The 144,179-nt window shown below is 41.5% G+C and overlaps 3 protein-coding genes across 7 annotated transcripts in view; 2 read left to right on the top strand and 1 right to left on the bottom strand.

Moving 5' to 3' along the window:
• recql (RecQ helicase-like) overlaps nt 1–11,607 on the top strand; it is a 42,506-nt gene extending 30,899 nt beyond the window's left edge. Inside the window, exons 14-16 of one of the 2 annotated variants that reach the window (XM_038267804.1) lie at nt 1,020–1,149; nt 9,424–9,563; nt 10,576–10,715. In XM_038267804.1, the coding sequence (XP_038123732.1) occupies nt 1,020–1,149; nt 9,424–9,528 (235 nt within the window). In that variant the 3' untranslated portion in view covers nt 9,529–9,563; nt 10,576–10,715. Of the gene's footprint in view, nt 1–1,019; nt 1,150–9,423; nt 9,564–10,575 lie in introns of both variants that reach the window. The other variant, XM_038267803.1, reaches the window with a different exon arrangement.
• Nucleotides 11,608–22,954: 11,347 nt separating this feature from the next.
• ppp6r2a (protein phosphatase 6, regulatory subunit 2a) lies at nt 22,955–46,933 on the top strand. The gene is made up of 24 exons (XM_038267802.1): nt 22,955–23,358; nt 31,122–31,291; nt 31,551–31,805; nt 35,036–35,222; nt 35,318–35,455; nt 35,532–35,597; nt 36,717–36,829; nt 37,866–37,979; nt 38,278–38,404; nt 38,484–38,636; nt 40,833–41,051; nt 41,129–41,193; nt 41,267–41,382; nt 41,461–41,546; nt 41,953–42,021; nt 42,089–42,186; nt 42,295–42,352; nt 43,300–43,430; nt 43,511–43,635; nt 43,708–43,852; nt 43,965–44,041; nt 44,117–44,291; nt 45,612–45,716; nt 45,793–46,933. The coding sequence occupies exons 3-24, from the start codon at nt 31,579–31,581 to the stop codon at nt 45,839–45,841; spliced, it is 2,643 nt and encodes an 880-aa protein (XP_038123730.1). The 5' UTR covers nt 22,955–23,358; nt 31,122–31,291; nt 31,551–31,578; the 3' UTR covers nt 45,842–46,933.
• Nucleotides 46,934–55,682: 8,749 nt separating this feature from the next.
• sbf1 (SET binding factor 1) lies at nt 55,683–141,532 on the bottom strand. Of its 4 annotated transcripts, XM_038267797.1 has the most exons (43): nt 141,308–141,532; nt 109,198–109,283; nt 104,026–104,163; nt 103,760–103,888; nt 103,559–103,669; nt 99,472–99,549; nt 90,919–90,948; nt 86,856–86,961; nt 84,208–84,340; nt 81,808–81,916; nt 80,445–80,558; nt 77,201–77,278; nt 73,833–73,946; nt 73,628–73,756; nt 73,003–73,101; nt 72,675–72,882; nt 72,424–72,536; nt 69,955–70,104; nt 69,786–69,854; nt 69,484–69,645; nt 69,128–69,396; nt 68,886–69,058; nt 68,735–68,808; nt 67,657–67,849; nt 67,448–67,575; nt 67,180–67,355; nt 66,949–67,085; nt 66,656–66,863; nt 66,057–66,253; nt 64,308–64,445; nt 64,130–64,225; nt 63,899–63,973; nt 63,264–63,436; nt 61,698–61,874; nt 61,517–61,618; nt 61,260–61,445; nt 61,035–61,161; nt 60,832–60,962; nt 60,386–60,730; nt 60,089–60,294; nt 58,487–58,574; nt 58,274–58,405; nt 55,683–57,184 (listed from the first exon to the last, which is right to left on the bottom strand). In XM_038267797.1, the coding sequence occupies exons 1-43, from the start codon at nt 141,360–141,362 to the stop codon at nt 57,086–57,088; spliced, it is 5,841 nt and encodes a 1,946-aa protein (XP_038123725.1). In that variant the 5' UTR covers nt 141,363–141,532; the 3' UTR covers nt 55,683–57,085. The 4 variants fall into 4 exon arrangements, with proteins under 4 accessions (XP_038123725.1, XP_038123726.1, XP_038123727.1 ...); XM_038267798.1 differs by lacking the exon at nt 63,899–63,973; XM_038267799.1 differs by lacking the exon at nt 99,472–99,549.
• Nucleotides 141,533–144,179: the final 2,647 nt, after the last annotated feature.

The following is a 144,179-nucleotide window of genomic DNA, read 5'->3' as shown; positions in this document are numbered from 1 at the left end:
CCCAGAGCCATAGCTCTGTTGAACTAACTGTATTAAAAATAAAATCATTAGCACCCCTTTAACTATGATTGGTTTATCTCTAGAAGGGGAGGCAGTATCTGAGGTAGCCATGGAATCTGAACCGGGTTTAGACTGCTTTGATCCAGTTGAACTTTCAGAGTTAGCAAAACTATTGTCTTCATCTAAGCCTTCAACTTGGATGTTAGATCCAGTTCCAACCAGGTTATTTAAGGAGGTATTCCCTTTGATCTCCTTCTCCGTTTTAGATGTGATTAATCTATCTCTGTTACAGGGATATGTATGAAAGCCTTTTACCGTGTCTGTAATTATTTATTATAGACTTCTATCCAATCTTCCTTTCTTATCTAAAATTCTTGAGAAAGTAGTTGCCAAGCAAGTGTGCGATCACTTCCACCATAATGAACTTTTTGAAGAGTTTCAGTCTGGCTTTAGAGCTAGCAGTTAACTGTGACCATCTGGATGCTCTCTCTTTCACTGACCCTGGTTCTTAATTTAGTTTTTCTCTCCAGTGTCACTATATGCATGTTTGGAGTTAGGAATTGCTGATGAGTCAATAACAAAATGCAAACTGAAACCGTAACCACACGCTCATCCAGGAGGAGCGTGTCTTGCAAGTCAATGACTGGATGCAATGAACTGGTTTTCCTTGACAGAAACTTTTTACCAGTCTGATAGTATTGTCCTTTAAAGAGCCTTGAGCTGATGTGTTGCGCTTGGTGCCATATAAATAAATTGAATTGAGCTGAATTCAACTGGAAATGTTTTGGTTTAGTTTATGGGAATCACTGAAATGCTAAAATTGTCTTAGTCTTAAACCAGTTCAACCAAAATTGTACCAGTTGAACTCTTTTTTCCCCTCTTTGAACCATACATGAGCGGCTTATATTTCTTGTTTTCTACCTTAATGTGCCCTTATATCATTCAGCTGTCCAGTAGGAAAAAATGCTTCTGACTATAACTAAACGTTCAGCTTTGTTTGGTTTCTGTGTTGAATTTAGAGAGGATTACAGCTTCACTCCATACACCACTTACTTCTATGTGAAGCTCGGTCGCAAAGCTCCTCTGCTGAAGAAGGAGACTCACTCAGTCAGCATGAACATGAAGACAGCAGGAGACCGACCCTCTGTGGTGAGTCTTCTAACTTCTAACAGGATCGAATTTAGCATTATAGGAGTTTCAGAACAAGGTCTTTCAGGTCAGCTGCTTACCTCTCAAGTATAAAGTATTTAAAATACTCTCACTGTCTCCTCAGGTCTTAATGCTGAATATTTTGTGGGGTCTCCACAGCCACCAGATTTGCAGCTGGTGGCATAACTTCATGTTTAGTTCAGTAGAAACGAATAAAGAATATGGCGAGTCTTGTTCCTAAAATCGATTTCTGTTAAAAAGTGAAATCCTTTTTCTAGACATTAGATGGAAATCAATGAAGCCTATGAAAATATTATCTGCTGCAGATAAGACATTAATATTATCCCTGTACTGATATTTTATTGTGTTATTTTTAAAAACCCACAAAATATGTAAAAAATTCTATATAACTCAGAGAGCGCAGACCTCTGAGTAAACAGTAAACAGACCAAGCAGATTTAGTCTCATATTATTGATGTGTTTTAGCTACACCTATAGCTAAAAGTCGTACGTCTGGATCGGGGCTTTTGGAGTCCAATGCTGAAGCTGTCAGTAGTCACTGCTGGTTTAGGGGGGATCTTTAGGTTACTTTCATAACCCCTGTTCTCTGAGTAGCATGAGTGAGTGTCTCACATTGGAAACGCCCTCAGGGTGACGTCATCAGAAGGTCCTTTTACCTTACGCCAACCAGGATTGGCTGGAAAATAAGCCTGTTTGTGTCAGGGAGGGCAGGGTCCCTCCCCCTATATATAGGGCTGACACTGCACTGACAGTTGTTCAAAAAACGATCACCCCTTCCTCGCAACTTTAGAGCAAGGAGCCCATAAGCTCATAGAGCCAGTCTTTCAGGGTGGGGATGAAAAATCTGTCCTTGTTCCTGAGAGCTTCCGCGGCTCCTGCCAGAGGAGCTGTGTTATCTCTGCTAACCAATGTTTCACTGGCCGATTGGGTTCAACAAGGATCATTGTCAGACCCTCTGCTCGTACCCTGGCTAGTGCAGGTGAATGGAGAGGTATTGGGGGGGAGCAAAAAGCAGAATGATTGATTCTGATCATCCAGGGAGAAGAACAGGGGACACTACAGGTGCTGGTCATAAAATTAGAATATCATGAAAAAGTAGATTGATTTCAGTAATTCCATTTAAAAAGTGAAACTTGTATATTATATTCATACATTACATACAAACTCATATATTTCAGATGTTTATTTTGTTTAATTTTGATGATTACAAATGACAACAAATGAAAATCTCAAATTCATCATATCAGAAAATTAGAATATTGTGAAAAGGTTCAAAATTGATGGCCCCTGGTGCCACACTCTAATCAGCTAATTAACTCAAACCACCTGCAAAAGCCTTTAAATGGTCTTTCAGTCTAGTTCTATAGGCTACACAATCATGGGGAAGACTGCTGACTTGACAGTTGTCCAAAAGACGACCATCGACACCTTGCACAAGGAGGGCAAGACACAAAAGGTCATCGCTAAAGAGGCTGGCTGTTCACAGAGCTCAGTGTCCAAGCACATTAATAGAGAGGCGAAGGGAAGGAAAAGATGTGGTCGAAAAAAGTGTACAAGCAAGAGAGATAACCGCACCCTGGAGAGGATTGTGAAACAAAACCCATTCAAAAATGTGGGGGAGATTCACAAAGAGTGGACTGCAGCTGGAGTGAGTGCTTCAAGAACCACCACACACAGACGTATGAAAGACATGGGTTTCTGCTGTCGCATTCCTTGTGTCAAGCCACTCTTGAACCACAGACAGCGTCAGAAGCGTCTTGCCTGGGCTAAAGAGAAACAGGACTGGACTGCTGGTGAGTGGTCCAAAGTCATGTTCTCTGATGAAAGTAAATTTTGTATTTCCTTTGGAAATCAAGGTACCAGAGTCTGGAGGAAAAGAAGAGAGGCACTTCATCCACGTTGCTTGAAGTCCAGTGTAAAGTTTCCACAGTCAGTGATGGTTTGGGGTGCCATGTCATCTGCTAGTGTTGGTCCATTGCGTTTTCTGAGGTCCAGGGTCAACGCAGCCACATACCAGGAAGTTTTAGAGCACTTCATGCTTCCTGCAGCTGACCAACTTTTTGGAGATGCAGATTTCATTTTCCAACAGGACTTGGCACCTGCACACAGTGCCAAAGCTACCAGTACCTGGTTGAAGGACCATGGTATCCCTGTTCTTAATTGGCCAGCAAACTCTCCTGACCTTAACCCCATAGAAAATCTATGGGGTATTGTGAAGAAGAAGATGCAATACACCAGACCCAACAATTCAGAAGAGCTAAAAGCCACTATTAGAGCAACCTGGGCTATCATAACACCTGAGCAGTGCCACAGACTGATCGACTCCATGCCACGCCGCATTGCTGCAGTAATACAGGCCAAAGGAGGCCCAACTAAATACTGAGTGCTGTACATGCTCATACTTTTCATGTTCATACTTTTCAGTTGGCCAACATTTCTATAAATCCTTTGTTTTTATTGGTCTTCAGTAATATTCTAATTTTCTGATATGATGAATTTGAGATTTTCATTTGTTGTCATTTGTAATCATCAAAATTAAACAAAATAAACATCTGAAATATATGAGTTTGTATGTAATGTATGAATATAATATACAAGTTTCACTTTTTAAATGGAATTACTGAAATCAATCTACTTTTTCATGATATTCTAATTTTATGACCAGCACCTGTAATTGTTCTCTTGAGAAGCGAAAAGGTCCATGGATGGCTGACCAAACAGCTATCAGACCATCCTTGCCACTATGTTTACATGGGAGTCCCCCAGGAGGGGACTGCTCCACAGTTCAACACTCCCTGGACAACGGAGGCCCTCAAAGACTGAAAATGTCTTGGTTTGTGAGCCAGTGTGTGGAGCCTCAGTGATCTCAGACAACCCGCCCCCCACCCCCCCGCCTGTTGATATAAGCCACCACTGTTGTGTTGCCTTTTCTGATTAGCACATGGTGAGCTCTCAGAATGTGGAGAAAATGCTTTAACACTACCTGAACAGCCTTTAGCTCCAAGTAATTCATGTGCTCGGACTGCATTTTTGGTCCCTAGGTTCCATTCACCATTTGCTGTTTGCATATACTCCCCCAGCCTGACAGAGAGGCATCTGTTGTGACAACCTTTCTGTTCTGCACGACTCCCATTGGGATACCCTGTGTCAGTATATGTTTGTTCCGCCATGGACGCAGTGCTGCTGTGCAGGCAGCAGTTAGTCTCAGCAGGTGATGAGGAGTATGTGGCTTTAACCTCTAAGAGGCTACACATCGTTGGATTCCTTTCATGTGGAGACGTCCCAGATGGATTAACACAAAGGCTCAGGCCATCAGTCCCAACAGCCTTCTGCAGAGTCTGAATGATAACAGGTTCCCTCTTTGAAAAATGGACAAGCAGTTGACCATTGCTTTCACTCTGTCCTCCGTAATTCTTACTTTGTCATAGATTGAGTCCAGAGAGACCTATAAAAGATATTCTCTGAGAGGGAAACGGGGAACTCTTTTCCAGGTTTATTTTGAAGCCCAGATCCATAGAGTGCTGTGTAGCTGTGTGATGTGTGGCTTCCTGTTGGGAGGACGATGCGTGCAGATCATCTATATACTTTGCTACATGTGGCCCTCCCCTGAGCTTTTTTCTTAGATGCTTGTTCAGCGCTCTGAGGTCTAGAATTGCACGCATCCATTGACCGGCTTTCTTTGGCAAAAGGAATTAACATGAAACCCTTGCTGTTGTGTTCTGGTTGAATCAGCTGTATCGCTCTCTTTTTTCCAACAACGAGGAAATTTCGTCCTGCAGGAAGAGAGTGACTTGTCCTTCTGCATGTGACTGATTATTTTTCTCTGAAGCTTGGGGGAACTGCAGTGAACTACAGTCTGTGTCCCCTCCTGAGAGTTCTGTAAACCCACTCTGAGTCTGTGCATTTCGACCAAAGGTGGATTTTCACTATCAGCTGGCTGGTTGTTAAGTCTGACAGCGAATTGACAGCGGATTTTGTTTTTCAACATTTTTGACTGCGCCTTTGGTTCTCGACCTGGATGCGACTGCCTGGAAGCATTTATTTCTTCTGAACAAAAAGAAGTGCTTGTGACACATGATCAGGGTTAGCTCTGGATATCCCCGCATTGAGCAGTCTTTCAACTTTTTGGCATGTTGAGAAGGCTGGAACATCCTTTTGACCACACACTGTGTTTGGTGAACTCTCTGAACAGATTCAGGATCGGAACAATGGAGGAGAGCAATCCCAGCTCGCTCCCTCCACCCCAGGAAGGTGTTAGGCCAGTTGCTTCCTCCTCCTCACCACCACTTCCTTTGGGCTCACCTCTACTTTTGCAGAGGATTTAACAGTCTCCATTTTTTTTTCAGTGAGATTTGCTGTGAGGCTTCATGAAAATTAGCTTGTTACAGCTAAGCTATCCATGTGTTGGGGACAGCGTTTCGGCCACCTGGGGTGTAGCTTGGGAGTATTGCTACTCTGTGTCGACCAACGTACAACAAGTGCCCAGTGACCGAGCTTGCGCGCGCATCTATGGATAGTTAAGGTAGACTCCAAGAAAGACGGTATCAGTCGTGTGTCATCAGGGTGAACAGCAGGGGCTCAGGACGCAGTCCTGAGGGGAGCCTGTGCTTAGACTGATGACATCAGAGGTGTTCTGTCTGACCCAGACTGACTGAGGTCTGTTGGTGAGGAAGTCTAGCAGCCAATAGCAGAGGGGTGTATTGAATCCCAGCTGTTCCAGTTTGCCCATCAGATGCTGTGGGATGATGGTGTTAAAAGCTGAACTGAAGTCCGGGAACAGCATCCGCATGTGGGTGTTCTTCTCCTCCAGGTGTGCCATCCTCAGGTGGATATAGGGGGATAGACCCTGCCCTCTCTGACACTGACAGGCTTATTTTCCCGCCAATCATGGCTGGCGTAATGTAAAAGGATAATCTCATGAGGTCCTCTGAAGGCATTCCCAATGTGAGACACGAAACTAATGCTATGAAAGAGAACTGCTTGTTTCATCCATCAATCAAACAATGTTAAAGAATCCTTTAAAATAAATCCTGCATCCGATTATGATCTAGATCATCACCAAAGTTTAATGGATTGTTGACCAACAATAAAAAAGATTTGAGGCTCTACAGAGATGTATCAACAGAAAAACCGCTGGTTTGACTGGAGTCAGAAGCGTAGTTTAGAGTCTGTATTGATTTAAATGTTTGAATCCCACTTCCATCTTTGATCTGTTTTATGTGAGATCTAACTAGTTTCTTCTTTCACTTTCTATGTGTCTAGTTTGCCATTAGAAATAGTTTCTTCACATTTAACAAAACAAAATATAAACAGGTGAGAATTGTTTTTTTTTTCTTTTGAAATATGCCTTCTCGTAGTGTTAACCCTGCTTCTCATTACGTTTCGTTCACCATCTAGCAAAAGAAATTTGATAATCTCATAAACGTTTCATAAACGTCTTTAATTAATTATATAGCTTAGTTTGGGCACTTCTTGACTGCTAGTAAGAGAGCAAATAAGTCATTCACATTTATTAATTGTATAACGATAATCTCCAATCCTGCAACATATCATCTGATCCCAGTAATAACCAGTTATGAGTTTTAGTTCATGCATTCCTCCAAAGGTTTTGACACACTGATACTATTATCCCATTTTTTGCACACACCAAAAAATGCAAACATTCAGTTTGACATTAATGAATGAAAAACAGTACAAATTTTTTTTCAGGTATTTAAATGTAACGCATATGGCCATTTTTGTTTTTGGGTAATTTTCAATAATTAGGAATGTCATAAACGGGACAGATGGACCCAGTATTTGAGGTGAGAAAGGCAGTGGGACATTTCAAAGCAAACAGAAACATAAGCACAATAAGAACAAACAGGAAACAAACAGAAAACAATGATCTGGCCCCAATAGCTGGGCTGAGCCATATATATAAAGCAGAAAGACCAGGTAAATGAGATGAGTGGTGATTAGGAACCAGATTATCCAACCTTTGAATATTCTGTTGCTGTCAGAGTAGCAGAACATGCAGGTGGGCTGTCGCACTGGGCCAGACATTCAGGAATTTACAGCTGCTGTTTGTACCACCTGGAAGTGAATATAAAAAATTTTTTTAGATCATAAAAACTTCAAGAGCCAAAATATCATATCGAGTATGTTGGCTGTTTTGACAGTTTAACTTAATGTAGGTATCAATTGAATTATCAGACCTGAGAGACCCATGGTGGGTGGATCATCGATTTGGATCTCATTCTATTAACTTTTTTTTAAATTTCTTGAAATGGGAGATGATTGCTGGGTGTTTACTTCCACCATTGGTTGCTACCAGGCCAGCTGACATTGGCTGTTGTGCAAATGGAAAAACAACAGGTGGAAATGATCAGTAATTAGCTAGACACATTCAAAAAAGGATGGATCTGCAGGTAGGGACCACAAACTACTTCTCAGTACCTATGCTGTCTGGCTTACGTTTTGGTCACTTTTGAATGTTGGTGGTGCTTTCACATTCATGGTAGCATGAGACAGACTCTACAACCCGCACAAGTGCCTCAGGTAGTGCAGCTCATCCATGATGGCAGATCAAGGTGAAAGTTTGCTGTGTCTGTCAGTGTAGTGTCTAGAGGCTGGACGTGCTAACGGTAGACAGGCCAGTACAGCAGGATACGTGGAGGACGCATAGGAGTGCGACAACCCAGCAGCCAGACCGCTACCTTTGCCTTTGGGCAAGGAGGAACAGGAGGAGCACTGCCAGAGCCCTGCAGAATGACCTCCAGCAGCCAACACATGTACATACGTCTGCACAAACATTTAGAAACCGACTCCATGAGGATGGTGTGAGGCCCGATGTCTACAGATGGGGTTGTGCTCACAGGCCAACACCAATGTTGGAAGCTGGGCATTTCCCAAAGAACATTAGGATTGGCATAGCACTTGACAGAGTCTGGAGAAACCATGGAGGGTAATCTGCTGTCTGCAACATCCTTCTGCATGACAGGTTTGGGAATGAGTCAGTAATGGTGTGGGGTGTAATATCTTTGGAGGGCAGCACAGCCCTCCATGTGGTTGCCAGAGGTGACATGACTTCCATTAGGTCTGAGATCCTCAGACCCCTTGTGAGACCGTATGCTGGTGTGGTTGGCTATGGGTCTTGCTCCTTATGTAGGACAAAGCTAGACCTCATGTGGCTGGAGTGTGTCAGCAGTGGACTGAGTTGGCAGATGCTTAAGTGCAGATCAGTGAGGAGATTCCTCAGGAGACCATCCTCCACCTCATCGGTAGGATTCACAGGCATTGTCGGAAGGTAATACAGGCGCATGGAGGACTTGGAGGAGCTATATGTAATCCTGTGCTCTTCACACTCAGCTGTGAACCACCCTAGTGCATGGTGTAGGTCTTGGCAGGAGGGAGCCAGCAGAACTGCTCCAGACGACCTTTGAATGTGGTGACGTCATCAGTACGCTTCTGTCCCAATTGACCCGGATTTATTCTGCATGCTCCCGTTCTCCCAGAGTCCAGACTTTTCTGGGTCCTTCTCAAGAACATACTTGTGGAGGACACGAGTCCGTACTCGCGTTCTTGTGAATTGAGAAACGACTTACGAGAAGCTCTCCCAGAGATGGAAGTTGGAAGCGTCCCATCTCCTATTTCAGCAGAATTCTGATTCAATATATAACTCACAGGTTAAAAATTAATCTGTTATTTTCATCACTAGTGTTGTCGATTATTGTTCTGAGTAAAATCCCCTTATCAGGTCTTTTTAAATATTCCACACTACAAAATAAGTAATAAAAAAGTATGATGATTCATGTTGATGTCATATCCTGTCAGTGTTATGATTTATCAATATTTAAAGCTACAATATATCGGAAATATCATAGGAGAAATTAAAGAGTTGCTTTTGGTCCATTCCTAGTAGAAATAATGATTTGTTGAATGTGTACAGAAGAATGTTTGGGTCATGTTTGACTATAAATTGGTTCTGCAACACAGACTATATAAGAAAAATATCTGGAACGTTCTCTGTTCTTTGGGAATCCCTGGATTAAATGGATTAAGATCTAATAGAGGAGAAACCAGATATTAACATAAATTATTTTCCTAATTAACTTCTTTCAGGTCATCAGGGTCATGTTCTTTATGCTTCTGTATGAACATTGAATGTAAGAATGTTGTCATGGTCCCATGTCCCAGACTGTAGTGCTCCATTGGTTCTCCCTCCCTAGATTTGGACTGTCAGAGATAAAGACTGTTGTTAATGACTTGCAGGTAAAAGCTGAAACTGGCAAGGGAAAATCCAAAGAGGGAAAGAGATCAGTTCAAAGCTCCGGAGACTCCCATGTGGCCAAGAAAGTCAAGACAGAGCTTTCCTAGCCCCCCTCACCCAGCTCAGAAGACAAGTCTACAAAGTACAGTCCACCATTTTTTACTCTGTTCACCTCTGCTTCTGCTGACAACCCCTAATGTTTTGGGTGATGTTTTAAACTGTATGAAGGTTTGGTATTAAGGTTCTTCTTGATTCATGGTCACAAGTTTCCTGAAGTTTAAGTTGATAAATGTTACATCAGGTGATCATTGTCTCCAACATCGAATCATAAAACCATGCCATATTTTCTGCCTGCGTCTGCCTGGCTGTGTGTTTCCTGGACGGGGCCGCCTTTTACAGCTGCCTTTTTTATTACTGCTTCTGTCTCCTTGAACCCCAGTCGGCCTCAGCAGATGGCCGCTCACACTGAGCCTGGTTCTGCTGGAGGTTTCTTCCTGTTCAAAGGGAGTTTTTCTCTCCACTGTTGCTACAAGCATGCTTAGTGTGAGGGATTGCTGAAGAGTCAATGAATCAATGCAATCACCTGATTTTCCTTAGATAGAATCAATCTGATTGGATGATCAGGTGAACTGTAAAGTGCCTTGAGATGAAATGTGTTGTGAATTAGCGTTTTATATATATATATATATATATATATATATATATATATATATATATATATATATATATATATATATATATATATATATATATATGAACTGAATTGAATTGAAAATTGTATATTTTCAGGGGGTGGTCAAATTAGCAATACCAGGGACAATCTACCTAATATAGAAGAACTACTTTGATCCATGTGTTCTGACATCCGACTGTCAGATCCAGCATTATTTTTGCATCATTTTAGCCACAGCAGTCATTCCTTTATGATCCTATGTGACTAAAGTTAAGCCTAGATGCGATTTCCCTGCGGCTTCTGATCCCACTGCATCATGCTTCATCTGTCACTAACCATTACAATATAACCCTGTCAGTATGCATTCACTGGCAACACTTCCCTTACTGCTATAGAAATCTCTAAAGGAAACTGGCATGCTTTATTTTCTACAGCTATGCTCCTTTACTTGTTCATTTTTTATTGTATTTTATTGTTACAGAACACATCAGCTGTTGGAGTCTGTGAGGAGGTGCTCCGTGTGGGCCTTGATCCCCCGGCCATTAAGAACAGATGTCCCGCACAAACAAAACAGAAACTAACAAAGGAACAAAGGAAACAACACCTGAAACCAACCAGATTACCAGAGGGAGGAGAAACCCCGTTAAATCAGGTAGAAGGAGAGGAGAGGAGGCCATTAATGTCCCAACATGTTGCTCATGTAGAAATTACTAGAGTGCAAAACAGTGATGCGAGTCCTGGACCGAAGCTGAATCAATTGAAATCTTTTTCCAAGCAGAGCTCAGATTGCTCTTTAAGGGCGAGGAGAAAACATTGTAACATCAGAGCCGCTGGCCGGAGTTTTCCCAGAGGCAGTCCTGTCCTCACCGTGTCCAGCTCTCCTTCTCAGGGTTCGCTCATTTCTGAAACAGCAGCAGAGGAACTCTGTGATCTCAGGAAATACTACAGCAATCAGCTTAAGAGAATTAACTACATTTCCCATGAGCACCTAGGGCCGCCTCCTGACCCAGGGGTCCTTACATGCATCATGGAGCCTCTGAGGAGTCTGCGTCTGTCACAGAGGGGGACCTTTGCCCAGACGGCCCGCAGTTTGTGGACACGTGTCAGTGGCAGGAGAAAACGGGTCCATCACTGATGTTTTCTGGTTCCACTTCATTGGTACTTTGTGTTTACTAAGAAAAAACGCTCCATGGTCGGTTCTACAGTAGATTTTTCCCAAGAAGCAGATTTATGAAAATCATTTTAGTTTATTGGTTAAGATGCTTTTCCTCCACATCAGAGAAGATTTTAGAATGTTTCACTTTGTGCTTCTTCATCATGTTGACCACATCCCGATCCGTTCCCCTGGAAAGAAGCTGGTGTTATGACTGCGCTGAACAGTCTAAATCAACAGTCTAAATAGTTTTTTTTGTTTCGTTTGTTTCCAGTTTGAGGTCTTTCTTTGTGTTCATCATCATCATCCAGTCATGTTTCATGTTTTTTTTTCATCGATGCAATAAAGGATGAAAGGTAACTGTCTTCTATTTACTTCTTTAGAAAGTTGAAAATTTTTTATAGATAAAAATTTGAGTTTAAGGGATAAATTACCATTGAGGCCATATTTTCCTTCCTTCCACTGAAGAGGAAATATACGGAAGCTTATTGCATTCACCAAAGAAAAAAATCAGACGGCTTATCTCATAATTACGAGATCAGTATCTCAAAATTATGAGATCTCATAATTACAAGAAAACCTTTCATATTTAGGAGATCATTCATTGCTGAGCTACGCTACATGAACTGTGATCAATGAGTTGTTTTTTGGATTTAATATGCTTTTATTTCCTTTCAGGTAGGCATCACTGGGAAATGCTGAGTTTCCTCAATGTGGTTGAAATTACTTTTAGTTTGTCAGCATTGCACAGTAAGTCCTTAGGATTGTTTAGCGAAAAAAGTCCACTCTGACTTGCTGGAAGACACACTGTTCCTGCAGGACCAATTAAACCAGCTCTGGATGCTTTATGGTTATAAGTTAATGCATCTGAAATGCATTCCAGCTGGCTTGGTGGTGTCCCATAGAACTGTCCATTAGTACCTTCTCAAAATCCTAGATCCTCAAGGAGTACAGCTGAGACTTCAGAATCATTTAAAGTGACATCTCTGCAGAAATCCAGGTACCAACTTCATGCAGTATGCTGTTTCATATGACAAACTGAAACCAAACCAAATCTGTATTAATGGAGCTATTGATTTTTGTGTATGGTCATATGACTGCGTGCTTACTCCACAAGTAGTAAAAATCCCAGGATTATAGCTGGATACTTCACTGATGAAGAGAAAAATGCGAGCGGAGCTCCAACGCGCATCAGGTCAGACCTGGGTACAGAGAACTGTTCAGTAGAACAGATGCAGATATTCATAACTCATCATGAAGACCAGTTTTCTGAGAAATGTTTGTATTTCTATATTCTATACATCTTTATACAGTTGTTCAATTCAATTCAGTTTATTTATATAGCGCCAAATTCATAACACATGTCATCTCAAGGCACTTTACAATTCAACCAGATCATACAGTCAAATTGATACAAAGTTTTCTATCTAAGGAAAACCAGTTGAATGCATTGACTCATTGACTCAAATACAATCCCTCACACTAAGCATGCTTGTAGCGACAGTGGACAGGAAAAACTAACCTCCAGCAGAACCAGGCTCAGTGTGAGCGGCCATCTGCTGAGGCCGACTGGGGTTCAAGGAGACAGAAGCAGAGATACAAAAAGCAGCTGTAGAAGGCCCCGTCCAGGAAACACACAGCCAGGCAGACGAGCTCCAAGGCAGCTCCCATGCCAGAGGATGAAGAGAGCACATCCACTCAGTCATGGTCAGAGAAACAGGACCACACTGGAAAACAGGCCGATCTCCAACATCTATAAACAAGGGTGTTGATGGAAGCAGCACAGCTGATATTTCTTTCCAGGATGGAGTCACAGCCAAACAGGAACAGATGAGGCAAAGCTACTCTGAGGAAAAGCAGAGAGAGAGCAGAATGTTAGAGATTGAACTAACAGATTCTGCAGAATAGGAGAACAGAGAGAGTGAAGCAGAATGATGAAATGGGGGTCCCTATGTCCTCCAGCAGTCTAAGCCTAAGTTGTTGTGATTTTATGTTAAATTCTATTTCCTGGTTGGAACCTTTATTCCACTCTGGATTCTTGTTAATGTAGTCTTTCTTCACTTTACAATGAAAAATAAATAAACAAACAGTTTTGAAAACTTCGGTTTTAATTTTTTTCCTGCTTAGTGTGTCAACTTTCACAGTTGCTAAGCAACAGAGTTTACAGCGGTAAACCCGCCGAAGGGTAGACCGGTTCGAATTCACAGCCAAAACACTTCCGGTCTCCTATTTTCAGGTTTTGGAACAGAGCCACTGCCTAGTTACATCTGTTCTTTCTGGCCAGTACAGCATGTAAGTTGATGTGAAGGGTGTGTTTCGTTTATGTACATATAGTACTATGTTTCATGTTGTGTTTGGAGGTTTATTGCAAGAAAGGTCACGAGAAGAGAAGTTTAAAAAACGCTAGCATACGCGCTAACTAGCCGTTAGCATACTCGCTAACTAACCGATAGCGATGCCGCTAGCTAGCGGCTAATGTTAACATGTTGCTTGTGTCATTATGCGTTTCTGTGCATATTCAGGGAATGTGTTGAGTTTATTATTTAGGAGAATTGTGCCTGTTTACACAAAGACTTATGCACATTATTTCTTTGCTGCAGTTTTACCATTCATTCATCCATCCATGCCAGCCAATAAATCCAAAGAAAAGGCTTAAATGATGGTTATCTACCTGCTAAGCTAAGAGTGAGGGCAGGACATGAATGATTTTTTTGTCACTAATGGTCACTAAAATGTTTTTAAGCTCAATATGTCCAGTATTAAAATTCAAAACCTTTATTCACAAATATGCTCTGTTTTTTGCAAGTGGAGCCAGCCAATCCTGTTCGCGTATGCAAATTAGCCATGTGCTTTTCCGTTTCAGAAAGGAGGTTAAGTGAAAACTCTGAGTTTGTTAACCCTGAAATGAGGGAAACTCTGGGTTTTCTGTTTCAGAAAGGGAGGTGGGTTAAACCTGAGAAAGCAGAGTAAGTCAAGCCCGTTTCTGAAAGAGAGGTAACTTATACTCAGAGTCAGTTACCATGGCAATTTACTCTGTGAACCTAACCTGGTCGGGAGCAGGTTTTCTTCAGAAAATCCAGAGTTTATTTTGGTCTCCTCCCCTTTTTTAAAGAGGAAGTGGTGTTTAAACACCTCATTGATTCTTTGGGGACATACAGTATTCATTGCACACATTTCAGTCACGTAGAGCGCATCAAAGGGAATGAAATGGCATGTCCTTTTATGGATGATCCTGTTTGTAAAGCCAGGTAGCTACTCTACTCCCATGATGTGCTCAAGGCTTACCTGCTTGAAATATGTTTTTATATTTCATTTTCAGCTGCTGCCATGTTCTTTTGATGCCTGCAGGATTGCACCTATCCATGAAAACTAAATTAGGTTTAATAAAATACTGTTCTTCCAGTTTCACCTCTGATATTATAACACTTGGGTAAGTTACTCTAAAATATTTCTTAATTACTAACTACAAATTTTATCTTCAACAAGTCCAATTAGATTAAAGTATTAATTACTGTCTCTAGAAAGTATTGGTCTACTTACTAATTTGTTTTACTTACTTATTAATTACTTTCTAAATCCCAAATCAACCTCAACCACTTGAACAATACAAGGAGAGACAAGAAACTGCACTTCTAATGCTTTCAAATAAACAATATTCAATTGCATGAATTAATCTTAAATTGACCAAAGTGTGTAACTAGAGGGAGAAAGTTCAAATCAAAATATACCTTTTAAAATTTGATATTAAATCCACTATTGTTTTATAGTCTTTAATTTAATTACAGTATTTATATGACTTAAGTAACTTAATTCATTACACCCAACACTGTATAAAAGTAATTAAAATGTAAACTTACGCATTGACTCGAGCAGCTATTTTCACCCAAGCTAACTCTCTCTCCTTCGCCGCTGCAGCCTTGTTGCTTTTTTTTTTAAATACATGCTCAAATTCTGCATATGCTTGCATAAGCACATCCAGTTCTGCTGGTGAGAAATATGCACACCTTTTTTTGTCTGACGCTGTTGCCATGGTGACTCGTAATATCTGTGCTCCATTGATAATGGCTTTTTATAGTTGTGGCGCACGCGCTTATCTCAGAGTCAGTCAATTTAGAGTTGATTGAACTAACTCATTTCAGCTGTTCTGAAACCCAAAACTCAGAGTTTCCAATCTCAGGATAAGTCAACTCTGAGTTCAAGTTTTAACTCAGAGTTGGTTGAACTTCCTTATTGAAACAGGCCCCAGGTCTTCACTCCTGTTTGTGGACCTCAACGGACCTCCTCTGGACAAATTCAACCTTTTTCCATTCGTCAGAAACTGGATTAAAGCAGGACATGTGCGTGCATGAAGGAGAGAGACAGACAGACAGTCTTTGTGCATGTGTGTGTTTTCATAGACTGACTGTCTGTTCAGGCTCTTGCCCGCTCCACCAGATTCACAGAAAGCTTCATCCACCAAGCTGTCAGGAAGCTGAGCCCACCTAAAAAAAAAATCACTCTGGACAAACTGTGTCCTGCACTACTATTATTACTATATTTATTTACTGTTATTTTGTACTGTTACTGTTACGAATGTATATCTTACATAATTGGTAATAATATAATTTTTTCTGCTGCCATTACCATCTGCCTTTTTGCACTAGCATAAGTATAGCATATTTTATATTATTGTACATTTTATATTTTATTGTGAAACTGAATGTTTAAATTCTAGTATTAGGAACTGATCTTATCTGTTGTGCCTGTGCACTTTATCCATTTCACTATTGGTGAATGAGAAACGTCCTCTCCAGTCCTTGTATGTCTGGTGAATCTGAAGAATTGACATTAAAGCTGACTTTGACTTTGAAATGTTATAGGCCTACTGCATATTGAGAAAATTTAGATCGGTATTGCGCAACAATTAACTCTCATCTTCCTCCCTGTCAAATGCTGCATGTGCACATTATTCCACCTGGAGAAAAAAAAAGCTTTTCATCATAAAACAGTCAAAGCGTTCATCTTAGAAAGTCTGATGTTCATAACTAGGATATAAAGTAAATTACAAATTGCAGTTTGAAAAATGTGATACCATACCACAGAATTATAACTACAGGATATAAATTCACAATTTCATAATAAATTATTCTAAACTATTACATATGTAATTTTGAGTCATAATGTTTTATTATTATCATTATTATACCTTTATTTTTACAGGCAAGTCATTACAACTTAGGAAAAGGGAAGTAGGGTTAAAATAAATACAATACATTAGTAATACATACCTAAAATACAATTTAAAACACAACAGACAGACAACCTAAAAATTAGTGTCTGTGAACAAGGATAATCTAATTGTTTTATAAGATGAAATTGAAATGAGTTTATCCAGTTTAAGAATATTTTGCAGAGTGCTCCAGTGAAGAGTGGCAGCAGATTGAAAAGAAGCAAGAGCAAAAGCAGTTTTGGTTTTGGGTATAAGTTATAGTAGATGAAGTGAGGTGGGGGGTGTTGGAAGTGACAGGCTTTGACCGCAGCAGGTGACCTAAATAAGGTTGTGAGCGGCTGAGAAGGGTCTTGTAAACAAAGATCAACCAGTGAGTTTTGTGTCGATTGTGAAGGGAGGGCCAGTTGACAGAGGAATACAGAGCGCAGTGGTGTGTATTGAAAGGAGCATTTATGGCAAACAAGATGGCAGAATGGTAAAGACTGCCAAGTTTTGATAGTGGACTTACAAGCAACCCTATATATACACTGTGTGCAGAATTATTTGGCAAATTAATATTTCCACCACATCCTCCTTTTCATACATGTTGTCCTACTCCAAGCTGTAGAGGCTTGAAAGCCAACTACCAATTAAGGAAATCAGGTGATGTGCATCTCTGTAATGAGAAGGGGTGTGGCCTAATGACATCAACACCCTATATAAGGTGTGCTTAATTATTAGGCAACTTCCTTTCCTTTGGCAAAATGGATCAGAAAAGAGATTTGACAGAGTCTGAAAAGTCAAGAAATTATCAGATGTCTTTCAGAGGCGGCAGCAGTTTGGAAATTGCCAAGCTTTTGAAGCGGGATCATCGCACAATCAAGCGGTTCATGGCAAATAGCCAGCAGGGAGCAAGAAGCATGTTGAAAAAAAGACGCAAAATAACTCCCCATGTCGCTACAAGCATGCTTATTGTAAGGGATTGCTGAACCGTCAATGAGTCGATGCAATCAGCTGGTTTTCCTTAGATAGAAAACTTTGAATCAATCTGACTGGATGATCTGGTGAACTGGAAAGTGACCTGAGATGACATGATGTGAATTGGAGCTATAGAAATAAACCGAATTGAATTGTAATGATATAAATAATAATATTAATAAATATAAATAATATATTAATTTAAAAAAAGACCAGGGGCCTGTTTCAATAAGGAAGTTCAACCAACTCTGAGTTAAAACTTGAACTCTGAGTTGACTTATCCTGAGATTGGAAACTCTGAGTTTTGGGTTTCAGAACAGCTGAAATTAGTTAGTTCAATCAACTCTAAATTGACTGACTCTGAGATAAGCGTGTGCACCACAACTATAAAAAGCCATTATCAATGGAGCACAGATATTACGAGTCACCATGGCAACAGCGTCAGACAAAAAAAGGTGTGCATATTTCTCACCAGCAGAACTGGATGTGCTTATGCAAGCATATGCAGAATTTGAGCATGTATTTAAAAAAAAAGCAACACGGCTGCAGCGGCGAAGGAGAGAGAGTTAGCTTGGGTGAAAATAGCTGCTCGAGTCAATGCGTAAGTTTACATTTTAATTACTTTTATACAGTGTTGGGTGTAATGAATTAAGTTACTTAAGTCATATAAATACTGTAATTAAATTAAAGACTATAAAAAAATTGTGGATTTAATATCAAATTTTTAAAAGGTATATTTTGATTTGAACTTTCTCCCTCTAACTTCCTCCCGCCGGCTTCCGTAGCGTCATGAACGCGCTGGCGCGCGCTTTCAGGAAATCCTATACACTACTGTTTATGCTCTAAAAACATTCTAAATGACTTCGTTTCGGGTAAATTCTGGATGCTACCCACTCAGGACACTTGGAATACGTTGGACGAGCAGTATGGAGGAATATTGACACGTTTTTATGGACTTTTATGGACCTTTCTGCCTCGGGCGCCATAGACCTCCATTATTTGAATGTCAGCAGACAGCAAGAAGCCTCCCAGATCTCCAGATGCATTTGAGATATCAAAAAAGTACTCCAGAGTGTTGTTCAGCATGGGGGTGAGTAGAAAATGAAGGCTAATCATGTTTTGGGTGTACTATTCCTTTAAGAACTATTTTAGAGTAACTTACCCAACTGTTATAATATCAGAGGTGAAACTGGAAGAACAGTATTTTATTAAACCTAATTTAGTTTTCATGGATAGGTGCAATCCTGCAGGCATCAAAAGAACATGGCAGCAGCTGAAAATGAAATATAAAAACATATTTCAAGCAGGTAAGCCTTGAGCACATCATGGGAGTAGAGTAGCTACCTGGCTTTACAAACAGGATCATCCATAAAAGGACATGCCATTTCATTTCCTTTGATGCGCTCTATGTGACTGAAATGTGTGCAATGAATACTGTATGTCCCCAAAGAATCAATGAGGTGTTTAAACACCACTTCCTCTTTAAAAAAGGGGAGGAGACCAAAATAAACTCTGGATTTTCTGAAGAAAACCTGCTCCCGACCAGGTTAGGTTCACAGAGTAAATTCCCATGGTAACTGACTCTGAGTATAAGTTACCTCTCTTTCAGAAACGGGCTTGACTTACTCTGCTTTCTCAGGTTTAACTTACCTCCCTTTCTAAAACAGAAAACCCAGAGTTTACCTCATTTCAGGGTTAACAAACTCAGAGTTTTCACTTAACCTCCTTTCTGAAACAGGCCCCTGGTCTAATACCAAATGGGCTGACAGCAGGTGTTATACCTGTAATATGTGCAGGGGGGGCTTTCCCATTAGGCAATACTAGGCAGTTTCCTAAGGCCCCATGTTCCTGTGGGCCCATAAAACTCTGTTTACATTAATTGTAAATACAACTATTCCTCATTTGTGCACATTAATTATGTTTTTGATCAAAATCCTTTTATAATATTAAGTGTGTCTCAGCCCCCCCTTCAGTGTCCACCATATTGGATCAGTCCATTTGCTGCACATGTTCAGAAAGGTCCAAACAGACAGCAGCAAACCATTTGAAAACAAACCATGCAAAGAGCAGTGTTGCTAACTTAGCGCTTTAGTCGCTATATTTAGCCACTTTTCAGACCCCTCTAGCACTTTGATTTCTAAAAAGCTCCTAGCGCCAAATCTAGAGACTATTTTCTGCTACTGGAGACTTTGGAGACAACATCTAAAAGCAGCGAACTCTGCTCTCCAGAGCGAGTAGATTGGTAACCCCGCCTCCTGCTCTCCTCTATCTTGTCTGCTGTCATGATTCATGCAGCTATTATTTCATCCAAATGAAAAATGGAGAACAGAGAAGCAGATCATGGCTTGTCTACAGTGAAAAGAAGGACTGGGTTATTTACTTTGGCCTTTTTGGAAACACAGGAAGGAGCAATCAGCTAAGTGAGCTTAGTGCTTGGAAAAAATCTTTCATTCCTTTAGAGACAGCATGAAAAGTCAGCTGAGTACAAAACATAGAGAGGAAAACAAGAAGAAAGGGGACAAGAAGAGAGGGACACAACCTAGAACAGATAATGGATGTCTATTCTATTAACATGTCTCTATCTGTAGAATGGGTCTGTTCTATGTGTTGTCTTCTGAGTTCATAGGGCCCCCTGCCTTTCTTTGCCTAGGGCCCCAAATATCCTAAATCCGCCCCTAATTATCAGAGCTTGTTTTTTTTTTTTAATTTTGTATGCTTTTGCAAAATTGTTAATGTTTGTTTCTGACTGGCTTCATTACACTTACAAGCCAACACCAAGAGAAGTGCATGGCCTCCTTTAGCATTTGGGAGCCCTGAAAGGATTTAGCTGCCGTTTGTGTAAAACTAGATCTAACCAGAATTTGTGCCTTCAGCTTTCATGATAGATAAGGTCTCTGTGTTCTACATATTGCCCAAAAGTTAGATATGTATTTAATAATGAGAACCTGACTGATCGAAACTCCGTCATTAGGATTCAGTTTGACTATTGCCTTCAACCTACGGCCTTAAAAGCTTTTTCATGGAAAATATGTTCAGATTCCATCACTTCTTTTAAATTCAGTTGGCTTTCAGATATCTGCCAATAGTGAATTTGTTTAGTCATCAACAGATAGACTATTCACTGAAACTGGCTCTACTAGTGTGACCAGAACAAATGGAGAAGGACTGATTGGACATCCTTGTTTTCAATGATAATGGTATCAATTCTGGGAGTTATTTGTTGTTGTTTTTTTATTGATAACCCAGTTTACAGAACTAATGCAACCTATATACAAAGTTTTTTTAATATAATATTAGTCCCCCAAATTCCAAAACATAACTTTAAACAGTTGTTTTTTGTATCAAATACTTTATAAAAAACAATTTAAACAATAATTAAACAATAAATCTACAATATTCAATATGAGATCTAAAATAATTTATTTCTTCTTGGATTAATCCAGAGTTAATCCCTGTAAACTGCCGAAAAGTTACAGAAGTTGATTAGGGCCACTGAAAACCCCCCCCCCAAAAAAACATTACCTGATTTTTGAAAATTATTTCAGTTTAATATGGGAAAAAAAGTCAGAATTCTGACTTTTTCTCTCAGAATTCTGATCTTTTCTCTCAGAATTCTGACTTAATTGTGACAGCTAACAAACATGTTAGCATCAAGCCGTAGCCATGTCTGTTTTAGACACCAGCTCTCTTGTCGTAATCTCCTTCCATTAATCAAATAGCATCACCGGGGACCCCTCAGGGATGTAAAAAGTCGCCTAATTCCGTCATTTTCCATCAATGTGTTCCTGTTCCTCCCAAACAGCTCACATATCTGTCAGTGAAGCTGATTGTTCCCACATCTTCATGGTGCCCATCTACATTAAGATCCACAATTCTAAAATTAAAGTTAGAATTTTGAGGAAAAAAAGTCACAATTCTGAGATTAAAGTCAGAATTCACTTTTTTTCCCATATTAAAATAAAATAAAATGTAAAAATCCTTTTTTAAAATTTTTTAAGGGGCCCTAATCCTCTTCCGGAAAAAGTATTAAACCACAAATGAGTGGAAATAATGTTGTTGAGCTGCTTAAATCTATCAATCTTTTTTGTTTTTGTTTTTTTTCTTCAAAACTTTATTGAAAAATTGCAAATTTCAAAATATTGACAAAAAATATCACAAGATATAGAACAGTATCTCCAAAATAAGTATTCAGTGATGGGGTACAATTAGAATTAAGATATAACATACTTTAACTTAAATAAATAACGGAAGAGATTTAAACACAACAACAGCAAAAAAAAAAAAAACACAAAAAAAGGCAAGATATCTTACATTTCAACAAATATTTCCTGAATTATGTGTGTGTACATTTTTTTATTGTTGATTCTTTGGATACAGTTGAAGTAATTTTTTTAAATCATTTTAAAACACAAGGAAGAAAGGTCGACCTTTGGAAAATTTGGTTTTATGTATGTGGAATTTTGCAATTAGAATAATCAAGTTAACCAAGAGTTGGATTTCCCATCCTTATTAGTATAGTGAAAGATTATACCTTTGGCTTGTAATTTAATTGGTGTGTTGGAGTGCGATATGATGTAAACCTCAACTTCTTTTCAGAATATCTGTGAAAATTTACATTAAAAAAATAGTTTCCTCCTCAGTATTACAGAATACACAGTTGACATCAATATTGACAAACTTTGATAAAAAAGCATTAGTACGGTAAATGTTATGTATAATTTATATTGGATTTCTTTTATTTGGTTAGAAGTAGCATATTTGTGTGGAAGGAGTCATGTTTTTTTCCAGTTAATATAAGGGAAAGAGGAGGACCATACAAATTTCCCTCTCGGAGTAATTTCCCTTTTCCTAAAAAAAATAGTTCCTTATATGTTTATTGTTACATTGATGACTTATAAAGTTTACACCGTTAATAAAGAAGGTGAGGTCCACTTTCTCTGCCTCTTGCCTTTCAAAATGACCTTTAAGTAATTGGAGAAAACCACCGGGAATATTATCACCATTTGAAATTCCTTATAGGTAATAGGAAAGATTTTGGATTTTTATAAATTTTTCATAACTAAAAAATTTCACCTTTGTTATTTTGTAAATCCTTAAGATAGATTATTCCTTTCTTAATCTATTGTTTCAGATATAAAGATTTATTTTTCCTATTTATGAATTAGTTGTTCCAGATACTAGTTCTGTTATGGACAAAGCACAATTTTACTGCTGATAAAGCTTGTTGGTTAAATTAAGACAATTTTAGTGGTCATTTTGAAACCTCAAAATCACAATTTAGAAGAAAGGATAAGTCTCCGATTTTTCTAAAAATATTCTGTGGTATAAAGTACCAAAGAGATTCTGGCTTTTTCAAACATTCTTTTATCCATTTTATCTTAAAGGTATAGTTCATATCAATATAGTCTAACAATTCAATGCCACCATTACCTCTCTGAGCTGCAAAGATCTTTTTTTAAATAGTGGTAAATCTATCAATCGTGGAAACTGGCTCTCTATGTGTGTGAAGTCAGTGCGCGCGCCCGGTCTGTTGCGCGCTTTCGTCACCACGACGCCATTTTGATTCGAAATTTATGACTTGAGTTTTTCCTGCCTTGCTTGCTAAACTTAGCCGCGCGTTGAGTATCTTTGTGCGTGAGTCCAAATCATACATGTACATATAAAATAATACGTGTTGCTAACAATGCCAAGAAGTAATTAATGCGGGCGGGTCGGGGACTGAACTGTTTCTACATTCAGAAGTGCTCAACGTTAGCCAAGTTGAGCTAGTTGATGTTAGCCTTGTGCAGTCTGAACCATTTTCAAAACAAACCACTCAGGCTAACGGATGCTAGACCAGCGCAGCTAGCTAGCAGTTAGCTTGTGACCTAGAGCTGCCTGTTTCTCGATAAATCAACTAAAGTTTAACAGAGAAGAAAGGAGCAGAGCGGGAGCTTCAGTCAAAGGTAGGACTGCATGGAAACATTTTAACTCAATGTGTTTGAAAATGTTTGGCTGCTTCAGTTACGACAAAGTTGAACCTAAGTTCGGAAGCTTTAAGTTTGCTAAGTTCGCTGAACACTCGTCAACAGTCAGTGGCTAATTAGCTTACAGGCTAATGAGAAGAATGAGGAACTGGTGACGCCTGATCGTTTTCTTTTGAAAGAAAATAAACCTTATTGATAGACTTTGGCTGATGTTGCAATATTAGTCATTTGAATTGTCTTTCTTTGAACATTTATACAGATATTAAATATGCCATCGCTTTGTAACATAACTTAGCCAAGTTTAGTTCAGAAGGTAAAGTTTCCTCCTTTGGGATTGCAGCTTATTTTGTTACCAAAACAAAAAATCTTATGTATTTTTTTTCTTTGCCGTTTTGCCACTAATGAGTAAAGCAGTGAGATGTTCTGTGGTGGTTTTTGCTCACGGTGTGATCCAGAACTAACTGAGCTTTTCTTGATCGTACAGGAATAAAGTAAACACCAGATAGTTCAATGAAAACCTTCAGTTCTGGTTTAGGATGGCTGGTTTTCTGCTGAGGTGCTTTGATTTCCATTCAGATTGATGTGCTGCTGGTGCCTCAGTTGAAGTAAACAGAAATCTGAGCTCTAACAGTCAGTTGATCTGCACTGGATGCCAGAAGCAACGTCAGCTTATTTATTGGTTTTAATCAAACTTAAAGTTAAAGTGACATCAATTAAAGTTACAAAGTATTGTGAATGGTTAAATGCATGCACACACATCTGCCCTAAGATTGAGAGTTGTGTTGCATGGCTCCAGGTGACATTGTGAGCACAGTCTGTTCCCACTTATTATTTTAATCATCATTTTGTACCCAACTACAGTTAAGTATGTGTATATTAATATTCGATACATATATTATCTGCTCTTTATATAAAAGTGTTTCCTATTGTGTATGATTTTTTAATACTTTGTTTGGTACAACCAGTTAATACTCTGTTTGAGTTTAAATAAACTGAATTGATTTGAATTGAGTTTATTAAGTTAATAAACTCTTATTAGCCAGTTAATGTATCTGAAATATAATAGATATAATGGACAGGCAGAGATCCCATAAATTACAATCAAGTAACGCTACATTACCACTGCAAGTCATGATGCTCAGTGTCAGTTTGATTAATATCAGATGTATTTTATCTGCATGGTCGTTCTGAGTACTGCCTAAATAGAGTCACCATCAGTCTCTGCTACAAACCTCTCACAGCCACAACGCAGTGTTACACAGCAGCATGCTGTTTAAGCCGGGCGTACACGGTACAAATTTTTTTTTTGCCCTTTTCTGGCCGATTCTCCAGTTGTGCAAGAATTTTTTGATCAGGCCGACTTTAAAGGAATAGTACACCCAAAACATGATTAGCCTTCATTTTCTACTCACCCCCATGCTGAACAAAACTCTGGAGTACTTTTTTGATATCTCAAATGCATCTGGAGATCTGGGAGGCTTCTTGCTGTCTGCTGACATTCAAATAATGGAGGTCTATGGCGCCCGAGGCAGAAAGGTCCATAAAAGTCCATAAAAACGTGTCAATATTCCTCCATACTGCTCGTCCAATGTATTCCAAGTGTCCTGAGAGTACTCCAGAGTTTTGTTCAGCATGGGGGTGAGTAGAAAATGAAGGCTAATCATGTTTTGGGTGTACTATTCCTTTAAGCCTGTTGGTGCGTGGTGTGGTGTACAGGGGGTAACGAGGGGCGATCAGCCTCTACCGACCACCTCCCCATCGGGAATTGTAAGGTCAGGAGAAAATCAAACATGTTTGAAATGCAGTCGGCCGTCATAAGGTGGTTGTGGGCAAATCGCTCAGTGGGCAAACAAGGATCCTTCTTCTTCTTCCTCTCTGATGTAAACACAGAAGCATGGTGGGGATCAAATGAGTGAAAAGGAGTTCTTTCTGTAAAATCGACATACCGTAGTAGCCACGTTAGCTCAGCCATGTCTTTATCCAGATACGTCGTCTCCTTTTCTTTTTAGGGATTTCAGCACAAATTGCCATGGCAGCGCGTTTCACTCTTGTACTCCAGGTAGATCGCATCAGAGCGTCTGGTCGCACAGTGTTAGAACAAACATTGTGAGCTGTGAACTCGCACTTTACGATGAAACCGCATGGTTTTGTTGTAGAGTGTGAGCTGTAGCTGCGTGCAACAATTGAAAAAATCATACAGTGATGCTTAACTTGGGATGTAGGGATCCCAGATTGAAACGCTGATTGAACCATTTCTATCCTATAGCAGTATCGTTCCTAAAATTAAAAAGTCGTATTGGGACATCCTGTCTGTTTATAGATGTAATAAAAGATGTTGGGATGACTGTGTTATAAGTCATTGAACTTTGGGAGCGACAATGTAATGGCATCATAACAAGATGAAGAAAGGAAGCAAAAACAGCAGAGCTATTATTGTGAAACTTTATGAAATTCTACATTGCAACTTTATTTAGTAAAATTTCATTACCTTTTACTGTAATATTTGCATTTAACATAATGCCTTACAGACATAATAAGTTCCTTGAAATATGTTCCAGTGGTGCTCTGGCAAGAACTCACCAAATGAAAGAAATGCTCCGGCCAGCAACGATCAATTAATCATTATTTATACCTAAAACGAATACATTCGCGCTGATTTAATGAATTTAGCGTTAATCGGTAAAAAAAAAAAATATATATATATATATATTGTCGTGATCACTGAGTCTGGTAGCGGCCATTTTTGCCCAAATATAGTAACCCCTCCCTCCTGCCATCTTCCAGCAGTGACGTCACGGTGCGGTAAGCCTAGCGCCATTCTCCCCGCTTTCCAAGCTAAATCAATGGGAACTACTAGACACATCTGCAATCAACAACAATTATTGAAGATTTCCAGAGGACTTCACCATTGAAATTCACCAGAGCTATAGTGAAACTGACAATGCCCACGTGCATGGCAGCTGGATGTTGGAATACATCGGGTAAAAGTGAAAAAAAGAGTTATTCCACCTTTCTGATTCCTGATCCTCCACGGACGGGTTGGTCGTTGGATCGCCAACTTGAAGAGGGAGGATTTGCCATCGAACTTCTGGCCAGAGAAAAAACCCGTAATATGTAGCCAACATTTGGAAGAAGAATGTTTTCAAGATGACTTGATTTATTTATTTAAAAAATATAGCGGCGGATGTCTGTGGGACAGTGATTGGCCTACATGTTCTGAATGCTGGCGCACCATACAGAATAAATGATGAACAGTTTAGTTTGTGTCTTCAAGTCGTTGCTCATAGAAGAAGTTACTGGATATAACCTAACAATATCTTCAGAACGGCTCCAAATGACACAAAACTTATATGAGTGAGTAGAATATGATGTAATAATGTAAAATCAAGGTCCCAATATAAAAAACAAAACAAAACAGCGTTCCCCTTAAAGTGCATTTTTTGAGGCCACTTTTTCTTTTCTACTATTCTTTTTCCCCTTGTGGTCCACTAAGGAGCCTACAAATCATTATCTTAGATAGGAAAACACAATAGACAAGTTGATTAAGTGACTGTTGCCGTTATTTAAGATAAAACATTTCATATTCAGTTTTTAATTTTAGACCAAATAACATTTTACATTTACATCCCGCTCGCTCTGCTGAGGGTAAACCTGCTGTGGCTCTGTCTGCAGCGCTGAGAGGGACTCCTGCGGGGTTGGGACGGGGGAGGCGCCCCCCAGCAGCATCTGCCGCTGGAGGACAAGAGTAGGAATGATGCGTGCTTTCACGTAAGACTCTCCAAAAGCCGCCAGTGACGCCAGAAAAGTCGCTAGATTTGTCTCTAGTTGTTTTTTTTGAAAAAGAGTCGCTGGAGGGGTCTGAAATGTTGCTAAATATAGCGACAAAGTCACTGAGTTGGCAACACTGGGGGCGAACCGGGCAGCCAGGGCGGCTCTTTTATAAAGGAGGGCGGGACGCACCCTTCGAAAAAAATATAACTGCTGCTTGGAGTGGGTCTCACACGGGGAGTAGTAGCCACTGACCATCTTTGAGCGTGGCGCGCATTCTTCCTGTCCTTGGTTACGGCCGTAAACAATTTGTCTCTCTGGTTCTACAGTTCCTGGAACAGTTCAGTTTATTTCTATAGCACCAATTCACAACACATCATCTCAGGTCACTTTACGTTTCACCAGATCATCCAGTCAGATTGATTCAAAGTTTTCTATCTAAGGAAAACCAGCTGATTGCATCGACTCATTGACTCTTCAGCAATCCCTCACACTAAGCATGCTTGTAGCGACAGTGGAGAGGAAAAAGTCCCTTTGTACAGGAAAAAAACTCCAACAGAACCAGGCTCAGTGTCAGCGGCCATCTGCTGAGGCCGACTTGGGTTCAAGGAGACAGAAGCAGACATAGAAAAAGAAGCATAGATACAAAAGGCAGCTGTCAACCAGCTCCACAATCGGCCCCGTCCAGGAAACACACAGCCAGGCAGACGAGCTCCGAGCCAGCTCCCATGTCAGAGGATGAAGAGAGCACATCCAGTTAGTCACAGTCAGAGAAACAGGACTACACTGGAAAACAGGCTGATCTCCAACATCTAGAAACAAAGGTGTTGATGGCAGCAGCACAGCTGATATTTCTCTCCAGGATGGAGTCACAGCCAAACAGGAACAGACCAGATGAAGCTGCTATGAGAAAAAGCAGAGAGAGCAGAACGTTAGAGATTGAACTAATAGATTCTGCAGAGTGGGAGAATAGAGATAGGATGAAGCAGCAGACCAGATGAAGCTACTATGAGAAAAAGCAGAGAGAGCAGAAGAAGAATAAACCCACATAAAAATCTTTCCACATGAGCGCCGTTTCTGCAGGCGGTCGGCCTGTTAACAGCGCTCAGTGTGAGCGACGTTTCACCGTGCACGCAGGTGTTCTTCAAGCGAAGCAGTTTTTAGTTCAGATCAAATTTCAAGTCAGATTTGAACATTTCTAGTCCTTCAGGTTAGCATATCTACAACATGTGCCTGGTTCGATTGATCAGGATTTATGGATAAATATCACAGCAGAGGAAAACACTGCATCCTGGATTCAGAAGGTTTCAGTCTGTCATCCACGGCTCAGACATTACCAGTCTGCTCCAGTTCAGTGGCCTCTGAGGATCGTTTCATAGTCACATCTGTCACAACATCTGTCACATCTTCCCATTATGCAATGACCAGTACATGATTGGATGTTTAGGTTCTCAGCATAATATATCACCCATTTATTTACTAATAGGTGTTTGTTTATGCAGCAATAAATAGTAGTTGAAGTTGTTTATTATTTCAGTGCTTTAGTTGTTTGACTTTGTTGGATCTAGATATCTGCATGTTAGTCTTTTTTTCTGTTTCTTTTACCAATAGACCGTTTTGTTGAGAAAGCCTCTGGAGACTTCTGTTCTGCATGTAAAGTTACGTATTTGCTTCTCTGCAGCGCCCGCCGAGTGCTCAGCGGGTCATTATTGCTCTTGATTTGAGCCAGATGGATGCTGCTACCCGCTGCAGTCTGTGTGAAAACCCGTCTTCCTTTTAGAAACAAGTCAAAGAAAAAGGAGGAAGCATTTTGATTTCCTCTGTCGCTTTACTTCCATAGTTAACAGTTGTTTAACTTTTTGTGCCAGAAACAGCTTAGCAGGTATCATTGTTCTGTGCCGCTGCGTCTGTGTTGTTTGGATGAGCTACGGCAATGCCTTCAGGAAAAACAATGAAAAACTTCTCTTTTTCAGGTTTTTAAATTTAACAGGGGTCAGTTTTTAGACCTGACAATGGATAAATAAAAGGTATTCATCAGTTTTCCAATTGTGACAGTATGTAAATAAGTTATCTCGTAAATTTGAATAACTCCCACACAACCATGACTTTAAAATAAAAATCTATATTTATATCTGGGTTTCAGTTTGTTCCATCTTCTTTGTTTACATTTGAGTTTTGTTTGCATTGAAGTACAACATAAAAACAATAAAACCCTTGGAGAGTTTTACCCCTTTGCATCTTATTCCATTACCAAACAAAATCAAAACATATAAACATCATTTATTTGATCACTGCAGAAATGATCCTCCTCTCTGGGTTCTTGATTATTTATAGACGTATTGAATCTTGATTTTGGAGTCAGAACAGCTGAAGCTCTGATTTCTAGAGATTGTAGTTGTGCTGTTATGGTCAGACCTTTCTTGCATCAATGACTCTGCAGACGTTGGTGTGTCTAAGCAGGTTTAATTATATTAAAAAGGATAAAACAAGAAAAGGACAAAATGGAGATAAGAAAAATACATTGCAATTACATAATTTGTTTGTCCATAAAATGCTTGAACTGCACTGTGTATAATCTAAATTATAAAACCCCATTAAAGATAAAACAGTAATCAGCAGAGACGCCATGTTGCCGACCCTCTGGTTCATGAGCAATAGCTTTTTACAAATGAAATGTTACGGTTGCTTAACTCATTTCTAGTCACGACAAAAGAACACAAGTATTTAACAAATATAAAATACGTTTGTAGAAATCACATACCAGCGATACAACCTCAAAAATGAAAGACAAATGCCATCTAAAGACGGCCAACACGTTCGCTGCCATCATCTGTCTGCTGCGCTGGCAAACACGTCACTTCCCATGGAGAAGCGGTCTCTTCAAATTAAAATGTACACAACCGTACAAACCTGACTTGTCCACTAGATGGCACCGTAAAGCAATATGATTAACTAAGTGGAAATATTCAAACTTTCCATAAAATAAAACATTATTTAAAGATGAAACATACTTCAAAAATAGGGAAAAAAATGATTATATGTCGACCCTGTAGAGTAATAGGATCCAGCCTGAGAGTACTATTGGTGATGTGTAGAGCTGCTTTTTGAAACATCTGGGAGTTTCACTAAGTGATGTCGTAGCCGTGCGCCAGAGTTAGAAAACGCATTTCACCATCAAGCAGCCATTCCAAATTTGGAATCAAAGTCCAGTGGATTGGTTTTTTTTTTTACTTTTTTGGAATGACTCTGACCTGGATGACTGAGAATCTTCACCAGCATATTCAAAATGAAATTTCATTTTGTACAGCTTTCATGACCTTTCCATTCTATAAAGAGCAGCAGTGATCAAATGTAAACACTGTGGAGAAAAAAACATGGTGCAAAAACGCATTGATATGGAAGAATTAAATATCTATGGTGCAAATATGCAGTATTTTCTTTTGGTGTTATGGTTATGATGCAGAGTCTGTGACACGATTTAGAGTTTTCTGGGTCAGGGGGGCAGAGATCAGTTCAGATCATCCTGAAATGCTGAGAGAGCATCATTTAACTAAAGGATGGATGAATGGATACATATTCTGGTGAAATGTACAGTTTGCTTGTTCCTCTGACCCGTTGGTTCAAGTTTTTACCTTTTGGACAAAATAAAAACCATCCAAGGTGTTATAGCACCATCACTGGTTTTTTACTGCATTGAAAAATGTCCTTTAGTGCGTGTTGTTGGTTGAAGAATGAAACCATAATGGAAGATAAAAAGTTCAATGTTTTGCCAAATGTGAGAAGATTGAAAAACTGCAAATCTGTCAGTTTTTTTTTAGCTCCCTTTCTAATAACTATCCTTTGCAAGTTACTGAGCTAATCTTTAAGTTACAGATAGATGGAGTCCATAACATGTAATATGTTTAGTAATGTCCTGTTTGCAGATTGAACATTCCTCTCAAACGCCATGCTGAACGTTTCTCCATCTGTTGCAGGTTATGGTGAGCCTCGCTGTGCATCATCTCCCAAAGAGACCTGTGTTTTAAGAAAAGACCCATGCTGATAAATGCAACGCCTTGTCACAGTCTCTGTTGTCTGCACAAACACCAATGCCTGCCTGCCTGTGGGGGAGGTCTGATTAAAGATATCCACATTTCGTCCACTGGTATGTGAGAGCTCTTCACATTCACAGCCTGTTGCATCACTCCTATAGATTTATAATGATTGTGTTTATTTGGTTCAGGAATTCCAGTTTGCCTCATTTTTTCATCTTTATCATATCACTAACTTTGTAGAGATTCACATTTTTCCTGACTACCGTTGCCATAAAGCAGCCCAGTTTGGGCACTAATGTTCTCCGGATGTTTCTCCTGCTTTCATCCCTCACCTTTCCTGTTTTCCTCTGCTGTCTCCGTACCATCCAGGGCTGAGCCCCCCATCCCAGCGGTCATCATGTTTTGGAAGTTTGACCTGCACACCACCTCCCACATCGACCAGTTGCTGGATAAGGAAGACGTGACGTTGAGAGAGCTGATGGAGGAAGACGACATCTTACAGGAGTGCAAGGCCCAAAACAGACGGCTGCTCCTCTTTCTCTCCCAGGACCACTGCATGCAGGAGCTCGTCAGCCTCATCACCACAGAGCCCCCTACTGACCTCGAGGAGAAGAGCCGCTTCAAGTAAGATCTAATGCTGATGGTTACAGGGCAAAAGCAGCAGTGTTGGGAACGTCATGCATAATATTAGGTAGTAAAAAACAGATAAGAGAGATTTTACAAAACAGGCTTAAATTGGAAGGCAACCAGACTATAGCTCAGTGTTATTGAAGACACCTTTCCACATCGATCCAGGAGTAGTCCAGTTGCCTTCCAATCCAAGCCTTTTTTGTTGTTGCCATGATACTGAAGACTAAGAATTTACAATGGAAATTAGGGCTGAAACAATCGGTTTACTAATATGTTAATCGATTAATCGTAACCTGGAGAGTAGAGATGGCTGAGAGAGCAGCCCACTCTGAACAGCAATTATACCAGAATTATATAAAAAAATATTGTCAACTTTTTTATTTAAAGTCGTAGGGAAGCGGCTGTTCCAACCGTTGCATTTCGGAATTCTCCCATGTGGTGCCCGACTTTACACAAGTGAATAAAGTGAATGTGATTGGTCGATTATCAAGTTGTAGAGGAAGGTTCGCAAGTAAGTTTAGTTGTGGCCGGTTTCTTGGAAAGCATCTTGCTAACCATTTAGTAGCACTAAATTGGTGACTTAGAAACAACACTGTCAAGGAACGCTATGGACAGAGGAAACATGCAAGAGGAGGAGAGTTTAGTGTCGGAGGTCGTGGATGAGTCTCCTCCGTCATCCATTTTTTATTTAGAGGAGGAAAGCGGGGACGCAGAAGAAGCTTGGTTTGGTGTAAAAGGCTTCCAGTCGTACATGCTTGAGCTCTTGCCTCGCAACTCTGCCACTTTTTTCTATGTCCATCATTTTTCTATTTCTGCTTCTGTCTCCTTGAACCCCAGTGGGCCTCAGCAGATGGCCGCTCACACTGAGCCTGGTTCTGCTGGAGGTTTCTTCCTGTTCAAAGGGAGTTTTTCCTCTCCACTGTCGCTACAAGCATGCTTAGTGTGAGGGATTGCTGAAGAGTAAATAAGTCGATGCAATCAACTGGTTTTCCTTGTATAGAAAACTTTGAACCAATTTGTCTGGATGATCTGGTGAACTGTAAAGGGCTTTGAGGTGACCTGCTGTGAATTGGCGCTATAGAAATAAACTGAACTGAACTGAATGTGACTAAGCTGCACAAAAGACAGAAAAGCTTAAAAAAAAAACTCGAAATGTATTAAAAATCTAGGAGTTTATCTTTATATTTATACATTTATATTTGGACAGTCAAATAAGCCAACCATTGGGATCCAACTTCAAATATAAACAACATCCAGACTGTCAGCCTCAGCTTTCGCTGATATAACCTGCAGATAAAGATTCACACAATGGCTGCACGGCTTTGAGATTACACCCACTGGAGACAACGGCTGAACACACCTATTTTTGTTCATGTTTTAGGCTGGCTGATCTAAAAACAAAGGCTAAAAACAGGAACACCAATTCCTAATGAGACCTTGGATACTGATTTAAAGTAGCTTAAAACTTAGGGACACAAACAATCAACTCATGTTAAAGTTTAAATGATGGTTTATTAGAATAAAATTGGTTCCATTTAATCATCTCATTGCTTTGATGAACCCCCAATAGTGTAACTTGGCCGTATACGGTGTATCTGTCTGGTACAGCGTGAATTCAAAGGCGGGACTAACAGGGTCAGCGTCATCAAGTTAGAACCAATCGGAGAACTGCAGATGTGACGCAAAACTCTGAGCTGTTTTTGCCTTTTTCTAGTTCTTCAAACATGTCAAGCTGTCGAGGAAACTCCAGTGAACGAAAAGTCTGAGGATATAAAGTGTGCTCTCTGTTACATTCTTAACTTTGGCAACAGCTACCAGAAAAGCACTGCTGCATTATGGGTAATTCTGGGGCAGAAAGTCCCGCATTAGAGGTGGACGAAACCCTGGAATTTTTAATTGATTGGATACCAACGAAATACAGGGTCAATATCACTGATATCGATACGAGACTTTTTACATTTAAACTTGATGTGTCATAAAACTGTTGACCTTTCTGTGTTTTTGTGATTTTTATTGAATAATAATATTAATAATAATCTGTTCAGTGTTTATTTCCTAATCTAGCTCTTATATAATATCTTTCAATCTTTAAGTAATTTTGTTTCTACTGTGTGCTCTTGCTTTTTTATGTAATTCTATAAATGTCCCCATTGTGGGAAAAATAAAGGATTAGGTAATGTTACACGCGCTGCTTTGTTTTTGAAACGTATAAATATTAAAAATCTAACCGCGGATATCTGGAGGACAGTGATTGGCCTCCATGTTCTGAATGCTGGCGTACCATAAAGAATAAATGAACAGTTTAGTTTGTGCCTTCAAGTCGTTTCCCATAGGGAGACGTTACTCTGATATATCCTAATGGAATATCTTCAGAACTGCTCCAAATGACACTAAACTAATAAGGGTGAGTAGAACATGATGGAATAACGTAAAATCAAGGGCCCAATGTAAAAAAAAAAAAAAAAACGCGTTCCCCTTTAATTACACTTCCTGAGTGGGCTACAGTAACGTATGACATATAATACCTACTCTGAAAGTTAATATGAAGCTGATCACTCTAATCCACCTGGATATTCTCTAGAGGTCTGAAACGCAGACGGTGAACACTGGTGAATTTGTTGCAGTTAGTGCGTGCTGGAGAGAATAAAAAGTGTCGGTCTTCTTAAACGAATATTTTTCAATATCAATACCAGCGTTGGTATCTATAGGAATGATCCTAGGATCGATCCGCCCTCCTCAATCCCGCGTCTTAAAGTATAGCTTCCTGCACTGCGAGTGGTGTATTGTGGTTTACCTGTAGTATTGTGTCCACTCTCAAGAGGGCGCCGCTGTTCATTCTTAAACAGAGCCGTATAATCATACAGGATCAATCAATCAATCAACTGTAGATGAACTAATGAGCCGATAGCTTGCATCCCTAGTCACAACACACCAACATACATGAAAAGTGACTCATTATCCACGAGACAAAGTTTGCTCTGGTTTAAAAAAAAAATTCAAATCATACAGGTTTTACCTGCTCAGTCCACTTAGGCAAGATTGTATGTTTTTGTTTCTTTGCATTCTAACAGAAATGAATGATTAACTATAATTGTTGAATCGCGATGGTTTGGACAACCTTTGATCTGTGTTTTTCACTTCGTCCCCCAAGTAGCTGCACCATTGGATTTACATCATTACAGCAAATAAAATGATTTATTACACTTTCTGTTTCATCTCATCAGGTTTCCTAATATAGCTTGTGAGCTACTGACCTCAGATGTGTCGGTTATAAATGATAAGCTCGGTGGGGATGAATCCCTCCTTGAGACACTCTACAAATTCCTGGATCAGGACTCGCCCCTCAATCCTTTACTCGCCAGCTTCTTCAGTAAAACCATCGGCAATCTCATTGCCAGGAAAACAGAACAGGTTCGTTTCAAAATGTTAATGTTAGCAAACACAGCTGTAATTTGTGTTTGTGTCATTGTCACTAACATGGGGCTGGTATTATGTGTGTTTTTCAGGTGATCACATTTTTAAAGAAAAAAGAAGGCTTTATTGGTTTGGTGCTTAAAAACATAGATGCCTCTGCCATGATGGACCTGCTTCTTCGCCTGATCAGTTGTGTGGAGCCTGCACCTTTAAGGCAGGAGGTGCTTCATGTAAGTCATCAACATCTTTCTACTGAAATCAAAAACAAAAAAACAAAAGCAAGTCTTTATTGAGGCTTTTTTTCAGTGGCTGAATGAAGAAAAGCTGGTACAGAGACTCATAGAACTTATCCATACTGGCAAGGATGAAGAGGTAAGGAGAAAAGATCAACACAGCTGGATCTGTTTCACTGTGACGGAGTGTTTGGGCCAGGCTAGAGATGTTTATAAACATTTTTTAAATACGAGAATAAAGTCACAACATTATCAGAATAAAGTCAGAATATTATGAAAATAGAGTTGCAACTTAAGGAGAATAAAGTCGCAACATTAACATTAGGAGAATAAAGTCGCAACATTAACATTAGGAGAATAAAGTCGCAACATAAGGAGAATAAAGTCGCAACATAAGGAGAATAAAGTGGCAACATTAGGAGAATAAAGTCGCAACATTAGGAGAATAAAGTCGCAACATTAGGAGAATAAAGTCGCAACATTAGGAGAATAAAGTCGCAACATTAGGAGAATAAAGTCGCAACATTAGGAGAATAAAGTCGCAACATTAGGAGAATAAAGTCGCAACATTAGGAGAATAAAGTCGCAACATTAGGAGAATAAAGTCGCAACATTAGGAGAATAAAGTCGCAACATTAGGAGAATAAAGTCGCAACATTAACATTAGGAGAATAAAGTCGCAACATTAGGAAAATAAAGTCGCAACATTAACATTAGGAGAATAAAGTTGCAACATTAACATTAGGAGAATAAAGTCGCAACATTAACATTAGGAGAATAAAGTCGCAACATTTGGAAAATAAAGTCGCAACATTAACATTAGGAGAATAAAGTCGCAACATTAACATTAGGAGAATAAAGTTGCAACATTAACATTAGGAGAATAAAGTCGCAACATTAACATTAGGAGAATAAAGTCGCAACCTTGGGAGAATGAAGTCGCAACATTAGGGAATAAAGTCATATAGTACATTTAAGAGAATAAAATTGAAAAATGAAGAGAATTAAATCATCATACCACAACCCATTTCAGAAAGAAAGCTTGGAGCTCATAGTCATTTGCACAATTATTCTTTTTTAAGTTCTGATATTGATGATTTGATGCTAAAAGACGTAATTTGTCCTTATTTGTGAAATTGATGCCAAAGTATAACTTAACAGCTCAACATTCCTCATGCTCTGTCGTGTTTTGACTGATCCATATTTTAATCATTCACTCTGAACATCTAGATTCCTTCAGTATTTGTTTTCATTTCAGAGACAATCAAATGCGTCCCAAACCCTCTGTGACATCATCCGCCTCAGTCGAGATCAGGCCAATCAGATGCAGGATAACATGGAGTCTGACCCGCTATTGACCGTGCTGGAGTCGTAAGTTTTTAAAACTAGCTTAACAGATCAAAGGCTGGCTATAATGTCGGATATGTTGGTGTGAGTTCAGTCAGTTCAAAGCTTTGTGTGGTTTATTTGTGCTCCTGTTGCTTTTTAAACATAAATGTAATTAATATCAGTGACATAGCAACATTTTCCATGCATTTGGTTGATAATTATCACTTCAGTTAATGAAAATCCTAAATAAAGAGTGAGCTCACCGAGAGGTTTGTCCGTGTTCAGAAGGAGCACAGTAATCTTGCCCAAATTCCAACACTTTGCCACATTTTTCACCCTTCTGCCAAAAATTGAAATCTAAACAATTGAATGCATTTGTTCTTGATATGAGAAGTGTGACACTTGCCAATGAAAAGAGACAATTTACATCTAAAATAAGAAAAAACAATTGCATTGTCTTATTTCAAGTGTGGTTTATCTAATTATCTTATTTTAAAATCCCAAGTACTCAGTTCATTGGCAAATCATATTATTTACCTGATCAAATTAAAGGTAAATACACTTAAGTTTTCTGCAGTGCGGTTGTTGTGCGACGTCATTTTATTGTCTTAGAAACTAGACTGAAGGGTTTCGTTGTGTCTAATCCTCAACAGTAACAGTTATACTGTAGCAGCCATTCAAAAGTTCCCCACTTTCCTTGATAGGTCCTTTTTAAACATCAATCTTTGTACTAAAATATTCTTTCTGTCAGGATTTGTGGACATTAAGATCTAAGGAGAAGTGTCATCTCCTGGTCAGACGCCATGGTGGGAGGCCAGTGGCTGGAAGTGGTCTGCCATTCAGCTGGTGTTTGACTAGGAAGGGCCATTTTGAATGGCTGCTACTGTATAAATCTCTCCTTGTGTATTTTGAATCGACAGCTTTACATTATATCTGTAAAGGTAAAGGGTGAAGGATTGATGGAACCAGTCGGACAGTCTGAGCGAGCATCAATGCGCTTCCTGTTGCTGCAGGAGAGGATAAGAGACCAGGGCTGCCATGCTTTCTTCTCTCAGCCGGCTGTTTCTGTGTCTTCCAGGCAGGAAACTGTAACGGGGCTTCTCAAAAATATGTTTGAGGGCGAGAGGAGTGAGGCCTCCATTGTTAATGGAACTCAAGTGCTACTTACCTTATTGGAGACCAGGAGGTCTGGGTGAGTAGCTCCTCCTTCATACTGGGACCAGCTGCCTCCCTGTTTAGCTGGAAGACTTCTTTGACCAGTACAAGGACTGGTCTTTGACCAGTAGAAGGACTGGTCTTTGACCAGTAGAAGGACTGGTCCCAGCAGGTCTTCAAAGCCTGCTTAACTGTTAGCACTGTTTTTACTAGCATGAAAGAGAAATATTTGTCCACCATATCCTGGATGGAACTAGAGGGCTGCTGATGTGAGGTCAACATGGACGCCTCTCTCCAACAAATCTGACGTGTTGTTTCTCTAATGCTCCCCGTAGGTTGGAAGGGTTAATGGATCTGTATTCTCAGGGTTACGAAAGGTCTTACACTGTCAGCAGCAGTATATTAAATGCCATTGAGCCCCACTTAAAGGACTTCCAGCAGCTTCTTCTTGACCCCCCTAAGGTAAGGCGCCATGAATGAGTCAGCCAGCGATGCAGAAGAAAATCTAACAGTTTTGACCTTTTTTTTTCTCTTTTGACAGAAAAGTGCAATATTGATGACTGTTGGCATCCTGGAGCAGCCGCTGGGGAATGCCCGCCTCCATGTTGCACGGCTTGTGGCTGCCCTGCTGCAGACCAACTCACCCAGCATCTGTCAGGAGCTCTGCAATCTGGCCACCATGGATCTACTGCTGGTAGGCAGCTGTTTGCTTCAGGAGGATCTGCAGCTTCTCTTTAAGGCGTTTCCACTTAGAAAAATGAAAATGTTCAGAAGGCAGTAAAATTAATATTTTTGATGAATTTAGGTTTCTTTCATATTTATTTGTACTTCTTAAATTTCCTATGTGCTTAGATTTGTACATATAATATAAAATGTTTGAAATTTGCCCGAATCTAAAAGGTTCCTTTTCATCCTTCAATGTTTTTGTTTGAACCAAATTAGAAGTAGAAGACGCCTCTGTTCACCTCTGTAAGCCTGGAAAAATCTAAATAAGTAATTTTTGCTTAAAATAAGTGCATTTTGTTATTGAATTGGAAGTGAGGCAGTTTAACACTTGAACACTACAATTTACAATTAATATACGAGCAATAATAATAACTAATTTCAAGTGCATATTACCTAATTATCTCATTTAAAGAGTAAAAATAATATTTCAATTGGCAAATCATCTTATTTACCTGCTCAAATTAAAGGTAAATAGACTTAATTTAAGAAATGTTGACTTATTTCTAGATAGTTTTTGCAGTGTGAACTTTGCAAATATTGTCAAAGTTGGAGCAAAAGGTTTCTCCACTGTTGGTGACCCAACATTGTCAGTCCAGTTTTCTCACCACAGGTCAGAAAATTAGAATATTGATTAAAAGCTTAAATAAATGAAATATTTTTGTTAATCCATTTGAGAAAGATAATTTATTTTGGATCATTTTACAGAGAGCGACAAATTTTATGATGATGGCTACAGGTAAAGAAAAGCTCAAATTCAGGATCAGAAAATTAGAAAGCTGTGCTGGTGCAGGTTCTATGCCTCGTTGGTTCTGCTGCCACTCCTCCTGAAAAGGGCTGCATCTCAAAGATGCAGCAAACCAGATGTTAAAGATAGAGATGTTTCCCATTCTGAGATAATTGGCAGAAAATCTAGGACTTAATATTCAGATGTTTTAGGCTATCCTGTGGAGTGCTTTTAATGCAACAAAGAAAGATGTATTTCCTTTTAGTATTCCTCCCTACAGTAACTATTAGAGCAAAGATTTGGCCTTTTAAACCCACCTGCACCGTCTGCTCTCTTTGATGGCGGATAAATCCACCTGAACAGAATAAATTCTATTTAGTTTATTTCTATAGCGCTGATTCACACCCATGTCATCTCAAGGCACTTTCCAGTTCACCAGATCATCCAGTCACATTGATTCAAAGTTTTCTATCTAAGGAAAACCAGTTGATTGCATCGACTCATTGACTCTTCAGCAATCCCTCACACTAAGCATGCTTGTAGCGACAGTGGAGAGGAAAAACTCCCTTTGAACAGGAAGAAACCTCCAGCAGAACCAGGCTCAGTGTGAGCGGCCATCTGCTGAGGCCGACTGGGGTTCAAGGAGACAGAAGCAGACATAGAAAAAGAAGCATAGATACAAAAGGCAACTGTCAACCAGCTCCACAGGCGGCCCCGTCCAGGAAACACACAACCAGGCAGACGAGCTCCGAGCCAGCTCCCATGTCAGAGGATGAAGAGAGCACATCCAGTTAGTCACAGTCAGAGAAACAGGACTACACTGGAAAACAGGCCAAGCTCCAACATCTAGAAACAAAGGTGTTGATGGCAGCAGCACAGCTGATATTTCTCTCCAGGATGGAGTCACAGCCAAACAGGAACAGACCAGATGAAGCTACTATGAGAAAAAGCAGAGAGAGCAGAACGTTAGAGATTGAACTAACAGATTCTGCAGAGTGGGAGAATAGAGATAGAATGAAGCAGAATGATGAAAAAGGGGTCCCTATGTCCTCCAGCAGTCTAAGCCTATAGCAGCATCACTATAGAGATAGCTCAGGATAACCTGAGCCACCCTAACTATAAGCTTTATCAAAAAGGAAAGTTTTAAGCCTAGCCTTAAAAGTAGACAGGGAGTCTGCCTCACGGACTAAAACTGGTAGTTGGTTCCACAGGAGAGGAGCCTGAGAACTAAAAGATCTGCCTCCCATTCTACTTTTAGAAATTCTAGGAACCACTAGTAAACCTGCAGATTGAGAGCGAAGTGCTCTGTTAGGAACATAAGGAACAATCAGATCTCTGATATCAGAAGGAGCTTGGCCATTTAAGGCTTTATATGTGAGAAGGAGGATTTTAAATTCTATTCTGTAATCCATTCAAATTCACTTCTCACTTGTTTTTCAGGATCTGTTCTTCAAATATTCCTGGAATAACTTTTTGCACCTTCAAGTGGAGCTGTGCGTGGCGGCCATTCTGAACCAGCCTTCGTCAGACGAGCGGCCGAGCTTGAACCTCCAGAACCACGGCGGCCCTCCACCAGCCTCCAGCGCTGAAGGGGAGGCGGAGCAGAAGGACACACAGAGCGAGTCCCAAACGTCGGCGCAGAACGCCCTGGTGGCTCATGTATGTGATGACCAAACCCAGCTGTTTGTCAGGACTGAGAGCCAACACTGACTGTTGTGTTTGTGATCGACCCTCAGCTTTTCCAGAAGTGTCGGCTTGTTCAGAGGATCCTGGACGCTTGGGAGGAGAACGATAAAATCCAGTGAGGAACCTTCATTTATCGTTCTGGGCTTTCATCACACAGCTGGAGTTTTCTAACTGTGTTTCTGTGTCAGGGCGGAGGGCGGCGCCAGGAGAGGAAACATGGGGCATCTTACTAGAATTGCTAACATGGTGGTCCAGAACCTGGAGAAGGGACCGGTGCAGGCCCAGATGGCCGACCTGATCAAAGGTTTTTAGATCTTCTAGCAGCTGATGAGTCGTCGTTTGAGATGAACCAACCAATGAGGAAAACTTGGTTTGATTTCAGAGCTGCCTGAAGACTGCAGAGGTCGCTGGGAGAGCTTTGTGGATGAAACCCTGAGAGAAACCAACAGGAGGAACACGGTGGAGCTGGTGAGGGAACAACCCGTCAGTCTGTGGACCTCAGTGCTCTGAATGTGGACTCATACATCCTCTCTCTGTTCTTTAGCCGTATCTGTGAGAAAAGGATGGATCCTGCAGTCTAGGGCAGCCGAGTAACGAGCTGACAGGATCTCTGAATGCTCAGAAACCACAGGATAGAATAAAGAATATCCAACATGAGCTCGTCTTTAGTTTTAATGTACAGAAGGCTTTAGTCTCTGATTCAGTCTCACTGCAGGACAGTGAAGGATTAATCTTATCTGTTTTGGTCTCTGCTTTTACGGTGAGGAAAGATTTCTGCTCCCAGTTTGCAGAAGCTGCTCAGAGCCAGACAGTCAGGAATGTAGGAAACGTTTGTTCCAAGGTTAGACCGCTGAGCTCCTCCTCTGTTCTGCAGGTCAGCACCCACAACATCCACTCGTCCAGTGAAGACGACGACTTCCCCAACGATCTGTCTCTGCAGCAGGTATGGATCCCCCTCTGAGCACACATCCTACGCTGTCTGTAAAATCTCATGTCCCTGTTCTCTGCAGACCTTCTCAGAGTATCAGATCCAACAGATGACTGCCAACTTTGTGGAACAGTTTGGTTTCCATGACGAGGAGTTCAGTGAACACGACGAAAACATCAAGTAAGCCGGCTGATGGTCAACCTGTGTAAAACATGGATTCAGTGTTCTATCTGTTAGGATGAAGTTTGAGCTCCTCTGATCCTGATTCCCATTCTGCTCTCTCAACAGCGCCGCCTTTGACAGAATTACAGAAATCAATTTCTCTCTAGATGCTGATGATAATAGTGTAAGTACATTTTTAACTGGTTTTAACGCGAATCGTTCCGTTCAGAGGTTGTCCAGCTTACTGTTCCTGCAGCGCCTCCTTATGGTCACTTTGAGCAGCGAGCTGTAGCTTCATCACAGAGATCAGACTCCATCATCAGAGACAGGAATATTAGCTCTGTCACTGGGTCATAAAGATGGACCGACCCCGCATCATTGGGTGATAGGCGTGCTGACAGAGCAGCCTATCACCAAGCTGTGGTTAATATTAATTCCATATCATCTGAAATAGTTTTTAATCTGAATAAATGTGTAATGGGTCATTGTAAGGTTAGTTTGGTTATTTTAAGTGGACGTCAGAGATTATTCCAATATTATCTCTAATCTGAGGCCTCCTGTTGACTGACAGCAGCTGTCTGACCCAAGATGGCCGCCCTCTGGCATGTCAGCCTCTCTGCCGGCAGCATCCAAGGGTGCGTCTACATACTAATATCTAGAGCGTTGAGTCACTGCGCGTTGTCACGGTAACAGATCAGCTGTAGGAGCATCGTCCTGATAGACTTCCTTTATGATTCAGACACGCGTGAAAATGCTGGTCAGATGGGACTACCGCCATCCAAAAACGTCCTACACGCAAAGGATGGTGGGAAATCCAGTAGCTGCTTAGCGCTGCATGGGAACGTCATGAGGTTCCTTTGATCAAGGAGCTAAGATTATTCCTGCTTCCTTCTCTTCAGGAAGCCATCCTTCCTTTTTTAGGAATGTTGGTTTTATTTCTGCGCCGCTCCACCTCATGTTTCTGGACTTTAAAGACGTTCAGGTGGCTCCTCTTTCAGGCTTTTACTGTTTCTGATGTCAGTTTAAGGCGGACTGCTTAGTATAAAACAGCAAAGCTGAAATGTTGATCGTAGAGGAAGTTCCTCCTCCAAACATAAAGATGCTCAGTTCAGACTCTGGCTGTTTGCTCAGGCCAATGCCGCTGCTTTTGAAGAATGCTGTAAAGAAAGAATCCGTCAGTTTGATGATGCTGAAGAGGAGGAAGAGGACATCTGGGAGGAGAAGGAGATCAACTATGCAACACAAGCTAAATCCAGAACAAGGTGACCCCACTTCTGATCTCACTACAGGTTGTTATTCCTACTCAGGTGGTCGGCAGCCATTTTTCCTCTCTTTGTTTCAGGTTCGGGGCGTCTCAGGCCTCAGCAGAAGAGTCCAGGGGCCGAGTGGAGAACGGCGGTCAGGAGCAGGACCCTGGATCCCCATCAGACGAGGACGAAGACTCTAAGCAGAGCTCAGCAGACGCAGGTACAGCAGCCGTTCACCTCCAGAACGCAGCTGGAACCTCCTGATGGAGTCTAATAGTTCATGTCTCCGTAGCTCCAGGCTGGACGGCAAATTTCCGGGACTCTGGAGGGACCGCTCCGGCCCCCGCGCCAACAGGCTGGGAGAGCGCCGCTTCTGAGGAAGCGGAGACGAAAGGTACAGGCTGGGCCAACTTCACAGAGTTCCAGCCTTTCAGCGGGTAAGAAACCGACCTTCCACACGAAGTAGAACATCTTTCAAACAGCCAGAAGACGTCAGTTGACTGAAAGAGGAGACCAGGCTGATCTAAAAGTGTTGGTTTTATCTCTCAGTACCGAGCCCAGATGCAGCTCTCCTGTAGACGGCGGAGAACCCGAGAAACAAGCCAAACAGAACCACCTGCAGGACGGTGAGCTAACAGCCTGTTACGCTGAAATGTCTTTCTGAGTCAGAAGATGTGCTTTAATGGTTGTGGTTGCTGCAGATGTCGGTGCCTCCTCAGACGTTTCTCCTCCAGGAGGAGGAACAAACGCTCCAGCTGTGGCCTCAGACAGCAACTCCTCTGGAGGAGCCCAAGGTGAAGCTAAAGATCCTCCTGCTGCTGCAGCAGCAATCCCCTCTGAAATGACGGCCACCAAACAGACGGCTGACCTCAAAAGGTTTGTTCCTTTCAGCTGAAGTCAGACGTTTGTCAGCAATACGATCCGTTTCCGTGTGACCAGCAGCGTTTCCTCAGCATTTAGAACTGGGAGGACGCCGTTCAGCCTCTTCTGTTCAGCATCTCCTCACAGCTTCCTATAAAGCGCCGTCACCAACATGCTAAGCTAAGAATGACTTTCCAGATAGCATCGCATTTGTTCACACTTTGCTCCATTACTGATGGATTGCAGCCTCTACTTCCTGTTTACTGCAGCCATGTGGTGATTTCTGACCGAATAGAACCACTGTTATTGTATAAATAAATATATAAAGGCTGTATCAGAAGACAAGATTAAGGAGGTGTTGAAAGAAAGTAAATGATGACACTGAGGCGTTGGTAGCAGATGACAGTAATCTAATCTGGGGACATTTCCAGCTCGTAGATGAAATTAAATGCATCTCATGAACATTAGAATAGGAAACAGGGACAGTCATGCTTCATCGAATTTTTGCATATTTATTAATATTTAAACAACAAAAATAAAGCATAAAAAACAGCTTCCAACTTTACTTACAACTAACGAACTATCTCAAGATATAAACTGAAAATCACCAGTCAGTTCTAAAAACACCTTTAGAGGAACCCTTATCCCTGGAGATCCGCTGTACCAAATTATCACCTTATAAGATTTCAATCATTCTTTCAGCTGCAGCCTTTGACTTTTCAGTCATTAGCTCAGTTTATCTTACATTTCTGGTTCTCATTTTTAGTAAAACAAACACATCAAAGCCCCTTTTTATTAACCTATAGGCATGAACCAAACATTTATCCCAATGATCAGCCAGATGATGCCGGGCAGCTGAGACTGGTTCTGATAACCAATTTATTTGACTGTTTTAAAAGTCGCGCTCCGCTCCTCTTCTATATGCTAACAGCTGCTTGGCAGCTAGCTAACAGCTGCTTGGCAGCTAGCTAACAGCTGCTTGGCAGCTAGCTAACAGCCGTTTCTGAGAGCAGCTAGCTAACAGCTGCTTGGCAGCTAGCTAACAGCCGTTTCTGAGAGCAGCTAGCTAACAGCTGTTTCTGCGAGCAGCATGCTCACGCGCTCTTTCTACCGTGATAACAGTCTACAGAAAACAATTCCCCCTCATCCATAAAGCGGTAAAATCGGGGACATTTCTGGGGACGGCTTTAGCCGGGGACAGGTGGTCCAAAACGGCGACCGTCCCTGGAAATTGGGGACATCTGGTCGCCGTAGTCTTTCAGCTTCTCCTAATCTGGTGGATTAAACAGTGTTAAACTGAATGGTGGCTCATTTTCCGGGTGTTTCTCTCTTCAGCGAGGAGTGTCCGGTTTCCCTGGAGACGCTCTCTCTATCGGATCCTCCCCCAGCCTCGCCGCAGCTTTCCGAGGACTCGCCTGTAAACACGCAGCCCGACAGGAAGTAAGTGTCCATGTAGAAGATGAGGATTAAATGTTTTGTGCTGGATGATCTGAGCTTCCTAATGTTGTGTGAACAGAGAGGACTCTGCGCAGACCCAGGAAGTGTCTGTCAACGGGCCGGTGTGAGGACGGCACGCCCAGAACGCCATCAGCGGCGGCGCCGCGGCGTCGGCCTCCTCCAGAGTGACTCTACTTAACAGCCTCACTGCAGCTTCAGTGTTTTACTGGATCACTCTGCCACCTTATTGGACCTGGACACTGCCACCTAACTACCAATTGGAGGGGGGGGGGGGGGGGGGGGGGGTGCAGCAGACCCAGCTGAGGAAACCCACCCCCACCCCACCCCCAGATGTTGCACACAGACGAGTGCAGCTTTAATGTAGCAGCGACCTTGGACCTGAAGGAGAACATCTTTTTAACGCCTGAAGGTTTCCTCCTCCTTTCAACTGATTGGATTTTCTAGGCGGCGCCGGGAAGATGGCCGCCCGCCCGCCCGCCTTCTAACCATAAACACCACATTTTATTTTAAAACCACGTTTCTCCAGCTTAAAAAGCACTTCTGTCGGCTGTATGTGAAGCACAATGTTCATCTCCGCTGGCCGTCTCATCTGTCCTCCATCTTTCTTTGGTTGTTGGTAATGAGGGGGCGGGGCTTGAACCGTGCTCTAATAGTATTACTGTTTCTGCTCATGTGCAATAATGTTGGTTTCCCATTTTATTTTAAAAATTAGAAAAGTTTGAGCATTTTTTAAAGAATCAGTTGAGCCTGGATTTAGGCGCCAAATTAGGATCTAATCTCAGCTTCTGTTTCAGATTTTTATCTCTTTTGTATTTTAGTGCATGTTTATCAGGTTCTCTGTTGACCTAGCTAGTGAGCTAAGACCTTCTGATTGTATTGAATTTAAAAGATCTGATTGCTTTCCCCCACAAATCAACCAAACATTATCTACCTATATACAAATATTATCTCCATCTAGAAGTCATGTCTGTTCCTTTTCGCTCTCTTCTTGTCGCCACCGAGCACTTCCTGGGCGGGGGGGCCGTCTCACGCTGTCGGCTCTGTTTTCTGCTTTTAAAGCTCCTTTCTGTGTTCAAGCAGCTGAATGAAAGGAGCTCCTCTGCGTTCTCCTCCAGTCATCAGCTTCTATGATTGCTGTTTAAAGCAAAACAACTAAACCGTTGGAATTAAAGCATCTGGTTTACCACTTTAATACCAAAGCTTTTCCTTTGCTGCTTTGCTTCTTGTTTTTCCAGCAGGTTCATCAAGCTGAGCAAAGGTCAGCCTGAGCTGACAGGTTCTCATCATGTTTATTTTGCTTTCAGCTCAATGCTAACGTTCACGAGGTGGATTTAATAGCTGGTCTTTTTACAAACAACAGGCTGTGGGTTTGGGTTCAGCCAGTCGTAGTAATCAGCCTGTGAACAGAAAGAATTAAATTCTGGTTTGGATTTGATCAAACTGGATCCGACATCAGCAGACGACCAGCTTCCTAAACCTGGAGTTTAGGAAGCTCTGCTTCCAATTTTAATCCAGACCTGGATTTTCAGATTAAAGTCAAAGATTATTTTCATCTGAAAAGAGGAAACTCTGTTTTCTCCAGGTAAGATGCTTCTGACATTCTTTTGTTCAGGAATGCAGCAGTCTAAACATTTTGGATCACTCCAGATATTTGAATAAACTCGACTTGGTCCTCTTTCATCCCATTAGTTTTCATTGATGCAGGACATTCAAGGTCTACAATTGGTTTTATCTGCCAAGTTTGTCCACAAAGAATTTAACTTGAGTTCCTCTGAGTTTTGAGACAGTCTGTCACTTCAGCCTCTGTGATTACGTTGGCCACAACATTTCTGTAATAAAAGAAAGATGTTATTGATCTCATGTAATATTCTACTTTCTGAGAATCTTATTTTTAATTGAAATGATCAGACTTGATGGTCAAATAAAAAAAAATACAATGTAGAAATTAAAACATGGACTTTTTTGATAAGCTCATTTTTAAATGTCCCTATGTCCTCCAGCAGTCTAAGCCTATAGCAGCATAACTATAGAGATAGCTCAGGATAACCTGAGCCACTCTAACTATAAACGTTATCTAAAAGGAAAGTTTTAAGCCTAGCCTTAAAAGTAGACAGGGTGTCTGCCTCACGGACTAAAACTGGTAGTTGGTTCCACAGGAGAGGAGCCTGATAACTAAAAGATCTGCCTCCCATTCTACTTTTAGAAATTCTAGGAACCACTAGTAAACCTGCAGATTGAGAGCGAAGTGCTCTGTTAGGAACATAAGGAACAATCAGATCTCTGATATCAGATGGAGCTTGGCCATTTAAGGCTTTATATGTGAGAAGGAGGATTTTAAATTCTATTCTTGATTTAACAGGAAGCCAATGAAGAGAAGCCAGGATAGGCGAGATATGATCTCTCTTTTTAATTTTCATCAGAACTCTGGCTGCAGCATTTTGGATCAGCTGAAGGCTTTTAACTACAGTTTGTGGACTTCCTGATAGTAAAGAATTACAATAGTCCAGCCTTGAAGTAACCAATGCATGGACTAGTTTCTCAGCATCACCCCTGGACAGGAGATTTCTCATTTTTGCAATGTTCCTCAGATGAAAGAAGGAAATTCTAGAAACCTCTTTGATCTGGGATTTAAATGACAGGTCCTGATCAAAAATAACACCAAGATTTTTTACTTTATCTGAAATCAGTTTAATCCCATCCATATGAAGTGACTGACTAATCAGCTTCTTTTTCAGAGACTCTGGTCCAAAGACTATAACTTCTGTTTTGTCTGCATTCAGAAGCAGAAAGTTAAGAGTCATCCAGGTTTTTATGTCTTCAGACATGCCTGTAATCTATGTAATGGGTTAGCTTCATCTGGATTATAGACAGATATAGCTGGGTATCATCAGCATAACAGTGGAAATTAATCCCATGCTGTCTAATAATTCTACCGATTGGGAGCATGTATAAAGTAAAGAGAATTGGTCCTAGCACTGATCCCTGTGGTACTCCACAGGTAACCTTTGAGCGTGTTGAAGATCTATCATTAACATGAACAAACTGAATTTGATCAGATAGATAAGATTTAAACCAGTCTAGTGCTGTTCCTTTAATTCCAACAAAATATTCAAGTCTTTCTAAAAGAATATTATGGTCAACTGTATCAAATGCAGCACTAAGATCTAACAGGACGAGCACAGATACAAGTCCATTATCTGAGGCCATGAGAATATCATTAGTGACTTTCACCAGAGCTGTTTCAGTGCTATGATGAGCTCTGAAACTCAGTCAGGTGTCGGCTCTGTTTTTTAATTAAGTTCGTTACTATCACAGCAGAGTTTTACACCAGCATGGACCCGAGTCTAAAAATGCTTCACTTTCACTTTATTTTTTTTAGCAAATAATCAAACATTAAACAACAAAACAAAACCAACAATTTACCAAAAAAAAAGGAATATGCTGAAGCAAAGATTATTATTGCCTGCCCTGTTTTATATTTACAACCTTTACAACCCTCCAGGTTCTTTACTGCGTATATAAATATTCAAATCTACATAACATAGGATTTTATCATTTTACATTTAAAGCCCTTTTAAAATTCACCAAGAAAGAACATAACTTCAAATCATCATTCAATTCATTCCACATTTTCACACCAATAACTGAAACACATCTAGACTTTATCTGGCTCGTCTCTTTGGTACATTCAAATATAAACAAACCTCACAAATTATATTATCAAATAATTTCTGAATACCAGAAGGAAGACTTTTGTTCACTGCTTTATGCATTATTTCTAGTATTTTTATATAAACAATGTCTTTGAATGTATTGCTTTGAATGAAGAGTTTATCAGTTGGTTCACGGTTTCCCACCTTATTAATAAGCCTTATAGCTTTTTTTGCAACAATTGTTTTATTTGCATTTCTCCATACTTCTGAACAATAAGACAAATAAGGCATAACCAAAGAGGAATACATAATATGCAGGCCTTTAATATTTATTAAATCTTTTATTTTAAATAATATTCCAATAGTTTTTGCAATTTTATTTCTAATATTTTCTGTGTGAGGCTTCCATCTAAGTTTGTTGTCTATAATAATCCCTAAAATGTTTGTCTCATTAACTATTTCAATTTTAACTCCATTTATACATAAGTTTATATCGTTATAGACCAGATTACCAGAGAATACTATCAATTTAGTTTTCCCTTCATTTAACGACAGTTTATTATAATCAAACCATGTTTTCAAGTCAGCTAACTCTTTTTCTATCCTTTTTATTATTTCATCCAAATTTTCTCCAGAAAAAAATAGATTTGTATCATCAGCAAACATGATAAACTTTAAATTACTGGAAACTGCAAAAATATAATTTAAATGAAGTATAAATAATTTAGGTCCTAGGACCGAGCCTTGAGGAAGACCAAATTTTACTATGCCTGTTTGTGACTTTGTGTTATTGATTTGTACATATTGTAATCTATTACTTAGATAACTTTTTAACCACTGGTATGTAACCCCCCCGTAGGCCATACAGTTCACATTTACCTCATAGTCGTGCATGATCAATGGTATCAAATGCTTTACATAAGTCAATAAACACACCTATGGTATTGAGTTTCTGCTCAACTGCTGCAGCAATTGAGCAAACTCAAACTCCATCACAGCTAAAGTTGTGGAGCAGATGTTCCTGAAGGTTCTGGAGCAGAAATCTGCAGCTGCTCACATAATAATTAAAAACAGTATTTTTGTCATGTCATGGTTACCACAGCAAGATGTTTGGAGAAGTCAAATTAAGTTTTTAGAGCCTGAAGACTGGAAACTCAGTCGTGGTTGCTGCCACAAAACAAAACAAAAACCTTAGGGGAGATTTCTTCAATCAGGACCATAAACCTGACAAATCTTAATCGCAGAAAGGTAAGGTTTGCAGAGCTCTGAATGAGAGCAGCAAGTCATCTGCATACAGGGAGATCTGGTATCCATGATACAAAGACAAGGAATGAAGGATATTAATACATCTTTGTGTGACTTGGGAACAAAGAACATCCTTATGATGGAACATTTGTCTGTTTTTAATAAAGCCAGTTTGCTTCTCCATGAGTTATGAATGGAAAAAAACATTTTCCTAATCAGTATACAACATTTTACACAATCACAGTATACATCGAGTAGACTTATTTGCTAACTTTGCTGCCTTTATGAAGCAATGAAGCGGTAAAAATATAGAAGGAAGAATATGTACTTTTAAAGGATCAGTAAAAAATGCACTTTGAGGCCTTGGAGCATCTGAACTTGTAAATGGCTGACTGTGACTTTGGAGGAAAAGTTAATAGAGAAGAGTTTGGTTTAACACTTATGACACAAATAACATGACTGATGAAAAATAACATCAGCTTGTTGGCAGCACTGATATGAACTACTTGATTTAATTAAGTTCTCTTTTGTTTCGATGAAGTATTTTTGAATTTGAAATACATCTTTCTGTAGAATAACTGGAGAATATATGAGAATAAATTGATGAGAAACAATTTAAGCAGTTTTTTTGGAGAAATTATCTCAAAGACAAAACAATTCCCATTGTAAAAAGGGTAATACCAACCAAATGTTAATTTAAAGATTTCCCGGTCTAACGGTTTACAGAAAGTTAAAAACACATTTTGTGTCAAATCAGTAACATTCAGCAGGAAAGTGCTCTAGATGTAATGGTTTGCATTTTAGTTATGTTAAGATTGCCTCTGAATGCTGCAGCAGGTGGTACCACAAAGAGGCCGCAAACTGACCCAGAATATTTAAGAAACAACAGTGCTGGTTGCTTTTCAAAAGACAGAATTATATGAAAACGATAATTAAATCTTTACTTAAGAAACCGTCTCTTGATCCAAATAACTGTCAGTTATAGACCTATATCCAATCTTCCTTTCTGATCTAAAATTCTTGAGAAAGTCGTTGCCAAACAAGTTTGCGATCACTTCCACCATAATGAACTTTTTGAAGAGTTTCAGTCTGGCTTTAGAGCTCATCATAGCACTGAAACAGCTCTGGTGAAAGTCACTAATGATATTCTCATGGCCTCAGATAATGGACTTGTATCTGTACTTATGCACCAGAACATCACTAGACTGGTTTAGGGGCTAGGATCAATTCTCTTTAGTTTATACCGTAAATTCTCTAATATTGGCCTGTATTCCAATAGCGGCCGGGTCTCTAATAATGGCCGGTCTCGCTGTCAGAGGAGGTAAATAATGGCTGGTCTCTAATACAGGCCGGGGCTATAAACGTTTTTTCTGGGCATACCTCAACATTATACTTGTGGTAGTAACATACAAGTACCACAGCCCTGCGCGGCTGGACGACAGGCCCTGACTGCTGCCCGTCTGCGCGAGGAAGAGAACAGACACGCAGCAGAACAGGAGGAGGAGCGCGAGTGATGAGGAGAATAAAGGGAGAGATGAAGAGGAGGAGGAAACTGAGGAGGAGAATTAAACAGAATTTGAGGATTTTTTTTTTTTTTTACTTCAAACCAAGCGAGACATGGTAACTGTACTTTTTCAATAAATGACCCTATGTTTTATAGGTTCAAATAGACACAAAATCTCATTTTTATTCATTCCACTGGTAGTCTGTTTTGCTCAAATAGCAATAGAGGCCTGTCTCTAATTCTGGCCTCTATCCAATAAAGGCCTGGACCGCGATGCACTTGAGTGAAATAAAGGCCCGGGCCTATATTAGAGAATTTACGGTATATGCTCCCAATCGGTAGAATTATTAGACAGCATGGGATTAATTTCCACTGTTATGCTGATGATACCCAGCTATATCTGTCTATAATCCAGATGAAGTTAACCCATTACATAGATTACAGGCATGTCTGAAGACATAAAAACCTGGATGACTCTTAACTTTCTGCTTCTGAATTCAGACAAAACAGAAGTTATAGTCTTTGGACCAGAGTCTCTGAAAAAGAAACTGATTAGTCAGTCACTTCATTTGGATGGGATTAAACTGATTTCAGATAATAAAGAAAAAAATATTGGTGTTTTTGATCAGGACCTGTCATTTAAATCCCATATCAAAGAGGTTTCTAGAATTTCCTTCTTCATCTGAGGAATATTGTAAAAATAAGCTGACATATACCGGTAAAGCCTTAAATGGAAAATAAAAATTGTGTGTTATGTTCCTAACAGAGCACTTCGCTCTCAATCTGCAGGTTTATTAGTGGTTCCTAGAATTTCTAAAAGTAGAATGGGAGGCAGATCTTTTAGTTATCAGGCTCCTCTCCTGTGGAACCAACTACCAGTTTTAGTCCGTGAGGCAGACACCCTGTCTACTTTTAAGGCTAGGCTTAAAACTTTCCTTTTTGATAAAGCTTCTAGTTAGAGTGGCTCAGGTTATCCTGAGCTATCTCTATAGTTATGCTGCTATAGGCTTAGACTGCTGGAGGACATAGGGACCCCTTTTTCATCATTCTGCTTCATTCTACACTGCCTGGCCAAAAAAAAAGTCACTCTAACACTTTGTTGGACCGCCTTTAGCTTTGATTACAGAACGCATTCGCTGTGGCATTGTTTCGATACGCTTCTGCAAAGGTAAAAGATTTATTTCCATCCATTGTTGCATTAATTTTTCTGCATTGATGATGGTAGAGTCTGACCGCTGCGCAAAGCCCCCTCTAGCACATCCCAAAGATTCTCAATGGGGTTGAGGTCTGGACTCTGTGGTGGCCAATCCATGTGTGAAAATGATGTGTCATGCTCCCTGAACCAGTCTTTCACAATTTGAGCCCGATGAATCCTGGCATTGCCATCTTGGAATATGCCTGTGCCATCAGGGCATAAAAGTCCATTGATGGAATAACCTGGTCATTCAGTATATTCAGGTAGTCAGTTGACTTCTTTGAGCACCCCAGATCATAACCCCGCCCCCACAGGCTTGTACAGTAGGCACTAGGCATGGTGGGTGCGTCACTTCACCTGCCACTCTTTTTACCCTGATTGGCCCATCACTCTGGAACAGGGTAAATCTGGACTCATCAGACCACATGACCTTCTTCCATTGCACCAGTTGGGGTTAAATAACTTGTTGCCAGCTGAACGATAATCGCCCATGCAGTAATTATCCGATAGGAGGCTCGTACCTGTCTGCTTAGTTGAATCCAGGTGGCGACTTTTTTTTTGGCCAGGCAGTGTATCTCTATTCTCCCACTCTGCAGAATCTGTTAGTTCAATCTCTAATGTTCTATTGCTCTATTTCGATAGTTATGCTGCTATAGGCTTAGACTGCTGGAGGACATAGGGACCCCTTTTCATCATTCTGCTTCATTCTCTTTCTATTCTCCCACTCTGCAGAATCTGTCAGTTCTATCTCTAACGTTCTGCTCTCTCTGCTTTTTCTCATAGTAGCTTCATCTGGTCTGTTCCTGTTTGGCTGTGACTCCATCCTGGAGAGAAATATCAGCTGTGCTGCTGCCATCAACACCTTTGTTTATAGATGCTGGAGATCGGCCTGTTTTCCAGTGTAGTCCTGTTTCTCTGACTGTGACTAACTGGATGTGCTCTCTTCGTCCTCTGGCATGGGAGCTGGCTCGGAGCTCGTCTGCCTGGCTGTGTGTTTCCTGGACGGGGCCGTCTGTGGAGCTGGTTGACAGTTGCCTTTTGTATCTATGCTTCTTTTTCTATGTCTGCTTCTGTCTCCTTGAACCCCAGTCGGCCTCAGCAGATGGCCGCTCACACTGAGCCTGGTTCTGCTGGAGGTTTCTTCCTGTTCAAAGGGAGTTTTTCCTCTCCACTGTCGCTACAAACATTGCTTCTGAGTCAATAAATTTATGCAATCAGCTGGTTAAAGAACTTTGAATCAATCTGGCTGCATGATCTGGTTGAACTGTAAAGTGCCTTTAGATGACGTGTCGTGAATTGGCGCTATAGAAATAAACTGAATTTAATAAACTAGACAACTTGATTATCCCCCTTATTCTGTTGTTGCAATTGATCGCCATCAGACACGTTTCATCATGATATTGAATTTCCACACCTCTAGAAGATTGTCTTGATTCTCAGTCAAGTGAAAAGAAAATGGCTTAACCATTGGTAAACTCTAACAGACATAATTCAATAAACAACCAGAAAAAAATAAACAAGTTGTTAAAAACTGATGAGACGATGGAGCATTTAAATCCATGTTATTTATTCAGAGTCTAAAAACCAGACGGACATGATTGACATCCCGGCTCAGAGGGTCATTTCTAAACAAAACAATGAACCAATAAATAAAGGATTGTGGTGAGTTGAGCTTCCTGAAGAACAAACCAGAGACCCTTTGATTCTGGGCTGATGGAAGCCATCATGCTGCTTTCTGCTCCAGCTGCTTATTACAGGATGGTCGCCTAAAACGGAGCCGATGCCTGAAAATAGTTTGGATCAGCAAGAAGCCACAAAGCAGAACTAAAGAGCTGATTAGACCTGACCTGTGAAGTAACCTCTGATGCATTCATAACATTTTATTGATATTTGAAACATCCATCCATCCATTTTCTAACACGCTTATCCCGAAGGGGTGGCGAGGGGTGCTGGTGCCCGTCTCCAGCTGTCAGTGGGTGAGAGGCGGGTCCAACCTGGACAGGTCTCCAGTCCATCGCAGGGCGACACAGAGACAAACAACCATTAACACACACACACGGACTCACACCTACATTAACCTGACAGTCCTGTTTCTGGACTGTGGGAGGAAGCAGGAGTACCCGGAGAGAACCCACACATGCTCATGGAGAACATGCAGAAAGACCCGGGCTGAGAATCGAACCCAGAACCTTCTTGCTGCACTGTGCCACTGAGCAGCCCCAACATTAGAAACAATTGATGCTCATAAAGAAATACTAAAAACTGCTGCTTTGTTTTTTAAACATTTCCAGGTGAAGTTGATGCCAGCGGTTGGCGATGACGCAGCCGGCGAGCAGAACAGAATCAGGGAGGATTTGATGTCTGATATTTATTTTTATTAGGGGAACAATAAAACCCCTCTAGGTGATGACGGAACCCAGAGACTCCTCTACTGAAACACCGCCTCAGATCTCTGATCAAAGTAATAATGACTGTGTAAACAAATAAAAGAGCAATAAATGTTTACTTGCGCATTAAAAAAAGGTATTAGTCACATTAATACAGAAATAAATGGCACATTGAATTCCTAATTTCAACACAAAGTGGTGCTTTTCTCGAGACAAGTTAAATAAATTACTACCATAAATGTTACATACAAATCTGGAGTAGTATATACACAGGAGCTGTTAAGACACAAATAAACTACAGTTTCTGTTCAGACAGCAGTAGAGGTGTATGATACAAACAGAGGGATGGTGGAGGGGGGTGGGGGGGTTACCGGCTGCAGCCTTGGTAGCAAAGTTAAAGGAAAATGATGGCAGCTTTCTCCATCCAGGCTCCAAGGCTGTTTAGTTTCATCGCAGTAAAGGAAACGGAACGATTGATCTCTAAGAAGTAGAAAACTGAACTACTCTGGTCTAAAAGAAAAGAATTTTCCTTTTCCAACTGGTTTCCACCTCTGCGGCCGACCCAGCCCCTCATCCCCACCTCCCGCCTTCAGATTGTTTCAAAGACATGATAGAAATCCCTCCTTTTCCTTCTGCTTCCCTTAAACATCTCCGTTGTAGTAGTGGTTTGGTAAAAGCGAGCAAAGCCGAGCCGAGCGAGGAAACGTTCATCTTTTATGTAAACATTTATTCTGGATCTCCAGCCGATTCTTCTGGGTCATTCCTGGGCATGTTGAGAACAGCTAACGGGAGATTGCTCCTTCTGTTTTTAAAAACCCCAAAACAAAATAAAAAAGGAAATCCTTCATGAACCGTTGCAGAGTTCTCCTGCTCCACCGTCTCCAGGGCAACATGCTGGCCAGAGCATCCTATGGGTGGGCTGCATGGGGCAGTGGGAGCAGAGCTTTATGAGGTCATCCTCAGGGCAGATTTGGTCCATCAACCAGGCAGTCTAATGAGTTCAGTGAGCAGCTTGGCGGTCTGCAGCTCCTCCGTCATTCCTCCTTAAAGTGTGAGTGGGAGGGGGGGGGGTTAGTAGAGAGGGGACAGGTGGTAGTTTACAGGAGGAGGGTCTGGAAGGAAGGTGGCGCCGCTCCAAGCTGCAGGATGGCGCCCAGACAGCGTGTTCAGACTCCCTCTGGGACTGCTTTTCTCTTTACTAACAGAAACACTGTAACATGTGACAGATTATTAGTTCAACACTAGTGATCAGTGGTGAAAGGCCCCTTTCCCTCTTTGTTCTGCTGAGGTTGTTCAGCAGAGAAATCCAGCAGGCAAAGCAACGCTCCCTGTTAGTTCCTGGGTGAGTTTAAAGCCCCGCCTCTTTTCTAGGCGTCTGACAGGCAGCTCTGAATACTGTCCATCCACAGCTGTGCGTTGGAACTCTCCTGGGCACAGAAGTTATACATCCGCTTGGCCGTCTTCAGCTGAAAGCAGACAAAGGATGGTTAAAGTTAAAGGGATCCACAAACACAGGAAAGGTCAGAATTAATGAAAGAAAAATAAAAGGCCTCAGGGGATAATTATTATTATTATATTGTGTCAGACACACCAGGTTTGCCAGGGATAAAATTCTGTTCAGTTAATCTATATAAGAATCAATCAGCAACAATTAAGTCATCTTAAAGCATTTAGATCAGATTTAATTCAAGCTTCTGTTAATGTTTAGACTAGCTCTTCTCTCCAAGCTCCTACATGTCTTTTACTTAATGCCTTATTTTTCAGGGGGAAACACTGTCTAGTGCCAAAGAGCACCTGAAAGTTGTAGGACGAGAACTTTCAAAGAATGGAAAACTCTGACCATAGGTAAGGAAAGCTTAACATAGATATGGCTAAAAAATGTTTTTAGTCATCTTGGACAATTAAGATTTTAATAGAATTTAAAGGGGAACGCTGTTTTTTTACATTGACCCCTTGATTTTATGTTATTCCATCATGTTCTACTCCCCATATGAGTTTAGTGTCATTTTTAAAAACTACATGCATCTATTTTAATAGGTTTACTTTATTCAGACATATATAGTCCAAAGTAACAAATATTGAGCCAACAATAAACATATTGTTAAAAAAAATAAATTAAACTTAAATATTCATATCATAAATCTTGTGCAAGTAACAAATGTTCACCCAACAATAATTGTACTGATTAGTAAAAAATATATAAACAATACAGTACACTATCACGCAGATGGAGGAAAAGGAGGCAAGTAAAAATGCAGAATCGATTTTACGATTTTGCAAAATTTCTAACTTTCATGGACTTTTAAAAACATGAATTAATCGAATTAATTCAGTTTATCGCCTAGCCCTAGTGTAACATCAACTAAATATTGATTTTCTAAGGGCAGATGTGTGGAGATGCTGTTATTTTAAACTCGATGCAAGATCAAGACCATAAAAGGAGTGAGTAGGTCTGTCAATGTTTTAGGCAGATAACTTGAATTTTCTTTTTTTAGTTTCTGACTGCTATTTAAAGCAGCACACTGAACAGGTTCACTTCTTTTTAAAGAACTCACATCAAAGAAGGCTTTCTCCTCAACGTTTTTTGGTGCCCCCATGGTAGGTGTTCCTACTGTGACCGACTCCACCTCTGCCAGGTCGATGACACCTTTGCACTCTTTGTCCTGTCTGCTGTCGTAGTATCGCAGCTATAAGTAGAGATGTGTTAGAAACTGGAGGAAGTTCTTTGCATACAGCTTGGGCTACTGAGGAAACCTGATGCATTTTACCTGGTGTTTCGTCTTATCCAGCACAAACCACCTTGGTTTCCATGGTTTCAGCAACGCTCCTCTTTTGTACAAAATGCCTTCGAAGCTCCTGGTGGGTTTAAAAGGCAAATATGAGACTAGTTGGGTTCAGGTATGGTTCCTTCTAGAAAGTCTGATCTAAAACTGCATCTCTAAATGGCTACTGAATATTATATTATGTTTATTTTGGTGATTAATGCTAACAGCTACTACAACAACTATAACACAAAGTTCTGTTAGTCGTCTTTGGACTTTATAAGACACAGTGGATCATCATCAGCAGATAATATGGTTAACAAAATTAACCAGTCTGTATAAATGTCAAATTTTAGAAATGCACATTTTTATTTTTTACAAAAAACAATAATTTTGGACCATTACGCAACATAAGGTCCCTTAAAAATGACCTATCATAGAAATTAGTCAAGTAAAGAAAATGATTTGGTCTCATCAGATTTGGAGTTTAGATTTAAATTCTGGCATTATGAACCTAAACATAGGTAATAATAAAAACAATTATAAAACCACAAACTCAGACAGAAGAGACTGGCCTCATTCTGCACAAAACATGTAGAGAAACCAAACTGGAACCGTGGCCCAAAAACCAGGGAACACCTTGAAAAGAGCTCGTTTCTAGATCTGCGTACTTCTCCTGTGCTCGTTAAACGTCATCAGCCTCAGCTCCCGCATCGTTCGCACTCACAACATAAGACTGAGAACTGAAAGTCTCCGGATCTTATTCTCGCCCCTCCCTCTTTACCCAGCATGCATCAGGGCAGATTGTCCGTTCTCCAGACTGACAGGCCTCCCAGCATGCACTGCGGTTATTACTCACAGCACTAAATTTAAAGTTCTTTTCTATTGCTGTTGTTCTATAAAAGTATGTTTTAATATCATCTGAGATGATAACATTATTCTTTAAGTTCACCATATGGCCCATTTACTGATTTAGTTCAGACGTTGAGGACTGTGGCAACCAGCGCAGCTGTGAGGCTAGCCACAGCCAGGCCCGTCTGCAGCAGCAGATGGGCTACAACTTTTCAAAATGACAATGTCTAAAATAAAATACACAAAAATGAAAGAAATGTAAACATATTTCTATTTTTTCTTTTAATTTTGTTATTTTATTTGGGTCAGTATTGGTAGCCCTTCCTATGACTCGGTACCTTTCAGCCTTTAAAAGGTTAGTGAACCCTGATCTAGATACAGTTAATAACAGGAGGCGAGATGCAGCTCCAGACGAGCTTTGAATGTGGTGATGTCATCAGTCCGCTTCTGTTCCAATTGACCCAGATTTATTCTGCGTTATCCCAGAGTCCGTACTCTCCTGGGGTCTTGTTCAGCACGTACTCGGTGAGAACACCAGTCCCTACTCGTGTTCTTGTGAATTGAGAAATGGACCCTAACTTTGAGTTTTATTAGCTGTGAGAAATAATCCTCAAAGTTTGTTCTTTAGATAAATCTCTCAGACTAACAAATCGGTTTGATTTGAGCTTTTTGAAATAAACCATGTCCTCTAATATTCTAATTGATTTCAGCACATTGTAACCAAACACCCAGAAAGAGGCAGTAAACGGAGCAGACCTGTTCTCGCTCTCGGTGCTCTGGAACTGGCTGTAGAGCGTGCTCGTGCTCTGCCGCCCCGACACAGGCGTGGACGTGGCGCTGGCCTTGCAGTCCAGTCCCAGCTTGATGGATGATCCCACACCACTCTCCTGCAGACACACGCCCTGGGAACGCCGCTGGTGGCTCAGGTTAGAGGACATCAACAGAGAACTGGAGAACGATAGCTGAGGAGGACAGAGAGGAAATATTCCCAGATGCTTTTCAAAGCTAAAGCTAGCATCAGAACCTCGGAGGGAAATCAAATTCTGGACTTACTTTGCTCTCCAGTTTGGTCTCAGTCCTCTGCGTGGTCTTGATCTTGTCCCACGTGTCCTTCCATTTCTCTGACGTCTGTCCTAGCTCCGCTTCCAGGTTCTGCAGGTCTTGCAGGAGTTTGGTGATGGCGTCAGGCAACTCCTTGCTCACGTTGTCGTAACACGGCCACACGACGCGCCGCTGGGATTTTGGAGCAGCGGTGTCGGCTTTCTCCGCCGTCTCCTCCGCCAGCCGCTCCTGCCTGCTCTTCAGCTCCCAGTCGAAGGGGGGGCCCTCAGACAGCGTCTCCTCCAGGTAGAAGTCCCACACCTTCAGGTTGGAGATAAACGTGTACGGCCGCAAGACCTGCAGCAACACATTCCTGCATCAGGTCTGCCTCGTCTTCATGATCATGATCAGAATCCAGATTTCACTCAGAAAACAAACCAATCAGCAGCCGGCCTCACCTCCTCATCCTCTGGGGAGAACATGTAGTTGAAGAAGATGGGGGCTTTCTTGTTGAGCCTGTCGATGTAGTCCCACACAGACTTGCACACCTGAGGGTTCCTCCTGTCGCTTTTCTCCTCGTACAACACGCCTGCATCCACACAGCGGTCAGCGACAAGCAGCAGAGGAGGAAAACTGCTGGGACCTAGCGGGCCCGGCTCACCTAGTTCGATCCGGTCGTAGTCGGAATCCAGCAGGAAGGTGCGGAAGCGGTTGGACATATAGTGATAGGCCAGGAACTTCAAGTAGTACTGGCTGAACTCGAACTCCATGGGGAACTGAAGGTGGATCTAAGATGGAGGAACGGTTTTAGTTTAATGTCACCAACAGGAAGAGCAGGAAAGATCTGCAGTGTGAGCTTGTAACTAGGGAGAGACGCTGTCCTCACCTGATGCACACAGTCCAGGAATTGCAGAAAGACGGGGGTGAAGCCACTGCTCTGGCTGCCCAGAGTCTGCGCCCCGCGGTGGCTGAACCTGTGGCCGAAGGACAACCACTCCTTCTCCACCAGCAGCCGGAAGCCATCAAAGGTTCTGTAGTACGGGTCCGACAGCAGCTGCACCAGAGACACCACCTACAGAGACAGTGTGAACGTCTGGGCTCAAAGACATTAAATGGAGCAGAGTCATCAGAGTCTGGACCCACCTGTGTGGTGACGTCCCAGCCGTCCTCCAGGCTGACCATGACAGAGGAACCCGTGTCCAGCAGCTCCACCACCAAACCAGACACCTGCAGCACTCTGTGCAGCTGGAAACGGTGAACACAGAGTCAGACTCGCTTCATGACACGGCGGGGGACTAGAGCGCTAAAAGCAGCAAACACCAACCAGAGCCATCCACTCCGAGTCCTCCAGGAGGCGCAGGAAGCTTGTATTGGGGTCTGTGTTCGCCGAGCTCGGCACGCAGGCCTTCATCAGCTTTTTGAAACTGTTCTTCACCTGCCGCACGTCGCACACCTCGATGGGAATCACCTCCCACTGCTGGAACGAGTCCTGCTTCCCTCCCTGAGGAGAACAGATTATTTAACACACAGCTGGATTCTGCTGCACCTCAAAGACACACATTCAGTTCACGGATGTGAGAAACACTTCAGACAGCTCATCCTCAACTACATGAGGTGGTGATCGTCTCACCTGGAGGCACGTCAGCTGCACTGAGCTAGTTTGCAGCTTTCCTTAACCCACTGTCACACCCTGATGATTTAGACCAGCGTTTGCCTGACTTATGACAAATCTGGCAAAGTTAGGGGTCAGTTATGTAGAAGTTAATCCACTCTGGATTAAAAACCCTTTCACTCTTTATTAAATCCCACTTCCCACTCTAGATTAAACTCCCACTTCCCACTCTAGAATAAACTCTCACTTCCCACTCTAGATTAAACTCTCACTTCCCACTCTAGATTAAACTCCCACTTCCCACTCTAGATTAAACTCCCACTTCCCACTCTAGATTAAACTCCCACTTCCCACTCTAGATTAAACTCCCACTTCCCACTCTAGAATAAACTCTCACTTCCCACTCTAGATTAAACTCTCACTTCCCACTCTAGATTAAACTCCCACTTCCCACTCTAGATTAAACTCCCACTTCCCACTCTAGAATAAACTCTCACTTCCCACTCTAGATTAAACTCTCACTTCCCACTCTAGATTAAACTCCCACTTCCCACTCTAGAGTAAACTCCCACTTCCCGCTCTAGATTAAACTCTCACTTCCCGCTCTAGATTAAACTCTCACTTCCCACTCTAGATTAAACTCTCACTTCCCACTCTAGATTAAACTCTCTCACTTCCCACTCTAGATTAAACTCTCACTTCCCGCTCTAGATTAAACTCTCACTTCCCGCTCTAGATTAAACTCTCACTTCCCACTCTAGATTAAACTCTCACTTCCCGCTCTAGATTAAACTCTCACTTCCCGCTCTAGATTAAACTCTCACTTCCCACTCTAGATTAAACTCTCACTTCCCACTCTAGATTAAACTCTCACTTCCCACTCTAGATTAAACTCTCACTTCCCACTCTAGATTAAACTCTCACTTCCCACTCTAGATTAAACTCTCACTTCCCACTCTAGATTAAACTCTCACTTCCCACTCTAGATTAAACTCTCACTTCCCACTCTAGATTAAACTCTCACTTCCCACTCTAGATTAAACTCTCACTTCCCACTCTAGATTAAACTCTCACTTCCTACCCTAGATTGCAGGGAGCCTTGATATAACGAGGGGCTGAATATTGTTGAGAAATTGATTTAATTGATATTAAATTAGGTCTCAATAGTTTTTTGGTGTTTTAAAAAAGGAGGGATATTAACAGGGTGAAGAAAGGAGGCAGCCTTGTCAGGGCTGAGGTCACACTGCTTCTACCAGACCATCTCCCTCTTCCTCTCACCTTAAGCTGGGCCTTATCCCCGATGATGTAGAGGTAGGCTTTCTGCTGCCGCAGGAATAACGGGTCGTTGGGTCCTCCATTGGGCTGCGGAGATTCTTTCCCAGCCAAACGCGTCCCGATGTCTGGGTTGTAGGCACTTAGACGGCTGCTGCCCCGGATACTGCCCCACTTCCCTGCAACGCGGACACAAACAGTCAGCTCTTCAAAGCAGTGGGGGTGTGGGCACTGTGACCACACGCCTCAGGTCTCCCATGTGTTCCACAGCCTCTGCAAGATCGTTCTACTTTGCTGGAACAATCCATTTAATGTGGACGGCAGGTGGTCATCACTTCCACGGCTACCGACAGCCAAGCTGGCAAACAAGACAGTGAGCCGACTTTGCTAGATCTATCAGAGAGCTGACTGCAGAACCGCGGTTATTCAGCAGAGGGAAAAATCAAACAAACAAGACACCACATAATAAAACTGCAGCAGCGGCGACGGCAGCATGCACACAATAAATCCCAAGCAACAATAAACCTTTAGTCCAAACAGACGTAACTTTCCCAAGAATGACATCACACTGAAGCTACTGTTAGACATCTGATTGGTTAGAGAGGAGAGCAAGAAGAGTGTGGGGGCGTGGCCTACTATACCTCTAGTAGAGCTTCTAGCTTTGCCAGAGACTTTGGGCTGAGAGAGGGAGGTGACTTTCCCCTTTTGACCAAGTGCTGAGGCCAAATGACAGAGACGGCTCGTTAACCAACAGCGTCACATGAGGAGGATGCTTAACTGCTTCACTCACAAACAGACTGATGCTAGATATGAGGGGGTGATCAGCCCTGATCAGCTTTGATGTCATCATGACGGCTCATTAAGCAGCTCACCTCCTCTGCTGAAGGTTCCAGGGACGTCCTCCTTGCTTCCCAGGACCTGCTTCATCAGGTCTCCAATCTTCGGCTGTCTGAGTTTATCTGATGAATCTGCAGATGGAGAAAGTCGCCAGTTAATTAGACGAGGCTGGTGGACCAGCAGCATGTGCTCCCAGTGTGTTCCTGCACTGACCGGAGGTGTTCATATGGGTGGAGGTGAAGCCGCTCAGAGTGTTCCTGCCTGTGCTCTCGCTGTAGGAGGGCATGGAGTTGATGATGGCTTGGAGGTATTTCTCCTGCTCCAGGCTGGTAGAGTCTGCCTGAGACGGGACTGATGGAGGTGGAGAGCAGATGGGAGAAGGTTAGAGCTGATCTATGGGATGGGTCTGACAGATTCCATCCCATAGGTCAGCCATCTTTGGTAGGTTCATTTCTAAATGGTCATTTTATTTCATTTTATTTATTTTTTCCAGCACGTTATTATGAGCAATGAAACCAACTCCCTGCAGCAGTGTGGGGTTAAGGGTCTTTGCCCAGGGACCGTGGAAGTGGGGCTTGAACTCCAAGTGCGACACCCTTACCACTAGGTATGAAGGGTATTGCCTAGGGATCCACACTGGCAGCTCGAATACAAACCCAGGCTTCCTGCTGACAGGAAGCCTGACTTATCACTTGAGCTAGTCAGCCGCTGGCTAGTATATCTAACAGGCTTTCCTCTGGGACCTCCTAGAGTCCCCAATAAACAACAGTTCGGTGTGTACTGGGGCGGTTTGCGGCCGAGTGTGAAGCATCCGGGATGATGAACAGCACCTCCAAATCCAAGGCCATGGTTCTCCACCGGAGAAGGTGGAATCCCCTCTTCAGATCGGGTGAGGAGCTCAGCTACCCGGGAGGAGCTTGGAGTAGAGTCTTTGCTCCTCCATGTTGAAAGGAGCCAGCTGAAGTGGCGGAGGCAGTTTAGGGAGGTGTTCCAGGCATGTCCTATGGGAGGAGGCCTGGTGGAAGGCCAAGGACACGCTGGAGGGACTATGTCTCCGAGCTTGACTGGTGTCTCCTCGGGTCCCCCCCACAGCCGCTGGAGGGGGTGTGTGTGGATTGGGAAGTCTGGGCATCTCTGCTTACACTGCTGCCTCCACAACCCGGCCACGGATAAAGAGGAAGAAAATAGATGATAAACATCCATCCATCCATCTGGCTTATCCCAAGCGGGGTGGCGAGGGGTGCTGGTGTCTACCTCCAGCTTTCTACAGGCGAGAGGCGGGGTCCACCCTGGACAGGTCTCCAGTCCATCGCAGGGCAACACAGAGACAAACAAGCATCCACACTCACACCTAAGGAGAATTTAGAGAAGCCAATTAACCTAACAATCATGTTTTTGGACTGTGGGAGGAAGCTGGAGTACCCGGAGAGAACCCATGCATGCTCAGGGAGAACATGATAACTCCATGCAGAAAGACCCCGGGCCAGGGGGTGCTACCCACTGCGCCGTGGGAGCAGGATAATCAAAAATAAAAATGTCCTAAAAATGAGTGTTTGCCCTTAACTACAGCTATTAAATAAATCTACCAACTAATGAGTATTTCAGCTCTTTTATACTGCATGTGGAATGACTTTATGGAAATTATTTTAATCCATTAGTATATCATATTATTAAACATTCTCTAACTTAACCAAAAAGTGTACTTTTACTCCCTAGTTTTCATTCGATCGTGACACGAGGTGCCATCTTTGGTAGCGCTGTTAGGCCATTTATCCTTTTGAAGCTGCAATCAGACCTGAATTTGGCCAAAAACCCCACAAATAATCCTGATAGATCTGACAGTCTTAGAATGTGTGACCGGTGCGTATCAGCTCCTCCTGTAAAGGTTTAGGATGATAAAGAACAGCAATAAGAAGCTGTCAGATCCCCCTGCAGGCGGTCATCCTGACATAAACCTGCTACCTGCAGTCGTGGTGTTGGGGGACTTGAAGAAGCTGACCACCCCCTTGGCGTGGAGCCCTGCCGAGCGCAGCAGGACTGCCTTGGTTCGGGAATGTCTCCAGCAGACCACGGGGAAGCGGTTCTGTCGGTAGCAGCGGCAGATCCGATGGATGGTGGAGTCTGGGATGTTCTGGGGGATGATCAGCAGGCCGGGGTAGCTGGAACAGAAGGGCAGCTGGTTGGATTTGGACTCTATGCTCAGGTCTCTTAGAACTTGTTCCTAACAGAGCACTTCGCTCTCAATCTGCAGGTTTACTAGTGGTTCCTAGAATTTCTAAAAGTAGAAAGGGAGGCAGATCTTTTAGTTATCAGGCTCCTCTCCTGTGGAACCAACTACCAGTTTTAGTCCGTGAGGCAGACACCCTTTGAGATGCTTAAAATGTTTTGTAGTTTGACTGTAGCCTAACTTATTGTCAATAAAAGGTTTTATTTTAGACTGCCTAAAATATGTTGCCAACAATATAAAATGATTCACAAACTAAAGCAGATCTTAGATTTCTCCTGATGACAAACAGGAAGTGAAGGCAAAGTAAATTCCTCCAGATAAAACGACGCTTTACCTCCTGCAAACGGTGTACATGCGATTGGCTGTAGAGATCCTGAACGGCTCGTTCTTAGATCGCGTCAGACTGTTGCTGAGCGTGCCCAAACCCAGGCGCTGGTAGTCACGGCAACAGGCGCGCTCTACCACGTTGCTCATAGTCTGTCTGTCCGAGGAGCGGATGGTGGAGGACAGGGTCATGGTGGTTTGATCCACCTCCTCTGAGACTGTGGAAGGGATTTGGTCAAACTTTAGAACTTTAGGGACCAGAAAAAGAGTTGGAGGAAAATGTTCCTGTAAAGAACCAGTTACCTGATATTTCATCTTCATCCAGCTCAGACTGGAAGCTGCTCCTGTTCTCCCAGGATGGCGGAGACTCCTTCTTCCTGGTGACGTACTGTCGACTGATGGTCCTCTTTGCATTCTTCACCAGGTTCTTGGAAAGTGTCCTGAAGGCGATAATGACAGATAAACAGTTTGTACCCTGAGCTCCATGGTGTTCAGCTGAGGAGGAGTAAAACCAGTGGATGGAAAGAGTCTAACCTTAAGGACTGATTCTTGTCCTTGGTTTTGGGCTCCAACACCAGCTTGCCGCTCTGCCCCACTGTGAAAGCAAAGGTTCCCTGGACGTGCTGAGGAAAGCGCAGCTTATGGAGGTGTTTCCTGAAACTCTCAGCCAGGTCTGATGCCACTTCCTCATCAAAGGCGATCTTCATAAGCTGCAGGCAGGACGGGCAGAGAAGGACCTCGCATTATTAGTGGATTAGAGCATCAGCGTGAAAAGGGGGTCATAGGTTGGAGAGGCAAGAACCTGGAAGGTGCAGGATCGGAGCTGGAGGCCCTCCTGGACAAACTGGTCCATGGGTAATGTGACGGAGATCCTCTTCTCCTTGGTCAGAGACGCGACGGGAAATGAGCGAGTCACAATCTGTTCCCCTACTGAAGGAAAACACGCCGCTTTAGAGGAGAACACAGATAAAAACCCCAGAGAGGCTCTGATCATCATCATGGTTTCCTCACCCAACGCATCACTCGGTGTTCCTTTGAAGATTAGCCGGTAGGTGGTGAGAAAGATGGCGCCCTCTGCAGGAAGAAGGGGGGGGCCTCCCATATGCCCCGTGGCCTCCTCACGGCCATCGGGGATGAGGTGGACCCGCATGCCTTCCATCACCAGCTCCTCACCGGGCAGCAGAGTCGGCCTTAGCAGCTTGGGCTGCAGATGAAGATGAAAGGAGACAAAGCATCCATTATTCCTATGAGGGAAACTGATGAAACAGAGCTGGATGTTCGTTCTAGATTCCAACTTAAACTGCTCAAATCAAAGAACAAAGCTGGAGGGATTGTTTCTGGAATTCAAACACTCCAAAAATCAACACCATGCTTTCAGAATCATGACAGACTTTACACGCAAGAAAAACCAAGCCGCAAGAGGACCAAGAACCTGACCTAATTAGATCCCTGCTCAGCTGCTCTCCCATCATTCAGGCTGATTACAAAGCTGCAAACCGAAGAGAATCCACCTGTTTGTACTTTAATCTAAGTCTAAATCCAGGGTAAGGCCTGATTAGGGACACGGCAGACCTAAAGCAGAAGGTGATCCAATGATAAGCGGTTGGTGTCATGATCACAGTCTGCTGATGGATCAGCAAACGTTCAGATCCTTTATCGCAGTAATGATCCGTTATAATTCTTCTGTATGAGCTACTCTTGGATTTCCATCTTCTCAAACTGCCACTAACCAAAGTTCTGCTTGTTTTATCTGAAAAACCTTCAGCTGCTTCACTTCTGATGGAGCAGAAAACCTCTGAACCCTGCAGGACACACCAGGACGCTGCAGCACGCAGCAGGACGCTGCACAGCTGGATGATCCAGTCTGACCTCTGCCCTCCAACACTCACATGCATGAACCCTTCAGCATGAAGGCACTCAGAATGAGCCGTCCCCACTGAGGCATGCTGGGAACCACGGCTCTCCATCCGTACCTGCTGTGACAAGGCAGGCCTGAGCTGAAGGGATTGGTGGAGAGGGGAGTGGGCGGGGCCGGCTGGGGGTCTGCATGGCCTTTTTCCAGTGGCAGGTAGAAGCAGGAATTGTTTACCTTTTGGATGGGAGGCAGCCTCTTACTCTCCCTGTGGACGGCGTCCAGCGTCTCGATGTGCATCTGAACGATATCTGCAGAGACACGGCCACACATCAAGCTCCCCGCCACGCTGCTGTTCCCCGACAGTTCAGCCAGACCTGGACTGTACCTGGGATCATGGCGTGGAGCGCCTTCAGGTGCTCGTTGGTCACGCCACTCTCGTTGCACACCTTGTCTACAAAGCGGTTGATGAAGCGAACCACTGAGTTGGCCACGTCGGAGCTCTCTGCGTCTTCAAAGCCGCTCTCTGTGTCATAGCTCTCCGCCATGCTGCCTGCGATACTGCAGGAGGAAACAACGTTTCAATATAATCTAATAATATAATCTCAGGGATCCCCTGAGGTCGGGTACCTGTTGGTGACGTAGCTGTTGCTGACGCTCTCCACGTCTCCGAGGCCAGCGCTCCTCAGCAGGCGGTTCTTGCTGGTGTCCAGCGGCAGCAGCAGGTAGCTCATCCTGTTGGCGTAATGGATGGCCTGGCTGAACACCGTGCTCTCTTCTTTCTGCACGCGCTCTGTCTGCATCTCTTTGCTGAGGGTCGGCCACAGCCGGTTTTGTTCTGCTGCCAGCTCCAAAGCGCTGACTTCCCTTTCGGTAGCACACCAATCCTGCTGGTCCAGCTGACGGATCAATAGAGCAGAAAAAGCAGGAATCAGTGACCAGAAGCTGAACATCAAAGACGTAGAGATGGGGGAGGAGCTTCTCACCGAGTTGTTCTGCTGCTCTCCATCATCTGCCTCCATGTACAGAGCTCTAATGTGGTTCTGAACATCGCTGTAGAACATGGCCTCCCAGAACTGCATGTTGGTCCACACCGTATGTTCTTGGACACAACTGTAGGCAAACTGCGTGATGCCTGCACCCAGTTTCTGTGCAATGAGAAAACGGCTCGTTTAGAAGGAGCAGAGAAGGAGGAGCAGCTACAGCGTCCCCGGAGCGCCTCTCACACCAAGAATGGAAACCAGTAAAGTCTGATGGAGGAATGTAGAGACGCTGGTTGGTAACTTACTCTGCAGAAAGCGGTGACCAGAGGGAGCAGAGCGGCTGCTGTGCCGTGTTCATCCATATGGGAACAGTCCTACAAACAGACAGAAGAAGAAGAGAAACCACTCAGCTGCTGATCTGGGCACCAACAGTGGATCAGAGCATCAGCAGGATCAGCGTTGCATGTTGCTCACCTGTAAAGTGCAGTTCATCATGCGAACGATGTAGTCAAACTGCTGGTCATCCAGCACAGCCCGGTTCTGGAGAACATGCTGGTTCAGCTCCTGGGTCAAACAAACCCGAGCTGTGCAACCTTTTAACGCCCGCAGCACAGCTGGCATCAGCTGCACAGAGAAACCACAATCAGACCGAGAAGCGCATTTCTGAGCAGCGCCACACCTGCCGATCATGGAGGCAGGTGTGGCGCTTTGGTACTCAAGCAGATGGTGTTAACTTTAACATTACATCAACATGCGCTGTAATGCTAAGGTTTGTCCACCAGATGGCACAACTCCTCCGCGAATCAGAATGAAAAATGCAATGAGCCACAAATCACACGTGCTGACCGTTAATGTTAGGATTAGGAGCAGCTCTCAGGGGAGAAGACAAACCCAAGGTTTAGGCATTTACTGATTAGGTGAATTTTTTTTGATTGTCAAGGAAACAAAAAAACATCTATAAACAGAATTGAAAAGCTTAAAATTAGAATATAAATTCCATCCAATTATTTTCTTGACACGCTTAATCCCAAGCGGGGTCACAAGGGATTCTGGTGCTTATCTCCAGCTGTCTACGGGCGAGAGGCGGGGTCCACCCTGGACAGGTCGCCGGTCCATCGCAGAGAATATAAGTTAAAACTTATAAATAAAATAATTTACCGGGGAACATGAAAAAATGTGTCCAAATTAAATTTCTGATTTGCATTTTAAAAACACTGGTACCCCACAGCTGCAGAGAGGTTTGACTGTTTCCCTCCGTATCTAAACAGAGTTACTAAGTCAGCCTTTTATCACCTGAAGGAACATCTCCAGGATTTAAGGACTAGTGTAGAAACGGGATCTACAAAAACTCATCCATGCATTTATTTTTAGTAGAATTGATCACTACAACAGAGTCTTCATAGGTTTTCCTAAAATGTTCAGACAGCTGCAGCTGATCCAAAATGATATGCTGGTAAGATTCTCACTCATCCAGGTAAGAGTCATTCCAAAAAAGTAAAAAAAAAACAACTTCGTCTAAACAAAAACAAGGTTTTCTTTTGGTCCACTCTATAGAGCCTTGAACTCAACGCTATTTCTGACATTTTAAATTGAAAAAGCTTCCTGGATGGGAAGAGAAACGTCTTCAAACCTCCGTGGATTGTTTTTTAAACTTTTTTGTTGTAACTTTGTATTATATACCCCTGGAATATTAAAGGAAAGTTGAGTGGAAGAAAATGTGCTTAATAAAAAGCTGAAGAGGAGACAGGGATGACTGCAGCCTTCAGAGGCATGAATGATGAACTGCTTTAACATCCTGACACAGTCAGCCAATCAGAGTCTCTCCCTTTGTCTCAGAGCTCCAAAGTCTGTTTTCAAGTTAAAGGGAATTTTTAATGAACAAGACTGCATATGCCTCAACTTCACATTTCTATATAAAAACTGATTTTGTTGGGTCATAAACTCATGTTATTTTAATTGGTTCTTGTTACCAATTTAATTCAATTCAGTTTATTTCAAATGCACATGACATAACATGTCACCTCAGGTCACTTTACAGGGACAATTCAACCAGATCATAATTTCTATTTAAGGAAAAAAGGTTATTGCATCGACACAGTGGCCGGGTCTCTAATCACTAGAACGCGAGTACGGAGTAACGTCAGCCCTGGCCGCTGCACACGGGGGCTAACGTCAGCCCTGGCCGCTGTACACGGGGGCCAACGTCAGCCCTGGCCGCTGTACACGGGGGCCAACGTCAGCCCTGGCCGCTGTACACGGGGGCCAACGTCAGCCCTGGCCGCTGCACACGGGGGCCAACGTCAGCCCTGGCCGCTGTACACGGGGGCCAACGTCAGCCCTGGCCGCTGTACACGGGGGCCAACGTCAGCCCTGGCCGCTGTACACGGGGGCCAACGTCAGCCCTGGCCGCTGTACACGGGGGCCAACGTTAGCCCTGGCCGCTGTACACGGGGGCCAACGTTAGCCCTGGCCGCTGTACACGGGGGCCAACGTTAGCCCTGGCCGCTGTACACGGGGGCCAACGTTAGCCCTGGCCGCTGTACACGGGGGCCAACGTTAGCCCTGGCCGCTGTACACGGGGGCCAACGTTAGCCCTGGCCGCTGTACACGGGGGCCAACGTTAGCCCTGGCCGCTGTACACGGGGGCCAACGTTAGCCCTGGCCGCTGTACACGGGGGCCAACGTTAGTCCTGGCCGTTGTACACGGGCTCAAGTTAATAATGAGAAACGGCCAGTGACTCATCAGCAATCCCTCACACCAAGCATTTTTGTAGTGACAGCGGAGAAAAAAACTCCCTCTGACCAGGAAGAAACCAGAACCTGGTTCTGGTTCTTCTGGAAATAACCAGAGGTTTAGATAAGCATGTCGTTAATCATATGATGGTTTGAACACCTTCATCAGCTTAAAGTGTAAATGTGCTGCTAACTCAGTGTCTGTCTCACCTTTTTGGCCTCCAGCATCTTATTGTCAAAGATGTAGGTGATGCAGTTCCTGACCACCTCCAGCCTGCGAGCGCTGTTAGCCATCACGTTCCCGTTCCTGTCTATAATGTCTCCTGTGAAGAAAATGTCCGTCATTCATCATCATCACCATCATGATAAACTCAGATCTATCATTTATCTGCTCTCTGCTGAAATGAAAAGTGTGTTTGGATTTTGTAGAATTTTCCAGGAAGTAGTGATGTTCAGCTTACCCAGCGGAGGCCCAGACGGCACCATGCTCTTCATCTCTGCCTTGACGACAGGAGGGGCGGTCTTGAGCTTGGCAATCGCATGATCGATGAAGAGCTGTACCGACACATCATCCAGGACGGGGAAGGGAGCTTGGCTCTGGCTCGTGTTTTGGCTCTTCTCTGATGGCCTCTGGACTTTGTGCATAGCAACTGCAGGGTAGGGATTCTCCTGAAAGGACGGCACGAAGACGAGGAGGAGAAAATGAATTCCTTTCATGGGAAACCCATGGATACAACGAGAAGACAGAAAACCTCTGTGCATGGAAAGATCAGAGACGTCCTGACGTACATTCTTAAAAAGTATCTCTGCCAACTCTTTGACGTGATTCATGACTTTGTGTGGACAGGCCTCTTCTTGTCTTATTCGCTCCACCTGGTTGGCAACAAGCTGCATAAAAAAAAATAAATGTTAGCATTTTAAAGACTTTGATGCACGTTGATCTAAAACTAAACACTAGAACCATCCGAACAAAATGATGTATGCATGAGCACTGATAAAAATGTTTCTATGTAAAACATCTAAATAATTGTGTAGGATCAGCTCTACCATATTTAAAAATAAATACAGAAATAAATAAATACTCAATAAATAGGCATACAATTAACTGCACCCAAAATACAATAAATAAATAAATTTAGGTAGGAATTAAATATACAGTGAGATAAATGTATGTATCTCTTAATTAGCCTCTTTATTCATTCATCTGAGGCCCACTGGGGTTCAAGGAGAAAGAAGCAGACATAGAAAAAGAAGCATAGATACAAAAGGTAACTGTAATTGTTCTACAGTAACATTTTATTTGTGCATTAAATATATTAGGACATGGATCCATTTTTTGATTCCAATCACTGACATCAGGTTTCAGATTGATTTTGAAGGGCCTTAAACTTCCTGTTTGTGCAGAAAGACTCACGTCATCAAAGAGATCGGTGGCCCTGTAAGGAGGGCCGCGCTCCGACACAAAGCCAGCGAACGCCATCCCGTCTAACACCTTCATGAGGAAGTCGTCCTCTGTCAATGACCTCTGACCCAGGAAGGCCGCCTGCCAACAGAAGCCCACTCACTTTTTGCAGAGGCATTCTTTTATTTCCTCTTTTTAAAACAAAGCGTTTCCGTACCTTATGGAAGCGGATTACAGGTTCTGGGTGAATTCGGATGATATGTAAACACCAACGATAGCCTTGGAAAAGCCGAGCGAAGAGCCACAGGAAGACCGCTCGGATTTCCTTATCCTGAAACACACAAACAGTTCCGTTTATTTATAGAGCACTCTGAAATTACTTTACAGTATACACATTTAGCACGTGATGGAACCTGATCATCCAGACAGATCTGACAGGAAATGACACACTAGTTCAGTCCCGTCATAAAACGATACATTTAAGTTCAGTTTGTTGTTCCAGCTGTTAGCACATTTTTTCACCACAAGATCGGACTGCAGTAACGGCTCCTAGCAGTTAGCGACAGCAAAACAATTTGGCAGAATCTATCTAATGTTTCTGGAAGTAAGTTACTGAAACAAACTATTTGTTTGATCAAACCATAATATTGCTTTCAGACCATAAGCAGCAGAAGCAGCTAGTTTTCATGTAAAGTCAAAGGTTGACGCATCAAGGCGCAGAAAAAGGTGCCGCAGTGCATCTGAGCAGCTGAAGCAGCGCCTCACGAGCTTTTGAGCAGCTGATGTGTCAGAAGTAGCAGCACCTGGAGCTGAAAAAAGTTAACTTTTGTGCCACATCAACCAATGAGAGAAGCTGATCTGGGAGCTGGCAGGGAGTCAGACACAGTACTGCTGATGCAGAGCGCTATGATCACTCCTCTGAAACAGTTTATTAACGTCTAAATTAACTGAAAATGTAGAAACCTGTCAGCAGAATACGTTCAATTCTATTATTCTGCCTGCAGTTTGGATTACGTACATAAAAAAGGCCTTACTGCAGCCGGGGACAGCAGCAGAAAACCGCAAAGAGGAAACCCGGCCAGAGGCTGTCGCTCTGCCGGTATGTGGGGGTCTGAGCGGCTCCCACAGAGAAATAATCTCTGAAGGCAGGATGGTAATCTGGATGAACTAACTGCACAGACCATGTTTTCAGGAGGACTTTCTCACTTCAACATAGATTCAAACTACTTTTTACCCGCTGATCACAGCTAATATGGCTGCCATTGTTCCAGGCAAAGAAAGGATAGAGTACCGTATTTTCACAACCATAAGACGCACCGGACTAAAAGGCGCAGTCTCAGTTATGTGTGCCATTTCTGTATTTAACACACACATAAGGCGCATCGGACTATAGGACGCGTTTTTTATATACAGGTACATGTCCTCTCAGGTGGATTTTCCCACTTAAAAACATATTAAAACTACTTTATTCCCACTGATCACAGCAAATAAAGCTGCAAGGTGTATTTATTACAAAGTATTATTCAAACCTGGGAGCTGGCCATGAGAGACACATCGCTGATGACACAGGGCTGTGATTACTCCTCTGATACAGTTTATTGACGCATAAATTAACTTAAAATATAGGCAGGATAATAATCTGCATGAACTGACTGCAATGATTAAGTTTTCAGGTGGACTTTCTCACTTAAAAAGATTTAGATTATTTAGATGAAAAAACACCTGCCAGCTGCCGAGGTGAACCCGGATGCGCCGCGGCCCATAGGCTGCTGTTGAATTAAGTTTTCAGGTAGAAAAATAGAGCGGGAGCAAAACTGAGTATGATTGTGCTTTATTCATGTATTTATTACAAAGTATTAATCAAACCCATCAAAGTCATCATCCTCTGTTTCTGAATTAAACAGCTGCGCTAAATCAGACATGCCAGTTTCCCCTTCTTCTTTGCTGTCAGAGTCACTTTCCGTGCCGGGCGGCTCCTTGGAAATAATGCCGGCTTTTGCGAAAGCTCGAACAACAGAGCCAGCAGACACGTTAGTCCAAGCATCTACAATCCATCCGCAAACGGTGGCGTAATTTGCCCGGCGCTGCCTTCCACTTTTAGTGAAACTGTGGTCTCCGTCTGTCATCCATCGCTCCCACGCCGCTCGCAGCCTTACTTTGAACGGCCGGTTCACACCGATGTCGAGCGGTGGAAGCTCCTTTGTCAGACCTCCCGGAATAACAGCAAGCACAGCGTCCATTTCTTTGACCTTTTTTTTCACATCGGCTGTGAGATGGGCACGCATGGAGTCAAAAATTAACAGAGATGGTGATGCGTGAAAAAAACCACCTGGTCTCCTCACATACACCTGCCTCAGCCACGCTTTCATCATCTCCTCATCCATCCAGCCTTTTTCATTTGCCTTAATAACGACTCCAGCTGGAAAAGTCTCTTTAGGCAAAGTCTTTCTTTTAAAAATCACCATAGGCGGCAGTTTCTGTCCATTATCCAACAGTAAACGACGCCTTTTCATACCCCGTTGTGTGTATCGCTACAGTGCTGGTCCCCTTCTTCTCCTCCGTGTGATTCACCGGGATGTCGAAAGTGAGCGGCACCTCGTCCATGTTGGTGATGTGGCTTGGCTGGATGACTTTGTCAGCGATGTGTTTGTTGCAGAAGGAGTGGAAGCTCGCCAGCTTTTCATCATAATCCGCCGGACGTCGCTGAGCAACTGTAGTCCTGGTCCAGATGGAAAAATTGCACCGTTTCATAAAACGGAAGCACCACGATGGACCTCCTTGAAAATTTTCAATTTTCATTTCTTCCGCCAGCTTTACTGCTTTTAGTCGAACAGTGACCGTTGAAACGCTGGCCCCACTCGTTCTTTGCTCCACGATCCACCGCTCCAGTCTTTCCTCCAACTCAGGCCACCTCGGCTTATGTCCGCGGAAACTCAGCTGCGTCTTCTTCACCAGTCGGAGTTCGTTTTCCAGCTTCCTCCACTTGCGAACCATTGATTCATTTATATTGAATTCTCTCGCAGCTGCTCGATTTCCATGTTTCTCTGCGTAGCTGATAGCCTGCAGTTTAAACTGGGCTTCATAGGCGTGTCTCTTTGCCATTTCCAGGGTTGTTAAGATAACAATGTTCTGCATAAAGCACATACCTGTTCTTTTATACACAAGCCACGCCCACACTTCCCCCTTTAACGTTCTCACATACTCATGGTGGTCTCAACAACGTCCGCAGATAGGGCGCACCGCACCATAGGGCGCACCCCACATTTTGAGGGAAAAAAAAGACGTTTAGGTGCGCCTAATAGTCGTGAAAATACGGTAGCTCTGCCCAACGCGCATCAGAAACAGTTTTCGATGCCACAGCGGGAGCAGCAAAAATGCTTCAGCCGCGCGTCAGAACTACTAAACTAAACTATTAAAAGCATTAAAAATGAAGCAGCACGTGCTGCGTCGGGTCAGAATGTAGCATTACTGTTGAAACAGCACAGCCACAGTCCAGGGTCCAAAGTGGAATTTCATTCTGGGACTCTCTTTCTCGTAGGAGCAAAGAAAATAGTTTATTTCTGTCTTCATAACAGCATTTCTTACCTGGATCTTCAGAGCTGAAGGCTGCAGGGACTGTGGGGGAAACGCCTGATCTGCAAACTCCAGCTCCGGGTCCAAAACCTGCAACCATTTCATAAAACTATCAAACTTCTGCTTGTGAAAAAACAAAACAAAAAATAAAACAACAAACACACAATGACGTTAACTCAGCACACCGTCATCCCTACTGGGATACACGGAGGTGGCAGCATCGTGCTGCGGCAGGAGACTGCTCTGGGATGAGGGTAATGAATCCTGAACCCACAGGCCAGTTAAAGAGATAAAAGAGGACAGATTCTGCAGCAAGATGATGGACTGAGCTTAACGTCAGATAATCCCATAAAATAAAACCTGGAAGACATTTTAAAAGACTGGGGAGCAGAGTGAAGGCCACCATTTGCTGCTACTTTAACAACTTCCATCTTTAGACCAGTTTTAAGTAGTTATCTGGTATATTAGATAATAACATCATGCAGGAGGAGATGCCGTTTCATAGTTAGCCTAATCAATCGCCCAAAGAAAGGTTGTTTTAAGGATGGAGAGGCCATTCAGCTTTATAGCTTCAAACTAAACTAACCATTCATTCTTTCTTGTCTGTAGTAAGAGAAACAGGTTGCAGTGACCAGGTCTCCTCCCACACGCTTCAGATAGCATTGCTTCAAATGAAGCCTAACAGAAATAGTTGGTTATGAAATTTAAAGTCCCTCTTTGTTTACTGTGGCCCAAAACCCAGAAACCGTTGTGCCAGAAAGGCTTTAATCGGCCCAAACTGTGACATAAGTCCTGGAAATATAAAACTGGAAATAAGACTATGGTTGTTTCTCAATTCCCAAGAACGTGAAAATGAAACCGTGTCCTCGCCAAGTATGTTCTTGAGAAGAACACAGGAAAGTGTGGAACAGAAGCGTATTCATGACATCACCACACCCTTAGTTAGTTTTAGATATAAATAATGATCCATTGATTATTCTTTGCTGACCGGACTTTTCCTTTAAGTGTCAATCTTTGTGAGAAGGCCAGTGACTGGAAGTTGGAGGGGATATTGCTGCTTTTGACTGGGACGGGCATTTTGATTGGCTGCTACTGTACATGGGGTTCATACAGTAAAGCATCAGTCCATCAGGTGCAGAGTGACGGAAAACCGCTGAAAATTTGCCATGATTGGTTTTATAAGAACCTGCCACATTATATTCTGGTAATAAAAACCTTTATGGGTTCATTGTTAGAAAACGGCCACTTTTTGTTATTCCAGACAAAGAACCATAAAAGAGGAGAAGTCCATCCCTTTATTGAGATGATATAACTCTAGAGTAACTGAGCTGGCTGACCATTATGTAATAAACTGTTGCTGTAAGCATATCAAAGCCAAAGCATTTCTTTCATATTCTACTGGTTATCCCTCTGTCAACACAAAAACAATAGATCATAAAAACCTAACAGCATTTCCAGCACGCTGACATTAACCACTGACGGGATGTTGCTGCACAGGGTGAAAGCAATGCCTCATGACTAATTCAATATTTCTTATCAAACACACATTTACTAAGAAGAGGAAACAGGAGAAAAGTCTGAATTCTGTAATATCAGAGGAATAAGGAAGCTGCAGAGTGATTCTCAGAATGGGCTGCAGCTGCTTTATAGGAGATAAAGATAAGAAGCTGCAAAGATAAGGCTTTTAGATTAAGATCCAATCTTATAATAGAGAAAATATAGAGACGGCAAAATCAAAGCTCATAAACAATAGTTATTCATTATAAGGAAATGTAAACAAATTAAAGTTACGATGTGTAGAGAATGCCAACATATCTATGAAAAAATATCGTATCTTTACATAGTCCTGAAAAAAAAAAACACATCTGTCAGAATATTAATCTGCAGGTTGAACCTTGAAGGGAAGCGTCCAGGAAAAGCCTGATTCTGTAAGTTTTAGAAAAACTCCAGTGGAGTTTTTAGTCCCCTTACTAAGTTTTAGTCCGTGAGGCAGACACCCTGTCTACTTTTAAGGCTAGGCTTAAAACTTTCCCTTTTGATAAAGCTTATAGTTTGAGTGGCTCAGGTTATCCTGAGCTATCTCTATAGTTACGCTGCTATAGGCTTAGACTGCTGGAGGACATAGGGACCCCTTTTTCATCATTCTATCTCTATTCTCCTACTCTGCAGAATCTGTTAGTTCAATCTCTAACGTTCTGCTCTCTCTGCTTTTTCTCATAGTAGCTTCATCTGGAGAGAAATATCAGCTGTGCTGCTGCCATCAACACCTTTGTTTATAGATGCTGGAGCTTGGCCTGTTTTCCCAGTGTAGTTCTGTTTCTCTGAGTGTGACTGACTGGATGTGCTCTCTTGATCCTCTGACATGGGAGCTGGCTCAGAGCTCTTCTGCCTGGCTGTGTGTTTCCTGGATGGCGCAACCTTTTACAGTTGATTTGTTTGTATCCATGCTTCTTTTTCTATGTCTGCTTCTGTCTCCTTGATCCCCAGTCGGCCTCAGCAGATGGCCGCTCACACTGAGCCTGGTTCTGCTGGAGGTTTCTTCCTGTTAAAACTGAGTTTTTCTTCTCCACTGTCGCTACAAGCATGCTTAGTGTGAGGGATTGCTGAAGAGTCAATGAGTCGATGCAATCAGCTGGTTTTCCTTTGATAGAAAACTTTGAATCAATCTGACTGGATGATCTGGTTGAATTGTAAAGAGCCTTTAGATGACATGTTGTGAACTGGAGCTATAGAAATAAACTGAGTTGAAATTACTCTGGGAGTCATGAAGCTGTGGAATAATTTGCATCTTTTTATACCATCAGCTGACGGCTGAGCTTCGGATCCAAGGTCTGCTAGAATAAAGTCTCTGAAATGAAACTTGTCAACTATCCCTATTTAATCATGTTTGGTAAAATGTATAAATCATTAAAGTCTGAAAACTAAAAACCTTAATTGTTTCACTAGTCAGTTGGAGAATTTACAAAATGTAATTAATCTTAAACCTCCTCCTAATGGCTCGGTTTCCCCGAACAGCATCAGTCTTTAGAGGAAGACGCTTGTTTTTGGTCACAACTGGTTTTTCCACTGGTTATTGGCCTCAAAGAAAAAATGATGGCTGTAAAACTGAACTAGATTCTGCCAAGTCATACGAGGAAGAACGGTCAGTGATCTCTGTTGGTAAAACCTCCCACCACCATCTCAGAGGTTTCCTCCCAGTCATTAGTGTGCTATAAAATGATGTGGCTGTGAGGCGAGCTCAGACTGCAGCTCTCACCATGGACAGGGCGGTCTGGGTCTGCTGCAGCAGAGGTTCAGGCAGCAGAGAGATGTGGACACATTCAGGGATGGTGACGGTGCCTCCATCAAGGTCAGCGATGATCACGTCCAACTGAAATCACACACACACACTTTTACATCACTGTACAGGTGGAGCAGCATCAGATGATGAATCTGAACAGCCGACAATAAGTGAAGAAAAAGAAAGCATTTCCTGTTAGCAGATTTCTAATATAAGATGCCGAGAGGACGTCTGCAGAGCCGACAGCCTCCAAACACGATAGCAGTGAAAAACGGGAGAAATCTCACCGAGAAGAGGAATCTAACATCCAAACATCTTTCATATAAACATATTTTATCAATGAATTCTTAAAGTGAACATGTGTAGGATCCCATGTCCCCGTGAACAATTTAATGTACCATAAATAATGAAATGCAGAACAAAATAAATGTAAAAAAAAAACAATGATAAACCATAATTTAACGGTACATAATTCAATGTACCATTAAATGATGAAATATACAATTAAACATGTAGTTATATATTTAAAATGGCAATAATAAAATAAATGTTAACATTTTTGTTAGCTAGGTTTGTCCCCTAAGCTGTCCATATAATGACAGAAGATTAATCTAATTTTCATGTTAAGCTGGTCTGAGTTGTCAGCTGACACACATTAAACACAGGCATCGTGTAGATTCAGTCTTTCTAGAATGTTAAGAACCTCTTTTTACTACAATTCAAACTAAAGATTAAAATCAAAGAGAACTGCAGCGCTGGAAAAGTTTAATCAGGAGCAAGTTCTAAAAACTTTGAAGCTGATCATTAAAAAATGGCTCTTTAGGATGTATATCCTTTGGAGAGTGTGATGTAGTCGTCTTAATGGATTAAACTTCAAAAATAAAAACACACAAATGTTTCCCTAGAGTTGAAAGGGACATATAAAGATTGACGTTTGGATGAACAAATACAGAGAATTATACGTGCTGCAAAAATCCAAAAACAGGTTTCAGAATTACAGAAGAGTTTTACTGCACTATGCAGAAGCTTTGTCTGTTCCAACGAAGATTAACACTTTTTAGATTGAACCACTTTGGGATATTTGTATTAAGCATGTTGATGAGTGAAATTTCAGCGTAGGGTGATCAGCGATCAGCATTGGGAAAAGAGACTGATGCAAGTCAGGTTTAAATGTTGTTTAGATCTTCACTTTATAAAATTATCAGACTTTTTTTTAAAGCAAAAATACAGATAAAAAAAAAAAATTTAATTTGATCTGCACCTACATAACTTTAGTTTTTTACTCTTTCAGTGTCCTTTAGAGCAGCCATGTCTCTTAGGTTTCAGTGATAAAACTCACCAGTTCTTGTGTCTCTGAACGGAAGAATGAATTCACTCCGATAATGAAGGGGGTGGGGGTGCTCAGGACCTCCAGGAGCTTCCCAGGTAGAATTGGAACGTAGGTAAAACTAGAAGAGAAGAAAAACAGCTGTAATGTTCAGGCAGAGTGACGGTTAAAGGCTGGAATTTTTTCTTGCCATCAGCAACACCCCTAAAAAACCTCAACACTTTCTTTTAATTTGGAAAAACAATGATCGGATACAAGAGTTTTCTTAAACAGAGTTAATTCTGAAAATAAAAGGATTGTTCTAAGCATAAACTTCATGAAAACTTCCACTTGATATGGAGAAAAATCCTCATAACGGAGGTAAAACTTTGTGAACGAGGTTAAATATTTATTCCCTAAGAAATCTAAATGTGTAATTCTGTTTAGAGAAAGTGAGATTAAAGTAAATCAGCTGTCAATGCTGAATAATGATTTATCATAATTCCATGATTTGTTTTAAAAGAATCATTGGGGTCTTTTTATCAGCAATGCTCAACAGAAAACACAAGTTCAAACTGCAATACATCTCTACCACTGTAAGTATGATACAGCGAAAAAAAACAACCAAAAAAACCCATCCAGCATTAAAAACTGGTTAAATGAATCAAATAGAGAATAGAGAATCATTTAGGTCATAGTCATTCCAAAAAAGTAAAAAAAACAATCCACGGGACTTTGATTCCAAGTTTGAAGACGTTTCTCTTCCATCCAGGAATTTTTGTCAATTCTAAATGTCAGAAATAGCGTTGAGTTCCAGGTTTTATCCAGCAGCCCAATAAAACCTTGTTTTTGTTTAGAAAACATGCAAATAGAAATAAACAAACAGGTCCACCCCTTAGGAATGGGGGTCATTTGGCTTCTTTTGTTAGCCTGCAATGCCCCATACCTGTCTATGTCTCTGAAAGGGAAAGTTAGAGGGAATAGTTGGCCTGGCTGAAGAGGCGAGGTCTTCTGTTCTCCTGTAAAGGAGTTGGGGCTGCGATGATAGCCGGAAGGAATGAACTCTATCGCTGAATTGGAGGTTTTTGAAAGCTGTAACCTGAGTCCCCCCCCCCCCGTTTAAAGTTGTTTTTTCTTTCCTAACATAAATGGCTTCCTTCACGTCTCTCTCAAACCACCTGTCTTCTTTGTCGAAAATGAACATTCTTGTCCTCCAAAGAATGTCTTTGTCCATAAGGCATAAATTTAGCGCAGACTTGTCCAGAGGAGGGCGCTCTTCTGTGTTGGGCCATGCGTCTGTGGAGAGGTTGTTCGGTTTCTCCACTATAAAGATCAGAACATTCCTCACTGCACTGAACTGCAGACACCACTGCGCTCAGATGTGGTCTGGGTGTTTGGTCCTTAGGATGCACTAGCCTCTGTCTAAGGGTCCTGTTTGGTTTGAAATGTTCTGGGATTTTACGTTTGGAGGAAATACTTGAGTTTTTCTAAGACTCCTGCATCATATGGAATGACAATGTTTTTTAATTTTCCAACCATTATGTTCTGCTGCGCGTCTTTGGGATTTCCTTGCTGATCTGACAAATGCCCAGTTTGGGTCTCCAGAGGTTTGGAGAGCATCTTTGATGTTCTTTCTGCTTTCCTTTCTGTTTTAGGCGTAGTGACATGCTTGGCCCGGTGTTGTAAGGTTCAGATGATGATTGTGTTCCAGTGGGTGTTGTAAGTCAAAACATAGATATTGGTCAGTGTGAGTGGGTTTCCTATACACTTCAATGCTGAGGTTTCCATCTCCTTCCACGCTCACCAACAGTGCATGGAAGGTAGCTTGTTGCTGTTGGCATCCTCCCTGGTGAACTTGATGTTGGAGAAGAGAAAAGTCTTCAAACTTGGAAACTAAGTCCAGTGGATTGTTTTTTTTTTAAACTTTTTTTTGGAGTGACTATGACCTGGATGACTGAGAATGTTCACCAGCATACTGTACTTCATTTACTTCCTAGCCATGCTTGTTCATCGTCTCCAATAACTCCCATCTACTCCACATTAGGATAGCGCAGGGGAGAAGCAACTTGTTATATTTAGAGAGAAACACTGTACTTTTAGAAGTAGCTGTAGTTTTAACTTCTAAAAGGGTTTGGAAAAATGCAGACATCGTCACTGAAATGTGAGGTTTAAGCTGAGTTTGACGGGGTTGTTTTTGAAAAACAAGTGGAGCCTAAGCTCTTATGGGAATCTATTATGATCTTATGATCTGTTATGATGTCATCAGAATAGTATTACCCTTCCCTCCCACCCATATTTTACCCTTTGCTTTTAGCCTCTTTCTACTTCTGGGGAGAAAGTTACTGACTCTGTACATTTCAATGTTAGTGTACACAGGATCGTAGATAGTGGGAGCATGTAATGCAGCAGTGGCTTTAGGAAGTGAGAGGACACCTGTATTTGAGCGGGAACATGATGGCTAGCAGCCCTCGGCAGGCGTCCGTTAGCCTCTGGTAGCTGCTGGACAGAAACAGGATTTTGTGCTCCGTCAACGCGGCACAAAACAGATACAACACGTTGACTATACCTGAGGGAAAAACAAAGAAAATGTCATGACAGGAGAAAAAATAGAATTTACAAACCAGATAGAAACTTCAAGTGATCAAACTAATTAACTGAGAGCACTATGATAAAGAAAACTGTTGTATTTAAATCACTTTCAAACCAAAAATCATTTGGGTTACAGTTTTTCCTAGTTACTGTGATTTCTCCTGTGCTTTAGAAGATTCTGAAATGTTGATAAAACACAGAGGAGGCGGTTTAATGGAACTCACGTCAAGGATTATGAGTAATCTTTGGAAGACTGGTTAAATGAAACAAGCTGTGATATTTTCCTCTTTCTGCTGTGGAAAGAAGTCCTGCCACACTACAAAAATGTAAATCTAAGAAAGCCAATTGTTCTTAAATTTAGTGCATTTTCTCTTTAATTAAGCAGGTAAATGAGACACACTGCCAAAGGAACAAGACGACTAACATGTAAAAAAGAAAAATAGAACTGCAGATTCTTATTTCAGCTGCATAATATCTAATCATCTTATTGTAAGGGTAAAAATATTAATTCAATTGGCAGATAATCTTATTTTCCTACTCAATTTAAGGGTAAATTCATTTAATTTTAAGACATTTTACTAATTTTCAGAACTGTTTTGCTCCTAGGAGTGAAGCTGACAGACAATATAAAACTAAAATCAGCTGATTAAACCAATCCGGTCGTCAGGATTCTGACGCGATTGTTTTCAACCAGTAAAACTGCTTTGAAGGAAAGATGAAGATGGCTCTTGAGGACAGACTGAGGATCACAGCTGATCTGGTGGACTGATGCTGGTTGCTAAGGAACACTGAGATGATGCAACTCAATGGCACCAAGCCCAATATTTTCTAGACATATTATAAACTATATATGTAGGGCTGCAACCACTGATATTTTGCAAATCAATTAATTTGTCAATTACTTTTTTTTATTAACTGATAAATAACTGGATAGCCAACGGTTCCTTTAAAGGAATAGTACACCCAAAACATGATTAGCCTTCATTTTCTACTCACCCCCATGCTGAACAACACTCTGGAGTACTTTTTTGATATCTCAAACGCATCTGGAGATCTGGGAGGCTTCTTGCTGTCTGCTGACATTCAAATAATGGAGGTCTATGGCGCCCGAGACAGAAAGGTCCACAAAAGTCCACAAAAACGTGTCAATATTCCTCCATACTGCTCGTCCAATGTAATCCAAGTGTCCTGAGTTTGTAGCATCCAGATTTTACTCGAAACGAAGTCATTTAGAACGTTTTAGAGCCTAAACAGTAGTGTATAGGATTTCCTAATAGCGCCCCCATGCGCGCTCACGATTCTACGGAAGCCAAACCAGCGCATTCAGCTCGGCAAAGAACTCATGCTCTTCCTCAACACTGAAGTCCTCAGACATTTTTCTTTCGTTGTTTCTTTCTTTGCACAGGTAAACAGCACATTTCTTCTTCTACGCTTGCATTATCGGCAGAGCAGACGCTGAATGCGCACTTTCATCTGGTCTGGTCTGCCGGCTTCCGTAGAATCGTGAGCGCGCATGGGGGCGCTATTAGGAAATCCTATACACTACTGTTTAGGCTCTAAAACTTTCTAAATGACTTCGTTTCGAGTAAATTCTGGATGCTACCCACTCAGGACACTTGGATTACATTGGACGAGCAGTATGGAGGAATATTGACACGTTTTTGTGGACTTTTGTGGACCTTTCTGTCTCGGGCGCCATGGACCTCCATTATTTGAATGTCAGCAGACAGCAAGAAGCCTCCCAGATCTCCAGATGCATTTGAGATATCAAAAAAGTACTCCAGACTTTTGTTCAGCATGGGGGTGAGTAGAAAATGAAGGCTAATCATGTTTTGGGTGTACTATTCCTTTAAGGAGACTTTACGGCCGTTCCAACCGTTGCATTTCTGAATTCTCCTGAGTGCTGCCCGACTTTACACGAGTGAATGAAGTGAATATGGTCGTTTATCAAGGGGGCGGGATTGTTGTGGCTTGATTGTTCGCAAGCACGTTTGGTTGTGGCGTTTTTTTTTTCAGAAGCATCTTGCTAACCAGTTAGCATCTTAGTGCTAGTAGGTTCCCAATGGGAAATTCCATTTGGACCAAGTAGCACTAAATTGGTGACTTAGAAACGACGCTGTCAAGGAACGCTATGGACAGCGGAAACATGCAAGAGGAGGAGAGTTTAGTGTCGGAGGTCGTGGATGAGTCTCCTCCGTCATCCATTTTTTATTTAGAGGAGGAAAGCGGGGACGAAGATGTTGTGGAAGAGGACGCCAGGGCGGCAGAAGCTTGGTTTGGTGTAGAAGGCTTCCAGCCGTACATGTTTGAGCCCTCGCCTCGCAACGCTGCCAGTTCTGTTAGCTCTCTATATAGGTTTCTATTAACCAATAAGCTTTAAAGCAGAGGCCTTTAAAGGGTTTATAAAACATAAAAAGTCCACCTGTGTTCAGCTGTTGGTCTGCTTTATAAAACAACCAAACTTCATTTACTTATGTGAGAAGAGTTCATACCGAGCTGCCTAAAGAGCTGGGCCACGCTGCTGCCGCTGACAGGAAGGGCATCATTGATGGGCGTCTGGATAACTTGCCGGTCTCCAGCACCTAATGTTATCGTCCTCTACAGACAAAGAAAGAGGAGAGGAAACAGGATTAAAACAGTAAAAAGACCAAACAAATGTGGTTGGGTTTAATCGGAATGCAGCTAGAAAATGGCGTGAGTTCGGGGACAGAGATAGAGAATCACCGAAGCTTAGCAGGTAGATGGCAAATAAAACCAAAGCCATTCCAGCTGATCAGTGAATTAGGCTGCAGAAGTCCTCATGCCAGCGACCTCACAGGAAAAATACACCAGCAGCACGAGAACAAAGGCTTTCTGGGACAATGGAAATCCTAAAACATTGCAGATGACATGTGCTGAGAACTTTCTACTGGAGGAAAAGGGACTGATCAGAGTTTCACTCCTCGTCCTCAGGACCCAATGTCCCGCATGTTGTGGATGTCCTGTGTGAACTGCATTCACACAGCTTCAGTGTCCCGCATGCACAGTAGAGGATGTAATGACATCACAAGCCAGCGTGCTCTGTGTTCATGGAAGTAAACATGGATGGTAGTGCTTGAGTGCATCTAGCCATCTTTCCCAACCTTAAATGCACAATCCTTCCATGATGGTTGAAAATAAAGACTGCTCTCTGCATAAACGTCCGCCATGGTTGTTGGTTTGTCTTGACGCTTCTGCGTAGCGAGACCCAGAATAGTGACCTTTGTCGGGTATTAATGGCGTACAGGTGGGATGAATGCGACCTGGCTGTTCAGCCACAAATCGCATTAGAAACGATCAGATTCGTATCGGATTCAGAACCACAGGTCCAAGTGGGCTGGGTCACATTGGGAAAAAATCGGATCTGTGTTGTTCAGACTGTCATAAAAAGATGATGCAGGTTGCATATAGGCAAATAAATCGGATTTGGTTGACTTCAGGCTAGGGCTGCAACAACGAATCGATAAAATCGATAAAAATCGACTTTTAAAAGCGTTGGCAACGAATTTCATCATCGATTAGTTGTGTCGCGCGATTATTGCGTCATCCGCCGCGCCGTCATCACTGCCTCTTGACTGAAAGAGGAAGAAAAAAAAATATGGCAGAGCGAGTCAGCGCTGCAGGCGCAGTGTTGCCAAATCAGCTACTTTTCAGACCCCTCCAGCGACTATTTTTCAAAAAAGCGACTAGCGACAAATCTGGCGACTTTTTTCGGTGTCACTGGCGGCTTTTGGAGACTCTTACGTGAAAGCATGTATCGTTCCTACTCTGCCGTGGGGCGCCTCCCCCACCCCAACCGCGTTTTCCCGCAGGAGTCCCTCTCAGCGCTGCAGTCAGAGCCAGCGTCCAGACTGCAAATGAAGCGCGAATGCACCGGGATTGACGGCGCAAATTGATCACAATAATTAAAATAGCCTGCGCTTTGTAAAGCGAAAAAAGTGATAACATGCAACTTTTTTCAAAAGAAATTAACATGGCACGGAACCACCATGTTTGTTTCGTTTTAAAGTGGGGAAACGTTACGTTAGTTTCTCAGGTAGCTCATCTGATGCTTTCCTTACCGTGTTAGTAGGTTACAGACAGTGATAAGGTTGGCTACTTATTTTACTTTTAATTTCATTTGAATTAGCTTAAGCAGCGTTTACATTTACTTTATAAATTAATTAACTTGCAAATTATGAGGGCAAGGCTTTTAAAGTTTAAATCTTCTGGCAAAGATAAAGTAAAGAAGATCCTGCAATTTATGGAAGTAAAGCAGAATAAAATCCAGCAAGATCAGTAATATGTCAATTATATATGCCACATATATGCCACATTCCCATGTAAATATCTGTCTTTGGAGGATGTGTTTTTTAACACCCCTAGTTCTCTCATTTTTATTCCAAATACAATTTATAATTTGAATCACAGGGCTATTTTATCTCTATGGTTCAGTATTTTCTCAAGCAGCAACTTTAACTGCTATACTTTCCTGTCTTAAAAGGCAGAACTCTTCTAGTCTAAAAAACCTCATTTGTTGAAATGGGGGGGCCTATTGTTTGAACCCCTTAGGGGCTTTTAAAAACAAAAATTTATTTTTTGCGCCTTATGAAACAAAGTAGCCTATATTTTGTGGATGTACAGCTACATTTCTCATGTAAGTTTGCGTAGTTTTAACACAAACATTTATTTTTCATATTGCACCAGTACAGTTAATGGGCAACCTGTACTTGTGTGCTTGTTTGTTCTGTCTAAAATGTTTATTTTGGAATAAAGAGGTTAATATAAAAAATATTTTTTGTCCGACTCATCGATTAATCGAAAAAATAATCGTCCGATTCATCGATTTTTAAAATAATCGTTAGTTGCAGCCCTAGTTCAGGCTGCTGTGTGAACGCAGCCTAAGTTTTCCCTGAATCTGGTGCGAATCTGATCTTTTCAAATCCTAACTGTGTGTGAACGGCCAGGTCATCTTAATCCGACCTCTATGCCGTTAACACCCGACAAAGGTCACTATTATGCGTCTTGCTACGCAGAAGCAGCAACAGAATCCAACAACCATGGTGGACGATTATGCGTAGAGCAGTACTTATATTGTAAAGATTGTGCTTTTAGGGTTGGGAATGATCGCTAGATGCAGTCCAGCGCTACCATCCATATTTACTTCCATAAACACAGAGCAAATTGGCTTGTGACGTCATTACGTCCTCTACTGCGCATGCCGGACACTTGCTTTGTATAAATGCAGCTCACACAGAAGATCACATACAATTTGCATACATTTAGAAATGTGTAAAGCACGCAAGAAAATAAATCAGATTTCACAAAAACATCGGAATTGAGAATTAAGGTCTGCAGTGTGGACATAGCATAAATGATTAAGGATGGAGAATCAGTGACAGAAGGAGTTACCCATCAGAGCGAGACAGAACTTCATTCATTCATTCATTCATTCATTCATTCATTCATTCATTCAGCACAGGAGGCTCTCCAGAAAACACCTCATGCACTTTAGCTGTGATCATTAGGAGGGTCAGACCAGCCATTCAGTCCTGTGAGCCAACATCTGATCATCAGGAGCCGTTTATTGCTGCATTGCTTTACGTAAATAGCAATAGTCAACGAGCTGACTTGCAGAGAATGGAGAGGTTTGAACTTTATATTGTAGAAACACCTCAGCTGTGAGAACTAGAACCTGTTTGTAGACGTATGTATAAAGGCCTGTCTATGCATATATATATATATATATATATATATATATATATATATATATATATAAATGCATCTATAATACCCAGAGGTGTCACGTAACAAGGTACATCGTTCCTTTACTTAAGTAGAAATTCTGGCTATCTATACTTCACTGGAGTAACGTTTTTTTTTTTTACTTTTTACTTCTAAATTTCACTCCTCCTTACATTTAAAAGATAGACTAAGTAGTTTTGTTTCATTTTGAGCTACTTTTCATTATTTAATTTCATTAGACTGTTTTCTGAACATTCTGGTCGAGTCTAGGGGGCAACGACTGCAAGCTTCCAACATCAGACTACATATAGAAGACACCACTTTTTGCAACATGCTTCTCCACATCTCCCAAGAGGGACTATTTACTTGTTCATGGTCCAATGATGGTGGTAATATTTTTAAAACATATCTACAGTAGCAGCCATTCAAAACATCCTTCCTAGTCAAAACTCCAGCCGAATGGCAGCCTCCTAAACTGAGTTATTGAAAGAAATGTATGGATCCCATCTGCCTAGGCCCACTGATCTGCGTATTAGTTTTAGTTGTTTCTGATAAAAGGAGTCCTCTTCTACAGTATCAGTATTTTAAACAGCTATGATGTAAAACCAAACCCTAATTATTTCATCTCCACATTAAAAACAGATCTAGGATCAGTTGTTAAGCTCGTGCTCTTCCTGAAGGTAAGATCAGGTGTTGTTCACAGACAAAGCATCTCAATTAGTCCTCCCGTAGCAGCTGAAAGGAGAAGGTGGGAAAATAAAAAGAAGCTGACTGATATAGAGAGGGTGTGGATTTGAAGTCAGGCCGGCGTACCAAACTGTCCTCACTCTGGTCTGGACCCGGCTGCACCAGCATTCAATACAAACACATCAGGATAAGGCATGTTAGAGAAGACTGCACAGGATAGCAGGTATCAGCATGGCAACACATCACATTAAACCACTTAACATGGGCAAAAATCGACACGCATGCAAAACAAATGTTTGGCATTTTGGCAGCACAAAAAATGGGAATATGGTCAGCTTTACTTCCTCTAAACACATACAGTGAAGTCAGGATGTAATGAATTATCTTTTTACAAAATTAAAGCAATAATCATTTGAAAACATTGCAGATGTTCTAGAGTTATTTATGCAACCAGAAAACAAAAAAGGTTTCCAAGTTTTGCGTCCCGCTGAGAGCAGATGACCTCCAGTACAATGACCTCCTGCTTCGTTGAACCGGTCAGTCAGAGCAGGAGGCAAACGTCGGTCAAAGGTTTGTATCAGTTCTGATAAATAGGCTGCTGACCTCTCTCCAGAGAACTAACTGGGAAACCTCTCAAACTCTTTGCCATCCGTAGCCCAGTCACCCAGATGTCAGTCCCTCCTCAATGAATAGTTAAACCTGGGCATACACAGTGATATTTTCAATCGTTGCATTCAGCTGCAGCTCAAACTGTACGACGAATCGGGAGGGTTTGAAAGTTCACAGCTTCCAATGTCTGTTCTTAAACTTTGCGGCTCGAAGCTCTAATGCGATCTACCTGCTCACACTGCACGTCCAAAAACCACACGTCAGACTGAGCACCGAGAGATGGCGCTGGTCGGACTCCTCAATCTGGAAGGAGAAGAAGAAGAACTCCCTTGTATGCGTATGCGCAGTGCCTTGAGGTTCAGACAAATGGGCTTGTAGCTCTGCTTCAAAAGCAGGATTTGTCTACCATCACTTCACGCCTGCTGACTGAATTTCAAACATCTTTGATTTTCTCCCGACCTTACGATTCCTGATGGGGAGGAGGTCATGAGAGGCTGATCGGCCCTCGTTAACCCCTACAGTCATGGCCAAAAGTATTGAGAATGACACAAATATTATATTTTCACATGATCTGCTGCCCTCTGGTTTTCATGAATGTGTGTCAGATGTTGTCATTGCATACAGAAATACAATTGCAATCATATTATGAGTAACAGAAGCTTTTATTGACAGTTAGAATGAGTTAATGCAGCAAGTCAATATTGGCAGTGTTGACCCCTCTTCTTCAGGACCTCTGCAATTCTCCCTGTCATGCTCTCAATCAACTTCTGGACCAAATCCTGACTGATAGCAGTCCATTCTTGCACAATCAATGCTTAGCATTGTGTCAGAATTCCTAGGTTTTCGTTTGTCCGCCCGTCTCTTCATGATTGACCACAAGTTTCCGATAGGATTAAGATCAGGGGAGTTTCCAGGCCATGGACCCAACATCTCTCTGTTTTGTTCCCTGAGCCAGTTAGATATCAGCTTTGCTTTATGGCGAGGTGCTCCATCATGCTGGAAAAGGCATTGTTCATCACCAAACTACTCTTGGACGGCTGGGAGAAGTTGCTCTGGGGGGACATTCTGGTACCATTCTTTATTCATGGCTGTGTTTTTAGGTCAGACTGTGAGAGAGCAAATATTGACTTTGCAAATTAATTACTGTTACGCTGATCACTCTTTATAACATTCTGGATTATATGCAAATTGCCGTTATAAAAACTGAAGCAGTATACTTTGTAAATATTAACATTGGAATCATTCTCCAAACTTCTGGCCATGACTGTATGTACGTGACGCAAGACGCACCATTAGGCTAAAGACCGGATCGGAAAATTCTTGTAAAACTGGAAAATCAGCCCGAAAAAGGACAAAAGAAATCGTACAGCGTACGCCAGGCTTTACATAAACTTCCACTCATCTGAAAGCCAATAGCCTTATAGTGTGAAAACACAAGTTATTTGTTTCATTAAACTTTTTTTTTTTTTTTACAGTTCCTACTTTCCTGTAAGTGTTACAGTGAGCTAATTGGCCTCTAATATGGACTCATCTTAGAAAGTTCACATTTTAAACTTTCTTAACAGCAATAAAAGTCTGAAAAGGCCTGAAGACATTATAAAGCCTACATGTTTGAAGACTGGAGAGTGGTAGGGCGGTGTAAAGCAGCTTCATCATGAAAACATTGACTTCATGATGACAGAAAATTCTGCCGAAGTCAAAGCATGTGCAGAAATAAAGCCTCTCAGGTGTGGAGAATTCAACTAAGTCTCCGACCAATTCATTCACTAAACGATAAACGCACGGACCACGCTTGATTGGATGCCATTTTTATTGGCCTTTGTAGATTCACAAAAAAAAACACAAAAAACATTTTACAGGTTTATCTTCAGCAGGAGTCTGCAACCTTTCATAATCACAGAGCAATTTTGCCCTGAGTCTGACCAAGTAAATGTTGACTAGAGCCGCAAAGTAGGACTTTTTCAAAAAACAACCAAATTTGATCTCTTTTAGGCAATTAGTTGTCATCTTAAACAACCAACAATTTATGTATTTCTAGCTTTTGAAATAATATTAAAACATAAATTCTGAGCTAATTAAAAGAAAAATGTCTCTAAACTTGTCACTTAAAATGTCACTTCCTGTTTGGATTAACTGAGTGTGCAGCTGTTCAGAGGATCTCCATCTGAAGTTAAGTTATTTTCTCTGTGATATCTCTGTATCTAAGTAGCCTAACTCTAACTGACTACTTTAAAACATAGCACCTTCTGCTGCACTTTTCTACTGAGCACTTGTCAGTTTCACACTGTTTTATTTCTGATAGCAAGGAGTAGCTAGCCTAGGCTAGCGCTAGCTTAGCATTGCTATGGCTTCTCTCTCTCCCTCCCTTGACTCTTTTCCAACTCTTCCTTCTTCCTCTCCTCTCTCCTGCTCTCTGTGTCAGATGTTCAGTTATTCCTCTGCCTCCTTTAGTGATAATGGGATGTGTAATAAGTGTAGTATTTTTGTAGCTTTGGAGGCGAGGGTGTCAGAGTTAGAATCCAGGCTTCAGGCTGTTGAAGTAGGCCCCCCACGTAGCTGTCCTCCAAAAGTGCCTGAGCAGCCAGGCGATTGGGTAACTGTACGCAGAAAGCGTAGTCGTGGATCTCTGCCCACTGGTCACCACCAACCCGTTCACGTTTCTAACCGGTTTTCCCCACTCAGTGACACACCCACTGAGAAGCCCACTCTGGTGATTGGCAGCTCCATAGTCAGAAACGTGGCATTAGAGACACCAGGGACCATAGTCAAATGTTTGCCGGGGGCCAGAACGGGCGACATCAAATCCTACCTGAAACTACTGGCTAAGGATAAGGTTAAATACAGTAAGATTGTTATTTACGCTGGTGGTAATGACACCCGGTTACGCCGATCGGAGGTCACTAAAATTAGTGTGGCTTCGGTGTGTAAGTTTGCCAAAAAAATGTCGGACTCCGTAATTTTCTCTGGTCCCCTCCCTGATCTGACCAGTGATGACATGTTTAGCCGCATGTCGTCATTCAACCGCTGGTTGTCTAGGTGGTGTCCTGAAAACAACGTGGGCTACATTAGTAATTGGCAATCCTTTTGGGGAAAGCCTGGTCTGATTCGGAGAGACGGCATCCATCCCACTTTGGATGGTGCAGCTCTTCTTTCTAGGAATCTGGCCACATTTATTAGTCCTCCAAAACCCTGACCACCCAGGGTGCAGACCAGGAAGCAGAGTTGTAGTTTAACACACATCTCTGCAGCTTCTCTACTGTTACCCACTCTTTACTCCATTCAGACAGTGTCTTGCCCACGACCAAAATCTAATAAATTAGCAAAGATTCCCAAAGGAGTAAATCATGATAATCTAATTAAAATCAAAATAACTCCAATTGGGGAAAAAATTAAAACAATTAAATGCGGTCTGTTTAACATAAGATCGCTTTCCTCTAAAAGTCTACTAGTTAATGACTTGATTTGTGATAATCACATTGACTTGTTTTGCCTTACAGAAACCTGGCTGCAGCAAGAGGATTATGTGAGCATAAATGAGGCAACTCCTTCAAGCTATTTAAATTTTCACATCCCCAGAAGTTCTGGGCGAGGAGGAGGAGTAGCAACAATCTTCCAGTCTGACTTACTGATTACTCCCAAAACAATTAATACCTACAACTCTTTTGAACATTTAACCCTTAATTTCCCTGATCCAAATTTCAAGGCAAGAAAACCTCTTCTTTTTGTAACTTTGTATCGTCCACCAGGTCCTTACTCTGAATTTTTAGATGAGTTTTCAGAGTTCCTTTCTGATTTGGTATTAAATACTGACAGGGTCATCATAGTGGGAGATTTTAACATCCATGCTGACATTGAAGGCGATAGCTTAAGAGCAGCCTTTAATGCTATCTTAGACACTATTGGCTTTGTTCAAAATGTGAATAGTCCCACACATTCTCATCTTCATACTTTGGATCTTGTGCTGACATACGGCATAGAATGTGAAGAAATAACAGTATTTCCTCACAACCCTGTCCTCTCTGACCACTTTCCAATAACCTTCAGGATTACTTTAACAGAGTTCTCCTCCCCCAAAAGAAGGTTCAATTTTAGTAGATCTTTATCAGATAGTGCAGTTATAAATTTTAAAGAATCTGCTTCACTTTCTCTCTCATCTGTGTCACTGAGCAGTGCTGCAGAGTGCAAAAGCTTAGCTTATTCCCCTTCACAGGTTGATGATTTTGTTGATGGGGTTGCTAGTTCTCTGCGTATTGCCTTAGACAACGCAGCTCCTTTGAAAATGAAAACCGTTAAAAATAGAAAGCTTGCTCCTTGGTTTAATGCAGAGCTGCGTACTTTGAAGCAAAATGCTAGGAAACTGGAGAGAAAATATCGCTCCACAGGCCTGCGAGAGTCCTACCTAGTCTGGAAAAATGGTTTACTGCTGTATAAGAGGACTCTTTGTAAAGCAAGAGCAGCATACTTCTCCTCATTAATAGAGGAGAATAAGAATAATCCTAGATTTCTTTTTAATACAGTTGCCAAACTCACCCAGAGCCATAGCTCTGTTGAACCGTCCATTCCACCTGCTCTTAGCAGCAATGATTTTATGGGATTCTTTATAAATAAGATTGATCTTATTAAAAATAAGATCATAAGCACTCCTCTATCCGCGATTGTACCTGAGGTAGTCATGGAATCTGAACCGGGTTTAGACTGCTTTGATCCAGTTGAACTCTCTGAATTAGCAAAATTATTGTCTTCATCTAAGCCTTCAACTTGTATGTTAGATCCAGTTCCAACCAGGTTATTTAAGGAGGTATTCCCTTTGATCTCCTCCTCCATTTTAGATGTGATTAATCTATCTCTGTTACAGGGATATGTACCTAAAGCTTTTAAGGTTGCTGTAATTAAACCTCCAGGGATCAGTGCTAGGACCAATTCTCTTTACTTTATACATGCTCCCAATTGGTAGAGTTATTAGACAGCATGGGATTAATTTCCACTGTTATGCTGATGATACCCAGCTATATCTGTCTATAAATCCAGATGAAGCTAACCCATTACATAGATTACAGGCATGTCTTGAAGACATAAAAACCTGGATGACTCTTAACTTTCTGCTCCTGAATGCAGACAAAACAGAAGTTATAGTCTTTGGACCAGAGTCTCTGAAAAAGAAACTGATTAGCCAGTCACTTCATTTGGATGGGATTAAACTGATTTCAGATAATAAAGTAAAAAATCTTGGTGTTATTTTTGATCAGGACCTGTCATTTAAATCCCACATCAAAGAGGTTTCTAGAATTTCCTTCTTTCATCTGAGGAACATTACAAAAATTAGAAATATCCTGTCCAGGGGTGATGCTGAGAAACTAGTCCATGCATTTGTTACTTCAAGGCTGGACTATTGTAATTCTTTACTATCAGGAAGTCCACAAACTGTAGTTAAAAGCCTTCAGCTGATCCAAAATGCTGCAGCCAGAGTTCTAATGAAAATTAAAAAGAGAGATCATATCTCGCCTATCCTGGCTTCTCTTCATTGGCTTCCTGTTAAATCAAGAATAGAATTTAAAATCCTCCTTCTCACATATAAAGCCTTAAATGGCCAAGCTCCATCTTATATCAGAGATCTGATTGTTCCTTATGTTCCTAACAGAGCACTTCGCTCTCAATCTGCAGGTTTACTAGTGGTTCCTAGAATTTCTAAAAGTAGAATGGGAGGCAGATCTTTTAGTTATCAGGCTCCTCTCCTGTGGAACCAACTACCAGTTTTAGTCCGTGAGGCAGACACCCTGTCTACTTTTAAGGCTAGGCTTAAAACTTTCCTTTTTGATAAAGCTTATAGTTAGGGTGGCTCAGGTTATCCTGAGCTATCTCTATAGTTATGCTGCTATAGGCTTAGACTTTTGGAGGACATAGGGACCCCCATTTCATCATTCTGCTTCATTCTCTCTCTGTTCTCCTATTCTGCAGAATCTGTTAGTTCAATCTCTAACCTTCTGCTCTCTCTGCTTTTCCTCAGAGTAGCTTTGCCTCGTCTGTTCCTGTTTGGCTGTGACGTCATCCTGGAAAGAAACATCAGCTGTGCTGCTTCCATCAACACCCTTGTTTATAGATGTTGGAGATCAGCCGGTTTTCCAGTGTGGTCCTGTTTCTCTGACTGTGACTAACTGGATGTGCTCTCTTCGTCCTCTGGCATGGGAGCTGCCTTGGAGCTCGTCTGCCTGGCTGTGTGTTTCCTGGACGGGGCCGCCTTTTACAGCTGCTTCTTGTATCTCTGCTTCTGTCTCCTTGAACCCCAGTCGGCCTCGGCAGATGGCCGCTCACACTGAGCCTGGTTCTGCTGGAGGTTTCTTCCTGTTAAAAGGGAGTTTTTCCTCTCCACTGTCGCTACAAGCATGCTTAGTGTGGGGGATTGTATTTGAGTCAATGAGTCAATGCAATCAACTGGTTTTCCTTAGATAGAAAACTTTGTATCAATTTGACTGTATGATCTGGTTGAACTGTAAAGTGCCTTGAGATGACATGTGTTGTGAATTTGGCGCTATATAAATAAACTGAATTGAATTGAATTGAAAAAAGCATATTTCTGGTTCTTTTAATGTCATTCTTATCCGTCTTATAAAAACCAATAAAGCTTTTAAGGCTGGTATTTATTTTATAGTACATTATTTAGGTCTTTCTATACATTTTAGTCACAATTAGGAGCCGCTGTAGAGGGTCCAAAGAGCCGCAGGTTGCAGACCCCTGATCTACAGGCACATTTACAAACAGGTTAATAGAAAGTAGGGGTCAAATGAATTGATCTAGTTGGAATTGAAGCCACGCTGACCTACTGAGCCAGGCTCACTGTGTTTGAGCTGCTCCGCTACACTGGGTCCATCTAGAGAAACGGCCCAAAGTTTAACCAAACCACAGAAGTTTGAGAAGGGATCCACAACACAAGTTAAACAAAAGAAAGGGAAATTAATTTTTGTTATTGTTCCTGATGTTAAAGTTTAGTTCAACAGTGTGAAAAACAAACTTGATCATAAGTTGAAGCTAATTTCCGGTTTCGTCATTTTGGCATATTACTGGTGTTTCATCTTGTGGTGGTAGACTAGGGTCTGCAACCTCTACAATTTTAAGAGCCATTTTTGACCTACTAATAAAACTCAGTGCCACAAAACACTGAATGATTGTTTGTTTTTTTTCACAAAAAGAATAATTGATTTATGTTTAAAAATATCAACCACAGGAGATTTGCGTTTTCAAACAACTATTGTGCCATTTCAAATGTTAAGTTTTAAAATTAAGGAAAAAAAACTTTTGTAAAGTTATGTAAATAATTGAACTTTTGAAACCATATTTAAACCCAACATTTTATTTTTCCTTCTTAAAAAAAAAAAAAAAAAAAAAAAAAAAAATATATATATATATATATATATATATATATATATATATATATATATATATATATATATATATATATTTCTTAAATAAGTCAATTTATTTATTGAATTAAAAAAACGTAATGTCATCTCAGCTTAAAGAAAAACTATTTAGTCTGAAACATTGCATGACTTTTTTTAAAGGAGAGAAAAATATGTTTTTTTTTTTTTTTACACACTTACAAATGATTGCTGATATTTTTGGAACTTTTATGCAATTAGACAGTGTATAAAATTCTAAAACATTCATATTTTCAGTATATCTATTTATAAACTAAGCCCAAGAAATGAAGAGCCTTTGCAGAGCATCTAAAGAGCCTCTCAGAGCCACAGGTTGCAGACCCCTGTGGTAGACGAATGAAGAATATACTAATATACAGAAAGATCTATTTTATACAGCGATATAGCTTAAGACTAAGGGGGGGGGGGGGCGGGAATCTATGGCTTGTGAAGGAAACCAAAATGATCAAAAGCCAAACAAGCAAAAATGTTTCAGAAATGTTATGAACACAAAACACAGAATAGCAGGAGGGATTTAGGTAAATAAGAGGGAAGCATTTTGGAAGGAGTCAAATCAAAACACTGATTGGTTTGATGATGGAACTGATAACATGGAGCTGGTTGCTGATTGGTGAAACTTGCTGAAAGGGAGAGTTACCTGGAGACAGGCCAGCAGCCAATCACAGGCCGGGGACTGGGGAACTTTGCCTAAACTACAAACGTGGGACTCGTCTATCTGTAACACAAAGGAGCCGGTGTACAGAGAGGGCCGCAAACACAATTTGATACCACATCTGGAAATAAGGCAAAAGCGGCTCACACAGAATCGCTAAATGCTCATTTAGACTCTATATAAACCCACCAAAAACACAAAGCAGCTTTTGTTTTCTTGAATAAATAATCTAAATTTAGAATACAAAAGAAGAATGAGGAGAACAAATTCCTTCAAAATAATGAAGATTGAAAAGAAATGAAAACAATATAAACTTATAAATGTTCTCTGGATGTAAAAGTGTTTATGTGGCGACATGCTGTCATCCAGCAACACCAATCTTAAAGATTCAGAGCTGTAATAACCTGAAAAAGATCTGCGCAGAGCTTTGGTGTAAAGACTTCATTTGAGAGACCATCAAAGTTTCTAAATAGAATAAACCAGACTAAAGAAAGACACAGCTATATTTCTCTACATTAGGGGTGGAACGATTCACAAAATCCACGGTTCGATTCACGGTTTCTGGTCAGTTGATATTAGCAGCCAGCTTTGCATTGTAATGAAGACTACTGAAGATTTCCAGCCCTTTGACTGGACTTAATCTCCAACATTTAATCTTAATTTAGCATAGAATTGGTACAGAGGGGAACAAACTGGGCTGGAAGTCATTGCTGGTGTCAGAAAGAATGAAGAATGAGCCTTAAAAACATCCCAGATTGTTTCTACACTCAGTAAACTATGTGTAACATTAAGCTGGTGTCTATCTGATAGGGTCTCATTATTAGGTGTCCAGCCCCTGTAAGTGAGCCTTTTCACTCTTTAGTGCCAAAGCTATAGAAATGCATCCTTTTTTATAAGATAAATCAAACTGAGAAGAGTAATGCCATTACTATTATATCTATATAGACTTTCCTATATCTTCTAATAATTTTCTCCCAACTTTGGGACTTGGCAATGAAGATCATTACTTTAATCCTGACAAAAAGGATCTTTGCTTCCACTTGTTTGACCCTGGAGAAAGATTAAATAAGAAAAACAACAAAATGTACACCTTATAACATTATACTATGTGCATACAGTAATATATATATATATATATATTTTACATACAAAAAAAACAGGTAATATATTCTAGTCCTTTTCAGAATTGGAAAGAATATTCCCTAACATCAGCTAAGATAAGAAATGTCAGTTTTCAATGATCACAGGTACAGACAGACATGTCCCGTCAGCCTGTGGTTTCCTTCTGGTGGACATTCGTTCAGTCTTAATGAACTGAATCTCCAGCTCTAGTGTCTGATAACGCTATGTGATCCGAAGGCGGCTCCAGGCTCCTATGAAACCTTTGAGAGCACTTTCTGTTTCTCCTGCAGGATTTCTGACAGCTTCACATGGCGTCACATTTATTTCAAAACACCCGCGAGCAAAATAAACATACTTGCATGTATGTTAAACTACTTCTTCGCATGGTTTATCTACCGCTGCACAACAAAAATCACACCTTCTGATTGGGCCTTGCAGACACAGGTAGTAGTGTCAGGAAGCCTTTGACTGACATTTACCCCATGTACCGCAAACATTGGGAAGCCTCCGCCACTGTCCCGCCTCCAGCCGCAGTCTTCACTTATGGATGACGAGATGTGCTTCCTGACACTACTTCCCGTGTGATCGTGTCGAGGGCAGAGACGCTTTCGAGAGTGCAGACGTCCTCGAGCGTGACGACTGGAGAGAAAAGCGTGCCCGCGGTGAAGATCCTGAGCACGATCCCAAGCGTACCTATGAGGAGCTAGCGCTAGCGGAGAGTGATTTTCTCCTCTCAGAGCGGTAGTTTCTTGCGCTTGTGTGATTTTGTTGTGTGGTGGTAGATAAACAATGCAGAGAAATAGTTTAACATAAATGCAAGTATGTTTATTTCGCTCGCGGGCGTTTCGAAATAAACAAGACACCATAGTTTCAGAGAAGAACAGAGGCGTTCAAAGTGATGCTTGCATTTCAAGAACAATAAAGCTTTGGTTTACAAGCACTGGTGGTTGATGCCAATGGAAAATGTGTAGTTTTAATGAGGGGATCAATTATCCTGCGAAATTAAAATAATGTCTTGAAATCAATATGAAAGTACTTCCCTTTAAACCCAGAGCAAATAGGACCTGATCATGTCAGTATTGATAAACAGAGTTATTCATAATGTTCACTTTGGGTCTGAATCTGCTACAAAGTTTACACAGCTGCTGCTTCACATATGAGCATTTTCTCATCTTGCCTACATTTAAAATGTGCGCATTCAGAGCAGATTTTAAGCATAGAAGGAGATAGATCAACTTAAATAACATTGTCCTCATCAGTTCCTCCCACTGGGTGTAACTAGAACCTCAGCTTGGTGATCACTGAGCTCCATGTTACCTCTGTTATCCCTGATCAAAGCCATTCATAGTTCAGGTACTGAAGCAGCTCAGAGCTTCTCATCAGCAAAGGACTTAGTATAAGCATATGATCAGATTGCTCAAACACATCAGAATGTCGTCAGTCAGAGGCTTCTGCAGACCCAGACCGCTACAGAACATCCTTCGTGCCTCAACACCTAAAACCACTCGATGGAAGAAAACCTGAGTTACTTCACCCTTTAATTTCCCTTTGGGATGAATAAAGAATCAGGTGGATTCAGCTGGAACGTGTCAGAAATCATAAGCCGTGCTAAAATGAATTAGTAATAAAGGCTGTTAGATTAACAATGTTTCTTACTATAGTAATTAAAGGAAAGGTCGCTCATATTCAGGATTCAAACTTCTGCAAGTCCTTTAAATGTGAAATGATTCCATCCTGTTCAATAAATGATCAGTGTTTTTAATTCAGAGTAATTTTCATGTGAATGTTCTTTACTGGAGGCATCCATGTTTGTCAAAGAACATTACTGCCACCTACTGGTTTGTGACGTCACGGTGCGGTATCGGCTGTTGATCAAGTCCCAGTGCTGTATCTGGTGTTTGTCACAACGCGCTATTATCCAAGTCATCTTGAAAACATTCTTCTTCCAAATGTTGGCTACATATTACGGGTTTTTTCTCTGGCCAGAAGTTCGATGGCAAATCCTCCCTCTTCAAGTTGGCGATCCAACGACCAACCCGTCCGTGGAGGATCAGGAATCAGAAAGGTGGAAAAACTCTTTTTTTTTTTTTCACTTTTCCCCGATGTATTCCAGCATCCAGCTGCCATGCACGTGGGCATTGTCAGTTTCACTATAGCTCTGGTGAATTTCAATGGTGAAGTCCTCTGGAAATCTTCAATAATTGTTGTTGATTGCAGATGTGTCTAGTAGTTCCCATTGATTTAGCTTGTAAAGCGGGGAGAATGGCGCTAGGCTTACCGCACCGTGACGTCACTGCTGGAAGATGGCAGGAGGGAGGAGTTACTATATTTGGGCAGAAATGGCCACTCCCAGACTCAGTGATCGCAATGGGAAAATTGTTGTTTTAATTTTTTTATTACTTAACTCAAAATTCATTAAATCACCGCAAACCTTTTAGTTTCAGGTATAAATAAAGATCCATTGATTATTCCTTGCTGACCGGACTTCTCCTTTAAGTATCAATCTTTCTAATTAAACTTTCTTTCAGTCATGATTTATGGACATTAGGATCTAAAGAGACACGTCATCTCCTGGTCAGACCCTGTAATTCAGAGTCAGAGTAAAAAAATATCCACGCCCAGGAGAAGGCCAGGGGCTGGAAGTTGGAGGGGATTTTGCTGCCATCTGGCTGGCTTTACCTTTTAATTTTAGGTATCAATAATGATCCACTGAGTATTCCTTGCTGACTGGACTTTTCCTTTAATAATAACCTGAATAGATGTTGACGGTCCAGCTGAAACATCCCTGCTAACAACAGAACATGCAGGGTAGCTAACCACCTTTGTGGGAAAACAAACCAAGTTAAAGCTCGTAACTTTGATCAGGCCGACTTGATGCTGGCATGAACCGTTTCAGTCAGTAAAGCAGACGCGGCGCTGCGTTAAGCTAGCAGGGATGAACTGGTCATACCTGGGAGCCTCCGGCGATGGGGATGACACACGTCAGAAGGTTTCCAATCACAGTTTCTAAAGGGGTGGGCAGGCCATCTACATGAACGGTGTAGATCAGACCAAGACAGTTCTGTAAGGTCAGGGCAGGGAGACAGAGGTCAAAGGTCAGCACAGCAATGTTAAAGCAGTTCAGCTTGATTTAAATGACCTGTAGTCCTACCCTGAACGCCTCTGTGTAATCGAGCCGAGAAACCACCACCAAGCTTTTGGGTGCAAAGACTTTGGCAGGTTGGACAACAGCCGGCTCTTCGTCTGCCTCGTCGGCATCACCAGCGTCAGTCTTCTTCAGCTGAACAGAGAACAGAAACATGATGAATTAAACACTTTGAAAAACTGGATTTATGAATCCAAGACATTTCCCTGTCAGTGTAATGCTAACCAATAAGTGGGACTAATGGAACTAAGATTAACAGTCCTTAATCTCACCTGGGGATTATCCAAGCCCTCCCAGAAAGTAAAGCAGGCACAGTAGTGACGCTCCGAGTTGATGTCCGTCAACACGGCGACGAAGAAGGAGGCCGGCTGCCGCTCTGGAACCAGCTGCCATCCACTGGGCTGACAGAACTAGAAGGAAGAGAGAGACGGTCGCACCAGGCGGGGTTAGCATAGGGGAGTCCAGATACACTTTCATTACGGTTACCATGCCGATATTTACCCGGAATGATATTAGCACGATTTATACATGCTTTTCTTACTTATTTTGTAGTGTGGAATGCTAGAAAAGGCTAAAACACCCAATTATTATTAACCACTGAGTTAAGCCAGACATGCACCGTACGATATTTTCAATCATTGTACTACTACGACAGAGTATTAGGGCCAGGCTAGAGATACATTTTAATACAAGAATAAAGTCATAACAATAAGAGACTAAAGTCGCAATATTATGAGAATAAAATTGTAACTCACGAGAATAAGGTCATACATTTACGAAAATAAAGTCATAAAATTATGAGAATAAAGTTGAAAAATTACGAGAATGATGTCATCATACCACAGCCCATTTCAGAAAGAAAGCTTCAAGCTCCGACCAACATATGACTGTCAACCGGCTCCACCAATCAGCAACCTGAGTCCACTTTGACATCCTGAACAATTTGATGCTGCTGCTTAAAGTTTTATACTTTAACAGATTAAAGTATAACTTCACCTGATGCTCGAAATTCCTCGTTTTAGGGAAGAAAGTTCTTATTGTTTTCATAAAATGCAACTTTATTCTCGTAATTTTATTACTTTATTCTCTTTAAGACTTTATTGTATGCATGTCTGCAACATTGCCCAGCATGGGCTACATTTCCTGCGCAGGCTGAGGGTCTTTGTTGTCAGTCAGAAAGTCATGCTGCTAGGACTGTCACGATAACCGCACAAATTAAATATCGCGATATCAAGAAGCTCACCGCGCTACAAAATCAGCCACCACCATCACCGCATTTTGGGAGAACAGTTGAGAGGGATACCATACCAGCTGCACTGGTATCAAAACCAAATGTTATTTCGCCCCTTTGGGAGCATTTCGCTTTTCAGCCAAATGAAAAGGGGGAGCCAGATAATTCAAACGAGGAAATTTGTAAAATCTGTGGCAAAACTCTTCAAGTAAATTGTGGAAACACAACGAATGTAAGGGCTCATTTAGCTAGCTACCACCCAACTGTTACGGCACGGCTACAGCCGCCTCCTGCCACACAGTCGTGCAGCGGCTCATGTCGGTGCCAGCCGATGGCTCAGATCCTCTCAAACCGCATAAGGTTAACATGCTGGTTTTTACTTGCCCTCAACAAGGACATGGCTGAGTTTTAAATCACCGTCATTTGTTTGTGTGTGAATTAAGAATTATGGTGCCTGTTACATTTAATATTGTATAGCCGCACTTAAGTAAAAAACAAAAAAACAAAAAACAAAACGGGCACTTGTTTTTTTTAATGAAAGATTCTGTAGACAAATTTGCCTTCAAAGGTTCAGCCTTCTGAATTTTGTTAAGTTCAGTTGGAGAAATGAGGCATATCTGTGCCATTACTGCCCTTTGATCTGCATTCAATAAAGTGTTATAAAATTGCCATGTCTTTTTTTAATAACCTTTTTTTAATGTTTAAGCGCCACGTTTCAAAGGATATTTTGCCATGTAGTTGGTAATTTAACAATATACAAACACATTTGCGAATAAATAGATTAGAATAAAGAAAAAAAAGATGGTGCAATAATATTGCATATTGCAATATTTAGCCTCCTTGAATAATCACAGGGGTAGTAATTCCTCAACTGCGGCAGCCCTACATGCTGCTCTTTTACCGTGCTGTCATAGAGAGCAGCTTTAGGTATGGCATTTCTGCCTGCTTTGGTAACCTGTCTGTCCAATCAAGGCCAAACTTGTTCAGAGTATCAGTTTCTTCCTTTAGGTCACGTCCTTACATTGAACCCCTCTAAGAACTCATTTCTTCCACTTTCCATCAAGGCAATAAACAGCATCAAGCAGCAAATTGTGGAATAAGCAATGGTAATCAAAATTTAAACTAAACTGACATGTTTTTATGTCCTTATTATCTCACATAACAGATTTGATTTTTTATACATTTTTTTTTTCAAATATCTTATGGTGAATGTAATGTAACATTCTTCCTTATGTATTTATTTATTGTCTTATAAGGGAATTTTTATAGCAGTGTTTTAATGTGTGAATGCAGAGTGACGCAGTTTGGACTAAGTAGCAGCCAGAGTCTAAATTTCTTTTGAGACAATAAAGTTAATCTTTTGTTATCTTTATTCTTGTAATGTTACAACTTAATTAGCATATTTTTATGACTTCATTCTCTTTGCTATTTTATTCTCATTATTGTATTACTTTATTCTCTTTGGGACTTTATTCTCATAATATTAGGACTTTATTCTCGAATTGAATAAAATAATTCTCTAGCCTGGCCCTAATATCCATGGTACAGCTACAGCTAAAACTGTTTTACAAAAGTGCAGGGTTTAAAATTTACCGCTCATGTCTGTTCTAAAACTGTACAGCCTGAGGCTCTGATGCAATCTACCTGCTCACACTGTACGTCAAAAAACCACCTTATGCGGCACAAACACCTTATGAGGGAAGAGAGAATTTCCAACATTTTTGATTTTCTCACAACCTTATGATTCCTAATCCAGGGGTGGTCATGAGAGGCTGATCGCCCCCCGTTACCTCCAGCAAACCACAGAACGCACGATTAGGCTGAAAGTCGACCAGATTCAAAGAATTCTCAAACATCTGGATAATTGTCCCGAAAAGGGCAAAAAAATAAAAAATATTACAGCTTTTCTTTACAGAAACATCAATCAGAAGCAGAATTTTCTGGCCTAATCTCTGCCAATATCAGAGATTAGGCCAATAAAATATTTTCATTTTTTTTGGTCAACATCCACGGATATAGGATATCAGAATCGTATTGGGACTAGGGTTGTCACGATACTAAACTTTTCAACTCGATACCGATACTAAGTAAAATATTCGATACTCGATACCCTTTTCGATACCACAAGGATAAAAACAAAGACACTAAAATACAACAGAAATATTTTCACTATTAAAAAAATACAATAAATAAATAAAAAACAATAATAATATTTTGAGGTTGTATGCTGTGCCCAGTATTAAGCAAGCTTGATAAAAAACTTACAAAATTAAAATTAAGTGTTCCTTCCTTGGCTATGCTTTGCAGACATAATAATGGCACTAGCCAAACCAGTTAAGCAAAAATAATTCTCAGCAGCTGCACCTGTTAAAAAAAAGTCTGAAACTGAAAAATGCACAGAATTATTCAATCACACAGTGTTCTGAAAGTGCATTTTCCACTATTCTGCACCTTCGATGGCTGTATCGATACTTTTGAAAATGAGTATTGTATCCGGATACAACGTTTCAGTATCGATACTTTTTTGAGTATCGATACTTTTGACAACCCTAATTGGGACATCCCTAGTTTAGAAACTGTTTATTTCAGCATGAACAAGACGATGATCCAAAATAAAAAGCAGCATCTACAATGGAACAGATCACAGATAAACATATCCAGCTGTTAGAATGTTTCTATTTTGTTAAAAAGTTGAAAATATCCAATTCAGGATTGTGTCCCACTTTTTGTTGATCTTCATAAAGCATTTACGTTTTAAACCTTTTTGTTTGAATCTCAAACCACAAAAGGTGGAAAAGTTTAAAGAGGCAAATACTTGAGAAAGGCTCTATATATCCGGAAGTTTATACGGCAGGTTTAACTTCACCAACATGTTTTCAAATGCTGTCAAAATACGATACTGAATGTGGCTTTGATTTAAACACATTCCAGTAAAACACATAAAGCACGGTGATGGGAGTGTCAGGCTGTGGGAAGCTACAGGCGACTGAAAGAACCATGATGCCACATATGAAGCAGAAAGTGGGTCGCCATGCCACTTTCCACCATAATACCGACCCGACCTCCAGGACAAAGGGACGGAAGGCACTGGTGCAGGAAAGGCCAGGAGTGGCTCCACACCTGAACCCATTTGGGCTTAAACAGAACCAAAGTCTGTGCCGTCCACTGGCCCCGTGGCATCATCATCATCACCACAGAGGAGGGTCCCAGAGGAAACCCTGAAGCCTCATGCTAGTTAAGACTACAACTCCCAGATTCTGATCCCACTAGAACTGCCACTGGCCGTCATTTTGATGGGTGACATCTTTCCCAATGAAACGCATGAATAGTGATGATGTCATAAACTCAAATGGTTCTAGTGTGCGATATAAACCCATTGTGGAAATGTAAACCTTAAAATATGTCTAATATATACTTTTCAAAAGCTGTATTATATGCTATATTTGTGGTCTACATTTGTATTCAAATAAATAAGACTGTTTTAATACACAGGTTCAAGGTTTGAAATTAAAATTTTATTTACAGAAATTTATTCCACCTGTACATTTCCCCCCCCCTGGACTCTGGGAGAACGGGAGGACACAGCATAAATATGGGTCAATTGGAACAGAAGCGTACTGATGACATCACCACACGCTCGTCTAGAGCTGCATTTCACCTCCTGTTAATAATAGTCTCTAGATAATAATAAATTATGACTTTTTTCATTTTTTATCATTTCTCCACAGCCTGACTCTGGGTCCCTGAGCAAGACCCCTAACCCCACATTGCTCCCCAAAGCAACGGGTTTAATGCAGAGAGGGAATTTCTCCATTGTGGGACAATAAAGGGATTCGCATTAAAAACCAAAATAAATAGTTTATCAAGATTATGCAAACTTAAATGTGACACTGTTACCATTAATTATAAAACAAAAAAAACTTACAACTCATATGAGTTCCCCTTTAAATCAGAGGACTATTGTTAACTTGGTAAAATAATTGTAAGTTTTTTTCTGTCGGGACATTTTTTGTTGACATTTATATCAAAGTATTCTGTATCAACCTGACGTCCTAAGGGATGAAAAAGATTGCTCTTCAATAGCAAAGGTCTTTTCTGTGACTGTCCCCATTATTTTCAGGCTTAGATAAAACCAAAGCGACTGAAAGCTGCCGGCTGCAGGTCATGGAGTAAGCCGTCTGTAACAGGAACATGACAGTCAGAACAGACTCACCAGTTCTACGCCTTGTGGGAACGGGCTGTCCTCCCAGTCTTTCTCAGGAAACCGCTGGAGAATGCGACCCTGACCCTCACCCTCCACTGCAGGGAGACAGAAGGAAGAAGTCAGTCTGTGTCGTCTACATTGTTTGTTGCTACAAATAAATTATTTCTACACTGTTTGCAACATTCAGCTCCGAATTTTCAGCATGTAAACAAGTGCTTATTTACATGGCCGGGCAGAAAAGGTCATGCGTGTTTTCCCTGGAGTACAGTGTGTAAATATAAAGTTGCCTTACAATCAAAGCCCAGAATGCAAGTTTGACTCATTAGATTATCATTGAAAATGAATTTATTTTGCTAATACAGCTGTAATCATTGCAGACGTTCACTGAACGGTGAACTGAACCGATCAGTTCTGAAGTAATGAACGTGAAGGAGAGCAACGTTCCCTCTGAGGATAATGAGCGACACACAGCTCACATTCGATAACCATACTTTTTATTGGAAAAAGTCACATTTAACGGCACTTATTACGGTAAACATCCTGACAGAGCAGCATGTCCACTGCTAGTACCAGTCTGCTCCATTCAGATTCATCGGCTGGGATTTCTGACGCCAGTTTAGCAGAGCGCTTGGCAAAGCAAACTCACTGTTTAGTGCAAACTGTTCCCACCAGGACTTAAACAACTCTGTACATCAGCCACGGCCACTTTTAAAGCGACACATGGAGTTAAAGCACCGAGCTATCTGTGGAAATATCTGCTACTGAATGAGGAACAGAAGACATCATTTAGATCCAGATCTTTTCAGCAGAACCTGAATGATCCTGAAGTTCTGAATCATGTGGCTAAATAAAGGCACATCCAGTAAAACTTGACTGCATCGTGGATTTCTTCATTTCTTTCTATGTATTATGATCCCACATTTAAAGGGGGAAATATGAGCTTCTATTGTGGAGGATTGGAGCTTCATTTACAGGATGGTTACAGGATTGGTTACAGGATTAAAAAGCGGAGAATACCCAGAGTGTATAGAAAACGGGTACATGCCATTCCACCCATCCGTTTCTATTTGCATCTTTTCTAAGGAAAAACCAGGTTTTATTGGTCCACTCTATAAAACCTGGAACTCAACGTTATTTCTGACATTTTGAATTGAAAAAGCTTCCTAAATGCGAAACCAAACGTCTTCAAACTTGGAAACAAAGTCCAGTGGATTGTTTTTAACTTTTGTTTGGAATGACTCAGACCTGGATGACAAAGAACCTTCACCAGCAATCAACTATTTAACAAACAAAGGAGTCATTTGTGTCCCAGGATGTTAGGATAATGTCTAAAATGTCTAAATGGAAAAGAAGATTATGGTTAAAGTTAAAATCCTAGTTTGTTAACCATTAATGTCTGCATTATTCTGTCAGCTCCAGTTAAGCCGTCATTGAAAACAAACATAAGGAAGAAAACTACAGACTTTTAGCTTCCAACTAAACACACGCTAACATTTCAAATAGAAATCCATCGAAATATATCAGCCTTCCGAATGTCATAAGCCATCTGTTGCATCGCATGGATGTTGCCATCACGATTTTAATTTAATACCTACATTTCAGTTCAATTCAGTTTAATTATACAGCTCCAATTCACAGCACATGTAATCTCAAGTAGGGCTGCAACAACGAATCGATAAAATCGATAAAAATCGACTTTTAAAAGCGTTGGCAACGAATTTCATCATCGATTAGTTGTGTCGCGCGATTATTGCGTCATCCGCCTCCGTCGTCATCACTGCCTCTTGACTGAAAGAGGAAGAAAAAAAAAATATGGCAGAGCGAGTCAGCGCCGCAGGTGCAGTGTTGCCAACTCAGCGACTTTTCAGACCCCTCCAGCGACTATTTTTCAAAAAAGCGACTAGCAACAAATCTGGCGACTTTTTTCGGTGTCACTGGCGGCTTTTAGAGACTCTTACGTGAAAGCATGTATCGTTCCTACTCTGCCATGGGGCGCCTCCCCCACCCCAACCGTGTTTTCCAGCAGGAGTCCTTCTCAGCGCTGCAGTCAGAGCCTCAGCTTCCAGACTGCAAATGATGCGCGCATGCACCGGGATTGACGGCGCAAATTGATCACAATAATTAAAATAGCCTGCGCTTTGTAAAGCGAAAAAAGTGATAACATGCAACTTTTTTCAAAAGAAATTAACATGGCACGGAAGCACCATGTTTGTTTGGTTTTAAAGTGGGGAAACGTTACGTTAGTTTCTCAGGTAGCTCATCTGATGCTTTCCTTACCGTGTTAGTAGGTTACAGACAGTGATAAGGTTGGCTACTTATTTTACTATTAATTTAATTTGAATTAGCTTAAGCAGCGTTTACATTTAGTTTATAAATAAATTAACTTGCAAATTATGAGGGCAAGGCTTTTAAAGTTTAAATCTTCTGGCAAAGATAAAGTAAAGAAGATCCTGCAATTTATGGAAGTAAAGCAGAATAAAATCCAGCAAGATCAGTAATATGTCAATTAATTATCTGCCACATTCCCATGTAAATATCTGTCTTTGGAGGATGTGTTTTTTAGCACCCCTAGTTCTCTCATTTTTATTCCAAATACAATTTATAATCTGAATCACAGGGCTATTTTTATCTCTATGGTTCAGTATTTTCTCAAGCAGCAACTTTAACTGCTATACTTTCCTGTCTTAAAAGGCAGAACTCTTCTAGTCTATAAAAACCTCATTTGTTGAAAAGGGGGGGCCTATTGTTTGAACCCCTTAGGGGCTTTTAAAAACAAAAATGTATTTTTTTGCGCTTTATGAAACAAAGTACCCTATATTTTGTGGATGTACAGCTACATTTCTCATGTAAGTTTGCGTAGTTTTAACACAAACATTTATTTTTCATATTGCACCAGTACAGTTAATGAGCAACCTGTACTTGTGTGCTTGTTTGTTCTGTCTAAAATGTTTATTTTGGAATAAAGAGGTTAATATAAAAAATATTTTTTGTCCGATTCATCGATTAATCGAAAAAATAATCGTCCGACTCATCGATTTTCAAAATAATCGTTAGTTGCAGCCCTAATCTCAAGGCACTTCAAGTTCACCAGATCATCCAGCCGGAAAGGATTCTAAGGAAAACCAGTTGATTGCATCGACTCATTGACTCTTCAGCAATCCCTCTCACTAAGCATGCTTGCAGCGACAGTGGAGAGGAAAAACTCCCTTTGAACAGGAAGGAGCCTCCAGCAGAACCAGGCTCAGTGTGAGCGGCCATCTGCTGAGGCCCACTGGGGTTCAAGGAGACAGAAGCAGAGATAGAAAAAGAAGCATAGATACAAAAGGCAACTGTCAACCAGCTCCACAGGCAGAAACACACAGCCAGGCAGACGAGCTCCAAGCCAGCTCCCATGTCAGAGGATGAAGAGAGCACATCCAGTTAGTCACAGTCAGAGAAACAGGACTACACTGGAAAACAGGCCGATCTCCAACATCTATAAACAAGGGTGTTGATGGCAGCAGCACAGCTGATATTTCTCTCCAGGATGGAGTCACAGCCAAACAGGAACAGACCAGATGAAGCTACTATGAGAAAAAGCAGAGAGAGCAGAACGTTAGAGATTGAACTAACAGTAGGGCTGGGTACCGAACTTCGGTACTTTTATGGTACCGACCGAAATGCTTCGGTTCTACAGAGTATTGAAACATGCCTCGTCTTTCGGTACCAAGTTTCGGTGATTGGCTGTAACACTTAAGGTGATTGCGTCATCCAGGAAAAATACACAGGTGGTCACGCCTACGGCCAGGGTTCATGTGTATCTGTTGTGAGCGTCGCGGAACCCCTTTAAAATGCCCCCCAGGTCAAACGTGCGGCTTCACTTTATTAAGACTGATGCTAATAGTGCGCAATGCAATACATCGTGCACGGAAATAATTTAAGAGCAGAAAGTCGCTCTGTGTTTGACTGCAAGAAGAGCGGACCGCAGCCAGCGCGACCATCCTCCTCTCAGCAGCCCGTGGGCGGAGCAAAGCCAGAGCGGAGTGAATAATGCGAGACACTCATGGAGAATGCTGCTTTCAAACCGGACGCAGCAGGGCCAGCAAAATCACGTCTGCTGCTTCTTTTTTGCTGCTTGTACCAGCTTCTGACGCACGGCTGAAGAAGCTTTGCTGCTCTGGCTGTGCGGTCGAAAAGTGGGTCTGACGCGCGTTGGGCGGAGCTACTCTATCCTTTATTTGCCTTGCAGCTATATTTGCTGTGATCAGTGGAAATAAAGTAGTTTTATTATGTTTTTAAGTGGGAAAATCCAACTGAAAACTTAATCGGTGCAGTCAGTTCATCCGGCCTTCCAATATTTCTGTCGGAGCCACTCAGACCCCCCCATACCAGCGGTGCTGTCAGTAGGATCCCATTCAACGGGCTTGTTTGTCAGACATGGTCATTTTTCTAAAGGAAAACTGCTAAGTAAAAAGGTCCTCACAATCTAACAGTGAATATTAGACACTGAATTTTTTTTTTTATGTAAGAGGAAAAATGTAAATGGAAAAATCAGAGCTTAAAATAAAACTCAAGATTTGTACTTTTTTATATTGTGTAATTTTCTTTTTTTTCTCGAATTGATATTATAAAACTGGTATCGAAAAAAGTATCGTTCAGGAACCGGTATCGAAGTGAAGGTATCGGTATTGGTACCGGAACCGAAAATTTTTGAACAATACCCAGCCCTAACTAACAGATTCTGCAGAGTGGGAGAATAGAGATAGAATGAAGCAGAATGATGAAAAAGGGGTCCCTATGTCCTCCAGCAGCCTAAGCCTATAGCAGCATAACTATAGAAATAGCTCAGGATAACCTGAGCTACTCTAACTATAAGCTTTATCAAAAAGGAAAGTTTTAAGCCTAGCTTTAGATTCTGCAGAGTGGGAGAATAGAGATAGAATGAAGCAGAATGATGAAAAGGGGTCTACTAAACAATCTCCAATGACAGGCCAGGCATTCTGAATTGATAAGCAACAATTGTCCTTTCGCTCAACTTTCTAGTAAAATACCTTCATACAGAAGATGACATCCAGGTTTTGTTCCAATTTTCAGTTTTTCTATCAGGGAGGCCCAGCAGCCTTCCTTATGAGGACGCTGTATTAGAAATCCTTCTTTGTTGTGATGCATCTTTTGTTTTTTACCATGAGCCAATATTTTCAGATGCATCCATCGTGATTAATAGGGCGGCTCTGCTTGGAAGCTTGGCTCATCACAGTAGCACAATCATACAACAAAGGGAAACTTTTGTTACCAACACAACCCCGTCTTTCAGCTTGCTTCCAACTGTAGCCCTGCTGGCTGCTTAAAGGCACCATTCATCCACACAGATAATACACTCAACTCCCAAACACAAAGGAAACCAAGCCAGAAACTAAATGCTAACCCATGCTAATGGGGAGATTAGCACCAGTTAACAGACCCTAAAAATATACCAAAGAGTCCCTAAAAAATTGTGCAACTTCACTAAATAATGTTCAACATACCAGGTTTCACTGAATTTGCTTTCATTCATTTAAATTCAGTTTATTTATATAGCTCCAATTCACAACACATGTCATCTCAAGGCTGTTTACAGTTCAATTCAAAAATTATTTATTCTGTGTCAGACTATAGGTATAGTGGAGGATGTTCTTTTTCCGGGTGGATCATCTAAATCAGAGATCCTCCTAACTGTGAATCATTGTGGTGCTATGTTTATGTTTATGTCCTACGTGCTCGTCCCCATTTTCACTTACCAGTGGTGAGTCTGACATGGTGGAAAAATTGCTAATCTTCTTTTGGAAATTAAGCTTGTATGAGCGATGCAAACAGTAACTTTTAAACAAAGTGTGCACGAGGAGAAATGTACTTGTGCACACACTCACACGCATTTACAGGTGCTGGTCATAAAATTAGAATATCATGAAAAAGTAGATTGATTTCAGTAATTCCATTTAAAAAGTGAAACTTGTATATTATATTCATACATTACATACAAACTCATATATTTCAGATGTTTATTTTGTTTAATTTTGATGATTACAAATGACAACAAATGAAAATCTCAAATTCATCATATCAGAAAATTAGAATATTGTGAAAAGGTTCAAAATTGATGGCCCCTGGTGCCACACTCTAATCAGCTAATTAACTCAAACCACCTGCAAAAGCCTTTAAATGGTCTTTCAGTCTAGTTCTATAGGCTACACAATCATGGGGAAGACTGCTGACTTGACAGTTGTCCAAAAGACGACCATCGACACCTTGCACAAGGAGGGCAAGACACAAAAGGTCATCGCTAAAGAGGCTGGCTGTTCACAGAGCTCAGTGTCCAAGCACATTAATAGAGAGGCGAAGGGAAGGAAAAGATGTGGTCGAAAAAAGTGTACAAGCAAGAGAGATAACCGCACCCTGGAGAGGATTGTGAAACAAAACCCATTCAAAAATGTGGGGGAGATTCACAAAGAGTGGACTGCAGCTGGAGTGAGTGCTTCAAGAACCACCACACACAGACGTATGAAAGACATGGGTTTCTGCTGTCGCATTCCTTGTGTCAAGCCACTCTTGAACCACAGACAGCGTCAGAAGCGTCTTGCCTGGGCTAAAGAGAAACAGGACTGGACTGCTGGTGAGTGGTCCAAAGTCATGTTCTCTGATGAAAGTAAATTTTGCATTTCCTTTGGAAATCAAGGTCCCAGAGTCTGGAGGAAAAGAAGAGAGGCACTTCATCCACGTTGCTTGAAGTCCAGTGTAAAGTTTCCACAGTCAGTGATGGTTTGGGGTGCCATGTCATCTGCTGGTGTTGGTCCATTGTGTTTTCTGACGTCCAGGGTCAACGCAGCCACATACCAGGAAGTTTTAGAGCACTTCATGCTTCCTGCAGCTGACCAACTTTTTGGAGATGCAGATTTCATTTTCCAACAGGACTTGGCACCTGCACACAGTGCCAAAGCTACCAGTACCTGGTTGAAGGACCATGGTATCCCTGTTCTTAATTGGCCAGCAAACTCTCCTGACCTTAACCCCATAGAAAATCTATGGGGTATTGTGAAGAAGAAGATGCAATACACCAGACCCAACAATTCAGAAGAGCTAAAAGCCACTATTAGAGCAACCTGGGCTATCATAACACCTGAGCAGTGCCACAGACTGATCGACTCCATGCCACGCCGCATTGCTGCAGTAATACAGGCCAAAGGAGGCCCAACTAAATACTGAGTGCTGTACATGCTCATACTTTTCATGTTCATACTTTTCAGTTGGCCAACATTTCTATAAATCCTTTGTTTTTATTGGTCTTCAGTAATATTCTAATTTTCTGATATGATGAATTTGAGATTTTCATTTGTTGTCATTTGTAATCATCAAAATTAAACAAAATAAACATCTGAAATATATGAGTTTGTATGTAATGTATGAATATAATATACAAGTTTCACTTTTTAAATGGAATTACTGAAATCAATCTACTTTTTCATGATATTCTAATTTTATGACCAGCACCTGTAATAGGCATTCCCTCTTAGAGGTGGGCACATGGTCGTGCATCTGTGTCGTTTTGTTTTCAAAGTGGGGAGAGCGGGTCTTTTCAAAGATTCATGCAAATCCTCCGTATACCCTTAAGGTTCCATTAAACACTTTCAGTTCCAGGGTTGGGTTTCTGCAGGAAGAAACCCTTTTCTTTCAGACAATGGAAGAAACTGGAAGAAAGTTCTGGTAATAAATCATATTTTGGAGAACTGGGATAGTTGTGTGGAAAACGTCATGCATCGTTTTTTAACTGAAGTCGCCCCGCCCCTCCAAGGACTACAGACCCACAGCATTGACGTCACAGATCATTAAGTCCCTGAAGAGACTCATCCTGGAGACTCCTCCATAGTCAGACCACTTCTGAACCCCCTGCAGTTCACCTACAAGTCCTGACTAGGAGGTGAGGACGGCATCATCTACCTGCTCAACTGTGTCTATGCTTACCTGGACAATCCAGAGGACTGTCAGTCATGGTTTTTTATTTCTCCAGTGCATTTAACACAGTCAGGCCGATGTTCTGTCAGATGAGCATAACTGGTCAGACCTGCATACCCATAGTTTGAAAAATAGACTTAAACTACCTCAACAGGCGTGTATCCCTTTAGTCAAACAATTTAATTACTTTTTGGTTTTATTTTTGAAGCGTATGCGATCTGACCTTGAAAATATGTTTTGTACATGAGTTTTCTTTTCTTTCTGAGGAGGCAGAGGTCCTTCTACATCTGCCGGTGTGCATAACAGATCTAATCAGGGCCCCGCCCTTTCTTAATACATCATTATATGGCAGCTCCACTCGGACAAACTGTATCGCACCCGTTTCTTCAGGATCAGATCTCTTTTGGAGGCTCTACATATTATTTACCTATATTTGCTAATTTTTTACATTTCATCGGCGATCTAAAGTGGCTGCAAGTAGAAATCTTTAATTGTCAGTCTTGAAGGATCGTAATCCCGTCCAATACTGACTAAGCTCTGCCAATTAACAAGGTGACAATAAAAAGTCTCAGCTTATTTTTATTCTTTTTAGTGAGATCTGAGGGCAGGAAGGACAAATGGAACATCTGAAAAATGACTTTCTTAGAGGTTTTAGACAAAAAACAGTTATTCTATTTGTAGAACAGAAGTAATGTAGCCTAATATGGCTAACCAACCGAGCTAAAAGAGGCTAACTATTTAGCTACTGAGCACAGCTAACCACAGCACTACCCAGTTCTTCATTTATTTCCTTACTTCATTACACGCAACCAACCTGCTCATGTTTAATCATTGTAATTTGGTATTGAGTAGCATTACAAATTGTAAAAACTGTCGAATGTATATATACTGTGATCCTTATTTTATTCTTTTATCTTATTTCTACATATCTTATTTTTCTGTCTTCTGTAAACAATTGCACTACAAAAATAGAATTTCCTGCAATGGATTAAGAAAGCAATTTGCATTTTAATAAAGTCAGGTGGGCAGCTCAGCAGCGCAGTGGGTAGCAAGAAGGTTCCAGGTGTATGTTAGCATGTTCTCCCTGAGCATTTTTTCCAGGTACTCCGGCTTCCTCCCACAGTCCAAATAAATGACTGTTAGGTTAATTGGCTTCTCTAGATTCTCCTTAGGTGTGAGTGTGCATGAAAGGTTGTTTGTCTCTGTGTTGCCCTGCGATGGACTGGAGACCTGTCTCGTGTGGACCCTGCATCTAACGTGTAGACCGCTGAAGCTAGGAACCAGCACCCCTCGCCACCCTAGCTGGGATAAGCGTGACAGAAAATGGATGGATAAAGTCTAAGTAACGATCATTCCAATTCACCAATACAACGAAAAACGTCATACCAAAAAAGGAAACCAATGTCCATTTGTTTTATTTCAAGGTTTAAACGTATTTATTCTAAGAACATCAATCTGTTCTACATAAAGAAATACCCATTTCCTGTATGGAACATATCAGAACATCCAAATCTGTTATTTCTTCCAGGACTGTTGGTCAATCAGCACAATCTGAGGCGGGTTTGGTGAGGGTTCATCCAGGAGGCTTCATATAACATACTGATAAAAACATTACAGGAAGTCATCCTTCAGGCTAATGTGTGAGGAAGCCATTTCATTTGCTGAAACTAAAGAGGATCAACACAGAGGGATTCCTCCGCATCACAGAGAAAGTGAAACTGAAAAAAGGCATGTCAGGCAGCTCTAATGCCACAATCTGCTAACATGGCCCTGAGAGACTCCAATAGTCCTCCGTTTCTATGGCCTTCAGCTGCATGCATGGCTCACACATCAGGGAATCCTCCTCATGAGAGAGGTTGTGTCCTGACCCGGCTCCATGCACACACACTAAGGCCCCGTCCACACGAAGTCAAAACGAACACGAAACACTAATATTTTCCAGAACGTTTGTCGTAAAGACGGAGACGTAAAATAAATGTGATCCTTCACACGAATGCATGAAAACACTGCAAAATGTATGCCAGGCCTGTAAGTGGCGCTGTGCAAAAATAGGCGACGAAATGTTGGGCATGCGCACTAATATTTATACATGGTTGCCCTGCGGGTCCATTTTCGTGGTTCAGTCAAATTCAGGTGCTGAACTATGTTGTCGATATTGCTCTGTTCTTCCTGGAGATATTCCAGAAGAAGAAGATTCTGTTGGAAGCCCGACAGCAGGGTGAGTAGCATGAGCAGCAACCATTCAACACAGTACGGCGCCATTGTTGTTGTGATACTGTGTCGCGCATGCGTGTTTAGAGGCGACGCTATGACGCATGCATGTAAGAAAAAAAATGCGGTTAGAGCTTAAAGATGGAAACGCGAAAACGGCGTTTCAAAATCTTCCCACTCTGAAGGCTGAATAAAAAAAAGATCGTTTACAGACCCCCGAAACGCCGGCTTCATATGGATGAGAGGCTGGTTTGGAGAAAAATTTGTGCATTTAGGCCAGGGTTTGACTTTGTGTGGACGGGGCCTAATTCTTATCTGGCTGGATTTAGTGAGGAGCATGTATTTACTCCCATTGATTTTCCAATCCATGTCCAAACCTTTCTCTGCCCTTACCCTAAAAATAACCCTAAAGCTAACCATTAGCAGTGCACACCTTAGTCATAAAGCTAACCGTTAGCAAAACAGCTCATGAGGACCGGCCACAATGTCTCTCTTTGTAAAGGTTAAAAAACTGAAAATGCTCCCCTCACATGTGCACCACACACTGTGGTTAAATGTTAAATACTGAACTCAGGACGTACCAAATGAGGGAACCACCATCATCACTGAGATTAAAATCCTAACCAATCAGATCCCCCAGGGGGTCAAAGTAGAAGTCATCACTAGCTGATCTTTTCTAAGGTTGTGTTCAGCTGAGGGAAATGAAATTGCCTGTGGTTCTGCTTATCAGCCGGTTTAGAGGAGAACCATTCGCTGAAGAGGGAACCCAGGAGGAACCGGGCATTGCCAGCTCAATTTCTCTGATGCTGTGGTTCCTATAAGCAGACCTGCTATATCTGCCAGTAAACTAGGGAGTGATGTAGGTCAGAGCGTGGAGGACAGTCAGTGACATCATTTCCTACATTCTCTTCCCACGTAAGGCCAGAAATCATAACGCACCAGGAGGAACCCAAGACCCACCGTCCAAGCCAGTGGCCCGCCACAGTCTTGTTTGGGCCCGCAATAGTCTTATATAGACACAGAGAGAAAGATGGTCAGTGGCGGTTATACCCCCGGGCGAGACCCACTCCAAGCGCCAGTTCTATTTTTTGCGAAGCGTGCGTCCCGCCCTCCTTTATAAAAATGCCGCCCTGGCTGCCCGGTTCAGCCCGCAGTGTTGCCAACTCAGCGACTTTGTCACTATATTTATCGACTTTTCAGACCCCTCCAGTGACTCTTTTTCAAAAATACGACTAGAGACAAATCTAGCGACTTTTCTGGCGTCACTGGCGGCTTTTGGAGACTCTTACGTGAAAGCACGTATCGTTCCTACTCTTGTCCTCCAGCGGCAGGTGCTGCCGTGGGGCGCCTCCCCCATCCCAACCCCTGTTCTGAAGATATTCCGTTAGGTTTTGTCCAAGTAACGTCTTTCTATGGGCAACAACTTGAAGGCACAAACTAAACTGTTCATATTTTTTTATATATGGTACGTCAGCATTCAGAACATGTAGGCCAATCACTGTCCCCCAGACATCCGCGGTTATATTTTTTATATTTATACTTTTTTAAAACAAAGAGGCGTATGTATGACACCATTCGCGCCTCCGGATGGGGAGGTGGTCATAAGAGGTTAATCGCCCCTCGTTACCCCCTGTATGCTACACCATGCAGGACGCAACATGAGGCTGAAACTTTGCCCGATTGAAAAAATCCTTTCACGAGTGGAGAATCTGCCTGAAAAGGGCAAAACAAAATCATACATTTCCATCCATGTTTTTTGTTTTCACACACCTAACTTCCATATATCGTTACTACCAAGATTCCGTGACTCCATTATGGCCATGGGTTGAGAGGAGCTAAAGCAGCTGAATTAGAGATAAAGGCAGTGAATCCAGATTTAGTTGAACAATTAATACAAACGATGAATAACCTGGGCCAACATGCGACACCCAGAGGTACTGAAGTGGCCAACAGCAAAATAAGCCCAGGTGTGATATTGGGTCAGAGTCAAATATAGACAGAAGTTAAAGCTGGACGTCCTTTTGCTGAGGAGAAATGACATCATTGGCACCAAACCACAGCACATGACCACAGGATGGAGAAAATGAAGCCTCAGTCTCTCTTTCAGACTCTGAACCCAACTCCCTCCCATTACTGGGCCCATTTATGGGGACTAACAGCAGAAGAAGTCCCTTTTTGTCAAACACGACTCATTATCATTCTGCCTGAGATAAAAGAGATGAATACATACAGTGTAAAGCTGCTGGGTAACAGACTGGAGACATTTGGAATATTTCTGCATCTGGATGAACCGCTGTGAGAAAGCAAAGCCACAGAGACAGAGTTTCTCCCACAGCGAGGCAGAATCTCTGTCTTTAATCAGAACCCAAAGTATTTATTGATTCTGTAATAAACTGGAAAACATAACAAAAAAAACTTTGCCTGTCGTGTCAAAAATCACCCTAATATTAAGTCACTAGAACTAGAACAGACTAGATAAGATCAGGAGACCGACCTCAGACGTCAGGAATATTCACTTTTTTTTCTTACATGAACTAACTCCTGAGTGGATTTACTGTGTTTATTGAATGTTAGGACTGCTGTGAATTGTTGCCTCTTAAAGGGTCAGTATCATGTAAAATCAACTTTTTTAAACCCAGAGTAATTCTTTCAGTCATTACTGTATGCTTACAAGTTATTAATAGCGGAGTTTAAGAGGTAAACGCAGTTTTTTTTTTTTTTAAACACTGATCGACCAGTTAAAAATCGCCATCTGACTCCCTTCTCATTGCCTATTAAAGCCGGTCTCACCTGCTGCTGGCAGCTGTGTGGCCTCTGACCCCCCGCAGCTGCATGTCCGGTGACACCAACACGTTGGGTTAGCATTTATGATGTCACCAGTGCAACGCAAATTGGGAAAGTAAATAATGGAGAGAAATATGTAGGGAATCCAGGGTGTAGTCAGCGTTCTTTATTCTTTCGTTCTTTTGTCCGTCCCATTCCTCTCACCAGAGCTGCTCCATGTTTATTGAATGTATAAGGAGTTCTTCTGGCTTGTTAGATCAGAAGCGACTGAGGCAGTGTGTTTATGTCCGTCAATGACATCAAGTCATTCAGTGGTCAGTTTTGCCAAATGAACTGATAGAGGGCAGGGCAGCCCAAATCCAGTCGTACAATAAACCTACAGGTGCATCTACAGGTCCTCTAAAGAGGCCTGGTAACAGGAGAGCAGATGCTTCAGCTCTTGAGGATGTGTACACCTAACTACACCATTACATACTAAATTACACCCTGTCTACTTTTAAGGCTAGGCTTAAAACTTTCCCTTTTGATAAAGCGTCTAGTTAGAGTGGCTCAGGTTATCCTGAGCTATCTCTATAGTTATGCTGCTATAGGCTTAGACTGCTGGAGGGCATAGGGACCCCTTTTTCATCAATCTGCTTCATTCTATCTCTATTCTCCCACTCTGCAGAATTTGTTAATTCAATCTTACTTCATGCTTTCTTTGCTTTTTCTGGTCTGTTCCTGTTTGGCTATGACTCCATCCTGGAGAGAAACATCAGCTGTGCTGCTGCCATCAACACCTTTGTTTCTAGATGTTGGAGCTTTACCTGTTTTTCAGTGTAGTCCTGTTTCTCTGACTGTGACTAATTGGTTGTGCTCTCTTTCATCCTCCGACATGGGAGCTGACTGTTTAAGGGAGTTTAATCCTCTTCACTGTCACTACAACCATGCTTAGTGTGAGGGATTGCTGAAGAGTCAATGAGTCGATGCAATCAGCTGGTTTTCCTTGGATAGAAAACTGAATCAATCTGACTGGATAATCTGGTGAACTGTAAAGTGCCTTGAGATGACGTGTTATGAATTGGTGCTTTAGAAATAAATTGAATTAAATTGAAATTAAATTATGTGCTTAAGTTCAATAAATATTAAAGTTGACAAAGCTAAAATGACAAAGGTAAAATATGAATAGTCAAAATTCTTGCTTACATTGAAAGTGCGAACACAGCATATGTAAACATCTGGCTTCGAACTAATGATAAAGAGGAATAAAAATTAATGGTCCAATCTAAATGCAGTTGGGCTTTTAAGACAGGACATTTTCTGTATTTGGGATTTCTAGAATCCTACCTTCTTAATCTTATACTTACATTTTCTCAGACAACCCTGAATAAGTTTAAAAACAGCCAAGGTACCTAAATACAGTTTGATCCTGCACAAACCAGGTCAAGTTAGCATTTCAGATTTCTTTGAACATAAACTTTAATCAGAGCCAGAGACTGAATCAAACCTTCGCTTCCAGGTTGATTAATGAGCTCTCTGGATCTAGAGTCAGGAAACAGCCACAGCCTGTTGCGAGGGGCATGTTGAGACAGAGAGCAGCTGATAAGGACAGACAAAGAGAGAACGATTCAAACTGAAGCATTCTTTACCCTCTGATTTAGTATCAGCCATCACACATACCCGCTGTACTGAAGACGGCTGCAGCTTTGGAAGTAGCGCTCGCCTGTAATGTACGATAAGAGCACTAACTGAGGGCTTTAGTAATGTGAGAGGAATGTGAAACAAGTTGAGAGTCCTTGCATGGATACGACAGGCAGTTATCAGCCTGAGGGGGTCCATGGCAACAACGTCGTCATGACAGGATGCACTTTCACTTCAAGGTCATGATTTAAGGATCTGTTGCTTTCTGTGTGCACCTTGGTGTATCACATCTTTAGGCTTTGCCTGGGGTGGGGGGGTGATGGGATTGGTTACTGGGGGGGAGAAAACCTCTGGAAAACTTTGAAATTATGGCTTTGTCCAAACGTCCACCCTAATCACTACATACGGTTATTTGTTACGCCATTTTAAGTGAAGGTCCCTCTAGTAGATGAACAAGTAGTGGACTCCAAAATTCCCACTAACAATAGGGAAAAGTAGTGATCATCCAAAGTCACAAGAGCAGATATATCCCAGAATGCTTTGCTAGAGCTCTCTTCACACAGCATCTTTAGATACGTCAATGGCCGAAAAAACTCTGACTAGCTTAGCGGAAAAGAAAGCCTTTTTTCCATGTAGTTGAAAAGAGGAGAGAGAGTGGAGAAGAAAAGAGCCGGCGGGCTAAGTGTGTGTTTAGGAGATTCTTTTCAGAGATGGCGTGCCCTGAAGGAGCAAAAGGGGATGAAAACGGATGCTTTGGTAGCAACACTTCTGCTGGACAGCTAATGTTTAATTCTGTAACTGTATTTTTTTAAGTTCTGTATCAAGTAAAATGTGTAAAGTGATAAGTTTATAAGAAAGGATATGTGGTCAGCGTTCCCTGTTAGTAGCCTGTGGCTAGTTTGCGAAGAACTTTAAGTTGTAGTAGCAACAGTGAGAACATAAGAACTAATATTAAATCTAACTTGCTGCGATAACGCCGGCAGAGACCTCTTCTTCCTTTGTAGATGTCCTGCTGACTAAGTGCATCCTGGCACTTCGCTGCCTCTCTCGGTGAAATCCAAAATCACCGGCGGAGGTGATTCAAGCGTTAAGATCTTTTGCGAAGAAGGGGGAACTGATGCATGTGCACAAGTCAAAAATACACAAATAGCTGTTGAACATATCTTTCACCACAGAATCCTCTTTCCTGCCTTTAAGTATTTTATTATTCTTTTCTATCTAATGTATATTATATTTTTCTTAATTTTTGCTTTGTACCAGAAAATTATTATATTTGAAGGATGTAGAGGAAAAAATAGATTCAGGATCTCCTTAACATCTTGTTATCTAAAAGATGTTTTTCTAGATGTTGGAGATCGGCCTGTTTTCCAGTGTAGTCCTGTTTCTCTGACTGTGACTAACTGGATGTGCTCTCTTCATCCTCTGACATGGGAGCTGGCTCGGAGCTCGTCTGCCTGGCTGTGTGTTTCCTGGACGGGGCCGCCTGTGGAGCTGGTTGACAGTTGCCTTTTCTATCTATGCTTCTTTTTCTATGTCTGCTTCTGTCTCCTTGAACCCCAGTCGGCCTCAGCAGATGGCCGCTCACACTGAGCCTGGTTCTGCTGGAGGTTTCTTCCTGTTCAAAGGGAGTTTTTCCTCTCCATGTGTGAGGGATTAGTGTGAGGGATTGCTGAAGACGCGTCGATGCAATCAACTAGCTTCCCTTAGATACAAAACTTTGAAGCAATCTGACTGGATGATCTGGTTGTTGTATTTCTGTTCCCATTGACAACACGCGTTAAAATTTGGTTCTATAGAAATAAACTAACTGAATTTAACAAGTGGCCACAAGCAAAAAAAAAAAAAAAAATCAAATATTTGACATTTGACCAATATATAAACATTTTCTTTTTAATGAAAGTACTGATTTGATGTGTGAATCTTAGTTTTATTAGACTCATTTGAGTCCCTTTTGGCTTGCCATACCTACCGCTGTCCTGTTTGCATCTTAGACTCTGCTTGTGATGTTCTGCTTTTTTTTTTTTGCAGCTTACGAGCTGATAAACAGAGCAGAGCAGTCTTTACTGTTGAACTTCCTACATTTTTTTTTGAAAAACTAAATCCTTTTGCATCATTTTTACAGTTGGGTCCATTATAGAACAACCAACCATTCTGTTAACAGGTCTGTGTACTTTAAGAGCAGCATAAAGGCCAAGCAGAGAATGAGGTTTGCAGGCGGTGACTCCTGACACAGATGTCGCTGAATAAAGGAAGTACTCTGGCAATGTGATCACTGCTGCACAGCAAAGGTGAAGGAAGCGCGCGTATCACTCTGCATCGTTTGCTGAACATGACCGCAGCTTTTAGTTCAGACGCTTTCAAAACCCGATGACACGACATCGCAGGGTTGCCATAGAAACTCCATTCGTTGGGACAAACGCCTCAGTTTAGTCACTGAAGTCTCCAAAGTTTGTTTTCATAGAAATGTGCGCTATGGAACAAGCTTTTCATCCAAATTTAAACCAAGTAAATAAGATTATTTTAAAATTCCAAAAATAATGTTCGTATACAGCAACAGCAGGAACCACAAAGTACTATCAGAGAATCACAATTAGAGCGGCTAAAGTTCACTAAAGCAATAAACACCTTATTCCACACAGTTAGATCTCCAGAATTACAGCGTGTCAAAATAAGGTCAGCTCCTTTAAAGAGTTTTTAGTCGCTCACTCTTTGATTTCATAGAAAGATCTGATTGGTTTCCTGCAGTCCTGAAGCCTTTCAGCTTTGCAGGTTGTTGAATGAGAAGACGGATTAACTCAGAGAAGTTGATGAATTAGTTCATGTTCAAACCCACTATTGGTGGAAAGCCATTTAGGGAACCAGACAGCTTCATCTGGCAAGCATAGCATGGTCACAATGGGGGTGGGGGCATTGTCTTTGAGAAAACCTCTTCAACAAGCTCACATCCTTCCTCCACAGCTAAACCATTCAGAGGCAAAACAAAAACAGGCCTCAGTGGGACACTGCAGCCAGAGAGGACGTTCTTTAAAATCAAACTGCTCCTAAGGTTTCATAGCATGATAACTTTTTTAATCTGTGGAAAGCCACAAACCTGCAACCTGCACAGAGCTCAGATTAACGGGTCGCCCCCATTCGTCAACGACTGGCAGAAAACCAACAGCTCACACCTTGATAACCTGGTAACATATTACCCCCCTTAGACTGTCAGCGTGTCGTTCACATTATAATCATTACTTGCTGCCCTACTGATTAACCTGACAGACGAAATGATTCCTGATGAATGCTGCAGATTTAACAATCTAATTATTATTTTGCTAAGCGATTAATCTGTCAATGATTTTTCAATTAATCGATTAATAATCGGATAGAAAAATGTTCCTTAAAGAAGACTTCTTGCAAAATTAAACCAGGTGAAATTAAAACTTTCCCACTTGAGGATTTCTGGACACAGAATATTTAAAGATATAAAAGTATTTATATCTAAAATTCTAAATGTTATATTATTTTATTTTATTGATTTATATTTTTTTACAATCTTGGTATAATTGCTGCTCTAAGTGGGTTGCTCTATCAGCTAAAGATTGTTTTAGAGTCTCTATACTCCAGTTAACAATTAATCAATTAATAAATTAGTTGGTAATTTTTTGATAATCGATGAATCCGTTTCAGCCCAACTGCTCAGCATAGAACACTTTGAAGAACTATAGCTTCTAGAATCGGTTGTGAGGAAGCGCAGCAACTGGAAGAAGGTGAGAACAGCAGAGAGGATCATGGGGGCTCCTCTTCCCTCCATTAAAGACATTTCATCTGTCTGTCTGTGACATCATCAATGACCCCCCACCCCCCCACCATGGACTGTTTAAGGAATGGAAATATGATGACAGCTGTACAAAACAAAATCTTGCTTTGTATACACCCGGTTTATAAAAAATGACAATAAATGTTGTCTAAGTCTATACGCTGCTGCCGTGCAGTTCATCATGGCTGTTGGGCAGAAAATTTGATTTATACAATTCAAAACTATTTTAGGAATTAATACCCTACTTTATAAAAAAAAAACCTTATGCATTACACACATATCAATAAAATCTTTATTGCTCTAAAAAAAGCAAAGAACAAAAACATCCTTCTTTCTATTTTGGCAAATGTGGTTTTATTTCCTCAATGTGCACCTTAGTTTTCGCTGCTCAGGGGTCAAAGAAGATTTAAATTCACAGGGTTTGATGTAAAAAATACACAGAGACACATATCTGCACAGGCACAGCTGAAAGAGCAGTCTGTCAGGGTTCAGCACGCAGTACTGTCCTGCCGCTGCGTCCACGGTCCATCTGTGGTCATGCAGAATCTGCACCGCAGATACAGGTAGCAGCAGTGCGGCTGATGCTGCTCAGCACATTACAGCACAATGATGCAGTTTAAACATCTGACAGACCAACCGCTTTTTATTTAGTCTTTTCAATGAAAACTCACTCCCATGGGGGGGATTACCATTATGCACTACTAGGCAGCTGCCTAGGGCCCCAAGTTCCTGGGGGCCCCATAAAACTGTTTCCATGTATGGTTAATACAACTATTCCTTATTACTGCATATTAATTATGTTTTTGATAAAAATCCTTTGGCTAAAATGCCTTAAAATGTTGTATTTTGATGGCATTTTAGCCATTTCAGCCCCCCCCCTTCAGTGTCCACCATATTGGATCAGTCCATTTGCTGCACATGTTCAGAAAGGTCCAAACAGACAGCAGCAAACCATGCGAAAACAAACGATGCAAAGAGCAGTGTTGCCAACTTAGCGCTTTAGTCGCTATATTTAGCCACTTTTCAGACCCCTCTAGCACTTTGATTTCTAAAAAGCTCCTAGCGCCAAATCTAGAGACTTTTTTCTGCTACTGGAGACTTTGGAGACAACATCTAAAAGCAGCGAACTCTGCTCTCCAGAGCAAGTAGATTGGTAACCCCGCCTCCTGCTCTCCTCTATCTTGTCTGCTGTCATGATTCATGCAGCTATTATTTCATCCAAATGAAAAATGGAGAACAGAGAAGCAGATCATGGCTTGTCTACAGTGAAAAGAAGGACTGGGTTATTTACTTTGGCCTTTTTGGAAACACAGGAAGGAGCAATCAGCTAAGTGAGCTTAGTGCTTGGAAAAAATCTTTCATTCCTTTAGAGACAGCATGAAAAGTCAGCTGAGTACAAAACATAGAGAGGAAAACAAGACGAAAAGGGACAAGAAGAGAGGGACACAACCTAGAACAGATAATGGATGTCTATTCTATTAACATGTCTCTATCTGTAAAATGGGGCTGTTTAATGTGTCGTCTTCTCAGTTCAGAGGGGCCCCTGCCTGTCTTTGCCTAGGGCCCCACATTTCCTAAATCCGCCCCTGCTTACACCCAATGACTCGTCGTGTTTTTCATCATCAAAGATTCACGTTTAGCTTGTCAGGTTTCGTTATGGTCATGAAAAAAGTAGCATCAATGAAATCATTTGGTCATCGTTTGCCAGGCAAACAAAGCTGCAGGTGTGTCTCAGGCCACGGATCCCAAAGGGGAAAAAAGGAAGATAGCTGATGAGAAAAGAGGATTCAAAGAACGGACCGAATCATTTGCTTTCATTATCAATGCAGAATGATTGCCTGCATTTGTGCTTTGTAATTAGAAGCTGTCAAAAAATAAAAAGGAAAAATTTGGAAAGGCATTTTCAGGGAAGGAATGCTAAATATGCTGCCGACATGTAAGCTGGGAGGGAGAGAAAAGTGCGATTCCAGAACTTCTGGATAATTTAGAGGAGAGCATAGATAGATTTAAGAAGTGGATTGCATCTCCAAACACCACTATTGCTAATAGTTTGGTTGCTAGCATGGAAACCGTTCATAGATCAAACAGGTAGCGCTCTGATGCAGGGATGGGAACTTTCTGCCATTTTTTTTCCCCAAATCCTGAAAATCTAAATCCCACCATGGAGCGCTGGTGACGGAGGATGTGAGATTTCAGGGTTAGAGAGCTCTGCTCTGATGATGTCACTTCCTGCTTGGTTCCTCAATCAGCTCCTCCCAACAGAAACACGTCCACCATAGAAAGATTCCTTTATCGTGTTCTATCATTTCATCAATGCTTCAAAACCTAAAGCGCGTGGTGAAGGGCGGCGAAGCTGTGCGTGGTGAGAGCGTTCACTGCTGCTCCATCACCTCATGCTGCTATGTGACATTTGCTCCTGGATAAACATTAAATCACGCTTATTACATAATTAAGCCCATATAGTCTTTTTCTATAGTGGGCTAATACACGTAGAGCTGTGTTGCCATACGAGGCTAATAGAAGACTTTTACATTTTTGCGGCTCCAGACAGATTTAAATGTTGTTTTTTTGGTCCAATATGGCTCTTTGAGCAGTTTGGGTTGCCGACCCCTGAGCTGGAGGAAGTGTCTGCAGAGTTAAGAGTCCTGCAGCCGTTTCCATCCTACAGCCAACGGAGAAGGAGAATCACAGATATTTACAACACAGACACAACTCCAGACTAAAGCTGCGTGTATTTAAGGGACCCTCTTTAAATCAACAGTAAATGCACTGTATGCGCAGTACATCAATGTTACCATGGTAACCAAGGTAAACACTGCGTGAGAGAGATGCTGCCAGCAGGGCCCAACCAGCAGACCCTTTGAGGACGGCTCATGCCAGCCAACTTGCACGAACGCTGACATCTGTGGGCCACAACCGTGACCCGCCCCCCCACCCCCAACCCCACCAAAGCCTCATTGTGAGGATTATTTCTGGAGGGCTGAATAGCTATAGCTCTGTTCTGAAGAGGAGGAGGAAGTGGCTGACCACACACTAGCATTACCCCGACATTGCCCAGGCCTGCATCAGTCATTCTGCTTCCTCTATGGCTTCAGTGGATATTTGTGGATCGCTTCCTATGTTTTCATATTTTAGAACAAAAACAAACAAGTGTTTGTTCCTGAAGAACGAAAGTCTACATAAAGCATCAAAGAAAAACACCTGACCACATTTGGTCCTTTATCGTATAGAAAGATCTGCAGATGCTGCAGCAGATGGACCCAGATGTTCTGTTGGGTTTAGGTCTGCGGAGCCTGGAGGCCATGACTCCCTTTATCTTCTGCTCCCATCGGTGAGCAGATCAAAGCCATGCAGTCCGTTTCTAATGGTCAGCTCTGAGACATGAAGGCCACTGGACCACTGGGGGTCACTGCATAAAGTAAGCCAGACAGGAAGTCCCTCTGGTTCGTTTCAAAATAAAAGAGGTTGCTTTCCAGATGCATGAAATAAACAGATCCAGCTTTCCTAGAGTGACCACCTGTCTACTGAAATCTATCAGAATAATCGTGATGAATCAATTATTAAAAGTCAAACAAATCATTCAGCATTTTCTACAAGAGCCACCAACTGACGGCAGAAATAAAGCCCAACTCTACCAATTCATCTTTTTTAAATCTGAAATGCTAAATTTATATTTTATACAAGATACTTTCATATATTTATTTTGCTCAAAGTTTCTCTTCTAAGTGGGTCGCTCTGTCAGCTAAAGGTATGTTTGAGTCTACTAGAGAGTTTACTCCAGTTTACGAATAATAGATTACTAAATTAGTTGATGATTATTTTAATAATCGATTCGACACGATTAATCCGATTGTTTCAGCCCTAATTCCCACTGTCGCCATATACTTGCTGGGTATCAAAGGCTGTGGCCAAAATTCTGGAATCTACGCAACAAATTATCTTCTGTTACAACAAGCTGAAGAAATTGCTGCAAACTTATGAATTAAATAGAAAACTGCTTTAACAAACTGAGATAAAGAGCCATTGTTTTAAAGCAGAATTACACTAAAATTTATTTATTGATAATCTGGATTTATTGGATTGAGTTCATTTCTTTCTTTACTGGATTTGTTGGTTTTGTTAAATCCTTCAGAGAAAATTAGTAAGGAACAAACACTTCAGCGATCCTGTCATTGATGCTAAACCTGAGAAAAAGGATCAAAGAACATCTTGTTAACTGATGAAAATGGAATTAGTTCTTAATGTTGATGAGCAGATCTTTCAGTGTCTGATCTGATACTTGATCAGAAGCAGCAAAGATAATTTAAGCTCAATCGACTAAAGTGGGGCGTACACTATGCGATATTTTAAATTGTTGAACGCAGCTACAGCTCAAACTGTGAAAGCGCAGGGTTTAAAAGTTCACAGCTCACGATGTTTGTTCTCTCACTGGGACTAAAACCTCTACCAACAACAGATAAAAGATCTAAAGCATCCAGAATGGGTTTCATCTAAAGCTTCATCATAAACCGGATGAATTTATTAACAATCTATGCGCTTAGAGGACCTTCTATAAATAAATAATAATCATTATTGTTGTAAAAGTTGAACAGTGATACAGTTATCATTAATTCATTCTGTGATGGTTTTAGATTTTAAACTACAGCATCCTTCAGTTCTTTGTTCAGCTGTAGAAAAAGAATAGAAATAGAAAGAAAGGATAGAAATTTAACTTTATTGATCTCATAATGGAGGAATTAACCGTGCATTTAACCCATCCCCTCTGGGAGCAGTGCCATTGTGCGGCGCCCGGGGAGCAGTGTGGGGTTAAGGGTCTTGCTCAGGGACCCAAAGTGGCAGTCTGTGGGTACTTGCAGCCTTCTCAGAGCAGAAGCGCAATGCTCTAACCACCAAGGTGGTTTCCAGACAAGCACCGGGACACAATCTGGATTCTCACTTTCTTTAGCGAACCTCCCTTAAGTCCTCTCCCCAGCTTCCTGCTTCGGATTCAGATCATAAATATGAAGGAGGCTCCTGCCTCTTAGACAAAGGAGGGGTCCCTGTCAAAACACAGAGGCGTGCTAAAGACTGTCCCCAGAGACTGTCAGTAGGAGGACAACACCCCAGCCACTTTGGAGCGGTCTCCACTGGGAAGGCAGCCATGATGGTTCTATGATCCCTGCCTGTAACCGAGGAGGATTTACCATTACTAGGCAGGTGCCTAGGGCCCCTAGTTCCTGGGGGCCACATGAAACTCTGTTTCCATGTATGGTTAATACAACTATTCCTTATTTGAGCACATTAATTATGTTTTGATAAAAATCCTTTGGCTAAAATGCCATCAGAATGCTGATAATAATAGGTATGTCTCAGTGTGTCTCACTTTGATTTCTAAAAAGCTCCTAGCGCCAAATCTAGAGACTTTTTTCTGCTACTGGAGACTTTGGAGACAGCATCTAAAAGCAGCGAACTCTGCTCTCCAGAGCGAGTAGATTGGTAACCCCGCCTCCTGCTCTCCTCTATCTTGTCTGCTGTCATGATTCATGCAGCTATTATTTCATCCAAATGAAAAATGGAGAACAGAGAAGCAGATCATGGCTTGTCTACAGTGAAAAGAAGGACTGGGTTATTTACTTTGGCCTTTTTGGAAACACAGGAAGGAGCAATCAGCTAAGTGAGCTTAGTGCTTGGAAGAAATCTTTCATTCCTTTAGAGACAGCATGAAAAGTCAGCTGAGTACAAAACATAGAGAGGAAAACAAGAAGAAAAGGGACAAGAAGAGAGGGACACAACCTAGAACAGATAATGGATGTCTATTCTATTAACATTTCTCTATCTGGAGAAGTTCAGAGGGGCCCCTGCCTGTCCTTGCCTAGGGCCCCACATTTCCTGAATCCTCCCCTGGCTTTAACCAGCAACTACAACACTTGAGCGGCACAAAGCATCTCCCAGGAAGATGCTCCCTGTGGGGACGGTTCAGCAGGCATCAACAGGTTGCTGGTTTGAGGTTTTAAACTGCTACACACCACAGAAATGTTCCTACAAGCCGCTTCTACAGGATAAACTCTTAATGAGACGCAGACGGGAGTGACCTGAGATTTCTACATCGCTCGGATGAGAGCAGAACAGAAATCCTTACTCCTCCCCAACCCGTTGCTGAACACGTCAGTCAGCTGGCAGAAAACAGGCTACTTTCATAGAAATGTAAAATTAGAATGAAGAGTGTTTCCCTCCTGTATTGTTACTTGATGTTTCAATTTCAAACTACCGGTAATGATTTAATTTAAAGCAATTATCTACTTTAACAAGACAGAAAAATGATCCCTGATGGTGAATTGAAAGCGCTCCACGCCTGACTGTGCTAATGCCAAAATACAACAGTCCTCTTTTTCAACAGGGACTGTTGGTCTAATTAAAGGCATTTTAAAAATGAGCTCAGGAAATGGTGTTTGTAAACAGCCACAGGGTTCCTGCAGCAGAGGAGCGGAAATGATGTCAGCTCTGAAAACCTGTCAGCGCTTCCAACCACAGCCTCACACCAACACACACACAAAATGACAAATTTCCTTGTATTCTTCGAATCAGGGAGGCAAATCCCACTCATATCAACCAGCTTTCCTTCATGCCCAGAGAGCAAAGTAATAAACCAGTTAGTGTACTGGTTTTACAGAAACAAGTAAAAATGTAGGAGAGGGAAAAGGAAGTAGCAGAAAATTAGCTGTGCAGTGGGAAGAACAACTTAAGGCTGTGCACCGAACAGAACAATAGCAGCGTGCTACAAAGGAAGCTCTGAGGGAGGCTTTATTTCTAGGACCAGCCAAGCAGCCATTCAGAGGAACTGGTTCTCGGGACACTGGGGGGAGAATGAGCCAGAAAAAAAGGGCAGATGAAGCCAAGTTAGCAGTGAACTGATGCCTGCTGACCGCTTCTGTGAGATGAGCTTTAAAAACATTATTTCCTCTATAATCTCTTCAAGGTTAGAGAACTCGGTATCATTCATAACAGGAAGGGATCAAAGGGTCGTTTTCCAGGGTGATCAGTTACACCTGCAACTTTGCTTCCCAGCATGTTTTATTTTATTTCATTATTTAAAGGAAAGTCCGCTCATATTCACAATTTAAACTTCTGAAAGTTCTTTAAATCTGAAATTATTCCATCCTGTTCAATAAATGATCAGTGTTTTTAATTTTTTTTTATTTTTAAAGCTGCTTCACAGAAACACGGAGAAGCAGGGGTTTTTAACTGGAGGAACTGAAGACAAAATGAAACCAAAAACTCTGGTGATTTCCAGTCTATTGAGACATCAATTAGCGGCACCCACTTTAATGTAGGGTTGTCACGATACTAAACTTTTCAACTCGATACCGATACTAAGGAAAATATTCGATACTCGATACCATTTTCGATACAAGGATAAAAACAAAGACTCCAAAAGTCTACAGAAATATTTTCATTAATAAATAAAATACAATAAATAAACACAATAAAGGTTGTATGCTGTGCATAATATTAAGCAAGCTTGATAAAAAACTTAAAAAATTCAAATTAAGTGTTCCTTCCTTGGCTATGCTTTGCACACATAACAATGACACTAGCCAAACCAGTTAAGAAACAAAAATAATTCTCAAATAGTCTGAAACTGAAAAGAGCACAGAATTATTCAATCACACAGTGTTCAGAAAGTGCATTGTCCTCTATTCTGCACTTTAGATGAATGACTGCTTAGGTGCCACTGGTGACGGCACTGTATCGATACTTTTAAAAACGAGTATTGTATCCGGATACAACATTTCAGTATCGATACTTTTTTGAGTTTCGATACTTCTGACAACCCTACTTTAATGTACTTTTAAATATAAAAAATAACATTTTAATTTCTTCTTTTGTGTAGGATGTTTTAGTCAAATTAATAAAAAACTTGAACTATTCCCAACTACAACTTTGAAAAGATCTGATCATCTGATCAGTACAGACTTAGTTTGATAAGTTACTAATGTATTACAATAATAATAATAGTTGCTCATTTCACTATATGATCTATATGCCAGTAAAACTATAATAATATTTCCATGCAACCATTAAATGTGGTTAGCTGCCCAAACAGAGGCTGTAAAATGAATGCAAACTAAAAGTTTCTTTATCCAGACCCACAGAGCATCATTCTAGCATCTCTGTTCACAGTGAAGCCAAAGCAGATCATTATTAACGCTGAACCTTTAATCGTTTGTTCACTGCAAGCTGCTGCTGCCGCCAGGCCAGAACGCACCACACCGGAAAACAACGCCATTCAAACGGTGACTCATCTCTTTACTCTCCTCTTCCTCCAGCAGCCTCTGTGACCTTAAATATCGGTCGGTTTAGGACCTCTGCTGCAGGTTGAATCTTTTACAGATTGAATAAATTTTAAATCCTGGCTTTTACCCAGTAATATTTCATAGGGTGTACACCTTGGTGTATTGCATCAGCATTGCAGGGGGGGCCCGGTGGCATCCTCCCCCAGAAAATGTTTAAATGTAGACTGAAATGCTATTTCCTGTATTTTTTAACTTTTTGTCTTTGTTGCAACACTACTTTAGTCCTGATTATGGGAAGTCTGTGTGCTTGACTAGAGGTGGAAGAGGAAGACATGAGATCATTTTTAGGTGCAATATTAGGTTTCATAGCTTCACTCAATCAATCTTACTGCTAAAAGTGAAACTTGATTATTAAATGACGTTAACGTTAGCAGATGTCCCCCCCACCCACCATTCCACAGACAGTATTGTTCCAAAGAAAAGAAAACACCCTCCAAAATCATCCTACACTTACCAGGCTTACTTTTACACTTTCAAAGTTGTAAGCTGACCTGCTTGCAAACAGCGCAGCGTGCCCGTTCCCCCGGATGAAGTTGTCCGCAGGGACATTAGATATTCAACCATATTCCAGGGAAAAACTAGGGCGCACCAAAGCCCTACAAATTCTAATATTTTTAGCAAAGGCCGTACAATCTACGCCCGTGTGCTGCTAGCTAAAAGCCTGATACAGACAGTAGAAATATTACAGTCAAACTAAATATTTAATACATTAAAGTTATGTAGGGATAACTGTGACATTAGCACTTTTTCCTAGCATTTAGGAAGAGTTCAAAGCACAGGTAAAGGCATAGCAGCAGTGAGAGCATCCAGTGGGATATTAGCTTTATTATTAACTGTTTTGTTTTTCCCCTTTCTTCTGCTCTAATATGTTGTTTTTTTATTTTTTACATTATTTAGTCTTATGATTTTATCCTGCCTCTTCTGTCTATTTGTTTTGCCAAAGTCTCATTAAATTTCTCCACCGAGGGACAATAAAGGCATGACTTCTACAAATCGTTGAGCATGTTGCTACAGTATTTTACCCCTTTTTTTCCCTTTCTGCTCATTTCCTGTCTGCACAATCAATAAGATAAAAACATAAATGCTAAAAATGAGTCTGCTCTTTATCCAGCAGGCAACAGCTTCAAAAAGCAGCAAAGGGGCCAGATAAACACCACAACTTCCAGCTATAGATGACCCAAACTTCAGAATTAGTAAAACAGAGTTATAAGAAGTCCCCAGGAGGCAAAACCTGACGAGAAAATTAGTAATTTCTTAAATATTATTACCAGAAAGTAACGTTCACCCTGTTAATAATATAGTAACATTCCTTCAGCATCTTATTCTTCAAAAACCCTCTGAAAACCACAGCTGATAGAAAATCCCAGGCAGATCATCATATCACACATTCATCATGCAGCCCTGACTCCCACTTAGAAATAATCCCAATCCAAGGCTTCTTCTCTTGTTTTTGGTCCTGATGCGACTGAAGTGATGCAGGAAAGCTTTTTTCTAATGTCCTCAATTGTATTTATATCCACCAGAGAGAAAATTACATAATAGTCCCACCAAGGATTCCTTCATGGCTAAATTCATATCCTTGTTAGCGTCAGGGAAGAATAAATAATGGCCTTAAAAAATCCTGCCTTTAGTTTTACTTTTTGTTTACATTTTATTCAGAATTTTAACCAGCCGAAGCCGAGCTATGCAACTTGGGGGGGAAAAAAAAGAGGATTTATCATCTTAAGTGCAAAATGTTTATAGATTTAAGACTATTTTGGATAATTTTGCTCTCAGATGGATGTTGGCATGTGTTAGAGATTAAGCTGATGATAAATCAGTTACTATTCACTCAGTCAACATTTATTTCAATAATCTACTAAACATGATTAGTCAGATTAACTTCAGATCTGGTTTAAATGTCAGTTTTTGGTGGAAGTATCTAAAATCCTCACATTTTAATGAGCTTGTTTAGCAGAGATAATGATACATTAAATAGGAAGCAATCTATTTATGAGCTGCAGGATGGAAACATGAAGGCAGATTGAAAGTAAAAGTAGAAATACGATCCAGCCTGCTTCATTTTCTCTGCCGAAGCTTCTAGTTGCTTCTCTCATAATTGATCATCGTGGTATGAATCTAAGCAGATGTCAGTCACTCTAAGCTTCACAGGAAAACTCCACACTGAAGATGATGCTGAGGAACCAGCAGGCCTCTACTAACCCCTCCCAATGTATAACACATCAGTCCAACACCTCAGCATCACTTCACCTCCAAAAACATGTTCATCTTTCATCAAACAAGCGCCACAAATGATATCAGCATATATATGGGAGCCATCAGGGAGTCCAGGGACACGTCGGTGGGACAACCGTCCATCAAAATCAGCAATGGTTGCTTTTTTTCAAACTTTTTTGCAGAATCTGGTATTTCAAGTTATGAAGAAGCCTCTCCGCTTTTGAGACCACAGTATTCTTATATTTAAAAGATTTAAAAGCGTACATTTTAGGCTTAATATTGGCTTGTTTTCAGAGATTTCCTTGTATGCAGAGGGGGCGTGTCATAGTCTGTTTCTAAGCCAGATAGTTTCCTTTGTTATTGCCCCTGCCCTCCAAGCAAACAGCATGGCTAAAGTTAGGCAGCAAAATGACCGGTGTATCAATATTCACTAAATGTTCGCCGCAAAGATTGTTGCAGACGAGCTGAACAGAGGGTGTTACGCTGAGAGCTTTCTGAAGTATTTCAGACCAGCTGGATGCTTTTGAAGACGAGCTGCACTGCATCTGAAGACGATCGAACGGAGCCAATATGAAAACGAAGAAGAATATACTGGATTAGTGTCAGACGAGTTGGACTGGATGATATCAGAGGCTATATTGATAGTAACTTTTGATGTGGAAGATGACAGAGAAATGATGAAAATCCATAACTTTGACTGTAAATGCTACATGAGAAGAAAAGAGAACTCTGAGTGGAAGAAAGTCCTGTAGCCAGAAGCTTTCTCATGTTGCAGCTTTCTCACATGCAGCTGGATTCTTTAGTTGTGCAGACGCAAACTTACGAGATCCACAAAAAAGCAAAGAGTGAACGGGCCCTTATTAATTGCTTCTTTGGTAAATATTGGTAAGTGTTTCTAGATGTTGGAGATCGGCCTGTTTTCCAGTGTAGTCCTGTTTCTCTGACTGTGTCTAACTGGATGTGCTCTCTTCATCCTCTGGCATGGGAGCTGGCTCGGAGCTCGTCTGCCTGGCTGTGTGTTTCCTGGATGGGGCCGCCTTCTACAGCTGCTTTTTGTGTCTCTGCTTCTGTCTCCTTGAACCCCAGTGGGCCTCAGCAGATGGCCGCTCACACTGAGCCTGGTTCTGCTGGAGGTTTCTTCCTGTTCAAAGGGAGTTTTTCCTCTCCACTGTCGCTATAAGCATGCTTAGTTTGAGGGATTGCTGAAGAGTCAATGAGTTGATGCAATCAGCTGGTTTTTCCTTAGATAGAAAACTTTGAATCAATCTGACTGAATGATCTGGTGAACTGGAAAGTGACCTGAGATGACATGTGTTGTGAAGTGCACTATAGAAATAAACTGAACTAAATTGAAAATTTGTAAATCACATTTTCCAAATCAGTGAAAAAGTCTAAATGCACCAGAATCCACTTGTGTCATTAGTTTCAGTGTTGGGTCACATATTGGTGCTTAAATATTATTTATTTTAGCTGAAACAGCTCTTCATAATATTTAATTCAAAATAACAACATTTGATTTTGACACATTTTACTCAGATTTATGGAGCATTTTCAATTAAAAGTCAGTGCTGCTTCCACAATACAACCAAATCTATTTTTGTGTGGTGTTAAGGGTCTTTGCTCAGGGACCCACAGTGGCAGGCTGTGGGAGTGGGTTTGAACTTAGAACCTCTGGGATCCAAGCACGATGCCCTAACCAATAGACCTATCTGTAATCTTGAGAAACTTGATTAAAAATACTGTCATTAGTATATATTAGTAAGGAGGAAAACATAAATATGCATAATAAAGAAGGTTATAAACTAAAGGATAACATCCAGAGACACCTGTATTTTATCCTGATGAAATGTTATAGAACAAAATAGGAAAACAACAAGGATGAAAAAGTCTGGACAGGATCTTTACACCTCCATATTAAAATCAGCTAGAATGTTGCCTGCAGCATCACAGAAGCACGGCGGTGGCTCCAACCTCATCTCTATATTAGGTCTGATACCGGCAGTTAAATCAATGTGATATCATCATACCCAATGTAGAAACAAAACAACTCTCCAAAATTAGAGAAGAACCACAGAACCCAGCAGCCAGTGCAGCCTGGCGCTAACAATCATCATCAACCATGAGTGCTCATCCTTTACAGGCTGAGAGCTGTTAGGCATTAAAGCTGCATGCTTCCCAGATGCCTTTAACAGGCTCACACTTTGTTTCACTGCCTTCTAGCAGCACAGGAAGGAAAGTTTCTGCAGCGCCTGCAGTGTCCACCTTACAACATCCTGTGTTCAGTCCCGTCTCTAGCTACAAGATGCAATATTTCAACTCATGCAACCAGAGCAGAAATATTTGCTACTCTTGCATCACCGTGATAGAAGCCAGTCTCTGTTTTTAGCCACAGGGGACTGTGTCATGTTTCAATCTGCCACTTAATAAATCATGAGACAAAAATCCAGTCCCAGGAAAAGTTCTAACTATGTTCTGAGCTGCATGGGATGGGCCACTTGAATATTTCATGACTAAACGGTCCATTATACTGCTAAGATCTAGGCCAAGGCCAAGACTGAATGAAGGGGGGGGGGGGGGGGGATAACGGTCCGAGGCCAACAACGCAGAGGGTCAGGGAGGGGGGGGAGCAGCCATCTGGGTTAATCACAGGAAAACAATAAGCATCTCCGACCATCAGATTTCTGCAGGAGTTTCTGGGCTGGATGATGAGCTAAAATAAAAAAAACAGCCTTATTTGTGTTTTTCCTTCTGCAGTTTATTAAGATCCAAAGTGATGCCTGCAAAGACAAGCAGGGGGGGAATGACGCCCTAATGTGGATCAAGTTAGGTTCAACTCCACAGCTAGCCAGGTTATGGTTAGCTGTTAGCCAATAAACTTAGCTAAAGTTTACTTTAAAGGGATGTTTTGGTGACTGAAGCTCGTATTTGGAGGCCAGAGTTGTGCTTTGACTCAGCTCCTCCTCAGAAATGCGAGTCAACACTTGACAGCGTCACATTGCGGGGCGCTAATCCCCCTGAGGCCTCCGAGTCCCCGGCCTCAATTTGACGGCCCAGGCCGCTGACAGCGCCTAATATCGGTCAGCTGTAAACGGCTTACAGGCCGGTCCCCGCCTCCTTACCCGCCTCCGGTCTACTCACAGCTAATAATGCGGCGTTAAAGCTAGCAGGACAGGCTAACTGAAGAACCCACCTCGGTTGTCGAGGTCGTAACCGACCACAACAAAGTAGTCTGCGAGCCGGGCCATGTTCGGAGCTCAGGGCGACGGGCCGCTCTTACTCAATCCTCTCGTCTCTGGGCCGTCAGGAGTCCAGTTACGTACTGCCGGCGATACAAACATCATGGGAGACAGTAGCATCCTTCCAGCTGCACTCCGCCGCCATACTGTCAATTTGCCTTGCCCTGACAGCCGAGAGAGGCGCGCATGCGCAGTGAGGAGCGACAGGGAGGGGCTGCTCAGCAAGAATGTCCCATGAGAAGGGGGGGGGGGGCAATTAGAGAGCAAAGCCTGTGATTAAAGCAGCTTCCACTGAGCCACACAGGCAGAGGTGACGGTTAATGGCGGGTTGCAATCTAAGGTCCTCGAAAATAAATGAAGAAAAAAAAAAGACACATGGAGAAAACAAACAGAAACACTTCTTTATTATACACAAGTAAAGAAATAAAAGAGTACATTTCAATAACAGAACTACTACTATGTCAATACTATGTTATTATGTTAATACTTTAACATCATAAAGATCAGTGTTGCACCGATACCAGTATCGGGCCGGGCTCCGATCCAGCTCTAAAATAGTGGTATCGTATCGGCGAGTACCGACAAATAGGGCATTTTGAGAGTTTATTCAACTATTGTCACCCATTCCAGGTAGGCAATAAAAACTGGATTCAGTTTGTTTTAGTCTTTTTCCTGCTTCACAAAGGTAGGCAGCAGCTTGACAAAGCCATGATGGCAATTATTTTACATCCAAGTAGTATGAAGTTCTTCATACTACTTGATGAAATTGATCGATACCATCAATTTCTAACAGATGGTATCGATATGGGCCAATACTACACAGCCAGGTATCAGGGCCAAAAAATGGCATCAATGCAACACTAATAAAAATGATCTGATTATATTATTTGGACTTATTGACTGCACTAACCTGCGATGTGTCTTCTTTGTTTGCCTTTTTAGTTCTGAAAGGAATCTTCTGCAAACCTCAAGTTTAGCTTTCCAGCAAACACGTCCAGGTGGGACCATATGGGCCTCACTGGATGGGCTTCAACTGGGCATGGGCTCAGATTGGGCACTGTCGCTGGGGCTCATGTGGGAGAAACCTGAGTTAACTGTCATTTGACTAGCCAGTATCGTAAAGCAACCAAAGTGCTAAACTTATTTCCTTCTGGAGTTTTTTGTAAAAGTTGTTCTGTTACAAATTTCTTTAAAAGTACCCTAAATTCAGGGCCCCAGGGGACCCCTTCACCGAGCTAAAACCTCAAACATTTGATAACTTTGAATCTTCAGTGCCTTAAAGCTACAGTGTGTAATTTTCAGCGACATCTAACGTCCAGACTGCAGACCGCATCAACATGAACATCTCCCCCCCACCGCTTCTCCCCCCCAACAGTACGGCGAGCGTTACGGGACAAAATGTCTTCCACGACGTCCGCATCACCTACCTTCTCAAGTGATGAGGTTTGTTTACATAGATAATTTTACAGATAATATTTAATTAGTCTGTGTAGGGTATAGATTTCAGTACGTCTCAGTTCATCTCTCTCAACTTGCCGTAGTTACTTTCGAGCGTAATGGGTGATCTCGCAATCGCTAGTTTGTTGGCTCTTGCCGTAGCGCAAAGATGTCTGCCTCCATGGCTGCGAGACCCGCTCCTATGTAATTATAAATAACGAATTCTAAGGCAACGCAAATATTAAGGTTAAGAGGCTGAGCTCGTAGATGATGATAAATAACATAGTTATGTATAATATATTACATTTTTGACTGTATATCCCTGTAATTATTACACACTGTAGCTTTAACTGCATATTGACAAAGTTTGAGGCAGATGTGTCAAAATCCCTAGGAGGAGTTTGTTAAATATGGACATGAGCGAAAATGAAAAATGGGCAAAAATCACATTTTGAGCCAAAATGGCCGACTCCCTTTGGTTTCTATTCATCAAATTTACTTTTTTCATGATTTGCGGAGATCTCCTTGTGTGCCAAATTTCACTTCTCTGTGACTTACGGTTCTCTCTAACTCACTTAAGGGGGCGCTGTGGAGCCATTTTGGGGTGGCCATTTTGGATTCCATTCTAAAAAAGCGGTTTCACACAGGCACAATCGTTGGAAAAGTTTCGTGAGTTTTTGAATATGATAAGGACTCCAAATCTGATATTTACGCACTTTATAAGGTTTATATTTGTCAGAGAAACAAAATAGTCATTATATATTCAATTAAAGTCAGGGTGTTATGATCAGCTGGAGATTACAGTGATGGTAAGGAGGCATTCCAAACTGAACATTGCAGAACTTTTCACTGAATCATCAAAATATCAACATAAACATGTAGACTAATGTTTAGCAATCGCTATTATTGCTGAAATGCAAAATCAATATTTTTAGCTGACTGCTGTGAAGGGTATGAATAGATGTTATTAAATCAATGCGGATTGTGACATATTGTTTTATTTAAAAGGGGTACTTATTTGTTATTCCTTTCAGAAATATTTGTCTCCTTGTCTAAAAGAAACAAACTTAATTGTGAAAATATTCTAAATATAGATAATATAAATAATTTTTTTCAATAGATTTGATTGAATTTTCTCTTTTTTGACACAACAGACTTACAGACAACAAACTTAACCTTGTAACTAGTATTTATACTCACTTACATTCACCATTCAAACCTGCATTTGTCTAGTTCAAAAATAAACAAAAGCCTTAAGGTTAAGGTAGAGAAAAATAACAAGGCAATATATAAATAGAAACAGTAGTCATGACATCCACTGAAAACCCCATCAATAATCTCCACCTTCAGTCCCTACGACCCCCGGGTATGGCTCCCATAGATACTCAG

This window comes from Cyprinodon tularosa, unplaced genomic scaffold, assembly GCF_016077235.1.
Source record: "Cyprinodon tularosa strain WSP-4 unplaced genomic scaffold, ASM1607723v1 ctg685, whole genome shotgun sequence".
NCBI classification, from domain to species: Eukaryota; Metazoa; Chordata; class Actinopteri; order Cyprinodontiformes; family Cyprinodontidae; genus Cyprinodon; species Cyprinodon tularosa.
Note: the sequence above shows the minus strand (reverse complement) of the source record. Positions and strands in the feature narration are given on the sequence as shown.

Bases quoted from the DNA above. Each gene is read 5' to 3' on its own strand.
- ppp6r2a (XM_038267802.1), top strand. From the start codon at position 31,579: ATGTTTTGGAAGTTTGACCTGCACACCACCTCCCACATCGACCAGTTG. The intron at 42,187-42,294 runs GTAAGCCGGCTG...CTCTCTCAACAG, and splicing joins GAACACGACGAAAACATCAA to CGCCGCCTTTGACAGAATTA. The intron at 45,717-45,792 runs GTAAGTGTCCAT...TTGTGTGAACAG, and splicing joins AACACGCAGCCCGACAGGAA to AGAGGACTCTGCGCAGACCC.
- sbf1 (XM_038267797.1), bottom strand. From the start codon at position 141,362: ATGGCCCGGCTCGCAGACTACTTTGTTGTGGTCGGTTACGACCTCGAC. The intron at 61,875-63,263 runs GTGAGAGGAAGA...TGTTCTCCTCAG, and splicing joins GGGATAAGGCCCAGCTTAAG to GGAGGGAAGCAGGACTCGTT. The intron at 61,162-61,259 runs GTGAGGACAGCG...CCTCCATCTTAG, and splicing joins TCCTGGACTGTGTGCATCAG to ATCCACCTTCAGTTCCCCAT.